At 33.6% G+C, this 121,205-nt stretch overlaps 5 protein-coding genes across 10 annotated transcripts; 2 read left to right on the top strand and 3 right to left on the bottom strand.

The window, feature by feature from the left end:
* Positions 1-1,825: 1,825 nt before the first annotated feature.
* LOC123704787 (EEF1A lysine methyltransferase 2) lies at positions 1,826-9,868 on the bottom strand. The gene is made up of 5 exons (XM_045653288.1): positions 9,654-9,868; positions 8,676-8,871; positions 8,149-8,285; positions 7,216-7,375; positions 1,826-1,997 (listed from the first exon to the last, which is right to left on the bottom strand). Exons 2-5 carry the CDS (start codon positions 8,869-8,871, stop codon positions 1,840-1,842), a joined length of 651 nt encoding a protein of 216 aa, XP_045509244.1. The 5' UTR covers positions 9,654-9,868; the 3' UTR covers positions 1,826-1,839.
* A 198-nt stretch (positions 9,869-10,066) lies between these two features.
* On the top strand, positions 10,067-58,702 carry LOC123704767 (alpha-1,6-mannosyl-glycoprotein 2-beta-N-acetylglucosaminyltransferase-like). Of its 4 annotated transcripts, XM_045653258.1 has the most exons (13): positions 10,067-10,462; positions 21,693-21,903; positions 26,228-26,284; positions 31,319-31,417; positions 32,217-32,356; positions 44,823-44,966; positions 46,739-46,836; positions 47,266-47,411; positions 48,524-48,684; positions 51,143-51,271; positions 56,240-56,457; positions 57,080-57,259; positions 58,333-58,702. In XM_045653258.1, exons 2-13 carry the CDS (start codon positions 21,789-21,791, stop codon positions 58,400-58,402), a joined length of 1,557 nt encoding a protein of 518 aa, XP_045509214.1. In that variant the 5' UTR covers positions 10,067-10,462; positions 21,693-21,788; the 3' UTR covers positions 58,403-58,702. The 4 variants fall into 4 exon arrangements, with proteins under 4 accessions (XP_045509214.1, XP_045509215.1, XP_045509216.1 ...); XM_045653259.1 differs by lacking the exon at positions 26,228-26,284 and having other exon boundaries at positions 10,068-10,462; XM_045653260.1 differs by lacking the exon at positions 51,143-51,271 and having other exon boundaries at positions 10,068-10,462.
* Positions 58,703-70,787: 12,085 nt separating this feature from the next.
* Positions 70,788-95,276, bottom strand: LOC123704763 (regulator of G-protein signaling 7-like). 2 transcript variants are annotated; one of them, XM_045653254.1, is made up of 17 exons: positions 94,688-95,276; positions 93,901-94,051; positions 87,647-87,733; positions 87,349-87,509; positions 87,095-87,153; positions 86,145-86,287; positions 85,248-85,328; positions 84,627-84,740; positions 84,276-84,357; positions 83,015-83,147; positions 79,830-79,943; positions 78,445-78,480; positions 77,862-77,954; positions 76,206-76,334; positions 75,080-75,143; positions 73,601-73,693; positions 70,788-73,263 (listed from the first exon to the last, which is right to left on the bottom strand). In XM_045653254.1, exons 1-17 carry the CDS (start codon positions 94,747-94,749, stop codon positions 73,198-73,200), a joined length of 1,668 nt encoding a protein of 555 aa, XP_045509210.1. In that variant the 5' UTR covers positions 94,750-95,276; the 3' UTR covers positions 70,788-73,197. The 2 variants fall into 2 exon arrangements, with proteins under 2 accessions (XP_045509210.1, XP_045509209.1); XM_045653253.1 differs by lacking the exon at positions 77,862-77,954 and having other exon boundaries at positions 78,352-78,480; positions 94,688-95,275.
* An 11,813-nt stretch (positions 95,277-107,089) lies between these two features.
* On the bottom strand, positions 107,090-109,433 carry LOC123704768 (UDP-N-acetylhexosamine pyrophosphorylase-like protein 1). Its single transcript, XM_045653262.1, has one exon. The coding sequence runs from the start codon at positions 109,177-109,179 to the stop codon at positions 107,722-107,724; it is 1,458 nt and encodes a 485-aa protein (XP_045509218.1). The 5' UTR covers positions 109,180-109,433; the 3' UTR covers positions 107,090-107,721.
* A 432-nt stretch (positions 109,434-109,865) lies between these two features.
* LOC123704782 (RNA exonuclease 4) lies at positions 109,866-113,006 on the top strand. 2 transcript variants are annotated; one of them, XR_006753172.1, is made up of 3 exons: positions 109,866-110,713; positions 110,992-111,591; positions 112,994-113,006. XR_006753172.1 is itself a non-coding variant. In XM_045653281.1 (2 exons), the coding sequence occupies exons 1-2, from the start codon at positions 109,904-109,906 to the stop codon at positions 111,181-111,183; spliced, it is 1,002 nt and encodes a 333-aa protein (XP_045509237.1). In that variant the 5' UTR covers positions 109,866-109,903; the 3' UTR covers positions 111,184-111,601. The 2 variants fall into 2 exon arrangements, 1 of the variants encoding a protein (XP_045509237.1); XM_045653281.1 differs by lacking the exon at positions 112,994-113,006 and having other exon boundaries at positions 110,992-111,601.
* Positions 113,007-121,205: the final 8,199 nt, after the last annotated feature.

Genomic DNA, 121,205 nt, shown 5'->3' with positions numbered 1-121,205 from the left:
TAGATAAACGTTGGCGTAATGCAGTAACTATAGTCGAGCCATTTTAATAGGCAACATTTGACGTCTATCAATTTTATCTTCGAAGAGATGTAACTTGCATAAAAACATCGATTAAAGTGAATTAATCGATACGGATTTGAAACATTTGTCAATCGAATTTATTAATTTATGATGATTTTTATTCACAAGTAATCAATGCATTCGATTCTAGATGTCAGATTTCGATTTTTAGAGTAACATCTCTGGTATATAAATAGAAAAAAGGTTTATTGACACAAAATTGTAGCGACGTCAGTTCTTCAATTCAGAAATTGTTTATTATGTTTAGAATGGTTAATCAGTAAAATGAAATCTTAAAATTACTTGTATTGGTCATTATTATTATAAATATGTAATCGTAATTTAAAAAAGTTAAGCAAATGTGCAGTTCTAACAAAACGAAATATCATGTTATTCTATGTCGTCGTTACTAGGTTACGTTGTTGAAATTTGTAGAACTGTCAAATGTTGCCTATTAAAATGGCTCTACTATAGACAATATTAATAATATTGTTATAGGTAAACCAGAATCTGATGGCAATTAGGGAAATCAAAATTTTGAGTGTGCAACCCTAGGGAAAATGGACTGAACGATCTTGATACTGCTTATTTTTTAGTTTATATCATTAGTCACATTACATAAGTGGACAATACTGTACTTAAAAATGAGATATCCACTTAATATTATGTAGGTACATACTTACATGTATAATATACATATTACTTTTACACAGGTAATACATAATATTATTATTTACACATACCTATATTTGTATGTTCATTATCATTATGCCATGTGAAAATATCGATGTTATATCGATAGAAAACTAGACTGCTTATAATTTTTTAAAAAATAAAATAAAAGTAAAATAAAACTATGTTTATTTTCGTAAGTATTAACAGATACACACATTATAAAATTGACTTGGACAGCTTGGACTTGACGAATAGCCGTATTGGAAACTCCTGTAATAAGTTTTCATATAATTATATTCCAATCAACAAACAATATTATAGTTACCTACATATAATATTTTTTTAATTAAAAGTATCAAAGCGGGTAAGTCCAATTTACCAATAAAATATTCTAAATTGAAAATTGTGATGTGTTTGACCCTTCTTCATCAAATATTTTTCTATACACATTATAAACAACACCTCTTGCTTGTGATCACAGCGGCTTTTTCGACATTTTCGAAGATTTTTTAGACAAAATCCTAAAAATTATATATCAACTGCAAAAAAGACAAATAATTTGACAACCAATTTGATAGTTGTCAAATAAGTTGCCACATGAAAATCTTTTATTTCTTAAATATAAATATGCCATCAGATTCTGGTAGACCTATATTAGCCAATGATATCCAGGTATATTATCTGATAATTTTAAAATACTAATCTATCTTTTATCGATTGATTTATGGTTACTTATTGAACCTGACTATTACGAAGATTGGCTTTGATCCCCATTGATGTCTGAAAAGCGTGTAATGATTGATTTTTTTTCGAAAATGTAGTGTCTTATTTTTATGTAACAATCATAGTGCAGGAGGTTATGCTGTGTAGTTTGTACGATTGATTAAAAATTGGAACATTTATAAAGAATAGAAAACAGTCGACTCGAACGAACATCTAGATTCTAGTAGGTACATATTTCACAGTATTTCATGAAAATATTTTATTAAATCACTTGGTTCCATGCAAGTTTCAATTTTGTAGTTAGACCGTTATATTTAATTATGCATTTTCAATTTATGTTACACATCAGGAAAATAAAACAACCAAATAAAAAATACAATTTTATTTTTTAACAAACACCACAGATGACACAACGCTGCCAACTTTCCCGCCAAATTTGAACTGCGGCGTCGGTATGACACATTTCAACTTCATTTTTTCTGCAAAATGTTTTATTAATTCCGCTTCTGTCCAGTTACAGGACGTTATTACGAATAAACCTGAAACAAAATAAAAAACCGGTTAAATGCGAGTCGGACTCCTCATAGAGTTTCGTACATATAAGCTACTTTTAGGGTTTCACTAAAGAATAAATAATAAAAAAATAAAAAAAATAAAAATAAAAATTTATTTTTCAAGAAACAGGTACAGCATTATGTTCAGACCCTGACCTTCGAACTAGTGGTTAACTGTGTTTCGAAGGCCAGTTTCTTCCCAGTCTTTATATCTATATTATATATGTTTCTGCAAACTCACAGTTTTATGTTTAAACAGTAAAAATAGATAAAAGGAAAAAAAAAATACCTTTATTTATACAAAAAAAAGGACAAACTGAAGTTAATATTTCAATTTTAAGAAGTCATTCCCGTTATAAATATTGTGTGCTTGTATCTGTTCGCATATGTGTGTGTGTGTGTGTGTGTGTGTGTGTGTGTGTGTGTGTGTTTGCGTGTGTGTATGTGTTTGTGCATGTGTGTGTTTGTGTAGAGCATGTGAGTAAGTTAGTACGTATGACATGTGGGCGGGTGGGTGAATACGTCCTAGTGATTTACCATCATTAATTTTTCTGTTTCTTCGTAATCCATATCTTTTAGCCAATCTGTCACAACTCGTTTAATTTTATTATGATTTATAACCCTAACGTTGTATTTACTATTTAACAAATTATACAATTTTGTTGCTAAGAATTCATATTGATGTTGAGCGAATTTGGATGAGGTTGAGGGGATAGGTAGCCGATTGAGTCTTTTTACCTCTGTATTAGAAAGATCTATCATGCGATGTTTTCTGCGGATGCACTGGTAAATATAAGATTTTAAGCCTCTACCTCAGTTTTATATATTATTATTTGAATACATAATAATAATATATAAAACTGAGGTAGAGGCGGCATACGCGTACTTAAACACGTTCCGTCTGAAGTCACCTAATAAGCCGGGTTGTGTTTAGTCGATTACGTTGCTAACTCTTTTAAATTTATATTCTATCTTTGCCCAACGCGGAACGGCTTTAACTGTTATTTTCTTCGCATAGACCGCTTCTTCGTCAGTTTATACAGGATGTCCCACTATTGGTATACTAAGCACGAAGGGACTTGTAGTTTTGTTATGCACTGATCACGTAAAAAATACTTATACAACAAAATGACGTCAAAAAATTTTTGCTAAATTTTTCCTGAAAATCCATGTTTTCATCTCTAGTTTCGCGCAACGGCATATACGGCTTCACAAATGTGAGCATTTTGTCTATGAAAACATAATCTTAAACGATAGCTCACGTGCTGGTGGTAAAGTTGGGTGGGTTGCTTGTTATGGGTGTACACATAAGAGTTTTAAGAGCCCTTTGTACTGAAACTTTAGGCATTTTAGGCGCTGAGACGGCTCGCGACCGCGTTGCGCAGGAGCCGGCGCGGCATGAACTCCGGTGACCTATGAAGGCGGGCGATTACGCCACAGTATAAATAAATCAGTAGTTCGATTTTATTTGCTATCGTAGGAATGTTGTTGATAAATAAATTTACTACTTATCCTATACCATTAAACGAGCAATATTTGCATATTTATATATATCTATTTTGTTTGTATATTAATGAGTTCTCGAAAACGGCTCTAACGATTTTATAAAAGTTTCAATTTAAGGGTTTACAGGGACGAAAATCGATCTAGCTAGGTCTCATGGAAATCGTTTTAGCCGTATTTCACGCACAAAGATTTACCCGCGCAATACGTTTCGTAATTTCACCGGTATTCTTATCACTACATAGTAAGTGTAAAACAAAGTCGCTTTCTCTGTCCCTTTGTACGCTTAAATCTTTGAAACTACGCAACGGATTTTGATGCGGTTTTTTTTAATAGATAGAGTGATTCAAGAGGAAGGTTTAAATGTATAATAACATCCATTAAATAGTGGAGAAGTACTGTTATTTTTGAGGTTTCTAATGTGATGTCGTAAAAAATTACATTTTTTCCGCTTACATTGCAAACGCAGGCTGAACCCTACGAGTTTTATCAAAATAATGTACTAAGTATTATACACATTGAAAAGGTCTACAGAAAAGTCCGCGATGGTATATGTCTATCTTTTATGGATAACCCACAATAACTTTTTTTGTCATTTACTTTTTACGACAAATAATGGCTAATTTTCGAAGCGATTTTAACCAATACAACATTAATCCTTAACCAATTAAATACCTTGAATACATTGTTCATTTAATAAAGATCTATATGGCCCTTTACACCGTATGATTTAAGTGAATATTTTCGAAGATATTACAGATTTAAAAATTGCGGGACGTAGCGTTTGCGGCGGTACCGGCCGCGGCCGGCCGCCCGGCTATATAATATTTTATACCAGTGCGAAGCCGGAGCGGGCCGCTATGTTTTTATATACAACGTTCACAGTTTTTCTGTAGTGTATTTAGTATCAGCATTGCACCCGTGTGAAACCGGGGCGGGTCGCTAGTAAAGAATATAGAAATAATTGTTACGTAGCCGAGCGGTTATAGTGTCGGTTCCGGTTTTTTCCATTCAACTACAAAATGATTAAAAAGATTGAAAATACTTCTTTATAATCATCAAAAAAATTAAAATAAAATTTGGGTGAAATTTTAATAATAAAGGAAAAAATAAACAATAACAAAAATTATTTTTATAGATTTATTTTATGAATAGTATTTATACATATATATTTAATAATTATTAATATAAGGCAGTTCAGTAAAGAAACGAATCTTCAATGGCGGCGCTTATCATTATACTTATTTAATACGAGGTAAAACTGTACTTTATCGGACGTCGAGTTGAAATGCGTAAATTTTTTTGTGGTTAGCTATTGTCCTATGGAACATAAATATGAAATTTCAGTTGACGGAACCTTTTACTTTTTGAGCTATCAATTTTTGAAAACCAGAAAATTACTATAGAAAGTTACTTCATGTTGTTTTTGTTACGCATATTTATTGTTTACAATTTGGGATATTTCGCTCCTGTTTTTACACGTTCACTGACATTAGCAAAATGGCGGTAGGATCGCGTCAAGTGTCAACTTGTTTTATATAACCGCTATGAACGGCGCTACGGCTATATAGTATGTGTTTTTAGGCCCGAAAAAGTGACATTCTTGTTTTATTTAAATATCTAAGGAGCTTCTCTTTTTGAATGCACGAGTAGAACACCCAGAGTTTTATTAAAAAATATTTAAAATATTGGAATTTTCGCGGCCGACTGATCTAAATAAATTCGTATAATAATAGATAATTTATTATGTTGCTAATATATGTCTAGTGTGATTACAGGCGCAAATTATCCCTTTTTGAAATTTTCGATATTATCCATAGAGGCGAAAGTATTGTTATTTTTACTGATTTTCGTTTTTATTTTTTTATATTATATGCAGGCGTTAGTAGAAGAAAATAGTAATGCAAATTCGGTGATTTACTAAATTTTATTAATTGATAATCATTGAATTCGTTTTGAAATAGCCTGTACTTTGTAATTTTTAGTGTATAAATAGATATTTATAAAATGTGGTGCTAATTTTTTTTTGTTTGTAATATATTATCCCGCTAACGCTATTGTATTTTCGTTGTTTTATTTCAAGTGAACACCCATACAATTTTGTCACGAACCGCCTCTGGTTGTTGCTCTAAGGTAAATTGTAAAATGAAAATAAAAATTATCATACTGATTTAGCTAGTCTGTTAAAATAGATAATATCTAATTATTCGAATATTTATTTTTTTATTGTAAATGGGAACTTATTAAATACTTACGCAATACACTTTCTGATCTTCTTCACTTTAGGTAGGCTTCTTTTCCTAATTTTGCATTTTTTATTCGCCATTTTAATTAAATCACAACTTACAAAAAGTATTTATTTACAAACACTGTTTAAAAAAAATAGGTTATTATTGTGTACTTCGATACGAGTATTTTTTTAAGTAATTTCTATATATTACACTTATTTTGAATAAACTTAAATATTATATACGCAAACGGCGACTACAACGTGGTTGCGAGCAAAAATAGCACAGGTCCTCCTTCGATGACGTCCGGCTGGACTCTGTCGGCACTGGGGTGGTGCTCGCGAGTTGCAATTTACGTATTAAATTTTATATAGAAAAAAATAAGGGCTAAATTATAAATCTATCCAAAAATTTCCCTGTAAAACCTGATTAGTAAATGAAATGTAAAATTTTCATAAACATAGCGTTCCCCTAATTCTCATAAAACTGATTATGCTTTCAAAATCGATGTTACTTCTGAATTTTTTTTTATCGAGTGAAATGTTTAATATTGTGTTTCTATCCAAAAATTCCACTAGATCAAACGTTTATCTGTACTATATATTTTTTTAGGATTTTAAATATGATGATTTCTCTGAAAATAACATGATTTAGAAACATGAATTTCAATCCATGGCCCCTTAAGAATTCATCTATTTGAAAAAAAATGCGTCTGGAATTTAATAAGTATTTTTTACGAACTTAGCGTAAGCAAAACTATAACCTTCTTTGAGCTTAGTATACCAACAGTGGGACATCCTGTATAATATGTATTTAATTCCTCATGCGAAACGAAACTCTCAGACTTCGCTGTCTTTTTAACCGACTTCAAAAATAGGAGGAGGTTATGAATTCGGCCGGTATGTTTTTTTTATGTATGTACACCGATTACTCAGAGGTTTCTAAACCGATTTACGTGATTCTTTTTTTGTTCGACGCGGGATAGTGCCGAATTGGTCCCATAAAAATTTTATTCGGATAGGCCCAGTAGTTTTTATTTTATGAGCATTTTTGTCTGTATTTGTAAATGTTGCAAGTGCAAGTTTGAAGTCGGTTGTTTTTAACGCAGTTATCACTTGTTATCTATATGTCTGACAGTCTGTGTGATATTTCTTTAGATTTAATCATTTAGAGCTACCGCGCAAGAGCAACTTTTGTCTCCGCAACTATGTAGTCTCTCCCATCAACTCTATGGGCTAGTAAGAAAGTATGCGCATGTAACGACGCAACTCTCCATAGAGTTGATGGGAGAGACTAAATAGTTGCCGAGACAAAAGTAGCTCTTACGCGTTAGCTCTTAACATGTACTTTAGTTTGTAATTTAATTATACCACTGCATCTTGGTATTTTTAATTCTATTGTTTATACTTTCGTTCTTTGTTTTGATTATTTCTTATTTTTTAGAAGTATACTAAACTTAAAAAATAACTTACCATTATCAACCAACATGGCCGCCACCTGATCGGCGTATTTAAACCTATTCTCCTTAGTGTTTTCTGGATTTAAACTGATTGCATCATACGTCCCTTTGTCATGTACTACACTAAATTGTGGTCCTAGGTTTGATACTTCGTCGTTTATAATGTCGAAAACCTGAAAAAAATGTGGGTACTTGTGAATTATGTTATAGACACGAAAGTTTGTGTTTGTGTGTATATTACACAATCACTACGTAGTATAAAACAAAGTCGCTTTCTCTGTCCCTATGTATGCTTAATTCTTTAAAACTACGCAACGGATTTTTTAATAGGTAAAGTGATTCTCGACGAATGTTTAAGTATGTAATTTATTAGGTTTAGGACAAAGTGGGCGAAGCCGCGGGCGGAAAGCTAGTAATAGATAAACTACATTTTATTGCATCGATTTTAATGAAATTTGGCAAAAATACATGTCAATAAATGAAGTAACATAAATTATGTTTGAACTGATAAACTGTTATAGATGAAACAAGGTATCTGGCGCAGCTTCATCCGCTTTGTAGTAAACTTAATAAATTGTATACTATTACTGAATGATGGACTGAATACTTGGGGATGCCTATGCAGCAACACTGACTTGTTTTGTACCATGTAGTCAGTAGCGATTTGTAAAGATGCTATTAATTATTGAATTATCATTTTATTATAAGGTAGTTTTCCAAAAAAAACATGTCAATACATGATTTTCATAGTAGTTGGTCTTAGCGTTATGATATATATTATAGCCTATAGCCTTCCTCGATAATTGGGCTATCTAACACGGAATTTTTTTTTTCAGTAGTTCCTGAGATTAACGCGCTCAGACAAACAAACTCTTCAGCTTTATAATATTAAGTATAGAAAAATATTCTTGTATTTCAAGCTTATGTCCCTATATTACATACTTACCTTAAAATTAATAAAAGGGAATTCGCTTTTCGACACTTTTTCTGCTAATTCAATTGCTTCTATACAATAATCCACTCCTAGAAGATTTGTGAAACCTTCCCTCGCTAATTCTGACAGTGTATACCCGTTGCCGCAGCCTGTAATAAAATAAATCATATTATTTTATCAGATTTCATGAAATTTGTTTGTGTAAGTGATTTATCTCTATATATAAAATTCTCATGTCGCAATGTTAGTAACCATGCAACAATGATGTCGGAAAGTTGTATATATGCTGTGTGGCGAAAACATTTCGCTTGCGCGATTCAGATCGAGGTGTCACTACAAATATTAGTTCAATATCCAAAAAAAAAGACGTGTGGCACTTGGTGACTGCCGCGGTAAAGCTATTGCATGCTATACCTTTAAGCCACACCTCCGTGCTCGTCGGAATGGGGAGCGTGAGGTTTTTTCGTTACGGAATTTCTGGATTCGATCCCCGCGCTCAAGGCCTGCAATAGAAGCTATGCAATAGCTTAATAAATTACCCAAATCAATAATCCTGTCGTCCAAACCAACGCCACATGTACATATCCATCGTATAACCCGTATAGCGCTGTCTTCACCGAACCAAACGTCACCAGGGTCACCGTGTTCTTTGAAATTTGTTAATTCTTTAGTGTAAGCTGCTTGCCAGTATGTTTGTGTGCCCAGTTCGGAGGGAGACAGCTCTTCGTCCATCATCTGAAATTATGGATTAGTAATAAGGGAATGTTCAAGTATTACATTTATGAAAATTTTTGACGGGGAGAGAGGCCCCGCCTTGTAACGCACTTTTCTGTTTTTTTCTTTTAAGGTTTTATGAGCCATTCGTTCATTCATTGCGTTACGTTTTAATAACTCAGGCCCCGAAATCACAGACACAATAGAAAATCTATTGTGTCGTGGACCGATCGGGCCGCTCGAGGCTCAATGGGTTAATTGCCACCTAAGTTTGGTTTTGAGGGTAGATAACAAACAAATATATATATAATAAGTACTAATGTTTTGAAAAAACAAACATTTGGTTGTTTAAAAATGTATTTAATGAGAATCAAATAAAAGGCTAAACGGCTAAACTGTACTTTATCGGACGTCGAGTTGCGAGGCGTAAATTTCTTTGTGGTTCCTGTTGTCCTTTGGAACGTAAATCTGAAATTTCAGTTGAGCGAAATTTTTAGTTTTGGATTTATGATTTTTTGAATGACTATAGAAAGTTACTCCATATTGATTTTGTTACGCATATTATTTTATTGAAAACAGTAACCATAACATAACCTACAAATTTCGATAGTATTACGATGATGTTTATTTTGGGAATATAAAACAAAAATTTTACAACATTGCTAAAGTTTAATTTCGTATTAATACATTACCTATAAAATATTACTATATAATATATATGTATCTTATAAATCAAACTTCTACGACAAACAAAAAGTTATATAGGTAGCTACTCTTATATAGCAAAAAACACTGATACTTACAGCAAATTTATTGTTAAATAATCGGTACAATATCCACTGCTCAATTATGTTGCTATATCAGAGAATTTTCAATTCATAAAATTCTGAAATCGGCCGACGGCAACAACACACTACACAGCGATATGTTTTGCATCAAAATTCAAATGTCAAAATCAAAACTCAATTGTGTTAATGACAGCTGAGTTTTTTTATAATTTATATATTTTAAAAATAATTTAGTAAAATTATATTAAAGTAATAGGAATAACTTATAAGAAGCCATCTAAGTTATCTAAAAATTATTTGATGTTAAAAAACCGTACAGAAACAGAGAGGTAAAAATGCCATATACCAAAAAGACTTGTAGCCGGATAAGATAAAATAAACTGGTTTAGAAAACTACATAGGGTCAAAAAGCAAACGTCAAAAACAATTCAATTTTCGAATCCGTCTCGGATTGGTCTCGGGATCACTCGGTAAAAATTGTGGTGATCACTCATCACTGATTCACTGATCTTTGCAAAACCGCAAGTAGTGACAAACTATGGACGTTGCGGAATTAAATAAACAATAATTAACTTGACAAACGAAATCATGTACGATCGATAAAACCGCGGCCTAAATAACAAAAATTTTTGTATAAAATTAACAATCTTATACACGCAAATGAATAAATTAAAAATCATAATTATTGATCAATGATAGATTAACGATTGTTAACGTTATTAGGAGTTATGTTATTAGTATTTGTTTGTGTATGGTGCTTTGAATGCTGTGATATAGACGAATTGAACATTATTTAGGAAAACAAGATTTGTTTTTTTTATGTGGTAAGTTAAAATTCTTTATACAAATAATCGCTTACATAATTTTATGCTTAGTGTTTACAAATTTACACCTGTCTAGAACACATCATTACATAGTATAAAATAAAATAAATTTTCTGTCCCTATGTATACTTAAGTCTATGAAACTAAGCAACGAATTTTTATGCGGTTTCTTATTATTATCGAGAACGGTTTTTAGTTCATAATTTGTTATGATTCCTACAAAGCGGGCAAAGTCGCGGGCGGAAAGCTAGTTTGTAAAGTAAAACAGAACAACATTGTAATAAATTAAAAAGATTTATGTTTTATAGAATGATGTCATGCGTTATTTACATCTTACTCTGATCGATTTGTTTCTTTGATTTCGAATCTATACTAATATTATAAAGCTGAAGAGTTTGTTTGTTTGAACGCGCTAATCTCGGGAACTACTGGACCGATTTGAAAAATTTTTTCGGTGTTAGATAGCTCATTTATCGAGGAAGGCTATTAGGCTATAACTATATCATCACGCTACGACTAACAGGAGTGGAGCCACGGGGGTGAAACCGCGCGGAGCAGCTAGTAAACTTATAATAGTCTTGTATTTACTTATAATTATTTTTATTATCTACTGTCTGATTAAAAAAGACGTTATCCATTGTTAATATTTGATGTTTTAAAAAATAAAAAACAAAATATAAAAATAACAAATAAATAAGTACCTAGTCATGTTCTTTCTGTGTTTAAATATCTGTCATATTTTCTTTAATTTGATAGAAGTTTTAACTTCTATAACTGTATGATGTTAACTGTATGATTTACAAATAATATTATTGTTTACTAGCTGTGTCCCACGGTTTTATCCGCATTGCTCCGCTCCTGTTGGTCTTAATTTAATGATATATAGCCTAGGCTTCCTCGATAAATGGGATATCTAACACCGAAAGAATTTTTCAAATCGGACCAGTAGTTCTTGAGATTAGTGCGTTCAAACAAACAAACTGGTCCAATTTGAAAAAATCTTGCTGTGTTTAGATAGCCCATTTATTGTAGGAAGGCTACCTACACTAATATTATAAAGAGGAAAACTTTGTTTGTTTGTTTGTTTGATTGTGATGAATAGGCTCATATACTACTGGACCGATTTTAAAAATTCTTTCACCATTCAAAAGCTACATTATCCACAAATAATATAGGCCATATATTATCACGCTACGACCAACAGGAGCGGAGCTACGCATTTAAAACCAAACGGCACAGCTAGTAGGCAATATAGGCGCTAAGACCAATAGTAGCGGAGCACTGTGGGTAAAACTGCGAGCATAGCTAATCTGTATAATCTTATCTTACTAATATACTACTAATATTAACAATAAATGTGAAGATAAATCGATGTTTGATTTCACACATTAATATAAAACAATCTGATAAGAACAAATATTGCTATATAGATAATCGTTTTTATAGCACACTAGCTGCGCCCCGCGGTTTCGCCCCTCTGCTCCTGTTGGTAATAGCGTGACGATTTATAGCCTATAGCCTTCGTCTTTTATAAAAGAGCGGGTAACGGAGCAGGTGAGTCATCTAATGAGGTGATCACCACGCCAACTGAGCACTCACAAAGTTACCTTAGTGAGGCTGTTACCGGCTGTTGAAGGTGGATATAAGCTCTTTTTTTTTTCTTCCTGGATAAATGGGCTATGTTATAACGAAATAATTTTTAAATTGTACCAGTTGTTCCTGAGATTAGCGTGTTCTTACGAAAACAAACAGAATCTTCAGCTTTATAATATTAGTATCAGGTGCTACATCTGCATTACTTACTCTATGATACAACAATTACAATAAAGATGGTAATAACTAGCATGATTATAAAATTGTAATTAAATGTGTGTTTTTGTGTTTATAGGCGTGTGTGTTATGGATCACTGATTTTTAATTAATTCATTTTTATAGATTAAAAAATCTAATAAAAATGAATGTTTTGGTCGAGTGGTTAGTTTAAGAGATTAAAAAGTGTAAGTTTGATTCCTGGAAGGCATTTTATAATTTCGTTTTTTAGTGGTTTAAGTCTGAAGAAGGAACAGACAGAGATATTTACACATTTAATTTTTTATTATAAGCGACAGTTGTGTTTTTGGAAATAGAGAAATATGTATTGAATTCTGCAAAAAAATATTTTCTCTAAATTGTATAACTTTAAGAAAAAGACTCGTCTTTTATAAGCCTCGGTCACTTGTTTTTAATAATTGACTAAAACTGGTTATTTCATTTTGCTAGGGTTGTCACAAGTATTATTTTATTTTTTATCTATAAAAGGAGCTTTAATTAAAGCTGTACTTTAAATAATTAATCTATTCACAATTATATATGTCAAGTATGGTTATCTATACATATAATAAATCTGTAGAAGGGTCAATTCTGTACATTGAAAATATTGAAAAAATAAATAGCAGGGGGTGTTACTGGATCGATACCAAGCCCAAATATGTGATTAAAAAAAATTTTGTCTGTCTGTATGTTAAGCATCACGTGAAAACTAACGGTTCGATTTCGATGAAACTTGGTATAATTATACCTTATTATCCTGGGCATAAAATAGGATACTTTTTATCCCGAAAAAATACGTAGAAAAAAATAAATCTTAATTTTTCCACGCGGACGGAGTCGCGGGCGGAAGCTAGTCTTTACTAATATTATAAAGCTTAAGAGTTTGTTTGTTTGAACGCGCTAATCTCAGGAACTACTGGTCGGATTTGTAAAAATTTTTCGGTGATAGATAGCCCATTTATCGCGAAAGGGTTATAGGCTATATTATATCATTACGCTAAGACCAACAGGAGCGGAGCAATGCGGGTAAAACGGCGGGGCACAGTTAGTGCTTTGATAAATGAATATTAAATAGCATATCATCATCATCATCAGCCCATATACGTTCCCACTGCTGGGACACGGGCATCCTATGAGGGTACAGGCCATAATCCACCACGCTGGCCAAGTGCGTGTTGGCGGATGACACAATATGTCGTCGAACTTTTTTTTAATTCTTCGACATGTCGGTTTCCTCACGATGTTTTCCTTCACCGTTCGAGCAGTGGTGATGTTACAACATGCGCAGATAAATTGAAAAATCAATTTATTTCCTGCGCGCTCGCCTGGTCTCGAACCACGGACTTATCGATTCGAAGTCCGAGGTCTCACCACTGAGCCACTCTAAATAGCATATACTAGGTGACAAAATTTTTGAAATCGGTCCCGTAGTTCCTCACAATTGTGCGTTCCAATCAAATTCTTCAAAATTCAAATTCAAATTCAAAATTCAAATTCAAATTGTCTTTATTCGCTGAATGTACTTACATAGCTGAGGTACAAATTTTATAGGTTCTCAGACATTCTGCTCGTAGTTGAGCGTGCAAATATCTTAAATTATAAATTACATTATACAAGTTCTTCAGTTTTATTTTTAGTTTAGATAAGTGTAGACACGATTATCATAAAGACACTGATGAATTCGTTCTTGTCGTGGGTGTAAGCATCAAAGTAACATTATGCAAGACAATTATGTCGAAATATTATTATGTAACTGTTTACTATGTATCGTGTATGTAACTTTCTATATTATAACACCATCAGTTGATAAGATTTTATATGACCAGTTGATTCGATAAATTTTGTTTTGCCCGGAAACCCTTATTACGTAGGGGTAAATAAATAGTACAACTATTCACAAAACTATCGAATACATAAAAAGACGTGACGAGTATACGAGTCAGAAGTGAAATTTCAAAGATCCCAAAATCTTCTTGCTCCATGATGTGACGATATTGCCATGACGCGACCTTGAAATTTTACTCTCAATACGCCTAAAGAAGTTTCTCTTCAAAAATCTTAAAAAAGTAGTTTCGAAGTATGTTCGCAAACTTTGAAACGTGTATTTTCTGGACGTTTTAGATTATATGTAATAGCTTTCCGTCTGCTGCTTCGCCCGCGTTTTCAAAGAAAACCCGCATAGTTCCCGTTCCCGTGGGATTTCCGGGATGAAACCTATCCTATGTGTTAATCCAAATTACCCTCTATATGTGGGCTAAATTTCATTGTAATCGGTTCAGTAGTATTTGCGTGAAAGAGTAACAAACATACACACCTTCACATACACATACCTACATCCATCCTCACAAATTTTGGCATTTATAATATTAGTAGGAAGTAGGATAGGATATAACTAGTATCTAGTATCTACTATATTTTTCCCGTGGCTTCGCTTATCTTTATTGCTGCCGACCGTTCTTCGTATGAATTTTGCATCCCCTAAGAGATTTCAGACGCTTTTATATGCTGTAGTATTTAACTTCTTCAAATAATGATAGATATCGAAATAAATAATACGTATCATCACTACATAGTATAAAATGCGGTTTTTTTTAAATAGATAGAGCGATTCAAGAGGAAGGTTTAAGTATATAATGGTTTTAGACAAAGCGGGTGAAGTCACGGGCGGTAAGCTAGTTAAATATGAAACGCCTAATTATACTTATAACACCCATGTTAATATATTTAAAAAAATACTATTTTTTATAACCTCGCGTTGACAACCCTAACGAACTTGCAAGTACCGTTGCAACTTATTATGCAAAAAATAGCGCATACGCACGCGTATTCTGTTTTTGTATGTACGAGCTTCACGCATGTATTGATTCATCAGCTTTTTGGGTTCATTATAATATTCTTAACCAACTTTACAGAAGGAGGTTACCTAATACCTATATTATGTTTTTGAAGTGAAACTTCTTTATCGGGGTTGGAAAAATTTTTTCGTTACGCGTGACATTTTTCCGTTACGCGCCATCTTTTTCTTATCCCTACCACGCGTGATTGGACGTATTTCTGTAAAGTTGCATATAGTTAGTAAATTATTTTTTGAAAAATAAGGTCATAAAGAAGTTTCACTTCTTACGTGTGTACACTAGTACACGCACACATTTTTTTGTCTGTTTGTAATAAATAATAATTTTGTGCGAGTTAAGTGTGTTTTGTAAATGAAATAATTTCTATATACTAGCGAATTAGGGCTGGCATGTAATAGAAAATATATAAATTACATTTGTTATTCAGTATATAAGAAACTGCATGTTTGTGTGTGTGTGTGACTTTTAATACTTAAGGTATTAAAGTCACAATCAATAGTTTTAACTTACAGATAAAATTGTATTATGGCTTATTATAGGCAGTAGGCACAAAACATTGGTATTTGTTGCAACATTTCTGCGGATGCGTTTTTCATAAAATCATTGGATTGTAACCGTTTTTTACCCGACTTTATCAGAAAGAGTGTTATGTTTTTAGCATTTTGTTCTTTCTCTAGTCGCTTTGAAGCGTAAACAATATTATAAGGCTCGCCTCACACCGACGGAATGCGTGACTAAATTCAGATTCTTAAGTCATAATCTGAATTCCGTTAGCATGTGTGCGGATACTTACAAATTCATCAACATATCAATTTTGCAGCACAACTGAGAAATAATCTTAATTCAGGTGTTCGTATACATATGTATATACCTACAATAAATGTATAGAAAGATGAGCGTGCGCTTTATTCCTTTCAAACTCAAACTCAAACATTTATTTATTCAATTAGACTTCTTCGAGAAGCACTTTTGAAACGTCAATACATATTTTTATCATTTACCACCGATTCGGAAAGCAGTATCTATGGAGAAGAATCGGCAAGAAACTCCATAGTTGCTCTTTTAAATCATTTCAGTATTACAATTTAATTTTACAAAATATGTAAGTAACCGTACGTATTTCCTTCGGTCCGGAATTCAGAACGCTCGTTAAAAATTAAGAATCTGAAAAATCGTAATGGAATGGTGAAATCGTATGCATATCTGTGCTTTCTGAATTCAGAGAGATTCTTTCATTGTGTGAGGATGGCCCTATAATCGGGTAATATGTATCAAGTATGTGTGATGGTTTAAACTTCCAGTACATCTATTCTAATCCATACTAATATTATAAATGCGAAAGTAACTCTGTCTGTCTGTCTGTCTGTTACTCAATCACGCCTAAACTACTGAACCAATTTTCATGAAATTTGGTATGGAGATATTTTGATACCCGAGAAAGGACATAGGTTACTTTTTATCCCGGGAAAATGACGCAATCCCGGAAATTCTTTGACTCCGCGGGCGAAGCCGCGGGCGGAAACCTAGTACATATTATATATATCTATAATATAAAAATGAATCGCAAAATGTGTTGGTAAGCGCATAACTCGAGAACGGCTGAACCGATTTAGATAATTCTTTTTTTATTATATTCCTTGAAGTACGAGGATGGTTCTTATGGAGAGAAAACGTAAACATGTACCACGGGCGAAGCCGGGGCGGACCGCTAGTATTATATATTTTTAAGTTGAACTGTTTGTTAGAACGCGCTAATCTCAGGAACTCCATCCGATCTGAAAAAAAAAATCACTGTTAGGCCATTTATCGAGGAAGGCTATAGGCTATATCATCACGCTAAGACCAACAGGAGCGAGGCATTGCGGGTAAAACCGCCGGGCACAACTAGTCAATCACAAGAGTCAATGTCATTCCATACATAACATTCATATAAACACGTAACACATTATGTCCATTTATAATGATACTACAAGATAATGACATCCTGGTTTTGGATGTCGGGTCATACAATAGCCCATATACTAGCTGTGCCCGGTGGCTTCACCCGAAAACACCGTGAGCAAAGTTTCGACCTTATTTCAACAGTAAAGCTTGAAACTTTTCTATTTTTTTTTACAGCACAATTGACTTTTATCAATGAAATTCAGCAAGCATATAGAGGATAACTTGGATTGACACATAGGATAGGTTTTATCCCGGAAATCCCACGGGACGGGAACTATGCGAGTTTTTCTTCGACTACGCGGACGAATCCGATGGCGGAAAGCTAGTGTATTCATAACTCAAATACAATCCGATCAATATCTACAGCTCAGTTTAATTAACAGTAACAAAATATTCGAAAAACTGTAAACCCCAGTGTAACGTTCGTTTTTAATCTAGTTTAAAAACGAATAACCTAATAGCCTAATATCTAGACACGCAAGGTTCTATAACGGCATAGTATAAAAAGAAAAAATAAAAATGTGTGCGTGTACTAGTGTACACACGTAAGAAGTGAAACTTCTTTATGACCTTATTTTTCAATAAATAATTTACTATATATGCAACTTTACAGAAATACGTCGAATCACGCGTGGTAGGGATAAGAAAAAGATGGCGCGTAACGGTAAAATGTCATGCGTAACGAAAAAATGTTACACATTTTCCAACCCCGGAGCGCTTGGCCACGCCCCCCATTCCTGTACGTACGCAAGCTTGACGCACGCACACATGCCGCTCGGTTCCTTTTCATGGACCGCTCTTTTTAGGGACGCGCCATTGCTGTGAGCGGTCGATGTTTGTTTATACAATTACTAGGTTACCGACCGCGGCTTCGCCCGCTTTGTCTAAAACCTAAAAAATTATATACTAAAACCATCCTCTTGAATCACTCTATCTATTAAAAAAAAACCGCAACAAAATCCGTTCAGTAGTTTTAAAGATTTAAGCATACAAAGGGACAAAAGAACAGAGAAAGCAACTTTGCTTTATACTATATTATAGTGACTTAAAATATCAACGTGACAAGTGACAACCCTACGCGTACGCCTCGCGAGTTTAGGTACCGAGTTTCTAAACGGGAGACGGACTACTTGTTCTCTTTATACTATGATAACGGTCAAGCATGTGTTGGCCGGTTCGCGGTTCCGTATATTATATTATTAACTAAATTTTTCCCGCAGCAAAAAATGTCTTTGCCGTTATGGATTGGATTTGTACTTGAATATATAGACTTAAGTTTGCAATCTCTTCCGATCTTCAATGATTAATATTTTTTAGAATTTCAATCCTTTAAACTTCAATTTCCAAATAAAAAATAGTAGGTACATTTTTATGAATATTGGATGATTAAAATAGTATCAAAATATATCTACTTTAACACGTAATACATCCTTTTCCTGACACAGGTTTTAAACACGTTTATAACGTTTAAATCGGGCTATAAATCCGTTAAAACTGAACAATTTCTCAATGCTATGATTTTGTTACGTTTGATCGACTCCTGCGCATTCCTTGATAATCACCATTGCAATAACAAGGCTGTTTTCATTATCAACGCTTCGTAGTTTTTTTCAGATTTATTATGTGAATGATAATGTAGAAAAACTGAAGTTTTTAATTCGTTTGTTTGTTTGGGTGAGCGCGTAAATCTAAGGACAGAGGTGGTCACATTAGCGGAAATTTGGTAAAAAAATTAGTATTGTTTGCTCTTAAATCTTTGAAATCGATAAATCCGCATTATAATAATATGATTGATTTTTTTTTGAAACTTATCAAATTGAATATGAGTCACATTTTTATGAAAGACTAGCTGGGTTTCGCGGTTTCACCCGCGTGACAAGCTCCTGTTGGTCTTAGGGTGATGATATAATAAATAATAATAGCCTTCATCGATAAATGCTATCTAACATCGAAAGAATTTTTCAAATCGGATCAGTAGTTCGTGAGATTAGCGCGTTCAAACAAATAAAACAAACTCTTCAGCCCTCTATATGTGTACTAAATTTCATTGTAATCGGTTCAGTAGTATTTGCGTGAAAGAGTAACAAAACACACACATATCCTCACAAACTTTCGCATTTATAATATTAGTAGGATTGTTCTCTATTATTATGTATAGAAGTTCAAGCTCGCAGAGTTGCATCATGCTTGAGACTAAAAAAATATATTTTACCTTACCATTTATTCAGAAATTACTAACTTTACTGCTTTTCCTCCCTTCCTCTCTTTTCAATTTAATTTTCAACCGACTTAAAAAAGGCGGAGGAGGTTCTCAATTCGACCAGTATATTTTTTTTTCTATAAATACATAAATTACAAAAAATCTAGTCAAAAGAATATTTATTTACGTTTTTGAAGTCGGTTAAAAATCGTCAAAATAAATACCTTGCTTGATTACACATTTTGTTTATGCAATGTGTTTATACAACGTGTTTGTAAGAAAAAATGGCATTTTGTCGATGAAATTTCGCAGCTATTTCGTAAACAAATGTTTGTTTGTGTGTTTTTAACTTTTTAGAGATCCGCTGTCAAATAATAACGTTTGTTATATACTATTGTATGCCCTGTCACTATATATAGCTAGCATATATAGGCTTACTAGGTTTCCGCCCGCGGTTTCGCCCGCGCAGTCAAAGAAAAACCCGCATAGTTCCCGTTCCCGTGGGATTTACGGGATTGCGTCATTTTCCCGGGATAAAAAGTAGCCTATGTCCTTTCTCGGGTATCAAAATATCTCCATACCAAATTTCATGAAAATTGGTTCGGTAGTTTAGGCGTGATTGAGTAACAGACAGACAGAGTTACTTTCGCATCCATACTAATATTATAAATGCGAAAGTAACTCTGTCTGTATGTCTGTCTGTTACTCAATCACGCCCTAACTACTGAACCAATTTGCATGAAATTTGGTATAGAGATATTTTGATACCCGAGAAAGGACATAGGATAGGTTTTATCCCGGAAATCCCACGGGAACGGGAACTATGCGGGTTTTTCTTTGACTGCGCGGGCGATGCCGCGGGTGGAAAGCTAGTTTATAATATTAAGTATGGATAATTGATTTGTCGCGAAATAATTCCAATCAACACCCGTGGCCCCGTCATTAAGGGTGCTTTTCCATCAAAGCTGTGCGACGAGAGTGTGCGGTGTGTGGATCCATACTAATATTATAAATGCGAAAGTAACTCTGTCTGTCTGTTACTCAATCACGCCTTAACTACTGAACCAATTTGCATGAAATTAGGTATGGAGATGTTTTGATACCCGAGAAAGGACATAGGCTACCTTTTATTGCGAAATATGTAGGTACCACGGGCGAAGCCGGGGCGGACCTCTAGTGTGTTATAATGTCTTCAATTTCTCAAAATTATAGAACCAATAAATATACTTCGCAAGCACCCCTCGCACACATCTCTCGCATGTTTTGTATGCGGAAAACCGCACATTTATAAGCTACTAGCGGTCCGCCCCGGCTTCGCTCGGGTACATATATATATATATATATATATACCTTTTGGTAGCCTATGTTTTTTCTCAGGGTCTAAAGATTGCCTGTGCCGAATTTCATCAAAATCGGTCCAGCAGTTTATGCGTGAAAACCATACATTCATACATAATTACAAAACTTTCCTCTTTATAATATAAGTATAGATAAGTACCTTTTGGTAGCCTATGTTCTTTCTTAGGGTCTAAAGATTGTCTGTGTCAAATTTCATCAAAATCGGTCCAGCAGTTTATGCGTGAAAACCATACATACATATATAATTACAAAACTTTCTTCTTTATAATATTAGTATAGAAAAGCTTTACGCTTTAAAGGATTATCAAGAACCACAGGAAATTCTTACAGTAATAAAGTACAAAATAGATAAGGATTACATCGTAGGTAGCCGATTAGCTTTTCTGTTACATTGTTGTTGATTATTTGTTTAAAAGTTAGATTATTAAACAGATATGACATTGCTTATTGTAGTTTTTTGCAAGGTTAATAGGGCCATATACTAAAAATTTAAAATTATAATTTTAGCTGAAATATTTCGATATTTCCTACGAATATCATTGTATCTTAACTAATTTATATTAAACCTTAACATATATAACACCTAAATCGAACTTAAGTCTTTATATTCTCAACTAGCTTACCGCCTGCGGCTTCGCCCGCTTTGTCTAATCCGTCGCGTAATTTTAAAGATTTAAGTATACAAAGGGATGTAGGGACATAGGGACAGAGAAAGCGACTTTTTTATACTATGTAGTGAAACAACTTGTTGACCATTCGACAATTTACACGGGCGAAGCCGCGGTCGGAAAGCTAGTCATATTACATATATGTATAGCTGAAGAGTTTACTTGAACGCGATAATCTTAGGAACTACTGGTCCGATTTGGAAAATTATTTCGGTGTTAGATATTCCATTTATCGGGGAAGGTCATATAGGCTATAATATATATCATCACGCTAAGACAAACGAGCACAGCTAGTTATTAATAATAATTCAAATTTCAAAGTATGCATTACCACTTATGACGTCACATGGCGCTGACCAATCCTATTCTTTCTCAAACTGACGTTTAATTCACAGGTCAAACAATGTACCGCCATCTATGAACCGAGACGTGAAACTTGAAAAAGCGCCATCTATCGACCGGGCGGTGTTGCGAAGCTACAATGATCTGAAATGCCTCGGCTAAAATATGCGTCGATCCTGCGCGTGTTTGTCATCGTGGGGCTGCTGTGTCTGTGGGTACAGATAATGCTGTCTGCGAGTGGTGTGGGCATGGATAAGGATGGAGGTAAGAACTCAATGAATAAATGAATGAAAATTTCTGTATTGCACACTAAATATAGAATTACAAAAAAAGCAATACAAGTATTTACGTCATGTATATATGTCATAGGCGGTCTTATCGCTGTAAGCGATTTCTGCCAGACAAGCAGAATAGCAGAACTATAACTGACTTACATATTTACATTTATTTGATGCTCCCAAGTCTCTTTTACCCGACGAGTACACGTACGTACGATGAGTACGTGTAATTTCAACACTGACACGTCCGTTCCCGACGAACGTCATCAATAGACTGACTGATTGACGTTGTTAATAAAGAGGGTAGTTGTCAAATTTAATTTCATTGCCCTCTAAAATATCATCCAGTTTGATAGTTTAATCTATGATTTTATTATCTAAGGATATATGTTTTATTTTTTATTTGGTCTTGAATATTACAATAATTAGGGCTGATTTTTCAATCCTTGGTTAAAACTTATTCGTTGAATAACGTATTAAACTACCATTTCAAAAATGTATTGTAATAGGGAATATGCATAAAATTTTAAATGGCCTAAAATATTTTTTTCTCGAATACTTATTATCGTAATATTATAATGAAAAGGATTTTTTTTTATTTACTTTTTATTTAAACCCCTAAAATAATATTCAAAAAGTGCAAAATAAGTGAGCGAAATTCAAACTGCCAGAACGCGCCACCACTGGTCGAACGAAATGTGACGTCATTTGACACGACATTGTATGAATCGTCACTCCATACTCCATAGTAAACACAAGGTAAACACCCACTGGACGTGTCATGTGACGTCACGAAAAGCGCGCGCACAATGGCGGCGTTTGAACTGCTTACATTTTTTAAAAGTTTTAAATTTCATTTTTAAAAATATCTAGAGTATTTTGAAGCCCATTAATATTTTTTTCTACGTTATAAAATAGTAAACTATTAATTTAAGACAAAAAAGAAAAACATGAATATTCCCCAATTTGACAGTATACCTGTGACATTTTAATATTATCGTGTAATACTTTATTGGACGGATAAGTTTTAACCAAGGATTGAAAAGCTAGCCCTTATTGTGAAATAATATTAATGTACTTATGTGAATTGTACTTATTTGAGTCAATAATGGTGTATCAAATAAAATAAATAAAGATTGGTAATTTTGCTTTAAAAACTCATAAGGATAAACTCATGAAATTATTATACTTCGATAAAATCGTGTTAAAAAGCGCCAGCCACACATCAGTCATCAATAATATAAAGTACTTAGTCAATAACTTATCATTTTCCTGTCAGATAATAAATTTGTTTTATTGAAAAAATAAAACGATAACGAGATGCCAACGGAAAGCTGATATGTTAAAAAAAAATGTCGTTTCACTTTTACTTACAGCATTACTACACAATTACTAATATTATAAAGCTGAAGAGTTTGTTTGTTTGAACGCGCTAATCTCAGGGTACTGGTCGGATTTGAAAAATTCATTCGGTGTTAGATAGCCCATTTATCGAGGAAGGCTATAGGCTATATATCATCACGCTAAGACCAACAGGAGCGGAGCCACGCGGGTAAAACCTCGCGGCACAGCTAGTTACAAAATATTAGGTGACCAAAACATTTTAAAATGTGCTTCGACTGAACACGCTATTCACTAATTAGGCGGTGTGTTTTAATTAATCTAACGAAGTGAATTAGTTATTTGCGGGATATAACAGTTATACAGTTGTTAAACATAAACAGTCTGAAAGGCAATACAATTTACGAGGCAGTTTTAACATGTTTTTGAATTGAAACTTCTTTAAGCGCTGAATTTGATATTTTTGGTTTTATGGCATTCAAATCTATACTATTATTATAAAGCTGAAGAGTTTGTTTATTTGAACTCGCTAATCGGGAACGACTGGTCCGATTTCAAAAATTATTTCGGTGTTAGATAGGCCATTTATCGAGGAAGGCTATAGGCTATATATCATCACGCTAAGACCAACAGAAGCGGAGCGCCGGAGCCACGCGGGTGAAACCGCGCGGCACAGCTAGTTTTTTATAAATATATATAAATAATAGAAAAAATCGATCACGAGGCGTAACCCGAACCCGCATCCTTTCACGCCAATCCGGGGCGGATGCCTGACCAATTCAGCCACTCGTGACCTGCCAGAGCGATCGAATTTATTCTATTCTTTCAGTTTTAGGTGTGTCCCCTAGACACATCTTATAATATATAAGTATATAAATCTCGTGTCACAATGTTTGTCCTCAATGGACTCCTAAACCACTTAACCGATTATAATAAAATTCGCACACCATGTTCAGTTCAATCCAACTTGAGAGATAAGATAGTTTAAATCTCAAATCGTTTTAGGGAAAGCGGGCGAAGCCGCGGGCGGTAAGCTAGTAATATTTATAAATTTATATTCTTTGGGCGCGTTGTGAGTAAAATTTCAAGGTCGCGTCATGGCAATACCATGGAGTAAGGCGATGATTTTGGTATCTTTGAATCTTGCCAAAGAAGTTTCACTACTGACACGTACTCGGCACACACGCTATTTTTTTAAGTTTTATTAGCTTAACCTGTATGTTTGTATGTAACTGACTTTAGAATCGATTTTGACCCGCTTTCAACGGACATATTTAATTCAAACTTTGTACATGACTTATCAAGGACATACAAAATTTCATGAGTCGATAAAGTAAAAAAGTAAAGTAAAGTAAAAAAAGGACCTGTAGTTCCTGAGATTCCAACAAACAAACTCTTCAGCTTCATAATATTACTAGCTTTCCGCCTGCGGCTCCGCACGCGTTTTCAAAGAAAAACCCGCATAGTTCCCGTTCCCGTGGGATTTCCGGGATAAAACCTAGCCTATATTACTCGTGGATAATGTAGCTTTCGAATGGTGAAAGAATTTTTAAAATCGGTCCAGTAGTTTATGAGCCTATTCATTACAATCAAACAAACAAACAAAGTTTTCCGCTTTATAATATTAGTGTAGATTATATTAGTACATATAGATTTCAATCAGTAATATTTAGTGTAATAAAGATTAGATTGGGTTTTTGCATATAGAAACAAATCTTATCTTTATTATAATCGATCAATATTATATTGTTTACATACTTGAAATATTATATCTTTATTGGATTAGCCATTTATGATATTATTTTGTATTAAAAAATCTAATCGCGCAAGAAATAAGACATAATAATTAATTATATTGTTTATCTTTCCACGAAATTTATGAACATTTTCGGGTAATATGATTAGTGATTATGGAGAAAAGATCTGACTTTAATAATATATATTTATTACTAGCGGTCCGCCCCGGCTTCGCCCGTGGTACATGTTTACGTTTTCTCTACAAAAGAACCATCCTCGTACTTCAAGGAATATAATAAAAAAAGAATTAACGAAATCGGTTCAGCCGTTCTCAAGTTATGCGATTACCAACACATTTTGGGATTCATTTTTATATATTACTAGTGGTCCGCCCCGGCTTCGCCCGTGGTACCTACATGTTTAAACTATCCTATCTCTCAAGTTGGATCGAACTGCACATGGTGTGCGAATTTTATTATAATCGGTTAAGTGGTTTGGGAGTCCATTGAGGACAAACATTGTGACACGAGATTTATATATATTAAGATGTATAAGAAGATATAGAAGACTAGCTGCGCCCTGCGGTTTCAGCTTTATAATATTAGTACCTACAGATTACGGGCAATTTAATAAGTCCGGGAACTATCAGTTACTATTAGGCGGAGCCGGGCGAAACTTATTTCATTAAAATCGGTCAAGCTGTTTCGTGTTTTGAAAAACGAACACTGACTTTATAGATCCATACTAATATATATTATAAATGAGAAAGTAACTCTGTCTGTCTGTCTGTTACTCAATCACGCCTAAACTACTGAACCAATTTGCATGAAATTTGGTATGGAGATATTTTGATACCCGAGAAAGGACATAGGCTACCTTTTATTGCGAAATATGTACCACGGGCGAAGCCGGGGCGGACCTCTAGTATACCTATATATTTTAGCCATAATATAAAAAGGAAGCCAAAGATAAACGAATACCTAGGTTTATTTCGTAAAGATGCGTCATTTTGAATGTATTGGGATACCTATGGCTCTCGTCTATAAAAAGAGCGTGTGTGGCGAGCACACGTGTCAGAAGTGAAACTTCTTAGACGGTGTTGGCATGACGCTACCTTGAAATTTTACTCTCAACGCGCCTGATGAAGTTTCACTTCAAAATATCATCAAAACGGGGCCAACAGTTGCAGAGGTTTTATCTACCAAACTAACATATTTTTTCTATATTTACAGATGAATTTACGGTACAAGATATTATTAACACTACTAACTCTGAGCAGTATTTACAAGGTTTTGGTTTTGTTTTTTATTTTATTTGTATGTTTGTTTTATTTAATATTTGTTTGTGTCGTGTCATTTGTGACGTTGGTGATTTACATTTTTAACCGACTTCAAAAAAAAGGAGGAGGTTATCAATTCGGCCGGTATATTTTTTTTTTTTTTATGTATGTACACCGATTACTCCGAGGTTTCTGAACCGATTTACGTGATTCTTTTTTTGTTCGATGCGGGATGGTGTCGAATTGGTCCCATAAAAATTTTATTCGGATAGGCCCAGTAGTTTTTATTTTATGAGCATTTTTGTCTGTAGGTATTTGTAAATTTTGCAAGTGCAAGTTTGAAGTCGGTTGTTTTTAACGCAGTTATCACTTGTGTTTTGTATTTTCTACAAATTCATTGGTAATTGTTTTTATGTAAATATAATTAATGTTTTAATTATTTTTTCGTTTCTTTTTTGTATATATTTCATTAATTTATAATCCATACTCATATTATAAATGCGAAAGTAACTCTGTCTGTCTGTCTGTTACTCAATCACGCCTTAACTACCAATTTGCATGAAATTTGGTATAGAGATATTTTGATACCCGAGAAAGGACATAGGCTACTTTTTACCCCGGGACATAGGATAGGTTTTATCACGGATATCCCACGGGAACGGGAACTATGCGGGTTTTTCTTTGACTGCGCGGGCGAAGCCGCGGTCGGAAAGCTAGTTTTCTTATCTTTAGTGTAAAAAAGTCTTGTTTCGTATGTTTCGATTTAACGAGAAACAATTCGAATAATGTTTTACCATTAACTAGGTACGTCTTTTTTGAGCTAAATTATGATAAAAATATTTTTTGAAGTGAAACTTCTTTAGGCGCGTTGAGAGTAAAATTTCAAGGTCGCGTCATGGCAATACCGTCACGTCATGGAGTAAGGCGACTTTCTTGGTATCTTTGAATCTTGTCAAAGTAGTTTCACTTCTGACACGTGTGCTCGGCACACAGTCTTTTTTTCATAAATAATAGTATACATATATAGTTAAATGCCTGTATGTGCCTATGTATATACTCTCATTGTTTACTTGTCACAGTTTTTAGGCCAACCTCTATAAAGTATTGATAACGATCTTATATAAACTGCATTAAGATAAGAAAACAATCTTATCAAAATGTCAAATACAGTTTACTGGAGCATAGTTAATAGATAAATTTGTTTATATACTACGAGCTTACCGCCCGCGGCTTCGCCCGCTTGTCTAAAACCTAATAAATTATATACTAAAACCTTTCTCCTATATATCTATTAAAAAAAACCGCATCAAAATCCGTTGCGTAGTTTTAAAGATTTAAGCATACAAAGGGACATAGGGATAGAGAAAGCGACTTTGTTATATACTATGTAGTTTCTAGCTGCGCCTCGCGGTTTTACCCGCAGTGCTCCGCTCCTGTTGGTCTTAGCGTGATGATACATATATAATAGCCTATAGCCTTCCTCGTTCACATTTAGTTTTTAGCTCAGTTTTAATATTCAATTTTACAGCATAAGTTTACAGCAGTCAAACGCTTAATAAAATCTTCACCTGGAAAAGACGCAGGTTTGAATCCCGCTTCGTGATCGAATTTCTTATTTTAAGCTATTGCATAGCTTCTATCGCGGGCCTTGAGCGCGGGGACCGAATCCAGAAATTCCGTAACGAAAAAACATAGCATGCAATAGCTTTACCGCGGCAGTCCCCGAGTGCCACACGTCTTTTATTTTTATAAAAAAATTATAGCCATACTTTCTACTTATAATATCACTAGCTGTGTCTCGCGGTTTTACCCGCATTGCTCCGCTCCTGTTGATCTTTGCGTGATGATATAATATAGCCTATGGCCTTCCCCGATAAATGGGCTATCTAACACCGAAAAAATTTTTCAAGTCGAAAATGTAGTTTCTGAGATTAGCGCATTCCAAAACCTATCCTTTGTTTTAATACAAGTTACCCTCTATATGTGTGCTAAATTTTATTGTAATCGGTAAAGTAGAATTTGCGTGAAAGCGAGTAACAAACACACACACATCCTCACAAACTTTCGCATTTATAATAATATACAGGGTGTCCCACTGTTGGTATACTAAGCTCAAAGGTTATAGTTTTGCTTACGCTGAGTACGTAAAAAATATTTATATAAATATAATAATTCTAGACGCATTTTTTTTTCAAATAGATGAATTCTTAAAACTCTATGTTGTAGGTACACCCATACCAAGCAACCCGCCCAACTTTGCCACTAGCACGTGAGATATCGTTTAAGATTATGTTTTCATAGACAAAATGCTCACATTAGAGAATCGGTATATGCCGGCTGCGCGAATCTAGAGAAGAAAACATGAATTTTCAGGAAAAAATTAGCAATAATTTTTGACGTAATTTTGTTGTTTGAGTATTTTTTACGTGATCAGTGTATGCGAAACTACAAGGCCCTTCGCGCTTAGTATACCAATAGTGGGACACCCTGTATAGTATATGAATACTAATATTATAAATGCGAAATTAACTCTGTCTGTCTGTCTGTTACTCAATCACGCCTTAACTCTGAACCAATTTGCATGAAATTTGGTATAGAGATATTTTGATAACGCAGAAAGGACATAGGCTACTTTTACCCCGGGAAATAGGATAGGTTTTATCCCGGAAATACCACGGGAACGGGAACTATGAGGGGTTTTCTTTGACTGCGCGGGCGAAGCTGCGGGTGGAAAGCTACTATGAATATAATTAATATAATATGTGATAATACATTTCGATATATTTGATAAGGTTTTTATAGTTTTGATTTATTCTCTTATCTTTTTGTTGATTTATATGTACTTGTGTAATCTTAAGTGCTTTCTTTGTATAAAAAATCGGTCAAGTGCGAGTCGGAATAGGCATGACGACAGTATCCATAAATGATCATATTAGTGTTTTCAAGGGAAAATGTATACTAAATAAATTAAATATAGTGACTTAAAAATCTAAAAAACATTAAGATTAATGAGATTATCAATAAAATAAGACATTGAAATTCTGCAGTTGGCCATTTTGACTAAAACACGCGTGACGTCACGTTTAAATAAACAACTCACGTCAGATGTATTTTGTTGTTATGAATATGTTGAGAATACGCATTTTTATTTATTTTCTTTTGTTTCACGTATGCTTTATCGACTCAGAACAGAAATATAATTGCGAATTCACAATACGTGGTTTCGGGGTTCTCCGCGCCCACTTTATACAATCATTTCTTATTATTTTCTCGCTTGAAATAATTATTAACACATTTTTGAGCATTATTTTTATGTGGATTCACACTGCAATACTGCACACCACTTATAAACTTTGAAATTCGTTTCTATAACACATATTAAATAAATATTTATTTAATTTTCTTCGCAATGCGTACAAATAATTACGTATTTACTAAAGAGTGACGTCAAACCTACGCCATGACACCTGCGAGCTGTTTTGCCACAGTTTATAAATATTTTTTGAAAAATGGCTTTTATCTTCGATAAATTTAAGTATATTACCGAAATATAGGGTTTTTCTTGTATAGTAAACGTATACACACATTATGGAAGAGGATTTCAAAATCTTTCGTCATGCCTATTGCGATACGGGTGATACGGGTGATAGGGATCTTATAAAAAATATTGGTCACCCATACAATTAAAATTTACATTATTTTCAAGTGCTATAAATGATCAGTTAAAAGATGTTGTGTTGTTATATAGTTAAGAAGGAAATTGGAAAATCCTACTAATATAAAAAATGCGAAAAATTGTATGTTTGTTCGTATGTTACTCCATCATGCAAAAACTGCTGAACCGAATGTTATGAAATTTAGCACACAGATAGAGGGTAACTTGGATTAACACATAGGATAGTTTTCATCCCAAAAATCCCACGGGAACGGGAACTATGCGCTATTACTTATATAAGAATTGAAGAGTATGAGTACCTATACGATATTCTACAATATGTTTAACATAAGTGAACTACATATAGAGTATAGACCTGTACTTAGCTTCACATATTTTTTAAATTTATCCTTAAACTCGCTGTGCCCTGCGGTTTTACCCGCAGTGCTTTTGGGCGCAGTCGCAGTATTGGACGATTGATGTTATATAGCCTATAAGTCTTTCTTAATAAATGGGCTATCTAAAACTGAAAGAATTTTTCCAATCGGACTAGTAGTTCCTGAGATTAGCGCGTTCAAACTAACAAACATAAAAACAAACTCGTCAGCTTTATAATATTAGTATAGTTAAATACGGTGTATTCTATATTGAGAAGAATTCTATAAACTTAACATCTTGTGTCTTCCTAGCGTCTAATGTTATTTGTGTATGCATGTCGTAGTGACTAGAACCCTTACTATGTACCATCTGCAAAGACACCCGCCTAGAATATAAATAAAATATTTCAGGACATTTTTCACACACGGCACGATCTGATCCCATACTAAGCTTTCCCTTGTGTTGTGGAAAACAAATTACTGATAAACATACATATATGTATAATTTTAAATAAATACTTATTATATAAATAATTAAATCCCAGACAGAGCAAACAACTATGTAAATCACTCAAATATTTGCCCTGGGTGGGAATCGAACCCACGACCTCTGGCTTGGAAGGCAGGGTCACAACCAACTAAAGCCGGCTACTAACGCACCTGGGGGGGGCAATATTGGAACAATCTCGGTTGGTCGACGGTTGGAGCAATTTCAGTTCTCTAAATTGCCGCTGCTTGCCAATACACATCACAATTAAGGAGCTTATTAAAGGTGCAATTCCAATATTGCCCCTGCTGCACGTACATGAGTAGCCGGTTTAAACCGGCAAGGTGTATAAGCAAGCAGGGGCAATTTAGAGAACAACTGAAATTGCTCCGACCGCCGACGAACCGAGATTGTTTCAATATTGCCCCTGCGGCAGGTACGTGATTAGCTCGGCCTTACTATGTACAATCTACAAAGACACCCTTCTAGAATATGAAACAATACACAATACATATTTCGTTCCAGAAGAGCTGATGAACTCCAATGACACGTCTGAGCAAGTGCTGGCGCTTGTGCCGCCAGAATTACACAAATATTTGACTGTACACCCGAGAAATAACAGCGGTGAGTCCTATATTATCCTTATTTTATGTTTTTACTAGCTGTGCCCTGCAGTTTTACCCACAGTGCTCCACTCCTATTGGTCTTAGTGTGATGATATATAGCCTATAGCCTTCCTCGATAAATGGGCTATCTAACCACCGAAAGAACATTTTAAATCAAACCAGTAGTTCCCGAGATTAGCGCGTTCATATAAATAAACAAACTCTTCAGCTTCATAAGTATATAATATTAAGCACTAGGTTTCCGCCCGCGGCTTCGCCCGCGCAATCAAAGAAAAACCCGCATAGTTCCCGTTCCCGTGGGATTTTCGGGATTGCGTCATTTTCCCGGGATAAAAAGTAGCCTATGTCTTTTCTCGGGTATCAAAATATCTCCATACCAAATTTCATGAAAATTGGTTCAGTAGTTTAGGCGTGATTGAGTAACAGACAGACAGACAGGTACCATAGTAATATACACACTTACACAGTCTATATAAACTAACACTAGGTTTCCTTACTAACAAATGGATCTGCGATATCCGAATACTATCCATACTAATATTATAAATGCGAAAGTTTATGAGGATGGATGTGTATGTGTGTGTTTATTACTCTTTCACACAAATACTACTGAACCGATTACAATGAAATTAAGCACACATATAAAAGGAAACTTAGATTAACACATAGGATAGATTTTATCCCGGAAATCCCACGGGAACGGGAACTATGCGGGTTTTTGAAAATGCGGGTGAAGTCGCGAGCGGAAAGCTAGTCTTTAATAAAATAACTAAACTATATTACCTTACGATTTCCAGCAAATGCCACAGACCGGACCAGTCCAAAGAACATCACAGATATACGAAAAGCAATACAAATGTACAATGAAGCCCAGACCATTTACAACGAAGATATATTTGGACCAGTCCAAAATGACACCATAATTATTGCTATACAGGTATTTACAATTATATTATTTACTAGCCATGCTCCGCGGTTTTACCCGCAGTGCTCTGCTCCTGTTGGTCTCAGCGAAATGATATATAGCCTATAGCCTTCCTCGTTAAATGGGCTATCTAACACCGAAAGAATTTTTCAAATCGGACCATTAGTTGCCGAGATTAGCGCGTTCAAACAAACTCTTCAGCTTTATAATATTAGTATTGATTTATCGAAGTGAATCTTCTTTAGGCGCGTTGAGAGTAAAATTTCAAGGTCGCGTCATGGCAATGCCGTCACGTCATGGATTAAGGCGACGATTTTGATATCTCTGAATCTTGCCAAAGAAGTTTCACTTCTGACACACGCTCTTTTTTACTTCAGATTATACATCCATATAAACGTTTTTTTTAATGTAATGTACAGAAGAGAGACTCTTTCCTCTCTCTCTCTCTCTCATAAAAGAGTACTTTTATGTTTTATGTAACACCTGTAATCACCTGTATGTTTGTATGTAACCGACTTTGACTCGATTTGTATTTAAACGGACAGATTTAATTCAGTCTTTGTACACTTATCAAGGAACTGTGCACTATCATTTCTGAGTTTATGTAATTTCAGTGTGTATTTGAGATTATTTTTGACTGTGTTTATTATTTTAAACGGTACGGTCGGTATTCATTAAGGTCATCAGATGAGATCGTGATCAAAAAAACAGTTTTTAAGTAGTGTAATTTAATACAAACCTTGTCCTGACATTCTGTAACACAATCGCAAATGCAATCGTTCAGGAGTTCTAAATGTACATACATTTGTTATTCATACCTATATCACCATACTCTTAATCTATATCCTGTTTATTTTTATAGCAAACCATTCATTCATTCCTCTTGAAAGAAATCACTTATACCATATTCGCACCACCATACTAAAAATAAAACACAACTTCACAAAACAGATTTATACAAAAAACTTCGGTTTTGCCATTTTCCGTCTCGCCAATATCAAATCCTTTCCGTTCTTGCCTATCAGACTCACTCTCTCTGGGTACAATTTCGTCTCTATCGGCAATGTTATCTTCTGCTTTCTCTTCTGTTTTCTATTCTTCTTCTTCTCTTTCTTTGGTATTAGTCTCTCTTCGACCCAAATATATTGTTGGTCGTCTGGTATGGCGGTATCAAATCGAAACTTTCTTGGTATCTAAAATTGTATTGAAAGGGTTAATAAGACTTTATTGTTTCGTTTATTGAGTTTATTTTTGTATAGCGTGATGATATATTTTGTATAGCCTATAGCTTTCCTCGATAAATGGGCTATCCAACGCCGAAATAATTTTTCAAATCGGTCCAGTAGTTCCCGAGATTAGTGCGTTCAAACAAGCAAACTCTTCAGCTTTATAATATTAGTATAAATAACAACTTCAGCTTTATGTATGTTTATCAGTATAAGTGTCATAATATGTGTGACCGTTGGATTTATAACTACTGTGTCTACAGATTTTGATAAAATCTGTCAACTTCATCACGATAAATTTACATCTTATTTATCTGATAGGTTATTTGGGCTACCATTTACGATTTAAATAATATTTTTCCTTGTTTTATTAAGCTATTGCATAGCTTCTATCGCGGGCCTTGAGCGCGGGGACCGAATCGAGAAATTCCGTAACGAAACCTCACGCTCCACACTCCGACGGGCGGAGGTGTGGCTTGGAGGCATAGCATGCTATAGCTTTACCGCGGCAATCCCCGAGTGCCACACATCTTTTTTTTATTTATTTTAAACAATTAGATGACAGAGATCCATTAATGTTGTACGTGACATATAAACTAATGTTAGTAAATATTAAAAAACGTGTGGCACTCGGGGACTGCCGCGGTAAAGCATAGCATGCCTTCAACCCACACCTCCGCCCGTCGGAGTGGGGAGCGTGAGGTATTTTCGTTACGGAATTTCTACATTCGATCTCCGCGCTCAAGGCCTGCGATAGAAGCTATGCAATAGCTTAAAAATATGCTAATTATTATCAGTTGATGAGGCACCTTAAAACGCTCTATTCTTTCCTTGTTTAGTATGTTTTTCTTTTACTATTACTTTTCCTATTGACGTTTTTAACATTATGACGTCAAGTGGCAACATAAGAAGTATTTATTCTGCTGTTCTTTATAAAATTTCAATGCACAAAGACGCAAAGAGTCGTCGTGAATTTCACAAAGTAATTTATAGCTTCAACACAATACAATAAAGTTATTTTGTTACAAATTCACAATTAGCAACTGCATTACTGCGACTGATCGATTACTATTATCGTAAATAAAATTACAATAACATACATATTATATGAAACTTATCATGAAATGTTTATTTGTGTATAGTTCGAGGGTGTCCTTCAAGGTTCATTACTGGTGTCACTTTTATTGCTCATTTATAAAAATGATTGATAATGCATTTCCACATTTTTAACACATGATGAATTAACGACAAGTTTCGAGTTAAACGTAATAAGAATATAATAAACTTCACAGATTTAAGTTAGATTTGTTGTTTCAATAGTAAAAATATATGCTATGATATTCTTCGTTCCAAATATAAGATTGTTTATATTTTTTTGTAAGTGTTTAAAGGAATCTATCGAATTATTATTAGACCGTATTAATAGTGTATTTTTCTATCTCATGTGTAAAATATACAAAAGAGTTAACTATATTAGTTTTAAAGAATGAAAATAAATAAATTACTTACCAAATATTCTCTACAGTATTCAACTTGAGGCTTGTAATGTGGAATATAAACTTTGGGGTACTCAAATTTTACTCTGGCCATTAGTACTTTCGGAAAATCCGGTTTTTGATACCTAGAAAGTAGTAGGATTATTTAACAGTTGATGGTAAACTTTAAAAATGAATTAAAGGTGCTTTTCCACTAATAATGTGCGAAGATGTGTAGCGAGGAATGTGTTTGTGAATAACCAATCATATCGCTTCATTTAGTTCGAAGATTTAAGCGATACTTAAGTTTCTATAGGTTTTCTTAGTTCCTTACTAGATGGTGTTTAATTTACTTGTTATTTATTTACTAATTTTCCGCCGGCGGCTTCGCTCGCATTTTCGCAAGCGTTTTCAAAGAAAAACCTATATAGTTCCCATTCCCGTAGGACGCGGGATAAAACCTATCCTTTGTTAATCCAAGTTACACTCTATATGTGTGCTAAATTTCATTGTTATCGGTTCTGTAGTATTTGCTTGAAAGATTAACAAACATACATACAGAAACATCCATCCTCACAAACTTTTGCATTTATAATATTAGGAGGATTGATTAAAAAAAACATATAATTGTGGGTAGTATAATAAAATTTACCATACTGCTTCCCAATGGTCCATATACATTGGTTCTGGCATGATGATCTTCATCCAACGTAAAATGTCACATCTGTATTGGACATAAGGTTGTGAATAGCTTGTTTCGATGGTTTTTTAATTGTTTTCAATACAAGAAAAATGAAATCCCCAAATGTGTTGGTAAGCGCAAAACTTGAGAACGGCTGAACCGATAACGTTAATAATTATTTTGTAATATTCTTTGAAGTATTAGAATTTAGAATGGTTCTTATGGAGAGAAAACGTAAACATGTACTATGGGCGAAGCCGGGGAGGACCGCTAGTTGTATACCTAATATAAATGTAATACTGCTGTTATTCTTAATCTACTTCAAAAAAATAAGGAGATTTTCAATAAGTCTTTTATAATAAAGTATTTAAGACATTTTTTTATTTAAAAGCTAGTGCCACCCAATCCTTCCCATTTATTAACCGACTTCAAAAAAAGCAGGAGGTTATCAATTCGACCGGTATGTTTTTTTTTTAAGTATGTACACCGATTACTCCGAGGTTTCTAAACCGATTTACGTGATTCTTTTTTTGTTCGATGCGGGATGGTGTCGAATTGGTCCCATAAAAATTTTATTCGTATAGGTCTAGTAGTTTTTGTTTTATGAGCATTTTTGTCTGTATTTGTAAATGTTGCAAGTGCAAGTTTGAAGTCGTTTGTTTTTAACGCAGTTATCACTTGTATGTAATACTAGCTTTCCGCCCGCGGCTTCGCCCGCTTTTTCAAAGTAAAACCTAGCATAAAGCAAAGTAAAACCTCAAAGTAAAAGCATGGTTCCCGTCCCTTTGGGATTTCCCTGATAAACCTCTGGGAAACCTCTGTGTAATTCTAAGTTTTTTTACAAATTAAATTTTGTATCTGAATCAGATAAGCCTAATTGTACTTAATTAGGCTTATCTTTTTATAAGCCGAAACGTATAAACATATCTCGTGAAGTTGTATCTGATGGTTATCTATACTAATTTTAAGCGGGCTACTCACCTACCTGCCGCAGGGGCAATATTGGAACAATCTCGGTTGGTCCGGCGTTCAGAGCAATTTCAGTTGTTCTCTAAATTGCTTGCCTATACACATCACAATTTAGGAGCCAATTAAGGGTGCAATTTCAATAATGTCCCTGCTGCAGGTAGGTGAGTAGCCGGTTTAATGTGTATAGGCAAGCAGGGGCAATTTAGAGAACAGCTGAAATTGTTCCGACCGCCGTGCAACCGAGATTGTTCCAATATTGCCCCTGTGGCAGGTCCGTGAGTAGCCGGCTCTATAAAACTGAAGTTTGGAACGCGCTAAATCAGGGACTACGGGTCCGATTGAAAAACAATTTCATTCTTAGATTATCCATTCATCTGGATATGGGCTATAATATATCATCACGCCGAGACTATAATTAACTACAACTAAAATTAGAGATTTAATAAACTACCCACCTTGTCCAATTAACCCTTATACCCCAACTTGGTCCAGTCCTGGATTTGAACCAAGTACAGTGCGTGAGTGGCTTCCGTGGCGGTAGGTTGATGCTCCTTACGAATCGTATGAAATCTGTGCTGTAGAGATTGCGTATTGATGATGTTATTATCTGAAAAAAAAAATGAGAGTAGATTGGTATTTGTTTTATGAATTATTATATTTATTGAAGTGAAACTTCTTTATCGGGGTTGGAAAACATTTTTCCGTTACGCGCCATCTATTTCTTATCCCTACCACGCGTGAATCGACGTATTTCTGGAAAGTTGCATATAGTAAATTATTTTTTGAAAAATAAGGTCAAAAAGAAGTTTCACTTCTTACGTGTGTACACTAGTACACGCACACATTTTTTTTAAGAATTATCGTATTGTCTTCTATTCGATGCGAAATGAACGAAGTCCTTGCTGTTGTTATTTACCAATATTTCATAGCCAAAGATCTTTACTTTAGAAGACCTTTAGAAGATCTATTTACTTTTTATTTAATAAGACCAACATTATACGAAAAGAATCTGCCAATCTTAAGAACTACATTGAGAACTAACAAACTGAACTTATATCAGATATTCATACTTTTAGCTTATTGCTATCAGCTAAAAGTATGTCGTACATGTCTATAAAAATATGTCGCAAACCCTTAACCTTTTCACTACGAAAAGTCGCCTCTTCAAAAGCAAAAATCCATATATCCAACCAAAATTCGGTAGCAACTAAAACAATTGTATCTTCCACCACAAGCTCTGTGGCAAACCAATTACTATCACCATTTATTTAATTACCTTAATATGCTCGAACTGCTGCACACCAATTTCTGGTAACTTCGATGGATCCTCCATCATCAGTAAACGCATGCCATTTATATTATTGTCCAAGAAACAGTTCTGAAACAAATATTTAATATTTATTTAATTGTAGCACTATAGTTTGTCTCCTTCTCTTTTTCTTGGTAGTGGCCCTGACTTCCAAGCCAGATGTGGGTTCGATTCCCACCCGGGACAAATATTTGTGTGATGAACATAGATGTTTGCTCTGTGTCTGGGTGTTAATTATCTATATAAGTATTTATTTAAAATTATATATGTATGTATATCAGCCATCTGGTTTCCATAACACAAGCGAAAGCTAAATATGGGATCAGATCGTGCCGTGTGTGAAAATCGTCTTGAAATATTTATTTATTACTAGGTTTCCGCCCGCGGCTTCGCCCGCGTTTTCAAAGAAAAACCCGTTCCCGTAGGATTTCCGGGATAAAACCTATCCTATGTCCTTTCTCGTGTATCAAAATATCTCTATACCAAATTTCATGGAAATTGGTTAAGTAGTTATGGCGTGATTGAGTAACAGACAGACAGACAGAGTTACTTTCGCATTTATAATATTAGTATGGATTATTCGTGCACCTTATATTCTGGAAAGCCAATTTCCTCAATCCATACAGCTACATCTCTTGATGACCAACCAAAAGCTTGTGGTAATGGTAACTTATCCACAATATTAGCGGTCAGCTCGTATAGAGATGGTGGCGATTTGAGACATGGTAGTAGCTTCCTGAAATTGACATTATAATTGATACAAAATAATGAATAAAGGGAAGAGATACGAGCACTTTAGACTAATAGATGGACGATCTGGGATAATGAATTAGGAAAAAAGTGTGTGTGTGTACTAGTGTACGTCGTACACGTAAGAAGTTAAACTTCTTTATGGCCTTATTTTTCAAAAAATAATTGACTACATGCAACTTTACAAAAATACGTCGAATCACGCGTGGTAGGGATAAAAAAAGATGGCGCGTTACGGAAAAATGTCACGCGTAACGAAAAAATGTTACACTAAATTTTTTTCCAACCCCGATAAAGAAGTTTCACTTCAATAATTTACTATATGCAACTTTACAGAAATACGTCGAAACACACGTGGTAGGGATAAGAAAAAGATGGCGCGTAACGGAAAAATGTTACACTAAATTTTTTTCCAACCCCGATAAAGCAGTTTGTTTCACTTCAACAACCTTCCGACATCATTCATCAGGGTCTTAACGGCCAGCCGAGTCGAGTAGACTGGTCGAGCATAATATGTTGATGATAATACTATCTAATATTAACAAAAATATCAAAGCACTTTTTTTTAACATAAGGCTCCTGTTTCGGGAAGCAGCCACACTCCACACACGTGGTTTTATCCGGAGTGATATAGATCGGTTCAGGGGGTTTTATTACTATGGAAGGGGTACGTTTGGGCATCTTGATTTTGTGGGGTCTGTGGTGTTTCTGGAATAGAGAAAATATGTTTATTGACATCACTACATGGTATAAAACAAAGTCGCTTTTTCTGTCCCTATGTATGTTGAAAACTACGCAACGGATTTTGATGTGGATTTTTTTAGTAACAGTGATTGAAGAGGAAGGTAGTATATACAGGGTGTCACGGATGTCCTATCGTAGGCCTAATGGAGCTTATAGTGTTTAACCTTCTGATGCTTTAAAAAATATTTAAAAAATCCGGTCGTGCAGGAAAAATTATCTTACAACTTTTCAATAAACTTTGTGTTCGTAACCCTAACTACGCGGATCATACTCGCGAGCGTTATACATAAGCGGTCATTGACCTCGAACGCAATGCTTAATTTCGAACCTCGAAAATAAATACCTACTGTTTGGATAATATTTTTTAGAGTATACGAGACAAATACACAAGTACACTATCGTTATTCGTTACCAAAAAAAACGAAAATTTACCTACTTACCTAGTACCATCGCCTTCTGACCGCACCCTTTTTATACTTAATCATATTTTAATCTTTACTTAGTTTTTTTATTATGATACATGCGTATCAATTATTTAATGTATTTTTGTACAATGATATTGAAATAAGGTACATACCAACTTGTAGAAATTTCAGCATACAACATGCAGTAGGTACCTATCACACACACTAAACACACCTTCACAACATACCTACTAAAGCACCCGTACTCAAACTCAAACATTTTAATACTCCACGTTCGTATAATACCTAGGACATTACCGACTCAGAAACTCACAGATGAAACACAGAAAACGACAAAAAGCAAACGATAGCAACTTGACACCGAAAGATAAAACAAGCGACTAACAAAAATTCATTTAAAATTACTTAAAAACTTCAATAATAATACGAATAAACGTACAATGCGAGTTTAGGGATTCGTAGGGAAATGTTTGTAAAAATATCTTTTAATAAGAATGATTTAGAATACATAATAATATCTGTTCCTTTCAACTTTTGCTAGATGAAACTCAATAATTAAAATATGGCGCCTAATCTAGATAAGAGTATAAATAGCAACTTAAGGTACCTAAATACCTATTAAATTATAATATTAGTCCCAGCATAAAACTTAATACCTAATATCATTTCATGATAATTTCACATTAAATTACTTATATTATGATTGTGTTTTTTCATTTGTAGTTACAAAAGAAAATTGAAAGTAAATAATAAAAAGATACCTAAGTAAAATAAAATATTAAATAAACAACGGAACCGTATTTTTAAAAGGCGGCATTTCACAAACGAAAGGAGGCGTTACCTTTGCTAGTTGCACAAAGACACCGCCGTGCCGCGGCCGCCGGCACGTGTAAGCGTCCGCGCATTTTTAATAGTTGCACAAATTTAGTTCTCCACCAAACGTCTTAGCGTAATGGCTGTGATAGATCTGCGCGGGAGATTCGGGATCGTTACTCGTTAGTCGAAATTCTTATTTTGTGTTTATAATAATTAGTTAAAGTTATTAAAGCAGTGGTTGTATAAATCCATGATAATGCATTTAAGTAGTTACGAGATTTTCTTATGTTACTTAGTTATTTTAAGAAGTGATTGATATTTGGAGTACCTAGTAGGTATAATATTTAATACATTATGTAATATTTGTTTACCTTCGTCACTCATCATTCGTCATCATTGTGCAATATGTACCTATTACGAATTACGATCCTGTGATTCCTGTGCATGATAATCGGGTGAGTGTTTGCATTTTGAAACCGTTGATTTCACAGAGGTTGATTTCTTCTGGTAAATATGACACCGTGTGCATGTAATTGGTGTTTACGACACATCTACCTAATTACGAAAAATCATAAGTAAAACATACTTTCTATTTCTTAATTCAAAGTATTATTATTCATTTTCACTAATAATTATTAATTTAATAGCTTTAACCCAAATGGAAAATAGGATAAGGTCGTATAATTATCAATAATTATTAATACTTTAAACTTATTTTATTAAATAAATAAATTTATTATTTAGCTTTCACAACTCAGTAGGTTTTATTACAATAATTATTTTGTCAGTAATCTTAATTATGTAGGTACAGGTAGTTGTTATGACTTACGAGTTTGAGGGAGTCGTACTTTATTTTTATCGTTATGAAAACTTTGATAAATATTTTTTTTGTTGTTTACGGAACGTGTAGTTAACTGTATTAGCTTAATGAAGTTTTTCGATTCATGAAAAATCTGAAGACTTCCTCGTAAAATTAAAAGTATAAGTAAATACCTAGTAAAGCAAAAGTAAAAAACACATTGCATAATGCAGACAAAAATAAAAATTAAAAAAACTTAAGTTAGGATTAAAATATGTTAAAAGTAAAAAGTATTAAAAGGGCTCGACCACGGTCAGTTTCAGTTTCAGTTTTTTTTTTTTTTTGTAAAATAAACGATTATTTTTGTATGTGTTTTGTATACTCTAAAAAATATTATCCAAACAGTAGGTATTTATTTCCGAGGTTCGAGGTTAAGCATAGCGTTCGAGTCCGCGTTCGGTCAATGACCGCTTATGTATAACGCTCGCGAGTATGATCCGCGTAGTTAGGGTTACGAACACAAAGTTTATTGAAAAGTTGTAAGATAATTTTTCCTGCACGACCGGATTTTTTAAATATTTTTTACAGCATCAGAAGGTTAAACACTATATGCTCCATTAGGCCTACGATAGGACATCCGTGACACCCTGTATAATTTACTAGCTGTGCCCCGCGGCTTTAACCGTATTGCTCCGCTCCTGTTGGTCTTAGCGTGATGATATATAGCCTATAGCCTTCCTCGATAAATGAGCTATCTAACACCGAAAGAATTTCTTTATTCGTTCCTGAGATTAGGTTTTAAACAAAGCGGGCGAAGCCGCGGTCGGAAATATAGTAAAATTGTAAAGCCCAACAATAGGTTAAGTATTTATTTACTAGTTGAACTGATAAACAATGGCCTGCTTTAGCGTTAAGTGTAAATGATCGTCAAATTTTGATCTTAATATAAATCTCGTGTCACAATGTTTGTCCTCAATGGACTCCTAAACCACTTAACCGATTATAATAAAATTCGCACACCATGTAACACCAACAAATATACCAAATAACAGAGTGAAATCGGTCCAGCAGTACAGTGATAACAAACAATACCTTCCTAACCAAAGCTACTAAGTTGAAAATTATTATATAGAGCGATTATTACTTCACTACATAGTATAAAACAAAGTTGCTTTCTCTGTCCCTATGTCCCTTTGTACTCTTAAATCTTTCAAATTACGCAACGGATTTTGATGCGGTTTTTTTAAATAGATAAAGTGATTCAAGAGGAAGGTTTTAGTATATAATTTATTAGGGTTTATACAAAGCGGGCGAAGCCGCGGGCGGAAAGCTAGTATTTTATAAAGCGTATTCTACCAGACTAGATACTGAAAAAATATTTACCCTCGTTTCTTCGGACATTTTTGGACATTAAAATATATAAAGATTACAAGAGTAAACTTTATACCGACTTGTATAGTAAAAGTGTCAAAATAACATCAGGTGACATATCCTAAAATGTTTTTTTTATTGACGTAGTTTTGGTTTCTCTAATAAGTATATAATATAGACAAAGATGCCCTTTGTAATCAAAAATTAATATTTATTTGTTATTTGATTGATTTTATACCATTCGGTTTTAAAATTTAAAACAAAATTGCCTCATATTTTAGAACCTATTATTATTTTATTTTTAACTAGCTTCCGCCCGCGACTCCGTCCGCGCGGAAAAATTAAGAAAAATTAAGATTTTTTTTTACGTATTCTTCCGGGATAAAAAGTATCCTATTTTATGCCCAGGATACTTACTTACTTACTAGAGTGGCGCAGGGACCCAAAGTGAGTCTTGGCCTCCGACAATAAGAGCCTCCATTTGACTCTATCCTGCGCCATCTCTTGCCAGTTTTCAATCTGGAGGGTGCGCAGGTCCTTGGCGATTTCATCTTTCCAGCGGTACCTGGGACGTCCAACAGGACGGCGTCCAGATGGCTGTCCCAGGTACGCTCGTTTCGCTGCTCGATCTTCCCCCATTCTTTCCACATGGCCGAGCCATCGGAGTCTTTGGGCTTTAATCTCACCAATGATGTTTGGCTCGGCCATTAGATCTTGAAGTTCTAAGTTTTTCCTCCTCCTCCAAACCCCTTCTTCTGTCAACACTGGCCCAAATATCTTTCTTAGGATCTTTCTTTCAGTAACTAGGAGCTTGTCTTCTTCTTTTTGTGTCAGTGTCCAGGTCTCGCAGCCGTACATTAAGATAGGTCTTAGTATAGTTATATAGATAAGGATTTTAGTACGCCTGCTGAGGATTTTCGACACCAGTACTTTGTGTAAGGCTGCACTGCAACGGAGGGTATTTTGTATCCTTATTTCGATTTCTTCTTCCCTAGTGTACGTATCGGTCACAGTGCATCCCAAGTATTTAAATTATGCCCAGGATAATAAGGTATAATTATACCAAGTTTCATCGAAATCAAACCGTTAGTTTTCACGTGATGCCTGAACATACAGACAGACAGACAGACAAAAATTTTTTTTATCACATATTTGGGCTTTGTATCGATCCAGTAACACCCCCTTGCTATTTATTTTTTCAATATTTTCAATGGATGGATCATCTTCGCGTGGATGGTTATTTCTCCATTTTGAGTACCTCTGTCAATAACATCTTATAAATATCTATTGGACCCAATTCCCAAATACGGCTAGGCCTATATAATAATACGCAACGTGTGTTCGCGGTTCTACGGAACAACGTCTATGGATAAAACTGAAAAATTAAGATTAATTTTTTTCTACGTATTTTTCCAGGATAAAAAGTATCCTATTTTACGCCCAGGATAATAAGGTATAATTATACCAAGTTTCATTGAAATCGAACCGCTAGTTTTCACGTGATGCCTTCACATACAGACAGACAGACAGACAGACAGACAGACAAAAAAGTTTTTAATCACATATTTGGGTTTGGTATCGATCCAGTAACACCCCCTGCTATTTATTTTTTCAATATTTTCAATGTACAGAATTGACCCTTCTACAGATTTATTATATGTATAGATAGCATTGAATCACGCAGCATTGGTCCGATCCAAACACTCAAAATTGTCTGAAACAAAAGTCTGCCTACGCGTGCATTAGGCAGAGTTTTTTGTTAAGTGGGTATACACAAATAATTATAACAAATCTTATGGAGTCGGTTACATACAAACATACAGGCAAAGCTAATCAAAGAATTTAAATAACTTATTAATTACTTACTTAGGTACATAAAAAATGTGTTTAAATCCGTTTTATTATTTTGCAGGTACACACAAGGTTAACATATTTAAGACATTTGATAGTATCTCTAGCGCAGGCTAAAGACATAGACAGAACTCTGCTGGTGTTCTCGCACGATTACTACGATGAAGAAATAAATAATTTAGTTAGGAGTATAGATTTTACTAAGGTTAGTCTTTATTGTATAAGGTACAAGATTTGGTGTTTTTTTTTGTGGAAGCTGTAAAAAATCTTATAAATAGATTGTATATATTATAAATGCGAAAGTTTGTGAGGATGTGTGTGTGTGTGTGTGTTTGTTACTCTTTCACGCAAATACTACTGAACCGATTACTATGAAATTAAGCACACATATAGAGGGTAACTTGGATTAACATGTTTTAGGATAGGTTTTATCCCGGAAATCCCACGGGAACGGGAACTATGCGTTTTTTCTTTGAAAACGCGGGCGAAGCCGCAGGCGGAAAGCTAGTAAACCTATAAATTTATATCTAATCTACCAATTCTAATTGGATACAAAAAATGTTTGTTTTTTTTAATGGAGTTTCTTGCCGGTTCTTCTCCATATAGATAGGGAGGCGAAGAGGGGAATTTTCTGCAATACTCGAGCGTGGCAGTTTAAGATATGAGAGATACCTTAGACCTAATAGAACAACCTTGTTAACTATTTAGCTCTTTAAGTAGTGACGCGCGCCCAGGATAGACGATCAGATTAGTAAAAAAAAATCGATAGTCTGAAATACTCGAGCGCGTCAGATTAAGATATTGGGGGTTGATTTTAGTGTTTTAAGACTAAATTTAACTAATCTGACGATAAGTCCTTGACGCCGCCAAGTTATAGGGTCGCGAACTTGTAAAAAAAAAAACGTTAATCCGGCATTCTCGAGCGCGATTGTTTTTATTTTTATTTTGAAGAATATAATCTAAAACTTACTAAAAATACAAAATCTGCCGGTTTCCGCGTGACCGGAAGTCTGGAGGAGCCATTTCGTCTTCCGAAAAACGCGTTGCAGTATATAAGTCGCGAACGATACATTTTACAAAAATAAAAGTTTGAATAAACAAAAAAGGTAATTTTATTTTACACAAAAAAGGTCTCTTTACATTTTTGTCCAAAGTTAAAACTTTTTGACTTAAAGCATCATAAAAACTCAAACTCCCGGTTTTTTGAGTATATCTCGAAAACTGAGGGTGTTAAGAAAAATTGATATGAAATAACGATGATTAAAAAAAAGAAACTCTCAAACCTTTTTCGGTCAGATTAAGAGAACCCACCAACATTTTTGTCAGATTAAGAAAATATGCTTTCAGGAGACCGAGATAAACCTCCCCTATGAAAATCTGACGCGCTCGAGTATTTCAAAAGGACTTTTTTTTTCTGCATTTTCAAAAATTCATTGTAACTTATCGTCACGCCGAAATCGTCAGTTTTTTTAAGGGGAGCTTCCTTGGGGCCTACTTAACACCCCTTCCGAAAATCTGACGCGCTCGAGTAAATTTTTTTTTTGTGCATTTTTGACGAATTAATATGCCTAGCCCCACCACGCAAACCGGCAGATTAGTATACCGTTGTTATCAGAGGCACTTGGGGCATACGTAGTATGAATATCTGACGCGCTCGAGAATGCCCAAGTAACTATTTTTTTTACATTTTTGAAAATCCGTACACGCCAAACCCACCGCTAAAATGGTTTTTACCATAGAAGCTTTTCTTTTCGAAATTATTTTATCTATCGATTTTGATAAGTCTCGATGGCGCCGTTTAATTACGCCATTTAGCTACCTCGCCTCCCTATCTAATAGATACTGCTTTCCGAATTGGTGGTAAATGTTAAAAATATGTTATGCCGATTCAAAAGTGCTTCTAAAAGAAGTCTAATTGAATAAATAAATGTTTGAGTTTAAAATTAAAATAAAATATAATATTTTTACAATTTTCAGGTGATGCAAATTTTCTACCCCTATTCGATACAGACACATCCGAATGAGTTTCCCGGGATAGACCCGTTCGATTGTCCAAGAGACGCTAAATTGGAACAGTAAGTGTTAGTTAGCGGTTTTAAATCAGGTTTTTTTGTATTTTAGGAGAGTTTTAATTAAAAAAAATTGCACATCAACAGTTTTAAATCGCGATTGTTTCTAATAAGCTGTTGCCTAACTTATAATAACTTTTAAAAAAATATTTGGACTGACAAAATAATAATTTTGTTTCCTACAGAGTTTTAATTTGCGATTTTTTTAATTAGTTTTCCTAGAGAGAATTGTAAATGACGATTTTTTTTACTGGTTGTCGCAAGAAGTGCCAATAAAGAGATTATAACTAGTATAGTTTAAATCGTGATATTTCTATTGGCTGTTCAGGAGTGTTTTTTGGCCAATGGCCGTCGCAATAAATGGCTAGGATCTTCTTTATAATATTAGTTACCCTATCAGATTTTTTAAAATAAACCACTTATACCATTTTCCAGAGCTATCAAACTAAAGTGCAACAATGCGTTGCATCCAGATTTGCACGGCCATTACAGAGAGGCGAAGTACACACAGACAAAACACCATTGGTGGTGGAAGGCGAATAGAATATTTAATCAGTTGCAATGTACTCATGGACATACTGGTAAATTTATCTTTACTAATATTATAAAGAGGATAGGTTTGTAATTATGTATGTATGTATGGTTTTCACACATAAACTACCTGACCGATTACAATGAAATTTAGCACACATATAGAGGGTAACCACCCACGGGAACGGGAATTATGCGGGTTTCTCTTTGAAAATGCGGGCGAAGCCGCGGGCCGAAAGCTAGTATTTGAAACTAATTGCGCCCCGCGGTTTCACCTGAGCACATCGACTTTTCCTTTCAATCATAATGTTCCTGTGACAATATCGGTATAAAAATAGCCTAAGTTACTCCTTATAACAAAAGCTTTCTGTCAAAATTGGTCCAGCCGTTCCTGAGATTAGCCAGATAAGAACAAACAGACAGACGAAAAACTAAATTGCCTTCAAATTGTCAGGACTAGATAAATTTTAAATAGCACCGGCTTTCAAATAAAAAAGAGCGTGTGTGCAAAGCACACGTGTAAGAAGTGAGACATCTTTAGCAAGATTCAAACATACAATAATCGTCAAGAGTAAAATTTCAAGGTCGCGTCATGGCATTGCCGTCACGTCATGGAGTAAGGCGACGATTTTGATCTTCGAATTTTGCACAAAGAAGTTTCACTTCTGACACGTGTGCTCGGCACACACGCTCTTTTTTTACATCCTATTATATATAAAAAAACCTAAAATAGATACGTATTTTTTTAAATCTATACTAATGTCTAATATTATAAAGCTGAAGAGTTTGTTTGAACGCGCTAATCTCGGGAACTACTGGTCCGATTTGAAAAATTCGGCTCAATTATCGAGGAAGGCTATAGGCTATATTATATCATCACGCTAAGACCAACAGGAGCGGAGCCACGGGGGTTAAACCACGGGGCACAGCTAGTAATCTTAATATATATAAATCTCGTGTCACAATGTTTGTCCTCAATGGACTCCTAAACCACTTAACCGATTATAATAAAATTCGCACACCATGTGCAGTTCGATCCAACTTGAGAGATAAGATAGTTTTTATGAAAAGAAAAACGTAAACAATTAAACATGTAGGTACCACGGGCGAAGCCGGGGCGGACCGCTAGTATAATATAATTATTATTATTATTTATTTCCAGGTATGGTAGTATTCCTCGAAGAAGATCACTATGTAGCGGAGGATTTTATCCACATGTTAAATTTATTAAGAACAACCGCCGATCGGACTTGTCCACAATGCGAGATACTGTGTTTGGGAACTTATCTGAAAACGTATCAGTATCATAGTAATACTGATAAGGTAATATTTTTAATTTTTTATAAAAAAAATGAATGTTTTTTGTGATTTTTCATTGATTTTTCAAATCATTGAAATAATAGTACTACGTATGGAGGCGACCCCACGAACAAAATCTGTGCGCCATTTTTTGCTCTAACTAAGTTTTAAAAATTATTATCTAGTTAGGTACTTACCGATGAAAGTTATTCCTTTGCACTTTTCCGTATTATTTGTATTATTTGTGCAATATCGTAACACACACGAAGGCATATTTGATGCGTTTCACTTTAAAACAAATAAAAAAATGAGCGTGCAGTTACGCCATATGGCGTATGTTGAGCGGAACATAAGTGATGTAGGCGGTGCCGTCTCCATATGTATATCTCAATGACTCAAATCCAAAGATTGTTACGATTGATGTTTACAAAATTGCATAATTATTTTTAGAATTCACAATATGAGTGATATAATATATCTTGCCTTTTTGGAAGTTTTAAATTTTAATAGTGAATCTATGAATTCACTGAAAATAATAAATAAATTGACACGAATATAATTATAATACAATAATAATATGTTGAAATAATAATTTTGCATCTAAAAAGACACATATCTAAGACACTAATCTAGGATATTTACTGTCAGAATAAATTAAAATGAACCTTCAATTATCCATACTAATATTATAAATGCGAAAGTAACTCTGTCTGTCTGTTACTCAATCACGCCTAAACTACTGAACCAATTTTCATGAAATTTGGTATGGAGATATTTTGATACCCGAGAAAGGACTTAGGCTACTTTTATACCGGGAAAATGACGCAATTCCGAAAATCTGAACGGAACAGGAACTATGCTGGTTTTTCTTTGACTGCGCGGGCGAAGCCGCGGGCGGAAACCTAGTTCTGTATAATTGAAGGTTAATTTCAACTTATTTTGACTATAAAAGAAGTTAAAAACCAAAACCTTCCTTTAAAGTTAAAGCGCTAAGTTAATAGACTGAAATATATTATCGTAATTTTAGGTTCAAAAACTAAAATTCGCAACATGAACCATACTATACATTATTTTGCTAGCCCTTTTGAATCGTTGAAACGTTCGAATTTTTCAAATTTTAATTTCACATAAAATTCATATAATAATAAATAAGGTTAAACACACTGCTTTTAAATGTAGCACCTACACTAAACACTAGCACTTGTGTTACATGCACTTAAATATAAAAAATAAAAAAAAAAACATATAAAATATATATTATATTATACACTGTTTGTCCGTCGATGTTGTATAGTCAGCTTTAGCTTTTCCAATATATTATTTGCTTACTTGTGATATTTTAAAGCAACAGACACAATTTAAAACTAAAACTGAATCAAAATAGGTTTAGTTTTTATGCTATATAACTTACATACACACAGATTCATAACACTGTAAGTGGTTATAACACAGGGTTATAAGTTATAAACTAAATTACCAAAATGGCTATAGAAAACAATAGTTACATGAACTTTTATTTTCACTGATTTTCTCAGCGTATTCAACGTTACCTACCTAAAAAAAGTGTTACCGTTTTCGTGATATTTCTGATTTTTTAATGTACACTCCCAATATAGGTTTTTGAGTATCAATAACGTTTAACTTAAAAAAATAAGTAACACATTAAATTTAACTACTTGACGGGATTATAACCGCCTTCTTCTTTCTAAATTCGACTAACAACAAGCATGATGTTTTACTTTCTAAATTATGTTTAGATTTTTTATCATTTAAAATATATATGTATACGCAAAAACCTTATAGGATATCAAGGACTATATAATCAACCTTGAAACCGGTTCTAAATTGAAACTACTTACACTTTATTTATTTTTTATTTATAACTCTTTAAGACATGTGGTACAGACTAATAAGGTACAACAATTTTGCACAATAGGCGGCCTTATTGCTACACAGCAATCTCTTCTAGGCAACCTGGTAGGAAAGGAAATGTAAGAAGAATAAGGATAGCGCAAAAAAGAAATAAAAGATAGAATATAAAAAAAATAAATAAAAATGCCTACATACTTATAACCATACCTTAAATATTATCATATGAAAGTATACGCAAAAATGATTATATTATCAGGAACAATGTCAATCGTTAAACCGGTTCTTAACCACTTAAATTTATAACTATACGTCCAATTATCATAAGAAAGTGTATGCAAAAATTACTTAAACTATCAGGCCCTATATCACTCTTTCAACCGTGAAATCAGTTCCAAAGCGAAGCCACTTAAACTTATAACCGTAGATACATACAATTATCATAATATGAAAATATACGCAAAAACTAAAAAGTGATTAGGTTATCAGGGCCACACTTTCAATGTTATGTAACCAGTTCTTAATCGACTTATAACCAAAACCATAACCAGACTTATAACCATAACATTTATCACCCATAACCACACAGTATAACCAAACATTCTCGAAACAGCGCAAGAAGCAGTTAAATTTAAACTACATACAACAAGTGAGGGCAGCGAATGAAGAGAGAAGGAAACGCCTGCAAGAGACACAGTGGAACTATCAAGTGTACCCTAATATATATTCAGCAGTTCAAAAGGTTATAAAAGATAAATAAATCTTTTGAAAAGATCGACGTTCCTGAGCAAGGAGGTCTAAAGGAATTCATCCCATGATATTATAGAAAGGATACACACGTGTCGGAAGTGAAACTTCTTAGTAAGATTCGAAGATAACAAAATCGTCGCCTTAGTACATGACGTGACGATATTGCCATTATCTTGAAATTTTACTCTCAACGCGATTTAAGAAGTTTCACTTGAAAGGTGTAAATAGGTTATTAGAGCTCGGGAAATGTGGCTAATTGGCCACATTTTACTTCAGTTTTTCGTGATAGTTGAATCATGCCATCCCACTTTGACGTCTAATCGTGTGTGCGTTAGTGTCTTGAAGATTGAGGCCAGTTGCAGAGCTTCACCGACCATCAGTGCGTACGTCAGTCGCGCTTGTCATATGTATGGAAATTCATAAAACCGTTCATAGCTAGACCGACCATACGCACGCGTATTTCCATACATATGACAAGCGCGACTGACGTACGCACTGATGGTCGGTGAAGCTCTGCAACCGACCTGAATGTTGTGTTGGTAACCTATCTACACCTTTTTACTTCTAATATCATTCTAAATAATTATGAAACTCGAAAAGAATATTTATTATTAATAGTTTTAAACCTACGGAGTTATCGAGTAATCAAAAATACAGTTGAATTTAGAACCTTCTTGGTTTTGGGAACGTCGGTTGAAAATTAAGCTAGATTAGTTTAGCCTTCGAAACATTTGTTGAGCAACAGTTGAATTATGTTGCTGGAAACTTGAGCAACAGTTTTGGCTGGAAGCTTAAGCAACAGTTGAGCAACAACTTTTTATAAATTGACGTGAAGTAAGATAAAAGAAACAAATATTTTAGCGATTTGGCTTTTAGCTTAGCAGTTATCTCTACCAGGCAAGTCGATAAAGGGAATAATTTTGTAAAACTTTGTGAATAAGATTGTTGCTAGAAATTTTAGAGTTCTAGATCTTGTCAACATGTTATTAAATGTATTTATTGTTCTTTGAAATTTTCAACATGTCTTATAAACACAACAACAAGTTGCCAGCAACATATTGACAAAAACATGTTGATTCAAGTTTGTTAAACAAATGTTTATGAGGCTTTAGCATGCATTTTGGTGTCGTTTTGTGATGAAGAAGACTTTTTTAATTATATTAGCTTCACCTGTATGTTTGTATGTAACCGACTCTTTTAGACTCGATTTTGATTCACTTTAAACGGACAGATTTAATACAAGCTTTGTACACTTATCTTCTACTAGCTGTTCCCCGCGGTTTCACCCGCATTGCTCCGCTCCTGTTGGTCTTAGCGTTATGATATATAGCCTATAGCCTTGCTAGGTAAATAGGCTATCTAACACCGAAATAATTTTTCAAATCGGACCTAGTTCCCGAGATTAGCGCGTTCAAACAAACAAACAAACTCTTCAGCTTTATAATATTAGTATAGATATAGACTTTGTTTTATACTGACTTACACAAATAAATGTGTGAGTGAGATTCAGAGTTAGATGTGTGAGTTCTAGAGCTAGGTGTGTGAGTGAATTATAGTATTAGACGTAGGATTTATAGAAATAGGTGTGTGAATGAGTTATTGTGTTAGATTTGTGAGTGATTTATAGTGCTAGATTTATGAGTGGGTTTTAGAGTTAGGTCTATGAGTGACTTATAGACTTAGGTGTGAGAGTGTGTTATAGAATTAGATATAGCAGTTACTAGGTCAGAATGAGTTATAGTGTCAGATGTGTTAGTGATTTATATTGCTAGGTTTATGAGTGATTTACTTAGTTAGGTGTGAGAGTGAGTTATAGAATTAGGTGTGTGAGTTTTATATTTAGGTGTGCGAATTTAAAAGCTAGGTGTAGAAGTAAGTTTAAGATACACGTCTGTCTTTGCAATTTCATACCATCGATCGTTACATGAATATGTATTCATATATTTTTTTCAATTTTGATATTATAGTAATTTTCTTTTAAAAAACTTCAATTTCACCTCACGACATGACACCAAAATTAAACCTACCATATTCTACTAAAAACTACTAACAGCTTCCATCGTAGGTAGATATAACATGCATGGAACTTTATAGAATAATAAACATTTATTTTAACCAAGTAATAAAATTCTATTAAACTATTATTGAAATCGGTTTAGCCATTCTTTATATTATATACATTTGTATATGTAAAGAATCATAAATATGAATATATTAATATTATTTCTATTATCGCAAAATGTGTTGGTAAGCGCATAACTCGAGAACGGCTGAACCGATTTCGATAATTCTGTTTTTATTATATTCCTTGAAGTACGAGGATGGTTCTTATGTAGAGAAAACGTAAACATGTACCACGGGCGAAGCCGGGGCGGACCGCTAGTATATTATATATCCATACTTATTAATATTATAAATGCGAAAGTAACTCTGTCTGTCTGTTACTCAATCACGCCTAAACTACTGAACCAATTTTCATGAAATTTGGTATGGAGATATTTTGATACCCGAGATAGATATATAGGCTACTTTTTATCCCGGGAAAATGACGCAATCCCGGAAATCACACGGGAACGGGGACTATGCGGGTTTTTCTTTGACTGCGCGGGCGAAGCCGCGGGCGGAAAGCTAGTATTTGAATATAGTTTAATATATATAAATCTCGTGTCACAATGTTTGTCCTCAATGGACTCCTAAACCACATAACCGATTATAATAAAATTCGCACACCATGTGCAGTTCGATCCAACTTGAGAGATAGGATAGTTTAAATCTCAAATCGTTTTAGAGAAAGCGGGCGAAGCCGCGGGAGGTAAGCTAGTAGTTTAATATGTACATATTAGATAGGTATATTTTAGATAGGTAATATTTGAAACATGATAGAAACTCCTTATTTTTGAAGTCGGTTAAAACACGAATGTTTTTATCTTCTTTTGTGATTTGAGGCATGGCAAGATGTTTCTGCTAATTAATAACAAAGATTGCGCTTAATGTGATGCATTTTTAAATAGCATGTATTTTTGTTTGTTGAAGACTTTTTATATATTTTTCTTTTAACAGAGTTCACTTGTATATAATCTTTATTAATAATCAACTTTCTTATACTAAAGGGATTTTTCTATTATTCATCTTTTATCTTCTGAATGATTTAATTATCACTTACTTATTCGTTAAAACACATCAATAAATGTCCAGCCGGTGAAATGTATCGAAAAGGTTTTATTAAGCTAAGAAAAGATATGAATTAGACTATTGTCAATATCTGATAAGAGGTCAGTTCGTATTTTGGTGACCCATCATTAAGGTGGCCGCGACTAGCGTTGCTTAACTTGCTTGGCCAATAAAATCGAACGTTAGTGGAATAGTAAATAGTAAAATGTCCAAGATTCCTGTTGTTTAATATGTGATTAGATTTTGTGCGTTTTTCTATTGTTTTTGTTAAATTCATCTTTTTATTACATTAATTTGCCTTTGTATTCAAGTTTTTCAATATAGATTGTAAAGTCGTTTGTGAATTATGCGAAATATTAATATTTTTAAGGATTTACTAGGCTTGTATAAATAATTTATCATCTTGTTTAAATATAATGTTTCGTTTAAATGTACCTCCCAGAAGATAAATGTGTTGATATAAAAAAAAATCAAAATTTACTTAAAATCAGCAATTTTCGAATGAAATTGTAAACAAAGTTTATTTTGAAACAATTATTATACATACATACATTTATGTACCATACAAATTTGTGTAAGTACATAGTATTAATATGCCATCATGTATAAATCGCCTTTCTAACCATAAACAATAAGAAAACTAACCAAAGATTGTAAAAATGGCGCCAAATACTGCAAAAATAGGTCTTACATAAACAATAAGAGAACTAACCAAAGATTGTAAAAATGGCGCCAAATACTGCAAAAAAAGATCTTACATGAACAATAAAAAACTAACAACCCAAGAGTTTATTGTAAAAATGGCGCCAAATACTGCAAAAAAGATCTTACATGAACAATAAAAAACTAACAACCCAAGAGTTTATTGTAAAAATGGCGCCAAATACTGCAAAAAAGATCTTACATGAACAATAAAAAACTAACAACCCAAGAGTTTATTGTAAAAATGGCGCCAAATACTGCAAAAAAAGATCTTACATGAACAATAAAAAACTAACAACCCAAGAGTTTATTGTAAAAATGGCGCCAAATACTGCAAAAAAATGGCTAATTAAAGGTTTTTTAATAGTTTTTAACTTATGCTATTTTATAATAAATGCTATTTTGCTATGTAGCTTATAGCTTTGTAGATAGAAGGCACTTTTAAAAATAATATTGTATATTTTTTTTACTAAAATCGAAAATCTATCATAACTAGATGCTAATTTTTTGAACTAATTTTAAATTTTTTTTTCAAGTTTTTTGTTTTGTTTTCAATGCTGTTAAACATACATTTTTTGCATGGATCATTTTTGTAAAATCTTATCATAAATTGATTTATTTTCCATTGCATTTGAAACTCTTAGAAAAATGTAAATAATTTTCGTAAAATTGACTTTGATATATGCGTCATTTTTTTATTATAGGAATAAAAAATGTTTTAATTTCCATTTTTATAAAATTGTCATAGTGTGGATTGAGTTTAATATGAAACAATAGATATAAATATATCAATTAATATATAATTATTATAGAAAATTACTTGTCTATTTTTTTTCATTATTTTTTTTTCATCGATCAAAGGGTAAAATTAAATTTCACAAAAAAGGAACAAATCCAAAAATTCGGATACATACATATTCTAATAGCAATTTGCTTTTATTCATTCGTATTTAAACACAGTATTTTAAACATTAAAATAATAAACTGCTCAAAAAAAAACATATCGAACTCCATCCACTCTATGACTTTGACAGATGTCACGCGAAAGCGCGGCAAAAAAAATTTGACAGTTGTTTTTTTTTTTCAGGTCGAAATAACGCCATGGCACTCGAGCATGCACAACATGGGCATGGTTTTCAACAAAACCGTGTGGAATGACATTATGGCGTTACAAGAGCAGTTCTGTGCATATGACGATTATAATTGGGATTATTCGTTGTTGCATTTGTCCCAAAATCGACCGGGGAGGGAGAAATTTAAAGTTATTCTGTGTAAAGGTCCGAGGGTGTTTCATATTGGGGAGTGGTGAGTTGATAATAAATATATAGAAGACCAAGAAAAAAGAGGGTCAATTAAAGTCTAAGTTCTAGGTTAAACATTTTAATTCTAAAATGACTGACCGGTTGGCTAAGTTGGTACCTTCGAAGCCAGAGGTCGTGGGTTCGATTCCCACCCAGAGCAAATATTTGTGTGATGAACATCGATGATGGCTCTGCGTGTATTAATTATCTATTGTTTATAAATTTATATTTATAAAGCATTTGAATGCTCTAAAACAATGTATGTTTATCACATGAATTTTTCGCAAATTCTGTATCTTATCATATTTTACAACTACATATTTAAAAAAGCCCTAGCCCTTAATTTCCTAAAAAAAATGTGTGCGTGTACACACGTAAGAAGTGAAACTTCTTTATGACCTTAGTTTTCAAAAAATAATTTACTATATACAAATGTACAGAAATACGTCGAATCACGCGTAGTAGGGATAAGAAAAAGATGTCGCGTAACGGAATAATGTCACGCGTAACGAAAAAATGTTACACTTAATTTGTTTCCAACCCCGTTATAGAAGTTTCACTTCAAAAACCTTTGAAAAATATACTAGCCCTTAATTTCCTAAACAAAAAAAAATTATTTTTTTCAGCGGAATCCACCACAAGAAATCCAATTGCAATGCGTCCACCGTGATAAGCAAAGTGCAGAAATTGTTGCAAAATGCGAAACAATACATGTTTCCAACACGAATCACGGCGACCATAAGTGCGGGGGGCGCGAAACATAATAAAAAGTTGACTAAGGGAAACGGGGGGTGGGGGGATATACGGTGAGTCAAAATTCAAAAATTTATTTATCTATACTAATATTATAAAGTGGAAAGGTTTGTATGTATGTGCTACTGAACCGATTATAATGAAATTTAGCACACATATAGAGGGTAACTTGGATTAACACATAAAAGTGAAGTCCCGTGTCCCGGTAGTGCGGTAAGGGGCAGATGCATTATGCATACATCTGTTTCACTGATCGATTTCCTTTAGGGACAAATAGGTGATCAGCCTTCTGTGTCCTGCCAGACCGAGATATTTTTTTTTTCTTCGTCTCCACCGGGAATCGAATCCAGGACCCCTCGGTTCTACGCTCACGCGTCAACCACTGTACCAAGGAGGCGGTTTAACACATAGGATAGGTTTTATCCCGGAAATCCCACGGGAGCGGGAACTATGCGGATTTTTCCTTGAAAACGCGGGCGGAAAGCTAGTTTTTCACAATTTTTGTACAAACTTTCATATAAATTGTAAATCCCTGGTTAACCCATTAAAAGCTGTGCGGGGTCAACCAGTTTACGTAATATATCTTAAACAAAAAAAAAAACAAAATTTTTATTGAAGTGCTTCTTTCGCGTTGAGAGTAAAATTTCAAAGTCGCGTTATAGCAATACCTAGTATATTATTATTAGTCTGTGGCAATACCGTCACGTCATGGAGTACGCGATTCTTTGAATCTCAAATCTCAATTCAAAGATGTCAAAATCGTCGACAAAGAAGTTTCACTTCTGACACGTGTGTTCAGCACACACACTCTTTTTATGTTTTAAGGAATTGACTCAGAACTACTGTAACGATTTTAAAAATTCTTTCACCATAGTAAAACATTATTTTTGAGTTACACGTATGCCATATTCCATGCCTTCCTCGATAAATGGGCTATCTAACACCGTAAGAATTTTTCACAACGGACCTGTAGTTCTCGAGATTAGCGCGTTCAAACAAACAGACTCAGCTTTATAATATTAGTATAGATTTTCCCAAAAGAAATAACACATAGGAGTGCCACAAGGATCAATAAATGGTCCATTGCTATTTATTATTTATACTAATGATAATTTTGATTTTACAGTGACCAAGAACTCTGCGCTAACATGACAAAAGTTGGACGGCAAATGAAGAAATATTTTTATTATTCGTAACACGCACACATTTTAAATTAATCGAAATAATAAATAATCATGATTTGTATTAAAAATCATGAAAACACATGATATTATTAGAATATAAATATAGTAGACTACTGTCGGAGAAAACAGCATCGAATACGGTCCAATCGTTGTGTATATTGACAAAAATAAACTAGTTGTTGTTTTTGCCATTAATTTTATCGACTAAGCTTTAATTTTGTTAAAAACACGCTGTTTATTGTATTTTATTGTTTTTTTATTTATATTTACCTTTTATTGGTTTTATTTAATTGTCCAAAAGTTTTTATTTAAAAAAATGTATTATTAAATGGTATTGGTTTTTTTTTATTTATTTATTTGTGTATGTTTTATAAAATTAAGTAACTCCGATTATTATATTTGTATTTTTAAGACTCGATTTGAAATTTACTCAACTATGTACGAATCTGAGTATGTTACAATAAAAACGGTTTTAAAACTTGATTTTTACAATTTAAATCTGATCTAAACAAAAACGAGATTTAAAGTTTAAACCCGGTTTTATTGAACAAACGGTACTTAATGTATTTCATTTTGATATTTGTAAAAATATTTCTTTATTATTAAGTTTTAATTTAAAAATCTTCATTTTCATTATTATGTTATTTTACATTTACAAGAATACTCAGAAAAAGTAATAAATTGAAAATTATCAACGAAAGATTAATGCTGTAATAATAATATTTTAAAATTACATTCTAAGGGTGCTTTTCCACCAATAATATGCGATGATGTGTAGCGAGGAATGTGTTTGTAAATAGCCAATAGCACACCCCGGACACTCCATACAAAATTATAGTTTTGACAGTCACACTGTAGAGTCTGCAAATGTGTGTGTTAACGCTTTATGGTTGGCACATTTGTGACTAGCGTAAAAAAAAATTCGCGTTTTTCTGATGAAATACATCCGTAAACAGCACAATATCTAACCATTTTCTACGAAAAACGATAATCACAAATCCAAAATAATAAAATTGCTTTAAGTCAATTTGATTAATGTTGTCAATCTTCGTTGCGTTTCGTCTAAAGACGTCGTTGGTATCGTCCTTGCGGGGAAATGGGTACCATAACATGTCTGATCGTGCGGGGTGAGGTAAGTGTTTAATTTTGGCGGGAGGCGGAGAGTGTCCGTTCTGTAGCGTTTAGCTACTATTATGTATTCTGTGCCAATAGTATCGCTTCGAACGCTAAACTAAATGAAGCGATATGATTGGTTATTTACAAACACATTCCTCGCTACACATCCTCGCACATTGGTGAAAAAGCACCTTTATGATAAGTATTTTAAAAGATAAAGAATTGTTATGAATAAATAAATAAATAAATTATTAATGAATAAAAAGCGACGTGTGTCACTCGGGGACTGGGGCGGTTGCGCTATTGCATGCTATGCCTTCAAGCCACACCTCCGCCCGTCCCCGTGGGGAGCGTGAGGTTTTTTCGTTACGGAATTTCTCGCTTCGGTCCCCGCGCTCAAGGCCCGCGATACAAGCTATGCAATAGATTAGAAATAAGAGCCTTGCACTAAAACAGGTTTAGAAAAAAGTATTTGAAAAATAACATAGTAATGAATAATGATTATGGAATAGTATTTTAGTAGTGTTGTGATGTGATGTGATGCGTCACAACGCGGATATCAAATTTATAAAATCATTTTGTTCTTACACCAAAAAGGCGCCTTTTCAATATTTGGTTAAGTCTTACCTATTCATTCGTTAAAAAATACAATCATAAAAAATATCAAAATAAATAATCACATTTAGAAATGGTTGTTTAATAATCTTAAATATAGATTTAAGAATAAGTTTTAACAATGTATTGAAAAATCAGCACTAAAAACTATTAAAAGTATATTATGATGCGTTCTGACGCAACACATCGCGTCATAACACGACACTTGTAAAAAATTAAGTTCTTGTACATATTTTTTTAAGTTGATTGTTTATAATCTGTTTCAATTATTTTAAGCAAAATCATAGACAAAACATAGGAAATCATGAATTTTTTTTTCTCCAATAATTTTTTTTTTTTATATATAAAATGTCTAAAAATGCACTTTTAAGAAAAAAAAACACCACAACTGTTTGATTCTTTGATGTATTTAAACAGTATTTTGTTATACATGTCTCTTTCATTAATTAAAAAATATGTGAAATAGCAATAGTCAAAGAAAAATCGACACTATATCTATGGAAATAAGGTTTAAATCGTTTTATTTTTAAGAACACCGTTATATATGAACCAAAGATAACTCCATTATATTTTATATAAAGTAATATATTTAATTAATATTATATTGAGTTCACTTGCTGATAAAGTTACTGATAGCCTATTCAACACTTTATAGTATAATTGTCATTTTAACTGACAGATAAGTTAATCATAACTTATCAAGAAGTTGTGAATGACTTCCATAGACCATATTTAACTAGATTGAGTAACATAAAAATAATTATTAAATTATTTCGCACAAAATTACTCATTAACAATGTCGGTAAAAATAAGTGTTTTTCACTTAATTTGAGACACGATTCGTAAATCGTCTAGTGTTCTATGGTCTATGGCCATTTTATATATTCCTTGCATTTTGGTTATTATTTTTTTTTCGTAAGCAAAGATTATCATCAAATCAGATTTTCTGAAAAAAAAATCGAATTCTTAATTTTAAAATAGGCACAAACAAAGTCGCGGGCAAATGGTAGTATATTTCTTGTTTTATATTCATCGCAGTGAAAATGTTTAAGATTTTTTTTAAGTTACCTTTATCCACATTATGGAAAAATTATGTATTTTTCAAATCAAGTAGGTAATTAATTATTTTTCTAGCCTTTCCTTATTTTCAAAACTGTTTTAAAAATTAAAACCATTGATTTCAATTCAAGTTACATAATATGTTAAAACTGTGTGCGTATAAATAAATATTCGAAATTAAAATCTCAGATATTATATTATATACTTAGAATAAAAAACATTGTTGATTATTTTGTCTAGATAGCTTTTCAAATAAAAATATTTTTCCTTGTGTGCGTGAAAAAGCAATTATCAGCCAACTATGGACTAACGAGCACACTAATTGTCAGAAGTGAAACTTCTTTGGCAAGATTAAATTTACAAAATCGTCGCCTTATTCCATGACGTGACGATATTGCCATGACGCGACCTTGTAATTTTACTCTCGACGCGCCTAAAGAAGTTTCAGTTCATAAATATAAATGCCTAAATGTATCTATAAAAAATTAAATTTCGATATTAAGGACGCTATAACGTATTTTTACAAAAACACGCTGTTTTCGGTACCATTTTAACTTAAAGCAATTACACGTGAGAACATAGTAATATCTTAATTTAAAGATAATATATTCAGCTCTACGTTCATCTTATAAAAATTGTACGACGTCATACAAAATTGTCGCTGAAATACGTTTTTTCCATCACAATAAACGCATAAAATGCAAAAAAATGGGGTCTAAACCGGTACCATTTTAGGAAAATTAAGAGCCTAATCTATCTTCTTAACTATATCTTATTGAGGGATATATAGTCCTTTATAAATGGTGTAATTTTTATGAATCTAAATCAAAATTTTATTTCAATAATGAGCTAAATTAAAAATACTTGTCGATTTCTTCATACATTTTGTTCTCGCGGTTCGTCAGACCGCGCTCAGAAGCGCTCTTGGAAGGACGGGTGTATCGCTCCTCGTGCCAAAAATAAAAACGAAATAAAAAAGATTATTGTGCGTGCACTGTCTTTTTCGTGATTTGAAATATTTGATACTTTTTATGAGTAAACTGTATATAAGTTTCATATTCCAATTATTTGTAATTTAAAATTATGTTTTTAAAATTACCTTGCCTGAGATCCTCTTTTTTATGGGTTGTTGAATAGATTGGTGGGGTAAAACAATTCAAGATGGCGTCGATGAAAATTTGGCTTTTTTTCGTGATGGGTGTCATTTTCATAGTTTTTGGGGTAGCTATTACCGAATATGAGGTCAAAACTGAAATCCAAGATGGCGCCGACGAAAATTTTACATCTTTTCGTCATGGGTGTCATTTTCATGGTTTTTGGGGTAGCTATTAACGAATATGAGGTCAAAACTATAATCCAAGATGGCGCCGACAAAAATTTTACAACTTTTCGTCATGGGTGTCATTTTCATGGTTTTTGGGGTAGCTATTAACCAATATGAGGTCAAAACTGAAATCCAAGATGGCGCCGACGAAAATTTTACATCTTTTCGTCATGGGTGTCATTTTCATGGTTTTTGGGGTAGCTATTAACGAATATGAGGTCAAAACTATAATCCAAGATGGCGCCGACAAAAATTTTACATCTTTTCGTCATGGGTGTCATTTTCATGATTTTTGGGGTAGCTATTAACCAATATGAGGTCAAAACTGAAATCCAAGATGGCGCCGACGAAAATTTTACATCTTTTCGTCATGGGTGTCATTTTCATGGTTTTTGGGGTAGCTATTATCGAATATGAGGTCAAAACTATAATCCAAGATGGCGCCAACGAAAAATTTGACATCTTTTCATCATGGGTGTCATTTTCATGGTTTTTGGGATAGCTATTAACGAATATGAGGTCAAAACTATAATCCAAGATGGCGCTGACGAAAATTTGACATTTTTCGTGATGGGTGTCATTTTCATGGTTTTTGGGGTAGCTATTAACGAATATGAGGTCAAAACTAAAATCCAAGATGGTCGTCGAATTTCAAGATCGCGTCATGGTAATACTGTCGCGTTATGGAGCAAGGCGGCGATTTTGGTATCTATGAATCTCGCCAAAGAAGTTTCACTCCTGACACGTTTTCTCGGCACACACGTTCTTTTTTATTTTATTCTCTTCGTTTAAATGTTTTAGATAAACTTTATTTTAAATAAAGTTTAGCGAATATATTTAAAGAATATATTTAATATTCTAGGAGGTAGCAACGTTGACAAGTGAGCATTTTAGTATAGTTGGTTCTTTGATATGCTGTTCCTCTTGCTATTTCGGTTACAGTCCGGGCTGTCTGGCTGGCCGCAGTGGTTGCGTTTATTAGTGCGCATCTTATCTGCACAGGAAAATATCCTTAATTTAAAGTCATTTTTTAACGCGTAATTTTTAATCGTTTGCTTTTAGATAGATCCATTAGACATACATTTTTTATTGCAAGACGTTTTTTTCGTTGTTAAATAGGTGCCAGACGCAATTTTTATTTCAAAATAATTAAAATATCATCGAAATAAGTGAAATTCCATCAACATGAGTCCCAGTGAAGGATAAGTAATCACTGTGTTACTTATACTATACATAATATTCATTTTACTATTTACAGTTTTATTGCAACAATCTACCATATCGCCTCCTTTTTCCCAACGAACCTCAAATAGGACGTTAATGTAAACTTGATAAAAACCAAATATCATCAAGAAATTAAAGACTTTTTAACGGATTTTAAACGCGATTTATTCATTGTATTATTTTCCCAAGTCTTTAATTTCAAAATGTATAATACTTGCGTAAAATTAAGCACTAGAAAATACAAATATCATCAAATTCATATTTATACCCAAAAGTGTAATAATTATGAAACCATCTATTAAAAATATTAGTTTACTAATTATTCAATATAAGTATTAAAAAAGGATAATATAATATAAATAATAAAGTTATTACTTACCTTTTAAGCGGACTCATGTTGATGTAATTTCACTTATTTCGATGACATTTTAGTTATTTTGAAATAAAAATTGCGTCTGGCACCTATTTTACAACGAAAAAAACGTCTTGCAATAAAAAAATTATGTCTAATGGATCTATCTAAAGGCAAAAGATTAAAAATTACGCGTTAAAAAATGACTTTAAATTAAGGATATTTTCCTGTGCAGATAAGATGCGCACTAATAAACGCAACCACTGCGGCCAGCCAGACAGCCCGGACTCTAACCGAAATAGCAAGAGAAACAGTATATCAAAAACCCAACTTTACTAAAATGACTTTTTTTTTAACGTTGCTAGCTCCCGTACTATAAAGTTACTAATATCTGTCAGAATATTAACATGATTGCCACAGAGTTGCGTTTTATATTAAATTTCTAAATATGCATTTTAATGTTCTTTAAAATTGTTTTTTTTAAGACTTTCTACAAAACTGTGGTTGTTAACGTTTTTGTTATTTTATTTAAGTTTACTTTAAAGGAGTAAGAAAAATATACCTAATTATCGACGGTTACATTGGGGATTTGGTAATAGCTGTCTCAAAAACCTTGAAAATGACACCCATGCCGAAAAGATGTAAAGTTTCGTCGACACCATCTTGGATTTTAGTTTTGACCTCATATTGGTTAATAGATACCCCAAAAACCATGAAAATGACACCCATGACGAAAATATGTAAAATTTTCGTCGGCGCCATCTTGGATTTTAGTTTTGACCTCATATTCGTTAATAGCTACCCCAATAACCATGAAAATGACACCCGTGACGAAATGATGTAAAATTTTCGTCGGCGCCATCTTCGATTTTAGTTTTGACCTCATATTGGTTAATAGCTACCCCAAAAACCATGAAAATGACACCCATGTCGAAAAGATGTAAAATATTCGTCGGCGCCATCTTGGATTTTAGTTTTGACCTCATATTCGTTAATAGCTACCCCAATAACCATGAAAATGACACCCATGAAGAAAATATATAAAATTTTTGTCGGCGCCATCTTGGATTTTAGTTTTGACCTCATATTGGTTAATAGCTACCCCAAAAACCATGAAAATGACACCCGTGACGAAATGATGTCAAATTGTCGTCGGCGCCATTTTGGATTTTAGATTTGACCTCATATTGATTAATACTTATTTAATAGCTACTCCAACTCCTTGAAAATGACACCCATGACGAAAAGATTTCAAATTTTCGTCGGTGCCATCTTGGATTTTAGTTTTGACCTCATATTGGTTAATAGCTACCCCAAAAACCACCCACATTTGCAAATGTGTTTGCTACTTAGGAAAAGTTCATATTTAAAGATATAGGTAATGTGAATGTGTGGTAACGAATTTAATTTATTTCATTCCGACTGTTTCTCGGAATAACATACATTTACTAAGAATTGCTTACAATGCCGGGTTTAATATATTGCCGGTAACATATAATATTATGTATGATAATAATTCTTAAAAAAGTATTTTATACATTTCTTAAAAAGCTTCGATATTGTATACAATAATACAATAGGCATGACGAAAGATTTTGAAATCCTCTTCCATAATGTGTGTATACGTTTACTATACAAGAAAAACCCTATATTTCGGTAATATACTTAAATTTAACGAAGATAAAAGCCATTTTTCAAAAAATATTTATAAACTGTGCCAAAACAGCTCGCAGGTGTCATGGCGTAGGTGTGACGTCACTCTTTGGTAAATACGTAATTATTTGTACGCATTGCGAAGAAAATTAAATAAATATTTCTTTAATATGTGTTATAGAAACGAATTTCAAAGTTTATAAGTGGTGTGCAGTATTGCAGTGTGAATCCACATAAAAATAATGCTCAAATATGTGTTAGTAATTATTTCAAGCGAGAAAATAATAAGAAATGATTGTATAAAGTGGGCGCGGAGAACCCCGAAACCACGTATTGTGAATTCGCAATTATATTTCTGTTCTGAGTCGATAAAGCATACGTGAAACAAAAGAAAATAAATAAAAATGCGTATTCTCAACATATTCATAACAACAAAATACATCTGACGTGAGTTGTTTATTTAAACGTGACGTCACGCGTGTTTTAGTCAAAATGGCCAACTGCAGAATTTTAATGTTTTATTTTATTGATAATCTCATTAATCTTAATGTTTTTTAGATTTTTAAGTCACTATATTTAATTTATTAAGTATACATTTTCCCTTGAAAACACTAATATGATCATTTATGGATACTGTCGTCATGCCTATTCATATTCAAATTGTTGTAAAATAGTCACACTTTTTTAAGTTGGTTGAATACACTAAAATACTTATAAGGATCGTACCTACTAATAATAGTAACAAAATGAATTTTTAAAGTTCCCAGTAATCTTCTGGAATCAATTTCAATAAAAATATAAAAAAAAATAATATCAAGTATGAAGATGGTCTATAAAATGGAATGCGCTATGTTTACGTGAGCGCGATGTTCCCGCGAACCACGTGGCGACGTTAGATACCTAAATTTGAGTAACGCAGATTTGTGACAGCGTCCTTAATTTCAATTTAATTAAATTAAAATTTTCAAGCTATCTAGACAAAAATAATCAAAATATAACTTAAAATGTTACACGTGTGAAACTCATTATTCATAAGTCACAGATTATATGAAAATTCGATTCAACTAAGAATACGATCGAGTCTGCGCCATCTTGTGACGTCATAGCGTTAGTACACACGAATTAATGATCTAGGAAAATAACATTTATTTTTAAATTTGATGTATTTGGCAAAATAATAATTATTGTAATATTTACTAAAAAGATTTTCATTTGGAAGTATAAGTATCGACATTCTTGTTCTCAGTTGAATCGAATATTATTTTTGTTTTGTATCCACATTGATGTAATTTTCACATAAAATTGACTTCCATGAGATACGTTCCTAATTTATTATTTTTCAGAAACTGCAAATAATCTATATTTTCTTCAAAAAATTATTTTATGAATCTATCAAAATTTGACTAAAAACCAATAAATGGTTTTAAGATTTGTCCAATAGTTGTAAGCGAATTTTTAATATTATGAACTCAATGTGGATGCACCAATATTGTTATGCAAAATATTATCATATTTGCATCAGAATAAATAATTGATTTTCCAATATTATCTTTTATTTCTTATCCTGTAAACCCACTTCAAAACGGAAAATTCTTAAGCCGAATATTTTTTTAACCTCATCATTTTTTATTTTAAATTGCTTCTTATTTTTTAATTTCATGTACGACAAGTATTTTTATTATAACTACATAGTATAAAACAAAGTCGCTTTCTCTGTCCCTATGTCCCTATGTATGCTTAAATCTTTAAAACTACGCAACGGATTTTGATGCAATTTTTTTTATAGATAGCGGTTCTCGAGGAAGGATTTAGTATATAACTGATTTTGGACAAAGCGGGCAAAGCCGCGGACTAAAATCTAGTAATTATATAAACAATAATATATTATCCACCTCAGAAATATCTTAGAAATAAACAGCGCCGATATAACAAAACCTGCTTAAATAGAATGAAAAAGAATAAAGATAATACAAAATTATAGTTTCATCATCACTTGTTGATACTTTATGTTTAGCCACTACGCCTGTAGTTTACGATTTTGCGATTATTCGATGCATTACAAAGTGTATGGAATGTGCGCTACTCGATACTCGCGAATTGATAATATGCATTATATTTTCATATAGATTCTATACTATAGACGATTTGCGTAATCTTGTTTTCGAAGTTTGGGTCAATTCATATTAGCGCAGAGGCGAAGCGCATCGAAGCTTCAAATTCCTCACAATCAAAGTGAATTCGCTCACCTTTTTTCCCTTTGAAGAAATATGTGCATTACATTGTGAAGAAAAGAATGAATTTGGTATGAAATGACCATGAGGTTAGAAGGTATATATCGCTAATCCGCTAAATGAATGTTCAATGTGAAACATAGGTAATTTGGTTGCAGTTGAAGCTATGTATGAAAAACATTGCCTTATGAAAAGCTTTGTGCACTTTTCAACGATTTTAGTGACAATAATTTAATGAGTTTATGTAAATTTTAATCAAAGTTGATACTAGAATTAAGGCGTACCTAATACGAATCTTTCTCCTAAAAAAAACAAGATGAACATTGGTCTCGAGTGGAAGAAAATTTTGAAAAAGTTCGTAACTAAATAATGATGATTCAGTCAGTTTATTTTGAAGGAATTTATAAAAAGGTACCTACTTAGTTAGTAGTTTTTATGCACTATCCCTTGTATTTTATAGGTGATTTGAGAATCTAATGAGTTAAAGTGTAATACTTATATTTGTCGATAAAATTTGCATTATCAGCCCCCCTAGCCAAGTGGCTTTCTGTTAGCGTAGCGTTCAATAGAATAGACTACGAATGTATGAGATTGACGTAAGCTGTAGATACGTTTATCTAGGCTAGGGGGGCAGATTTTCTACGGTTTTTTAAACTGACTATTCTTTGTGTTTGCATATTTTTTCTTACAATTCTGATTAAATTGAAACAATATAAGGCTGGGTTGTGTTATGTTACTTCAGTAAACATACATGTTAAAAGTAACGGTTAGGGAAAAATGAGTTGCACCATTTGACAATTATTTTATAGGTAGGTATTTTAACACTAACTTTTGACCGCTCGTGTTTCACCGGTTAAAACTATTGTTATCGACTTATCGTTAAATATATCAGAGGCGTGAAATACAAATTGAGATGACATGAACTATGCAAAGAAATACGCTGGTGCAACCCATTTCGCCGTCAAAGTAACCGTTACTGTTAAATTTGACATTTAGTAAAATTTGATGCAACCAAGGATAAGATTTATTTGGTTTGCTTAAGGATTATTAGGGAACTTATTCCTAAAAAAGTTACCTCAAACCCTGTGATAGCATATCAATTCCTATATTTTAATAAACTTGATACTTAGGTATATCTTACTTTTATGAAAGAAAATGCAAAGAAATGAAATGAAAGACAATGATTTCTCAAATAATTAGAATTGTATATTTGATTTTGTTCGTTTTATTCTTAGTTTTCTTATATTATGTACATCTTTATAATATAAAAATGAATCGCAAAATAAAAACCGATTTCGTTAATTCTTTCTTTATAATATTCCTTGAAGTACGAGCATGGTTCTTATGGAGAGACGTAAACATGTACCACGGGCGAAACCGGGGAGGATCGCTAGTATCTATATAAGTATGTATAGCTAATGTAATGTAAAAGGCATCTTCAAACTTTTATTTGGCATCAAAAGGTAGGTAAAATAAAAACACACGAATAATTTTAAAATAATTTATTTACTTTGGTACATTGAACATTCAACTAATTTGACACTTAGAACATATATTACAAAAAAATACAATTTAAAAATGAGTAAACGCACCATCTACAACTTTTCATTACTTATTTTCTACAATACATAAGAAATTTTAAAAAAATTCACTAAATCTAGAAAAAACGCGCCAAAATTTCATTTTTTTTATGAAAAGAGTTGTCTTTTTCTTATTAACAGGTAGGTATTTTTGTGTGCAATTTTACTAATGATTTTTAGTTTTTTTCAAAATGAGTGCTTTAAAATTGAATAATTTAAAATTTAATGATTGACTGAGTTTTAATAATAAATCCTACTAAATTATAAATGCGAAAGTTTGTGATAATGTATGTGTGTGTTTGTTACTCTTTCACGCAAATACTACTGAACCGATTACAATTAAATTTAGCACACACATAAAGGGTAACTTGGATTAACACATAGGATAGGTTTTATCCCGGAAATCCCACGGGAACGGGAACTATGCGGGTTTTCTTTGAAAACGCGGGTGAAGCCGCGGGCGGAAAGCTAGTGTTTTTAATAAAACAGTGATAAGATGTATAAAATCATTTCACTAAAGTAAAATAATAAAATTGTAGTTTTGGCACGAAAACAGACTCAAATGTTTAAAAATATAAATAAAAACAGAAAAACATAAGTCAAGGGTTTTTCTATACATTTAAAATTTAGATATAAAATATTGTTAAAAATTAATTTATATATTGATTTGACTGAATTTTAAACTATACAAGCATATTTTTTTTATAAAAAAATCAGAAATCAATTTTTATTGATTTATTAAATTGTCATAATTTTAAAATTCTACTTACATTATACATATTATATGAAACATTTTTGTGCGCAACGCTAATTATTTTTCTAACAACTCAACTTACTTTTTATAACAAGATCTACCTCACAAATGGAAATCACATTAAAAACGATACAGCCGTTTTCAAGCTATTAGAAAATACAGAAAATTTTAAAAATTGATTTTCTTAATATAAGCAATGAGAGTAATTTTAATGTAAAAAAACGTTCATTTATTAAAAAAAATATCATTAAAATCTACGTTTTGACAATGAAAATTATTTTTTTATAGAAACAGAAAAACTGTTTTTTTTTAATTATAAAAAAAGATTTTTTTGCCGACAGTACTTATAATTAAATAATCTTAATATTATAATATAATAAAGGCGAAAGTTTGTAAGTATGGATGTATGGATGTTTGTTACTCTTTCACGTAAAAACTACTGAACCGATTACAATGAAATTTAGCACACATATAGAGGGTAACTTGGATTAACACATAGGATAGTTTTTATCCCGGAAATCCCACGGGAACGGGAACTATGCGGGTTTTCCTTTGCAAACGCGGGCGAAGCCGCGGGCGGAAATCTAGTTATACATACATATTTATAACTAATGGAAAATAAGACTAGATTAGTACTAACACCAATCATAATAGATTATTAATAATAATGCTAAAATGAATCAGTTTTATTAGTTAAACTTCTTTAGAGTAAAATTTCAAGGTCGCGTCATGGAAATACCGTCACGTCATGGAGTAAAGCGACGATTTTGTGAATCTTGCTAAAGAAGTTTCATTTCTGACACGTGTGCTCGGCATATACGCTCTTTTTTGCTAACCGTACTTTATGTTATTTATTAAAATGCGTATTATGTTTGTTTTATATGTCTTGATGAACACACAAAAAAAATGTGCAGTAAAATGACGAAACATATTAAAAATTATAAGAGCAATAGAGATTCTTCTCCCGATATTTGTCATAGCACAAGAGAAAAAAACAATATCAAAATTGGTCCAGCAGTTTTCTGGTACTCAATAGAATAAAATTAAAAGACTACTTAAGATAAGAAAGAGATTATTTTAATCAACTTTTCAGAGACGCAAAATTGCTGGACCGATTTTTTAATTGTTTTTTCTTTATTTTGATATATTCACAATAAAATCCGACTACATCGTAGTCATTATTAAAGTCAATACTTTCATATATTGAAAAGAAAAAAATGCAATTCCTTCGCAAAAGAAATAAATTAAAAATTACAGCTCTATGCATTTTTTTATTCTTTTTCAGGCAGTACATTAGCAGTCTTTTAAACTTTGGTAAAGAAATATTTTAACGGTCTTACTTATTAAATGTTAACCATTCGCTTTGCAATGGATTAGTTATTGCAATAACCTGTCTTGTTTTTATGATTGACGTTTCATGTGAGCAAGAGCAGGACACAGCTATGGTAGAAAATGGTAGAAATTTATCCATTGTTTAACTGTTTATTAGTAAGTATATTAAAAAGGTAATTATTAAAAAAAATGTTCTTTTCTGTACATTTTTACTACTGCGTATACTAAAGATGGTAGGATGTTGTTTATTTGAGGTTTTATGATTTTTATGACATTTTTGAATAAATCTATAGTTTTTAGTATTTGTTGTTTTAGCGACAACTAATACATAATTTGTGAAAATTTCAGCTTTCTAGCTATCACGGTTTATGAGATACAGCATGGAGACAAACAGAAAACAAAGACTCAGTAATAGGGTCCCGTTTTACCCTTTGTGTACGGAACCCTAAAATTTTTTATCCAATTTAATTTATTTATTTAAACGAAGAAAATAAATATTCTAGATAATACATTTCTTATTTTATTAATTATTTATTACTACATTAAGTCTTTTAAATTACTAGACTCGCATTTTTGTCTTGTTTTTTTATATAAATTATTTTTATTTATTTTTAAAACCAGAGGTCGTGGGTTCGATTCCCACCCAGAGCAAATATTTGTTGAACATAGATTACATAGATGTTTGCTCTGTGTCTGGGTGTTAATTATCTATATAAGTATTTATTTAAAATTATATATGTATGTATATCAGCCATCTGGTTTCCATAACACAAGCGAAAGCTTAGTATGGGATCAGATCGTGCCGTGTGTGAAAATTGTCCTGAAATATTCATATATATTTTTATTTGAATTAGTTTATTTTGGTTTTAATAGCCTCTTGTATGAAATTTGAAGATAAAATTATTTATAATAAATTATTTTTTTTTTAATTGAAGATCTTATTAATAATTTCTTAAACTACGTTATGTATGTCTGTGCATTACGCAGGAACTACAACTATAAAGACTTATATTGTAAAATTGCTTCTATAACATATATATAATATAGACATAGAATCTAAGAATTTTTTTTCTAAGAAATAATTGTTTTTTTAACAAAAAATTAAACCGTCTTCAAAATGTCATTTAGTTTTCAAATAAAAAATCCATCAAAAAAGATTCACCCATAAGAAAGTTCTGAAGTAACTAACACAAAAAAGATAAGATTTTTTGAAGTCGGTTTTAAAACTTAAAATAAACATGAATTAAACAAATGTCTTTGGTCAAAATAAACCGTTCTTAATTCTAAAATACATCAATTCACATTCGAAACAAACATTCGACATTCAAAATCGCGTTCGAAAATTCGAATTTTTAATCAATTCCATCCTCCCAAATTCGAAATTCGAATTCCTTCTAGAACGTTTTACCGTCCACGCAAATAACAAACATTCGAAAATTCGAATTTTAAATCAATTCCATTATCCAAATTCGAACATCAAATTCCTTCTTCGTTCCAAATTCGAAATTCGAATTCCTTCTAGAACATTCTTCACAAATTTAACACCAAATTTATTTAAATTCCTTTTTTAGTTTGTAGAAGTCTCCTTACGACCGGTGAACGACACGATAGATCGTATCCCCTTTACAGATGTCTGAAACGATAAATATTTTATTTATTTGTTTATCTATACTTAAGTTGAAGAGTTTGTTTGAATGCGCTAATCTCAGGAACTATTCATCCGATTTGAAAAATTCTTTTAGTGTTAGATAGTTATCGAGGAAGGCTATAGGCTATGTCATCACGCTAAGACCAACAGGAGCGAAGCCACGCGGGTGAAACCGCGGAGCGCAGCTAGTTATTAAATAATGTTAAAATAATTTACTTCAAAAGCGTAAATACTAAAATTTTAATCACTCTACAATAATTTACAATAATTTTTATCACATTTCGAAATTTTTCCGAAGTATTATTATGTATTGAAAAATTACCTTTTTCTTGGATCCATTGAGATAGTCTTTATACATTTCCGAACGAAGATATCTTGAATAACTGTCAGACTTCATAAGATGGTATACATGGGCCTGAAAATGAAGATGTATTTATTAATATTAAAGTACTTAAAATTTAATAGTCCTTCCTCTTGAATCACTCTATCTATTAAAAAACCGTATCAAAATTAGTTGCGCAGTTTTAAAGATTTAAGCATACATATTACATAGGGATATAGGGATGGAGAAAGCGACTTTGTTTTTTACTATGTAGTGATATAAAAAAATTAAACTCAACGGATTTTGATACGATTTTTTAAATAGAGAAGGTTTGAAAGTGTTAGACTTAAATATTTTAGACTAGCTTTTTGCTCGCGGCTTCGCCCGCGTTTTCAAATAAAAACCCGCGTACTTCCCGTTCCCGTGGGATTTCCGTGATAAAACCTATCCTATGTGTTAATCTAAGTTACCCTCTATATTTTATTTATTTCTATTATACTTATATATTTACTAGTGGTCCGCCCCGGCTTCGCCCGTGGTACATATTTCGCAATAAAAAGTAGCCTATGTCCTTTCTCGGGTATCAAAATATCTCCATACCAAATTTCATGCAAATTGGTTCAGTAGTTTAGGCGTGATTGAGTAACAGACAGACAGACAGAGTTACTTTCGCATTTATAATATTAGTATGGATTTCTATTATTATTGTGATAAATTTCATTGTAATCGGTTCAGTAGTATTTGCGTGAAAGAGTAACAAACACACACACACACATCCTCACAAACTTTCGCATTTATAATATTAGTAAGAAGACCCCCTGGGGCCTTAGACAAACGTACGTAACGCCATGGAATAGAAACTGCTAACGCTAATTATTGACATAAGCTCATGACATTTTGGTAATGGTTCGATCACACTACCAACGACGCAGACGACCACGACCAAAGTTCCAATCTTGCCGAAATTTGTTCAAAATCAATATTAAAATCTCTCGTCATTCTGGTACTCAGGAATAAAAAAATTCGAGGTCAATTAATAAAAAGAAATAGGGTTTTTTGCGATTTTCGCCGAGACGGTAAGTTTATCATACAATCACCTGAACCAAAATTGTATATAATCTAATTATCTATAAAAAAGGTTAAATACATTTTTTTCTAGGAGCCACCGTTTCTATGAAAAACCTGTTTGTTTATCCATTGATCTCAAAATTTTTTTTTCCAAACACCAATACGACAGGAAATTCTTAAATTTCATTTTTAATTGTGTTTTGCACAATTTTATTTAATTGCGACTGGATGAAAATTTTGTTCGTGGTCGTCGTTGTCGTTGGTAGGGTGACCGAATCCTTATGCAAAACATCATACGCTTATGTCAATTTCTATCGATAGCGTATTCTATTCCTTGGCGTTTTGCCGTTTGGCTAAGGCCCAAGGAAGTGAACATTTTATTTGTGTAAAATAATAAAATAAAATACAAACCTGCGCTTGATCGAAGCAATACCGGTCTGCTATACCAGACTCCACTTTGACTCTTGTCAATTCCCTGCAAATTGATAATATTTATATTTTAAATTATAATATACTAGCGGTTCGCCCCGGCTTCGCCCGTGGTACCTACATGTTTACATGTCATAAAAACTATCCTATCTCTCAAGTTGGATTGAACTGCACATGGTGTGCGAATTTTATTATAATCGGTTAAGTGGTTTAGGAGTCCATTGAGGACAAACATCGTGACACGAGATTTATATAATATACTAGCTTACCGGCCGCGGCTTCGCCCGCTTTCTCTAAAACGATTTGAGATTTAAACTATCCTATCTCTCAAGTTGGATTGAACTGAACATGGTGTGCGAATTTTATTATAATCGGTTAAGTGGTTTAGGAGTCCATTGAGGACAAACATTGTGACACGAGATTTATATATATTAAGATTAAGATAAGATTAAGACTAGCTTCCGCCCGCGTGGTGTTTTGATAAAAGGTAGCCTATGTTCTTTCTCAGGGTCTAAAGATTGTGCCAAATTTCATCAAAATCGGTCGAGAAGTTTAAGCGGGAAAGCGTAACAGACAGACAGAGTTACTTTCGCATTTATAATATTAGTAGGGATTTGTCGGATATATATAATATTTATCGGATTTACCGAATGCAAACGCTTGACTCACGGAGTGCACTTTGACATTGCCATGGTAGTGAAGGGCATTCAAGTATTGGACGTGTCTGTTCGAGTCTATATCAAATTTGAAATTTATTTATTGAAGTGAAACTTCTTTATCGGGGTTGGAAAAAAATTTACTGTAACATTTTTTCGTTACGCGTGACATTTTTCCGTTACGTCTTTTTCTTATCCCTACCACGCGTGATTCGACGTATTTCTGTAAAGTTGCATATAGTAAATTATTTTTTGAAAAATAAGGTCATAAAGAAGTTTCACTTCTTACGTGTGTACACTGTACACTAGTACACGCACACATTTTTTTAACATTTGATTTGGTATTTGATTTGATATACGCGACGTATGGGCAGACATTGTAACATTTGATTTGATATTTGATTTGATTGTAACATTTGATTTGATATTTGATTTGATTTGATTATATTCACCTGCTGGCCGCGTCTATATTGACGGGGTTTGGCGCGTTGCAGTCTAGGAACTCCTTCCATATCTCTTTGGCTCTAGAGGCCACGCGACGTATGGGCAGACATTTTAATTCTTGGACTGCTAGGTAAAATCTGTAAATAAGAAAACATATTGTTTAAAAATATTGCAGTTGTATTGCAGGAGGATTCAAACTTAACGCCTTTAGTACACCGACGCATTCGCGAGCGGCAGCGAAACAACGAAAAATCTGTCAGTAGTATGGCAGGTTTTCGCATATGATATGTCTCACTCTAGCACATAGATAGATGATATAGATGCGTCCTTGTCAGTATTGTTTCGCAACTGCGAAATGACCATTATCAGAAATCATTTCAGAAATCAGAAATCATTTATTTCAAACACACACAACTCACAAGTACATAATAAACATTACAAAGTACGAAGTTTAAAAAATAAGAAAAAAAAATAAAGTAAAGTAAAACAAAATAATTATAAAACCATCAAAATATGTGAGGTTGCGTGCGCCAAAAAAGGATGCCACTCAGGATACCTGAGCCATAACGCCTCAGCACTGATTTTCAGTGACACCCTTATGACATCCAGATTGTCAGCCGCTTTGCATGTTAAATACAATTAAAAACAATATATTAAATATAATTTGTGGATATATGATACGGATAAATAAATAAGGTCACCATAACTTACATAAAATACGCTTATATTATTATAGATAACATACATGGAAAAACTTTAAATAAAACATAAGTATAATATAAGTATAAAGTAATAAAATAACACAGACGCATACGTTTACGCTAGTGATGTTTCGCATCGCAAAGCGTCAGATCGCATTCTGTCGGTGAGGACAGATTTTCGCGCCATGGATGCCGAAAATACTGAATTATTTTTGCATTCTATTCGAGATTATTTATTTATTTATTTATATTTATGATTTTCCAACAAAGGATACAGTCTATATTATTTTACATAGCTTACAATTGAATACAATATGGTCTACTGCACCTTCAATAACAGGAAAATACAACATTACATTAAATTAAATTCAATAATAATATGTCAATTTGAAAATGTCACTGAAAATGATTATCCCATATTATACACAATTGGACACGCACATTATGAAAATACGTACAAAAAAGAGGTAGCATGGAGAAAACTTCAAACATGGAGAAAATTACAATGGCATATCATTGCGAAAAAGTTGCGAAAACATTGCTGTGTACTAACGTTCCGCAGATATTTCGCTACGCAGTAGTTCCGCAGAGATTCGTTGCCGCATACGAATGCGTCGGTGTACTAACGGCGTAAGGGGAGTCCTTTCAGCGAAGCGGAGTAAAATTGGTTTGCAAGATCAAATTTTTCATGTATTTGCAATTATATGACGCTTTTAGAAAAAATTATCAATACACTTCAAGATTTTGCCTAAAAACTGTGCTAATTTGTTACACACGTGTATTTTGCTCGATCATATAAAAGTTATGTATAGTGTCACACACGTGTCACACGTGGGTAGGGTCATGTTAGGGGTGTGTCAGACGTGTCATGTTTAAGTGTTACGTGTAATGTTTTACATGTGTCCGACTCGCTCTTAACCAAATTTCTCTCCCTCCAACTCACTCTCTCTCTCTGTAACTCACTTGAGGTTCTCCCCACTGAACTCCTTGCTGAGGAATCTCTCGAAGTGCTCTCTTCCCGGAGGATCTCGTAGGAGTTCTCTAAGAGAGAACGACCAATTGCCTATTCACCATGCTTTAAGTGTAATATTATGTTGTTATGTATTGAGTGTTATATGTATTACGAGATTAATACGATTACGTTATTATTGTATAAAATTATGGTCTAAGTTTGTTTGTCCTGGTATGTATGTACAATAAAGCATAAATAAATAAATACGAGTGTAGTGTGTCAAACAAGTAGTTTTTCAGACGTGTAGTGTCATGTGTGAAGAGTCATGTATAGTGTCACACGTGTGTAGGGTCATGTGTAATGTTAGGGGTGTGTCACACGTGTGAGGGCATGTGTGATGTTAGGGGTGTGTCACACGTGTCATGTTTAAATGTTACGTGTGGCGTTACGTGTCCGACTCGCTCTTAACCAAATTTCTCTCTCTCTCTCTCTTTAACTTACTTAAGATTCTCCCCACTGAACTCCTTGCTAAGGAATCTCTCGAAGTGCTCTCTTCCCGGAGGATCTCGTAGGAGTTCTCTAAGAGAGAACGACCAACGTCGCACACGGCGTAGTGGGAGGGGCTCTTTGCTGTGAAATTTGTAGAATTAATTAAAATTAATTTGAAATCTTAATTAATATATCTATACTAATATTATAAAGCTGAAGAGTTTGTTTGTTTGAACGCGCCAATCTCGGGAACTACTGGTCCGATTAGAAAAATTTTTTCGGTGTTAGATAGCCCATTTATCGAGGAAGACTATCCTACTAATATTATAAATGCGAAAGTTTGTATGGATGTTTGTTACTCTTTCACGTAAAAACTACTGAACCGATTACAATGAAATTTAGCATACATATAGAGGGTAACTTGGATTAACACATAGGATAGTTTGTATCCCGGAAATCCCACGGGAACGGGAACTATGCGGGTTTTCCTTTGCAAACGCGGGTGAAGCCGCGGGCGGAAATCTAGTAGGCTATATATCATCACGCTAAGACCAACAGGAGTGGAGCCACGGGGGTGAAACCGCGCGGAACAGCTAGTCTTTGCTAATATTATACAGTGTGGAAATTTTCGATGGGCTCTGAATGGAAAGTACTTTAAATATAGTCCAGGATCCTTCGCCCATTTTTGCACGTGATTACTTATCAAGCTAATTTTCCGTGAGTAGCTTTATTTTGAGGAGACGCCCAATAATTTTCTATACGAAACTCTCGAATGTGGTAGCTAACAGAGGTAACAAGGATAAAATCTGTTGATTTGATGGTTCTCTAATCCATACTAATATTATAAATGCGAAAGTAACTCTGTCTGTCTGTCTGTTACTCAATCACGCCTTAACTACTGAACCAATTTGCATGAAATTTGGTATAGAGATATTTTGATACTCGAGAAAGGACATAGGATAGGTTTTATCCCGAAAATCCTACGGGAACGGTTTTTATTTGAAAAAGCGGGCGAAGCCGCGGGCGGAAAGCTAGTATTTATTATAATAGAATAAATTCGATCGCTCTGGCGGGTCACGAGTGGCTGAGTTGGTGAGGCATCCGCCCCGGAATGGCGCGAAGGATGCGGGTTCGAGTCCCACTGAGTGATCGAATTTTTTCTATCCATACTAATATTATAAATGCGAAAGTAACTCTGTCTGTCTGTCTGTCTGTTACTCAATCACGCCTAAACTACTGAACCAATTTGCATGAAATTTGGTATTGAGATATTTTGATACCCGAGAAAGGACATAGGCTACCTTTTATTGCGAAATATGTACCACGGGCGAAGCCGGGGCGAACCACTAGTTCTTTATAAATTTATATATAAAAAGCATTTGAATGCCATAAAACCAAAATATCAATTTCATATTAAAATATGTTTCTTTATTTTATTTTTTTGTGTATGTGTGTGTTAAATGATTTTGTATTGTATGATCATCACATACCACTGTTTTTCCTGATCCCACAGTTCTGTGGTATCACTGATCCAGGGGTTCGGCCATTCTGGTGGAGTTAGGAACGAATCGTATTCTGAATATTGTTCGCAGTACGATATGAACCTGTAAAATAAAATAAATGTATTTTTAATTATAAGTAAGTTTACATAAAAATTAATAAATTATGGATTGACTGACATTATTTCTATCTTAGATTTCTATATAGTGGATTGACTGACATGTCTTATGTTTCATTCAAGTATAAATACAAAAGGATACTCTTGAACAAACAGACAGCAGAATCATCACGCAGGTAGAAAAATTGTTGATTACAAATATTCCCATCCATATACATATTACAATACATATATTATATATTCTCATTCATAAATAATATAAATACCCACTTATCTATCCGAATTATTTAAATATTTATGTAGTTAAGTATAATAATATTGTTTATTTTATAGTATTTAGGTATATGCATATATTATATGTACACAATATGCGGACGTATTTATAAATTTTTACTTTTAGTGATAGGAACAGTTATAGATGTAATTTTATTATTAGTATTTATATAAATGTAGGACCTCGGAAAATACGCGGGCAGACTGAAAATCAGCGCTGTTCGGGTGGTAGCCCACAGCATGGCTGAGTCTGTTCCGATTGCCTAATATTATATATTATAATTTTTAAGTTAAGTTAATCTAAGTTTTTGTGGCAATAAAGCTTTTTTTCTTTCTTTCTTTCTTTACATTATTTCTATCTTAGATTTCTATATAGTGGATTGACTGACATTATTTCTATCTTAGATTTCTATATAGTGGATTGACTGACATTAATTCTATCTTAGATTTCTATATAGTGGATTGACTGACATTATTTCAAGTATGTTTTATTTTATATTTATATTATATTATGTAAGTAAACCAGTATGCTAATATTTCTAAAAATTGTGTAGAGGGGTTGTGAACTCAAAGATGATTCGGATCGTAATGATTTTATTTTATTTTTTTTATTTTTTTTGTATGGTGTTTCTCAATGTTAGCCAGAAGGGCTTCTACATTTTAACGCGGACGCGGGGGTGAACTGAAGGTTCACCCTGGTAGCGACATGCACAAGGGCGTCCCCCCGCCACGGGGACCACGAACCTCGGCTTGAGCTGTCGCTTGAGTGGAGGAGGCCAGAAGGGCCCTAATCGGACGGGATGATTTTATTTGCACACAATACCCGTATTTATACAAAAATCGACCAAAAACAAAACCAATCAGAATTCTAATTTTGAAATTGAAATTTAGAATGCGCTCTGATTATGAAAAAGAATGCGCCGGCTTGTACACAATATGATATATATATACTCTATGCATGTCTCCCATAATTGAAAAAAAAAAGCAAGAAAAGTCTCTGGACCATGCAGAGGTGGCGCGAACACCCTGTGATGACGGGTGCCTTTACAAAAAAAAAAGTATGTTTTATTAAATAAATGATAAAAAACCTAATTAATATGCCATTAAAAAAGAAGTTAAAGTTCTTTTGATATGAAAGAAAGTTGAAAATAGTAACCGGTACGTGTGAAAAGGCACTGACTATCTTCGAAACATGTTAAATAATATCCATACTAATATTATAAATGCGAAAGTAACTCTGTCTGTCTGTTACTCAATCACGCCTAAACTACTGAACCAATTTTCATGAAATTTGGTATGGAGATATTTTGATACCCGAGAAAGGACATAGGCTACTTTTTATCCCGGGAAAATGACATAATCCCGGAAAACCCACGAGAACGGGAACTATGCGGGTTATTCTTTGACTGCGCGGGCGAAGCCGCGGGCGGAAACCTAGTAACGAATAAAACGTTTTATAATCCGGTAAAAAGGCTTTAATTTCTACTCAAGTCAAATATATAATATTTTATTTTTCTCTTTTATATAACCACTAGTGGTCCGCCCCGGCTTCGCCCGTGGTACATATTTCGCAATAAAAGGTAGCCTATGTCCTTTCTCGGGTATCAAAATATCTCTATACCAAATTTCATGCAACTTGGTTCAGTAGTTTAGGCGTGATTGAGTAACAGACAGACAGACAGACAGAGTTACTTTCGCATTTATAATATTAGCAGGCCTCCGTCACTCGCTCAAGGTCGCGCTATAAGTGCCTACCGCACAGTAGGTCGGTACCGACCCAAGCGGCAGTTGGTTGGCACACGCGAGACTGCGCACCCGCGTCACGTTTCCCGCGCTCGCTACCAAGATGCCCGGTTATTGCGATGTGGACGGGTGTCGGAGTTCAAGAGTGAATAACAACCTACCAGGCTACTTTTTATCCAGGAGACACATATAGCGGGTCCACGCGGGTGAAACCGAAGGAAACAACTACTATCAATAAGATTTCATTTTTTTTATTGTATAATGTAACAAATATAATTAACAATAAAAAATTAAGTGTTTCAGCAACTCTGTGTTTAATTTACGCGCTCGGTACAACCCTAAAGTTTTCGTTTGATGACACAATCACGCGGCGTGCGCGGGAAACTCGCTTCTCGTTGCGTGTTCGTAGAGTACATTTCTTACTGCAGCCGAGTTGCGGCGCATTTTGTAGGTAAATATAGCGTAGGTATTTTAGCTTTTGTATGAGAGTGATGTATCTGTTACGAAGTAACTATTCTCTAATCTGTGATATTAGTATGGATTTTAATGCACTACATAGTATAGAGTAAAGTCGCTTCCCGCGTCTGTCTGTATGTATGATTTTGATACTGATTTTTATAGATTCAAGAGGAAGGTTTTAGTATATAGTTTTAGACACAGCGGACGAAGCCGCGGGGAAGCTTTTATAAGCTTTCTTTTCCTTACTTATACATAAAATAACTATGAATATAATAAAATTACTCACATCTCAGCAACCTTACTGACTCTAACGTTCCTTCTTTCGAGCCTCGCTTTTAAAACAGCCACTTGCCGTTTGGCTGCCTCTTTGTTTGTTTGTTTGTTTGATTGTAATGAATAGGCTCATAAACTACTGGACCGATTTTAAAAATTCTTTCACCATTCGAAAAGCTGCATTATCCAAGAGTAATATAGGCTAGGTTTTATCCCGGAAATCCCACGGGAACGGGAACTATGCGGGTTTTTCTTTGAAAACGCGGGCGAAGCCGCGGGCAACAGCTAGTAAATAATAAAATTACTCACATCTCAGCAACCTTACTGACTCTAACGTTCCTTCTTTCGAGTCTCGCTTTTAAAACAGCCACTTGCCGTTTGGCTGCCTCTATCTGTGAGTCGATAGATTCTTCTATTGGTTGCTCTGATTTTGATGTTTCACCTGAAAAATTAATTTATTGTTATTTTAATTATTGAAGTTTAGGGTTGGAAAAAAATTGAGTGAAACATTTTTCCGTTACGCGACATCTTGTTCTTATCCCTACCACGCGTGATTCGACGTATTTCGGTAAAGTTGCATATAATAAATTATTTTTTGAAAAATAAGGTCATAAAGAAGTTTCACTTCTTACGTGTGTACACTAGTACACGCACACATTTTTTTCCATGCTTATATCTACTAATCCTATCCAAAGGTTGCCTGGCAGAGATCGCTTGAAAGCGATAAGGCCGCCTATTTAACACGTTGTATCTTATATGTTTATCTCTTTTCTCTTTCTTTTCTTCTGTATGTATGTGTTAAATAAAGAATTTTGTATTGTATTGTATTGCATATCTTAGTAATAGTTTACAATAACTTACTACTAGCTGTGCTCCGCGGTTTTACCCGCATTGCTCCGCTCCTGTTGGTCTTAGCGTGATGATATTATTGCCTATAGCCTTCCTCGATAAATGGGCTATCTAACACCGAAAGAATTTTTCAAATCAGACCAGTAGTTCCTGAGATAAGCGCGTTCAAACAAACTCTTCAATTATATAGATATATTCATTTGGACATTATATAAACCCTCATTACAATTCAATTTTCTATTATTATAAATGGAAAAGTAACTCTGTTTGTTTGTCTCTTCTTCACGCCTCAACCACTGAACCAATCTGGAGGAAATTTGGTACAGAGATAGCTTATAAAGATATTTTTTTTAAATCACTGTTAATTATACCTTCACACTTGTAACTTATAAATAATATGAAATTGAAAATTTTATAAACTACTAGCTTACCGCCCGCGGCTTCGCCCGCGCAGTCAAAGAAAAACCCACATAGTTCCCGTTCCCGTGGGATTTCCGGGATTGCGTCATTTTCCCGGCATAAAAAGTGTAGCCTATGTCCTTTCTCGGGTATCAAAATATCTCGATACTAAATTTCATGAAAATTGGTTCAGTAGTTTAGGCATGATTGAAGAACAGACAGACACACAGAGTTACTTTCGCATTTATAATATTAAGTATGGATTTTAGTAGATTTTTCTTTTTGCCTCGTTTTAATATTAATACATATAAATATATCTCACCATTCTCTTTAACAGCATCTGCGCTTTTTTGTATTGCCTCTTCACTCTCTTGGGCGTTCGTTATTGTTACTATTGGATTGTTCTGAAATAAATAATATTAGGTATATTTATTAATTAATTTATTCTTTAATAATCATCACTACATAGTATAAAACAAAGTCACTTTTTCTGTCCCTATGTCCCTTTGTATGCTTAAATATTTAAAACTACGCAACGGATTTTGATGCGGTTTTTTTTATAGATAGAGTGATTCAACAGGAAGGTTTTAGTATATAATTTATTAGGTTTAGACAAAGCGGGCGAAGCCGCGGGCGGTAAGCTAGTATTAGTATATTTTTATTTTTTATTTACCTTCAAGTTATGCTGTAATATAATTTCTTGACACTGCTGTAACCTTTTCTGCTTTAAAGCATTCACCCGTGATAGTTTTTTCGGATCCAATTCTGTTGTGTTGACGCAGCCCGGCTGTGAAAGATAAGTTTAATTAATTGCCTAGGCTCTTGATTAAATGGCGTTTAATCAGCCTGAATGATATTCAATTGTATCGTTTGTAATGGTGTATCTTTTGGGAAAAGTTCATTTAACGCCGTTTAATAAAATGTCTAGTCTATTAATGAAACGAATGATTTATCCAGATGGATGCTTCACGTGAGAGCACTAAAAAAATAGCATAATAATCGGTAAATATTATAAAAACTCTGACACAAATACTTTATATATTCAGAAGTTACAAAATCTATACTAATATTGTACAGCTGAAGAGTTTGTTTGTTTGAACGCGCTATACTCAGGAACTACTGGACCGATTTGAAATATTCTCTAGTTTTAGATAGCCCATTTATCGAGGAAGGCTATAGGCTATATATCATCACGCTACGACCAACAGGAGCGGAGCACTGCGGGTAAAACCGCAAAGCACAGCTAGTTTTAAATACAATTCCTTCCTTTTTTCTTTGTTATTTTATTTTTTACCATAGGTCGATGCACATCCCAGAACGCTCTCTCTTGACTGTCGAGAACTTTGCGCTCGAGTTTATCACGTTTTTTGTCCACCTGGAAATCATTAATAGGGAAATTTATTTATTTTTAAGTTTAAAAATACTTTAAATATACTAGTTTACTAGTGTTTTATTAGTTCTTAACAGAAATTTGTGAAAATCGGTTAAGGAAATTAGAAAAAAAAACTAACAAATGAATCCAATCCTATGTTAATTTTGTAAAAAAATTTTACAGCCAAAACATGTTTAGCATTTTTAAAATATATTAGTACTAGGTTTCCGCCCGCGGCTTCGCCCGCGCAGTCAAAGAAAAACTCGCATAGTTCCCGTTCCCGTGGGATTTCCGGGATAAAACCTATCCTATGTCCCGGGGTAAAAAGTAACCTATGTCCTTTCTCGGGTAGCAAAATATTTCTATACCAAATTTCATGCAAATTGGTTCAGTATTTAAGGCGTTATTGGGTAACAGACAGACAGACAGAGTTACTTTTGCATTTATAATATTATAAGTATGGATTATACAAAGAAAATTACGATAAAATTATACGGAAAGAATTCACAACCTACCTACATCTTCTTAGAGAAAAATAGAACCACCTTACTTTTTATTCGCATTTTAGGTAAGTAAAAAATGGCAAGAGCAACAAATATACGTATATTTTTTTAAACTCTGTAAAAAACACTACCACATACCAACTCCCTGTATTTTTCTTGAAACATTTAATTTCTTTGAGCAAAAAACATATCGTAAAAAACAAATAACCTCCTTTTTTAGAAGTCGGTTAATAACGTCTGGTAATTTAGATAAGACCGATTGTTAACTTTGGTTAATTTTTATTATAAAATTTAAGAATTTAATAAAAACCCTCACCTTACTCTGCGCTTCAGCTTGCATGAAAATAAACTCCCATTTTCTGCTGAACATCTTCTGCAAGCGAGCTAAGGACTCCGCCTCATAGTCCGCTAGTTCCAAGCGAGCTTTGTTCTGCATCGTTCGCTTGCACAGATACACCGCTATGGGAGAAAACTTGATTTTTATACAAAAAATAACTATTTTTATACCAAAAAATAACAATTTTTTGTAATATATGGAGAAGCTTTCGTTTTACAACAAAAAATCCGGATTTTCTACGTAAATAGGAAGCTTTTTGAACGTATTAGAATGCTATAAATATAAGAACTTTGAGCGGAGATAAAAGTGTATAAATACACTATTATACAAAAAAAAAGAGTGTGTGTACTTATGTACACTCGTTAGAAGTTATACTTCTTTGGCGTATGGAAAAAATACTAGAATAAACAACTTGAACATAGTTATCAATTTTCATACCACCTAGAACTAACTTAGTGGAGTATTCATACTCCACTAAAATAAATAAACAAAGAAGAGATATTAATATAAAGTAAAAAATACACTTTTTACAACAAAATATTCCGATTTCAAACGACAGACATTTTACAATCGCAATTTTAGACGTAAAAGGACACTTTTTGGTAGAGTTTGAACACATGACGCAAGTAATTTTATAGAAAAGTGCTTTGAGAAATGTGAAAAAAATAAACACTTTTTTATATTTTAGAAACGAGTTTTAAAATTAACATGAAATAGTTATGAAGTTGGTTAATTGAAATAAATGAATAATATTCCTTTTTTTTTTTTTTAAATCTTCATCATCGCAATCTATCAATTTTCAGATATTCAGCGATATTTTAAGAATTTAAGGTTGTTTTGTACGGAAGTCGTCCAGTGACTACTCCGTTTAATGGTGATTATAATATCTTGTTTAATTTTTCCTTTTTTTGTGTTTTTTTTATACATACCATAATCAGTATTTTCTGGCTCCCACTGGTTTGAAGGCCAGAAATATGGCGTTTGGAATCTATAAAAGGGGAAAAAATTTAATAAATACTCATATTGGAATCTAAAAAAGGAAAATGAATACAATTTATAGTCATATTATGTATAAATCACACAATGGGGTGCTCCAGGGATCAATACAAGGTCAGTTTTTCTTTATTATTTATACTAATGGTACTTTTCTAACAAGAATTAGGATATAAATAAAAATACATACCTATAATAAGTATTATCGTTTTTCACAGTCAAACAATGATCGTCTATAGGAAAGAGATAGCCATGGGCCGCTAACAAATGTGCTAAATGTAGCGCTTCCCATGTCTCTTCTATATTTAAATGTCTTGCGAGCCATGCAACGAGATCTGACCCGGTGAATACCTGAAAAATTATGTTTTATATATATTAGTTTAATTAGTAAATTTTGCATGTACTATTCGTACAAAAAAATTATGTTTATTTAACTTTAATGAAAGTCAATAGCACTGTTCAGATATTTTTTTTATAAGAATACTCACAGAGGGTATCTTGCTCATAAAGCTCTTAACAGTTCTTACAGGAACACCTGTATTTTCATCTTGCATCTTTTCCACTATGGCCTCCATCTGAAAAAATATAGTTAATAATTCTTTAAATATTATTAAAATTTTAATCCATAATCCTCTGCAAAAGTTGTTTGGCAGAAATAGCTGTAAGCAAAAAGACCGACTTTAAAATAAATAATAATAATAAATAAATATTATAGGACATTATTACACAAATCGACCTAGTCCCACAGTAAGCTCAATTAAGGCTTGTGTTGTGAGTACTAGGCTACGATAAATATAATATTTAATAAATACATATATAGATAATAACACCCAGACCCAAGAACAAATAATTGAGTTCATCACACAAATATTTGCACTGACCGCGAATCGAACCCGGGACCGTCGGCTCAGTAGGCAGTTACTTTACCACTGTGCCAACCGCGTCGTCATCGCCAATATTGTAAAGTTATAATTAACATTTATGTATTTACAAGCTGTCCCGGCAAACGTTGTTCTCCTTACTCTATCACTTATGGTTATGAAAAATACATGTTTCTCAGAGCTACCCAATATGCACAGAAAATTTAATGAGAATCGGTCCAGCCGTTTTGGACGAGTACGGTAACTAACATTGTGTCGCGGGAATTTTATATACTAGATGAATGCTTTGAGTGTTACCATTTTAATGTCATTGCAAGAGTTGCAATTTCGATGAACAATTTTTTTCTTTATTCTTCAAATGTTTGTGTGAATTATGTTAAACTAGCTGTGCCGCGCGGTTTCACCGGCATTGCTACGCTCCTGTTGGTCTTAGCGTGATGATATGTAGCCTTTAGCCTTCCTCGATAAATGGGCTATCTAACATAGAAAGAATTTTTCAAATCGGACCAGTCGTTCCTGAGATTAGCATGTTCAAACGAACACACAAACTCTTCAGCTTTATAATATTAGTATGGATTAGTTGATATTCTTAAATTATATTTATATATTCCATTTCTTATATATATATATTGTGTAAATATATTTTATACTCTATTTCTGGTGTTATTGTGTATAATACTGAAATAAACATTATCTTTTTTTTTTTTTTTTAATCTCCTCTAAACCTGCAATCTGCCTTATTAAGCATTAAGCTGGTGGTTAAAAGTTTTAATGTTGGCATGCATGGCAAACGCCCAGTGGCATCTCCATATAATATTTTCTATGATCAAGGTGAGTCTGATTCTACGGTGGAAGGAGGTCTTGAGGAGCTCTCCGTTTTATGCGCTTAAAAGTGCGAGTGGGCTCCATCATGTTCCAGACAAGTACGTTGGGATGATTTTTTATACGGCTTTTATATGTCTTAAGTTTCTTGAGAATTTCCTCTCTAACAGTTGGAATAAACAAGTCACGGTGAAGATGGCAATTGCTAATGAACCACGGGGCCCCAGATATGATACGAAGTATTTTTGACTGGAAACGTTGTATAATTTCCAGATTAGAGTGAGCTGCGGTGCCCCAAAGTTCAACTCCATATGACCAAATTGGTTTGAGGATAGACTTGTATAAAAGAAGTTTGTTCTTCAGTGAAAGGCCAGAGTTACGTGCCAAGAGCCAGTACAATTTGCGAAACTGTACACTAAGAGCTTTCCTTTTTGTGAATATATGTTTCTTCCATGTAAGACGTCTGTCCAAGTATATACCCAAGTAACGCACATCTTCTGACTGAGGAATTGTTATTCCGTTAAGTTGAACGGGTGGACAAGTATCGCGTCTAAGGGTAAATGTCACTTGCACCGACTTCGTTTCGTTGGCTTTTATTCTCCAGTCTTTAAGCCAAACTGAGACATCATTTAAGCTTTGCTGTAACATTTCCGAGGCAGATACAGGATCCTCATGCATTGCGATGAGAGCAGTATCGTCAGCAAATGTTCCAACGAGGACATTTTCTTTAGTCGGTAAGTCATAAGTATATATTAGATATAATACAGGACCCATTACGCTGCCCTGTGGAACACCAGCCTTAATTTCGTAGAGATTTGTTCTGTCGTCTCCATGCTTAACATAGAAGTGTCGTTGTTGAAGATATGACTTTATGATTAGGTAGTAGTTTATAGGTAAAGCTTGGAATATTTTATAAAGAAGACCCTCATGCCATACACGATCGAATGCCTGCGAAATGTCCAAAAATGCTGCTGAACAATATTTTTTGTGTTCGAATGCGTTATTAATCATCTCGACCAAACGATGGACTTGTTCAATCGTGCCGTGACCTTTGCGGAAGCCAAATTGATGGGTCGGTATTAAATCAGATTTGGCTAGCAGTGGAGTCAGGCGTTTCAGAATGAGAATTTCCAAGATCTTTGAGGCAACGGGTAGTAGACTTATGGGGCGGTAGGAGGACACGTTTTCTGGAGCCTTTCCTGGTTTGGGAATTTTTTTTTTTTTTTTTTTTTTTTTTATGCTATAGGATAGCAACCGAGCAGACGCGTCGCCTGGTGTTAAGCGATACACGCCGCCCATAAGCATCCACTCCACTGGGAAGTGGATGTGTTGCTATCCTCAAAGGGATTTGGAAGGATTTAGGGAGAAGGGGCGAGGATGGGAGGGAATGAGGATAGGGAAGGAGAGGATGGGTAGGGGATGGGAAGGGATGTGGGCCTCCGGACCCCTCACTCACCGTACGGAACGCGACAGTAAACTGTCACTATGGCGCCGATATTCTGTGAGGGTGTGGTACCTTCCCCGGTGCGAGCGTGGCCCAGTTCGTGCCGAAGCATGCTCGACTCCCACTTCAAGCATGCTCGACTCCCACTTCATATCAATAAGTATGATTTCAGCCACTTTCCACTGAGGAGGTATGTATTCTCTTCGCAGTATAGCGTTATATATAGCAGTTAGTAAGGCAATGGCTACGGAAGGAAGTTCCTTCATGGCTTTAGTTGTTATTAAGTCATAACCAGGAGCTTTGTTTAAGCTAAGATTCTTGATTGTGGAGCGAACTTCACTTGCCGTGAACTTTTTTATGGGAGGTGAAAGCTGATGCGGTGTCGATAGAGCTTCTGTTACTTCAGGTATCTTACTAGAGCCGTCAGCAGAGTTCGGCGTGAACACTCGCGAAAGGTGCTGAGCAAACAAGATTGATTTTTCAGCGTCACTTTTGGCCCACGTGCCATCATCCCGTCGAAGTGGTGATTGGAAAGATATTGGGCTTTTTAAAGATTTAGTTGTCTTCCACAAAGAGTAATCTGTTGCAGAGGTGGCATCTAAGCTGTGCAAGCGATTCTCTATTTCTATGTTCCTAATGTCTTCTAGAGTGTTCTTAACTTTCTTCGCTAGTTTGTTAAATTTTTTCTTATCTTCTGGATGTCTAGAGGTATGCCACTGTTTTCTTGCCTGTCTCTTTTTAAGTATTAATTCGGTTGCTATTTGTGGATACATGGGTATGATCTTAATATCTCTGTGTTTGGGCGTAGCTTTCCAGGCAGCAGTCTGAATGCAATTGTTAAAACTCTCGACAGCTGTGGTTATATCGTCATCTGATTTCAAGTTTGTGTTTATCTATTGTGCTGACTATAATTTCTCGAAAGTATTCCCAGTTAGTTCTACGAGAATGAATCCTGCAAGGTTTTGTTACTTCCACAGGCTCATTATACAGTACGGCTATGACAGGTGTGTGATCAGACGATAGGTCGTATGTAGGTTTGCAATGTAGGGAAGAGATAGGAAGACCTTTCGTTACGAAAAAATCGACCAGGTCAGGATTCTTCTTTGGATCGGAAGGCCAATATGTCGGTTTTCCAGTAGATGTAACGCATAGGTTAAGTTGCTCGACAGCTTTCTTTAGTTCACGACCCTTCGTAGTAGTTGTTCTTGCGCCCCAGTCAGTATGTTTGGCGTTATAGTCCCCCGCTGCAATGAATCTATTGCCGAGTTGATTAAAGAATGACATATATTGTTCAGCTTTTAGGTTGTGCTTTGGGGGTATGTAAAGCGCTGAGACCAGTATTGGGCCACTTGCACTCTCAATAGAGATGGTAGTGGCTTGAATTTTGTTAGTGCTTATTGGATTGTGGACATAGTGTTTGACATTATCCCTGACCAGTATTGCAGAACCTGCATGAGCTCCGCCATCAGGGTGGTTCGTGTGATACAATTTGTACCTTGGCACTTGGAAGTGGGATTTGACGGTAAAATGCGTTTCAGAAATAAGCATAAAATCAATTTGATGAGTTTGCAAAAAATATACTAGTTCTTGAGTATGATTTGACAGCCCATTTGCATTCCACAAGCCGAGGATTATGGGTTTAAATATACTTAGTTGCGGGGGGGCACGGTGGGCCGCCTGCCTCCCGCCTGAATAAAATCCTCGCAACTGCCTTGATTTGTCGTTTGCGATCGCCAGTCGGATATTACACTTAGCAAAAGGCTTGTCATGTTGTTCAATTGTTGCATCATTTGTTTAAGCATATCCAAGAGTTCTTTAATGTCATTATTGGTTACGTTGGACTTTTCAGTTTGTTGGGTTTGAGTATTAGCCAGATTAGGATCCTGTATCGGAGGAGCGTGAGTTGCAACTGTTACATGCTGGGGTTGGTAAGGCCTTTGGTTATGTGGTTTCTTATTTAGACCGTTGCGAACGACGTCAGCATATGGCTGAATTGGATGTTGGACTTGATTAGAAGTAGGAATGTTCAGATCTTGTTGAGGAACTCTGACTCGAAGAGCAGGGTATTTCTTTTTCTGAAGCTCCTTGAAGACAGAGCAGCCTTTATAGTTCGCAGGGTGATTTCCATCGCATAAAGCGCATTTGACGTCATCCGATCGATCTTTACGCGCACATGTGGACGATGCATGATTTCCGGCGCATTTAATGCATCTTGGACAACGACGACAATAGGCTTTTGTGTGTCCGTAATCAAGACAATTGGCACACTGAGGTATAGTCCGTTTTGGTTTTGGTGGTTCAAACTTTACGCGGCAATATAGCAGGTTTTTAATTTTATAAATATCTTTATTATTTGAGCTTGGTTGGAGTTCGACCACAAACATATGCAACGGGGTTTTGGTCAGTGCTTGTTTGATATTCCAGATATTAGTGGTGATGTGCCCCAGCTTTGCCAATGCTTCTTTAATATCATCAGTATCAGTCGATGGATGTATGTTCTTAAGTATGACTTTAAAGTTCCGTTCTTGTTTGGGTTTGTAAGTAAAATATTCTGTGCCCTTAGCATCTAGTTCATTGACAATGATCCTGTACGCGTCTGTTGTTGCTGGTTGAATTTTTACCTGATCCTTGGGTAATACTTTAATTTCAAAAAGATCTTTCACGGTTTCGTCCAGCAATTTTATTAGGGGACGGATATTATTCACTTTGTCGATGAATATAGGTGGAGGTTTTGGTATCCTTTCTGTTGGCTGGGGTTGATGGTCCTCTTTATCTTCATCGTTATCAAGCATAGAGAAGGAATTGTGTGTGGGTGTCGGCTGGCTTAGCCAGTATGTGCTGATTTTAGACTGTTTTTGGCTTCTATCTGCTTCGGGACTATTTCTTTGTCTCTTGCGATTTTGAATTTCAGTCCACTTAGAATTAACTATCCGGGTTTTCATTGTCGTTTGTTATATCAGTAATGTTTTGGCTGCAATCAGTGAGGGATTGCGATCTTGGTCTATTGAAGAGACTAGGGTGAAAAATTTGTTGTGTAAGCCTTTTTTGATTGGTTTGGGTTAGGTTAGATGATTCCATTTTTGTTCCCACGAGTAGGGCAAATATACAGGTCACACAACCGGGTTACTCCCATTCCGGTCATGAAGGCTATATACTTCAACGTGCGCCAGGTGCGTTGAAGATTTTTGAATGTTTATTTTATTTTTTTTTATTTTTTTTTATATTTATTATTCTTATAAATATTTTTAAAAGTTAATGATATTTATCTTCTATTATTATTAATTATTTAAGTAGTGGCAACACAGATAATATTATTGTCTATGGATTGTCATAACATGTCAATGTCATGTCATTTTCACTTGACAATAGAAATGTAAGGTGTAATTGAGGGTAGTCTGTAGATTGCAAACAGTTATAAGTGTCACTATAAAGTTTTAGCACTAGTTTTTTTTTTTACGAAAAACACAACACTTTCACTGGATAACAATCACACATGTACTTCAGGTTGTCTTTTCCACTTTTTTCACTTTTTAACGACATAAACTAGAATATTTCCCGTAGTAACGATTTAATCTTCACGACATTATCTAAATACCTTTTTATAAGCCAAATAATTGGGAGATTCCTCCGGCGATGGTATAGTGGACATCAGAGCTTGAACACTCGGTGGCAGGTTGGCTATCATGTCCTTATCTTTCTTGTCTTTTTTGTCATTGTCGGCTTCTTTCCCGCATTTTGTCACGTCTCTGGAATTTTGTTAAAAATAAATTCCTTTATGTTTACAAACTTTTTATTTAAATTAGTTGGAACATGAGCGTAGAACCGAGGGGTCCTGGGTTTGATTCCCGATTGGTGGAGATGAAGAAAAAAAAATGTCTAGGTCTGGCAGGACACAGAAGGCTGATCTCCTACTTGTCCCTAAAGAAAATCGATCAGTGAAACAGATGTATGCATAATGCATCTTCCCCTTACCCCACTAGGGGCCTCGGGACCTCACTTATTGAAGTACACAATATGTCAATAAATTAAATGAATAAAACAGAATTTAGGTTGCTAATAATCCACAAATTGTAATAATCAATAATTAAACATAAATTTTTAAATAAATTGATGTGTATAATATACATATAACAGGGTTTATTACATTCATATTTTTATATGCCTCGTTTCAAATGATTTACATAATTTAGATTTTCAACTGTTTTCAAATTATAATTAACAAATAACAATACATTTAATTTATTCTGAGCTTAACTATCTAGTCAAACACTAAATATAATTATTAAAGAATTTAATAAAAAAATACCTTGATAGTTGAACCACAGTGTAATAAATTATAACAAAATTTACGTGTTTTTTTATAAACAAAGATGTAAACAAACCTTGAAGGCCCCTGTTGACAGGCCTTCTGTGCCGTCTTCTCGTTTGTGTTCATCGTAACCATTTTAAATTTCAACACATACACTTGAACCGCACAAAATTTCGATACAAAATATCAATTAAAAAGTTTAATTTTCTTCCATATTTTCTAATTTAATCGAAATTCAAATTCGAGTTTGGAACGTTTAAAAAATAAACATTATTTTTTTCACCGCGCCCTAGCGCGAATGCTATGAAAAATTAACACTGGCCACTGCCCACTGCACAATATTGAAAAATAAAACATATCGGCTCTCCCATAGCTATTCAATTAGAAAAACAAACGAAGCACGAAATAAATAATTTCAACGTTTCGCCTGACTAGATAATAAGGGTGGGTTTTCTTTGGTATAGGAACACAGTATAGCACACAGTCACACTTATTTGTTTCTAAATTATTTACGTTATATTAATTAGTTGTCATGTTTTATTCATAAAATCGCAAGAGGATCACCGTAAAACGCGAATTTTATTCATTTCTACGAGTGTAGAGAAATGTCAAAGTAAATTCAGCCATTAATCAAATGCACTTTTTTTGAACGAAAGTATGTCTCGTAAAAGCGAGACGGAAGATGAATTAGTACCAGAGTGAATGAAAGAGTAGAGGAAGGAGTATAATGCGGAAAAGTTGAGATGTATCGTTTATGAATCGATTTCGAAATGGTTGAATGTAATTAAAATCTACCGTATTATACAAGGACCGATAAGCGCATGTTACAAAGTTTATTGAGCGCGATTCTATTAGTTCTATTTTTGGCCTGGGGTTTGCTTTTCCTTGAAACTATAAATATAAACAATTAATTTATTAGCAAAACTTACTGTGGTTAAGAAATAAAATTAATTAATTATTTGATTAATATTAATATATGTTTTATATCATTACTATTTACTTTTTGATAAAAATAAGTAATCCAAATTGTCCATAGATGGCATTAGTTGAATATTAAAATTTCTTAGTGGAAATTAACTGAGAAATTTAAATTGCTAATGCTAAAAAATCTAATCTTTTTTAATAAAAATAGCCTTGACATTTTAACATAAACTATAATATTTTGATCAAAGTATTGGATCAAATCAAAGCTTAATATGAATTCATGTGAAGCTTAGAATATTAATTAATGAATAATAAATAATAATGCCTTACAAACTTTTGTTCAGATGAACTTTTAATAACAATTTATTAATTAGGTCGGTACCTCGTTGACTTATGTGAATATTGGCAGAAACAATTCATACTACACATCTATATTCTATGCTATCTATATAGTTAATAATTTTAAAGAGGAAAGGTTTGTAATTATGTATGTATGTATGGTTTTCACGCATAAACTACTGGACCGATTTTAATGAAATTTGGCTGTGAGTTGTGACAATCTTTAGACCCTGAGGAAGAACATAGGCTACCTTTTATTGCGAAATATGTACCACGAGCGAAGCCCGAGGGGACCGCTAGTTATTATTATATTTTACGTTTGTTACATCCAAATTACTACTATCAAGTTTTTATAAGCTTCACCTGTATGTTTGTATGTAACTGACTCCTTTATACTCGATTTTGACACACAACGTAGTTACAGATTTAATTGAAACTATAAACACTTATCATTTACTAGCTTTCCGCCCGTGGCTTCGCCCGCTTTGTCTATAACATAATAAATTATTTACCTTCCTCTTGAATCACTCTATCTACTAAAAAACACCGCATCAAAATCCGTTGCGTAGTTTTAAAGATTTAAGCATACGATAAGATTGGGACAGAGAAAGCGACTTTGTTTTATACTAGGTATGCAGTGATGAACAAGGATCGGTGAAGATACAATAATATATTCATGTTATTACTTATTTATTTTGTCTCGATGACTCCCACGAAAGCAGTCGCGGGCTCAGCTTGTATCCTACTTCCTACTAATATTATAAATGCGAAAGTTTGTATGGATGTATGGATGTTTGTTACTCTTTCACGTAAAAACTACTGAACCGATTACAATGAAATTTAGCACACATATAGAGGGTAACTTGGATTAACACATAGGATAGTTTTTATCCCGGAAATCCCACGGCAACGGGAACTATGCGGGTTTTCCTTTGCAAACGCGGGCGAAGCCGCGGGCGGAAATCTAGTATAAAATATTTGTATGCACGTATTTGTTAAGGATACTAATTATTTGTGACGTGACTATTTTACGAACCGTTTTTAACGGGATTCTCGTGTGAATGTATGTATGTGTATGGCTAATCCATAAAAGTAATACTTAATTGTTATAATTTATGGACGGGGAATTAATAATAAATACTTGTTTATGGTCAAAAATCTAAAACTATGTTTGACACCTTGAATTTTTCCCGAGAAACAATCAGATAACGTTTTTTTATTTAAATCTTAACCGAAATAGTTACGATTCCGTCTAATAAAGTATTAATTATTTGTCTAGATCTAGAACATATGCTTTATTTTATTTCTTTACTCCTATAAACATTCAAAAAAATTTTAAACTAAAAACTGTATCGAAAAAACAGCTGAACGGATTTGGATGAAACTTTAGAGGTAAGTATTACTTTTGAAGTGAAACTTCGGCGCGTTGAGAGTAAAATCAGGGTCACGTCATGGCAAAACCGTCACGTCATGACTCTTGCCGTAAGGTAACGATTTTAGTATCTTTTAATCTTACCAAAGAAGTTTCACTTCTGACACGTGTGCTCGGTACACACGCTGTTTTTTTATTTATTAAACAAAGACATGCCAATTCCTAACTGAGAATTCAAATCTCAGTAATTTATTATTTTATAACGATTCTAGTTATATTTATGTACATTACATTCCTGCATAATTACCGTCAAAGAATAATTTAACAGAACTGACAAAGAATAAGGCAGAATGAATAAGCGTTAAGCATTTTTACTTGCGGGATTTAATAAACTATGGACTATGGAGGAAACCTTCTATTCGCTCTTTTAACTTCTTATATTTTAAGGATTCATTTTTGATGCTGAGTTTTTAACTGTATTCATTCCCATCAAAATCCGTGCAGTGGCAGTCTCAAAAGCTTTATAGACAAAGGGCATTCGCATTTATTCAAAGTTCAGTTTGATGTTTATACATAAGTATTATAAATAGTTGTATTTGTATATTTATATTTGCTCTCTTAATATTCATACTGACGAACATATAACTTCCTCTTTTTGGTATTGAAAATCGTTTAAAAACGACTCAAAAAAACTCAATTTTTTATTTTATTTTATCCAGTCAAACAAAAAAAAAAAGAGACGTGTGGCACTCGGGGACTGCCGGCCGCGGTAAAGCCCCGTATATATTATATTACCACAGTATTAATAAATATTGTAATACTGTGATATTACTCTATGGGTAAAGCTATTGCCACAGATCTAGTTGTACTAGATCTGTGGCTATTGCATAGCTGCCTTCAAGTCACACCTCCGTGCCCGTCGGAGTGGGGAGCGTGAAGTTTTTCGTTACGGAATTTCTGGATTCGGTCCCCGCGCTCAAGGCCCGCGATAGAAGCTATGCAATAGCTTAAAAAAATACCGTCCGATTAGGGCCCTTCTGGCCTCCTCCACTCAAGCGACAGCTCAAGCCGAGGTTCGTGGTCCCCGTCAAGGGGGGACGCCCTTGTGCATGTCGCTACTAGGGTGAACCTTCAGTTCACCCCTGCGTCCGCGTTAAAACGAAGCCCTTCTGGCTAACATTGAGAGACACCACACAAAAAAAAAAAACTTAAAAAAATAACTATTTTAATTTTTAATCTGTAAAATAAACCATACTTAATCTGTGGCAAGTGCATTGACAAGGAAAGGAGTTATACAGTTGGCGGCCTCGCAGTTTGAAAGTGACTGACCTTTCGTACCTACACGGAACTTTTGTTTTTACATTCTATATTGCTTTGTTATATTTGGTTATTTATAAAGGTTATGTATTATTAAATGTTTATTATTAAATCAAGAAATTAAGTCACTTTAATTTTGGTTACTAGATGCGTTGCGTACAACATCAAGGATTTTTTTAACTTTTTAATCGTCTCAAACTTTTTGGTCTGTGTACTTAGCGCATTTCGCGTGACGCACAGTACGTACGATAATTATCGTACAAGTACGATAATTTTTAGTTAAATGTCTATAGTGTGAAAAAAAGTTTCACTTTTACCGTGGTTTCATAAAACCACATAACATTTTTTTTAACTTTAATATAATTTGTTCTCGTCAAATATTCTTTGACATTATTCGAATGTTGATTCAAACCCAACCTAATAAAAAAAAAATTAACTAATCGATGAACAAACATACAAAATGCATCATATATAGTTTAATAAAATAATTCAATGTAACTTTCAAGTAGGTACCTTATAAATAATATCTCGAGAACAAAGTACCTATATTAACCTAATAATAAACAATGTTATCAAATATTATCAGCAATCGATTATTTATCATACCACTGATTTTGAGTGCCTTTATCAATACCTTCTATTATTACCGACCGCGACGATAGATAAAAACTCGAATGTCAACTATATAATAATCAATTATCAAAACCATCGGCTATCAGATTAAAAAAATACCTACAAAAAAAATACGTGTGGCACTCGAGGACTGCCGCGGTAAAGCTATTGAAAAGCATCGCATCGCTGTGCCGGTTGGAGTGGCGGGTGTTAGGTTTTTTCGTTACTGAATTTTTACATTCGGTCGCCGCGCTTAAAGTCTGAGATAAAAGCTATGCAATAGCATACATTTTGACCGAAATACAAAGAGGTTTTACTAAATATCTAGGTAATAAAATATCATGGCTGCATCGCAGACAGGAGACATGCCCTTAAAGATTTTATTTATGTACGGCATTTTCCGGTGAGAATTAATTTCAAGCTAAAACTTATTCAAAATCCATACTATAATATTATAAATGCGAAAGTAACTCTGTCTGTCTGTCTGTTACTCAATCACGCCTTAACTACTGAAGCAATTTGCATGAAATTTGGTATAGAGATATTATGAAAGGAAAATATAACCTTTGTTCACTTTACCTTTAATCTACTAATATTATAAAGCTGAAAAGTTTGTTTGTTTGAACGCGCTAATCTCAGGAACTAATCCGGTCCGATTTGAAAAATTCTTTCAGTGTTAGATAGCCCATTTATCGAGGAAGGCGGCTCGATAAATGGGCTATAATCCAACAGGAGCGGAGCAATGCGGGTGAAACCGCGGAGCACAGCTAGTAACTTTATATATTTGCCGGGGGTGGAAGGCTGCTAATAATAAATTAATAAATCGAAAATATCTATCAAGACATGACTAATTCTAGAATATTTAAACCTGAAATTTTAAATTAAATCAGTCTAATGACAAAAATCACGGTTCTCAATTAGTGAATGACCTTGACTCAGCGACATTGTGGCACATTTCCGAATTGCGTATTATCAAATCCTGTTATCGTTTATTAAATAACAAGATTGACACTAAAAATGTAATAAAAACTCGATCTAATGTGAATGAGAATAAAAACCATTTTGGAAAGTATCAGAAAAATCTATCTTAATCCCCTATTTCACTCTTTTTAAATTTAGTTTTCCCGCTAAAAAGCATCAACTATTTTCAGACGTTTCTTCCTGTCTACATTTCGAAATACGAAGTAAAAGCTTAAAAATTATTTCATTTATGTAATAAAAACGTTTATTGTATTAAAATCATTAAAAGAGTTAAATAATTCCTATCAATGAATTAAATAAGATGTAAACAATAAATTACTAAAAAAATGCATAAAACGAAGACGATTAAAAAAAACAGATTCCCGCCGTTTAAAAATGTCAGAAATATGCCGCGTCCACACGTCGTAGAAATGTCAAGGACGATTTGCAATCGTGTATTGTAAAAGTTCACGGAGGTAGGTAACAGGTTATAGTGTTATTCAGACGCAGTTATGCGACATCTTTTTTATTATTTTAACGGAATGATAGAACATATGCTTTTTCTGAATAATCTGTTTCGTGTTAATCAACGTGTAAACGCTTAAAAGAAAAAGATTGTGGACTATTTGTGCAATTGGTATGATTAAAAATTTGGTGCTTATCAACAAATGACATAAAAGCACATTATTATATATTTACTAGATCTCCGCACGCGGCTTGGCCCGCGTTTTCAAAGAAAATCCCGCATAGTTCCCGTTCCTGAGGGATTTACGGGATAAAAATTTAGCCGATGTCTTATTCTGGGTCTTCAGCTACCTCCATACGAAATTTCATTGGAATCGGTTCAGTAGTATTTGCCTGAAAGTGTAATAAACATCCATCCATCCATCCTCACAAACTTTCGCATTATATTAGTAGGATTGTAAATAATTCAATCTTTATTTGCAGTTTGCAGGCACTTTGCACACAAATATAATTATATTTGTGTGCAAAGTGCCTGCAAACATCATTTTGACACATTTATTTTTAATGCATCATTTAGGGCTGATTTTTCAATCGTTGGTTAAAACTTATTCATCGAATAACGTATTTAAACTACCATTTCAAAAATGTATTCTAATTGTCCGTATTTGACAGATTACATGTGACAATTTAAAATGTTCGTGTAATACCTACTTTATTGGACGGATAAATTTTAACCAAGGATTGAAAAATCGGCCCTTAACGGTAATTGTTATGATGTTATAATTAAGATAGTCAGTCGCAAATAAACGATAGTCGTGAGAGAACGCATTTTTATTTCAAGCCTCAGGCCTTATTCAAAACAGATCTGTATTGCAAGAACATAATATGTGGTCCTTCGAGCCGGATGAATCAGCGACCTATGGATAATAACTCATAACAGTAATGCCTTATCCAATCAAGAGCCTTTGTACTCTTTGTAAATCACCTTTCTGTTTCCCGCAAGCGTAAAAATATAACATTATAATTATGATAATTTTTACAACATTCAAATATATTTCATGACCATTGACCACTCTAAATTACCTACAACTTTATATAAAACTAGTGGTCCGCCCCGGCTTCGTCCGTGGTACATATTTCGCAATAAAAGGTAGCCTATGTTCTTTCTCAGGGTCTAAAGATTGTCTGTGCCAAATTTCATCAAAATCGGTCCAGTAGTTTATGCGTCAAAACCATACATACATACAAACCTTTCCTCTTTTATTATTAGTATAGAAGTATAGACAAATTCGATTCCTTCCGTCTGTCCCTATGTTTATGTTTAGATCCATCTTAGATCTATTATACAACTAGCGGTCCGCCCCGGCTTCGCGCGTGGTACATATTCACGTTTTCTTACATAAGAACCATCCTCGAACTTCAAGGAATATTATAAAAAAAGAATTAACGAAATCGGTTAAGCCGTTCTCAAGTTATGCGCTTACCAACACATTTTGGGATTCATTTTTATATTATAGACTACGCAACGAATTTTGATGCGGGTTTTAGTTTTATCAGATTCGTTCTCGAGAAAAGTTTTAGAACAAAATATTTTGAGTTGGACAAATCAGGCATAAAGCTAGTAGATGATAAATAATACTATATACTAACAGATAATTATTTGTACATACGGCATACCTACGTAGATTATGCAAATAAATATTCAGCATGCGTTCAAGTGAGTAATATCAGAATTCCATGAATAGTTTTTTGACCACAGATATACCGAGATTATTGTGAAATTTTTGTATCTTTTTCTTCTGAGTTACAAGATGATATTACAATTATTTTGAGGTCAATATTTTTTGGTAATGGAATGCATTTGTATGCGTTTACGTAATTCGCGGGTAAGCCTTAAAAAATACGACAAAAAAGTTTAAATGTATATTAGGAGATGTTATGATAAAATACTTAACTTTTAGTAATGATAATATAGCCCAAGTCCCCTTGTAGCTATCTGTCAGCGAAAGCTTTATCAAAATCGATCCAGTTTTTAAAGTGAAGAGGCGCTTAAAGAGTAAAATTTCGAGGTAGCGTCATGAAATTTACCGTAACGTCATGGAGTAAGGCGATGATTTTGATATATTATTTATTTGAATATTGCCAAAGAAGTTTCTCTTCTGACACGTGTGCTCTTTTTTAAGAATAAAAAGATGCCCTAACTGAATATAATATGATATGATCTTTTTATCTGTATAGATGCGATTTATATGACTTATAGCATGACCTTATATGTATGACCTTTTATTATAACGCTATATAGAAGACTCATGTTGTGAGAATGTTGAAATTTCAAATGTCTAGCTTTGTAACTATAGATTCCAATATGTTCTAGAAGATTTTTTAAACATTGTGGTTCCGTCGAATAAAATTTTCGTAAATTTGTCTAAGTTTATAAACAACCATTACACCACAAAGCAAGTAATATAATATAATATCATTAGACCAAAGTCTTCGCTTTAAATTTAATAATTTAAAAGAACAAATAGGTAGTTATATGTAGACTTTCTTGCCGGCTCGTTTCTGTAGAGACTGCTTGCTGAAGAGGTGGAAAATAATTTTAAATTAGGTATGTATTTTGACGATTCAAAAGCATGTCTGAACGAAGTCTAGTTATGTTACGTTTTGAGTTTGAGTTTCAAACTATTATAAAGGCAATCTCTTAAAACCTTACTTAAACCTGAAAAAACTGGAGTGAGCAATTTTTCTATCGAATAATGATATAGGTAAAATTTAATTGTTTTTCGTTATTACCTTTCATAGTGTAATTGCATATTAAACTACGCAACAAAAATTGACCTACATAACAATTGCAATCTAATATTTTGACCTTTACACACCTTTCAAGCCTTTCAATTTCGTTTGACGTAAAAATTGGTGCGCAATTTTAGATTGGCTGACTTATTGAAATATCTAGTGAAAAATACTCGATAGAATAATATTAACCAATGTTAATATTAATTAGTGTTTCTTTCTGCTTTAAAATAAGGCAATTATTGAACTTTCAATACTTTTTAACGCGGAAAATTATATTTTATCAAAACAAAATACAGAATTTAAACATTAAAAAAATTCAGTGACATTTCCGCTCTAAATTGCTAATACATCTATAAAAAAATTAGAGATTAACATATATCGTTCGACTAGCTTCCGCCCACGACTTTGTACGTGCATCCCCGTTTTTCCCCGTTCCCGCAAGAATTTCGGGAAATCCTTTCTTAGCGGATGCTTATGTCCTAACATCTACCTGCATGCCAAATTTCAGCCCGATACGTCTAGTGGTTTGGGCTGTGCGTTGATAGATAGATATCAGTCACCTTTGAGTTTTATATACATAATATATAGATTGCTCGCTCTCGCGTAATAAAGCTTGCAAATTTTAATTACAAAGTAATCTAAAACAATGCAAATTGCTTTCATTTGTTTCATAAAATGTAATTAAAATATGCAGTGTGACGAAAATAGTTTCGGGCTTATTCTAATAGTTAAGCGGAAGCGATAATATTATATAAAAAGTACTTGAATTTTTAACCGACTTCAAGAAAAGGAGGATACTTCACTTCTGACACGTGTGCTCGGCACATACGCTCTTCTTTTTTCATTTTGTTTGATTGCTTTACGTCACGAAAATATATCCTTAAATTCTCAAATCACTGAGTGGATATATCCATTTTGTATTGTTAATTTAATTTTAATTATTTTTTAGTTACAATAACTAACTTACCTAGTTATTGTAACGGTACGAATTAATGTATTTTCTTTCTTACTGCAATCTTCTCCCTCTATTTTAACTTTATTTCCGCTTACTCTATGTAAAAATAATCGCTTCGCTCATGACCGTGAAATCATACCAAATTTTGTAATAAATTACTCAGAGTCGGCCATATTAGGTAACTGGTTTTGCTGCGTTCTTACATATAAACAGCTTTTGTAATTCTATTATAATATTATACTTGACGAAAAAGATGATCCTTTTATATTAAGTAACTGATTTCAGGGTTCGACTTTGCTTGCAGTATCTGCAAATACAAGGCAAATACACAGCATATAAGTAGGTATATGTTATTCCCTATAGGTTATTGCACATCTACAATATTTGTACTTATACGAAATTCTTTGTTTGTTGTGATGAAGATTTTATGGTTCTTGTTATTAGAAATAGTAATTAGAAGGCTAGAAACTAGGAAGAGATTAATTAAGCTAGGTACTTTTACCGCGTTGAAAGTTGGAAACATCTCATTGGTATTGTCTTTGTCCATACAGCCAGCTAAGTAAGATAAATAACTACATTATTATAACTACATTTTCGCCGATTTCAAATATTAAATTTAATTTTTAAACGAAAAAATTATTCGAATTAAATGTCAAAACAAGGTTATTACGACTGGCAACTACCTATAAATGCGGAGGCGGAAATAGATAAAATTAAAAAAGAAACAAAATCGTTTAACCTTCATTAGTTTGAATTCAATCGTGCAAATTGAAATTTTGTTTTATTGTTGCAACAATAAGATTGCAACCTTAATCGCAACATACAACACTGGTAAGTACTTACATATTATTATTTAAACTAGCTGATAATTGCATTTGTTTGCGTGAATCAAGTCAATAAAACACGAAAACGCGAACTCTTTTGAAGGCATTTCACTTTGCGCGAAATTTTCAATCAATGTCAATAATTTTATAATTTGGATTTTGGTTAAATTCGATTTAACGACATATACCAACATATACGCACACTCGGTGAAAATAAATACCTACTGAAGAATCGAAACAAAATACATTTACTATGCGATGGTAGGTAGGTATGCTATGGCTTGAATTCCTTTCCGTTATTTTATTTATTTTGGAAAGCTACCTATAATATTACATTGAAAATATCGTAGTTAATTCGTACGGTTATAACTTACTAGCTGCTCCGCGCGGTTTCACCCCCGTGGCTCTCCTCCTGTTACCCGTAGCGTGATGAAATATAGCCTATAACCTTCCTCGATAAATGGGCTATCTAACACCGAAAGAATTTTTCAAATCGGACCAGTAGTTCCCGAGATTAGTGCGTTCAAACAAACAAACAAACAAACTCTTCAGCTTTATAATATTAGTATAGATATTGTGAGCAAAATAAAGTTATTTGATTTATATTGATTGATGGATGGAATATGCATTTACCTACCTAGAAGATAGAAAGGCTGTTTAACTTCATGGGTTTTACCACAGTTATAATATTATACAGTTATAAATGATAATTGTGTTTCTAATTTTTAACTGAAAGATATTGTAAAAAAAATAGGTAAAACTTTTTAAAGGACAAAAATCTGGGTATGTTGTTATAAATTCAAACTAATTTTAAAATTTCAACAATTTATTGAATAGGTACATCACAATATGATTTTTTTAACGTATTAAACCTTGAGAACTAAATAAAAAAAATTGTTCTGTTATACATAGGCCACAATTTTGTAATAGTTCATATTAAATGGTTACATTTTAAACAAACTTTACTGAGTGCATGTGGTTTTTTTTCAATATGGTGGCAATAATTTTAGAAACATTAACTTAAAATAGATAAACTATGAAAAAAACTAAGTAATATTCTACAAACAGCATTTAATTAAAAAAAAATACCTATATATTATGTTTATAACATAAAAACATACTAAGTGTTCCCAGTAATTATTACATGAAATAATCCATTTCATCAATGGGAACATACAATAAAAATACTAATTTAAGTACATGGAATTAAAAAAATAATTACTTTCAGTACATAAAAGGTAAAAATATATGCAATTGATTTCAATTTAGAACAATTCCTTGTGATTTTTATTTAATCATTTTTCATGCATCAGTATACATTTTACGGTTTCACCCGCATTGCTCTGCTCCTATTGGTCTTAGCATGATGATATATAGCCCATAGCCTTCCTCGATAAATGGGCAATCTAACACCGAAATAATTTTTCAAATCGTACCAGTAGTTCATGAGATTAGCGCGTTCAAACAAACAAACTCTTCAGCTTTATAATATTAGTATAGATTACCTTTTATGTACTATAGTTAAATTACAATCTAGCGTACCTATATATTATTATAAAGAACTAAACTATTTATATATATTTACAATGTGATGCGTTCCATAAAGTTTAGGCCATAAAGTTAAAAAAAATGAAATATAATTTAAATTTAATAACAACAAATATATGTAACTATGGAAAACAAGATTAAAACTCAAAAATATTTTGAGATCTCTGATATTATTTTTTGTTTATTTTTTATGTATTGACTAGATAATTTCGAAATAATGAAATTAATATATATGTATTATGTATAGTATATTAGTTTTCAATTATGTAAATAATAGCAATACTTTTTAGTATCCGATTTTGTAAACCAATAAAAATGTTTTATGTATATTATTATCCATTGATATATATTAATATGTACATATAATTCATTAAACTAATTTGGATTGTAAAAATGATTAAAATTTAATGAAATTTGTAAAGGCTGTTTCATAGGTACAATTAATTATTGATGTTATAATATAATATTCACTAATACTAAGTTACATACTAATTTCTATTATGTAATATCACCAAGTAATTAGTTGTAATAATAATAATTATTAATTAATGATAAAAAATGTGTATCATTAATTACAAAAAATTTATGACTATCATTAATAAGTCATTTTTAATGGCAGTCCATTAGTATTTAGCTAATTTTGTAATATCTAGGTACATCATTAGGCAAATTATTTTGAAATCAAAATTATTAATAAGATATGTGCTAAAAAGTTACATCAGCAAAATACATTTTGAATTAAAATGGAATGAATATAAAAATATTATAATTTTATACATTCTTGCAATTAAAATATAGAAAAATATTTGACTATAAATTAAGTTTTATCCTTGTGCTGTTATGTTAAAAAAAAGAAAAAAATGAATGAAATTTTAGACTAATCTAATAAGTTTCTTATTGGTTTTAAATGCGAATTTAAATCTTTAATATGATTGCTTTTCAATAGTTTTCAGGCATTTTTATTAATTTTAAGGCTTGAGTTGTTGCTTTTTATATCAATGGTTACCATTTTGGTAACCGTTAGATTCTTGCATGCTTTTCAAATGGAAAGGGGATATGGTGAAAACTTCGTTATTTACCAATTCCTTAAGGTTTTCGCCTCCATACGATAGAAGAGGAGATATTTCCACATCAATATCATCAGCGATAACACCACCAGCTTCTCTAATGTACTTTCTGTGTAAGTTCAAAATATCCTGCTTAGCTGTAGAGGGACAGTCTTTCTTCGCAGCATCTGCGTTCTTCAACGCTGAGAATTCCACATCTCTAGCCACTTCCAAACAAATAAAGTTCTCAGCGAACTCGAAGACGTCGAAAATGAACTTTTCGATCTTTATACCGTTCGGTTCGGACGGCTTGTGGCGTACACCGCTCTCGACGTACGGTATCTTCTTTTTGGCAATGTGCAGTTTTAGTTTACGCTCGAAATCGGCGATTTTGTGAAGGAATTCAGACGAGAAATAGTGGTTGCATATATTTCCTGCGGAGAAGGTAAGTCGGCCGTCCGGATTGCGGCGTTCAGCGGCTTCATCAGTCAGTTCGGAATATTCTACAACCTTGTAATGTCCGTTCACTCTGCATACGACGCCTACAGGTTCACTTGGTGACGATTTCTGTACAACTTTAGCTGCACAGTCTGCATTCTTACTTTTACAATAACCGATAAACACTGGATCTGCTACTTTAATCAGGATATTGTCAACAGAGTGTCCATGCAAGTGTTGGATACCGCGCTTCTTGATGTCATCTAAAACGCCTTGTGTTTTTAAAGCTCTGTATAGGCCTCCGTTTCCATCTGGTGCGGACGCAATATGGTGTTTCTCGTCTAATAATATTTTACCGCCAAAATCAAAGCAAGGCAGTGTTCCCTGTTCGAAGTAGACAATGTTCTCTTCACTTAAACCGAAATAAGAGTGGTCTTTGAAGAATTTAGCTGTAGGACCTCTAGTATGTTGAGACGTCATGATATACCAAGTAATGTTACCATACTTTCCGGTCCTTTCTTCTGCCATTTGTTGAACTCGCAAGATTCTCTCTGCTTGTATTTGGAATAATGTCTTATGAGATGGTAAACCAACATCATACATGCCTTTCGGGTGTCCAAATCCGAGCCTAGTAGCTTGTCCACCAGCCAATAACAAAACACCAACTTTCCCATCAGAAATTTCTTTAAAACCGATGTTTTCATACTCCGTAATTTTTTCTTCGTTCAAACCAGGCACGGATTCGTAATGAGTCTGCGGTATAGGCTTCAAATCATCGTCGAACTTTTCCAATATAACTTTAGTAGCTTCGTTCGCGCGTCTAAATATTTCATTAGTTTCGGCGAGATCCAACTTCCGGATTTCTCCCGCCAATTGTTCCCGCTCATTGTCACTCAGTTCCGGCCAATATTCCAAGAGATGTTCTTGACCGTGAGCACTGACGTATTCCTTGAGATTTTCATACGACATTTTAGCGCGGTTTTCAACGTTCTATATCTTATCGGGACCGATCGCCGCGATTAGAAAGTGTATACTGATCGAGTTCCACATCACCTTCGTACATTTTCACGATACACCCCACCACAACGAAACACGTCGGCCTAACTTCTGACATTTCGAGACATTTTTGTTTATTTACATTCTTGTGTAATAGGTACTTTATACAGCCACTTTTCCATTTAATGTACACTGCTAATTTATTGAAGTAAATAATTGTACGTCATTTTACAAATACAGCAATGTACTATGTATATTGATTGGATTGGACAGTCAAAGTCAAATCAATTATGTAAGTGTCATAACAGCTGTCGCACGTCATAGCGATAACATTAATCAAAATTTTAATTATATGAGATAAATTGATTTAGTTTATATAAATGAATTAATATGTTATTAATTAAATTTAGTCATAATTGTACATACATTAATCAAATTAGCTTATCTTTATTAATTTTGTTGTGACAAGTTTATTTTTCTGAACGAACTTTCTGTTGTCTATGAATGAGATGGATGGTCCATCTAAATTTTACATATTTTCAGGCAAATTAAGTTTACCAGGATTCTGGTAGACCTATAGTAATTTTATTCAATGGAAATTAGGGAGTATATCATACTGGTAACATTGATGTTTTTATCTATGGTTAGAGTGAAGAAGCTTCTTCGAAGAAGCCATGCGGAATTGTTGTCAAAATAAATGTCATTTTCGTTCAACGACTTTATTATTTTTTTGCTGTTATTAATCGATTTCGTGTTGAATATCATTTATTGTGTGTTTTCTAATACATATTATTTTCTTAAATCACAATATGAACAAATCGCCAATGTAAATATGGTCGAAAATTCTAAAAAACGTAAAAGACACGCAGTTGATCAACCTAACCAAACTATAGTAAAAAGAGGTGTTATAGATGCAAACTGGCAGAAATTACTGCAATCCACGTCGTTAATGGAGAAACCGAACGAAAAACCAGCGGCTACAGATAAAAAAGAGCACTTTACTGGCACATTTAGGCGGGGACGAAAGAAAAAAAACAAAGACCAAGACACGGTTGAGAACAACTTGAAATCTCTGAATATAGATAATAAATCTGCACAAGTAGTTAGTCCACTTCCTAATGACGATAAGAAAGATGTTAGGGAGGATAAAAAGAATAAATTAACAAAGTTTATAGCAATGGATTGCGAGATGGTTGGTATAGGATATAATGGCGAAGACCACATGATTGCTCGGGTATCCCTGGTCAACAAATTCGGTGACTGCATTTATGACAAGTTTGTGAAAGCGCGGGAACAGGTCGTAGATTATAGAACGCAAATAAGTGGTGTAAGGAAGGAGGATATGTTAAACGGTGAAGACTTTAATGTAGTTCAGAAGGAGGTATCGGAAATATTGAAAGGACGAATTCTAGTGGGACATTCGTTGAAGACTGACCTTAGTGTGCTTTTCTTGTCACATCCGAAGAAGAATATTAGAGATACATCTAAATATAAGCCGTTTAAGAAGGTTGGTATTATTAATTATAGCCAAAACAATATTTGATTTCATCAAACCAGGCCATAGCTGTAAAGATGTCGTTCAGTTAAAATTTAGTTTATTATACTCAATCAAAAATACTATTCAATTTCCTGAGCACATCTTCATAATAATTCTTCGTGTCAATAAGTCAAACCTCTCAAATTTTCATCCATATTTTGACATGTAACTCATTTCAATCTAATTCTAAAAATATATTACAATATACAATGTATACATTATTAATTCATATTTTCATTACATTCCAGATCACGAAAGGCAGTACGCCCTCCCTAAAACGTTTAGCAAAAGAAATCCTAGGTATAGACATACAGCACGGAGAACACAGTTCTGTCGAAGACGCGAAGGCAACAATGCAGTTGTATAACACAGTAGCGAAGAGTTGGGAACAGCTGTTGAGTGAGAAACGAGGTTATAGCCGGAAGTTTGTGGAAAGCTAGTCTTTATGATAAATGGCTATATTCAAAATGATTTTATTAGTAAAAAGGTGTAGATAAAAATAAAACCGAAAGAGTAGAATAGCTCTGGCAGGATCTCAGGTGGCCTAGAGATCAAAGGCGAAAGAATGGCAAAAGACGCGGGTTTGAATCAGGAATCGTGATTGAATTTGTTCTATTTAAAAATTTCTCATTTACAAAATATTCGAATGCTATAAAAAATTATTAAATACAAAATTCAATCTTCAATGAACACTCGCACACACAATATGACATCAAAATGAGATGGCATGATTCAACTATCGTGAGCAAGAGACAACTAAAGTAAAATGTGGCTAATTAGCAGCATTAGAGCTATCTACACCATTCTACTTATAATATCATGTATAGCAAGATTTCTCATTCAATGACGTTTAAATTTATAAATTTATATTCATTAAGCATTAAACATTGAATGCCATTAAACCAAAAATACCAAATTCAGCTAGTTGATTTCAATAGTATATGGATAATATTATATAACAAGATTTCTGAAAAATTATGCTAAAACTATAGAAAAGTGTTTAAAACAGTTGTTGAAAGAAAAATTTTACTATAATTGTAGTAAATGAGAGATGATAAATTTAGCTGCATTTATGAAATTATTATAATAATTTTCTACAGTGAAGAATTGAGATAAATAATTTGTTAAATTTGAGAGCTTGTTATAAAATTCATCTTCAACTCAACTTTTTGAAGTGAAACTTCTTTATTGAGGTTGGAAAAAATTTTTGTGTAACATTTCTTCGTTACGCGTGACATTTTTCCGTTACGCGCCATCTTTTTCTTATCCCTACCACGCGTGATTCGACGTATTTCTGTAAAGTTGCATATAGTAAATTATTTTTTGAAAAATAAGTTCGTAAAGAGGTTTCACTTCTTATTTTAAATTAAATAACTTTGCTATAATCAACTGTTTGAAATAATTGTTGAGTCAAAATTTCATCTAAAATAATATTCACTTTATCCATACAGAGTCTGTATAGTTAGAGGACTTTCCTCATAATTTAATGAGTAAAGTACTCTAACTGTTGTAAAAAATATTCCAATATATGCTAATAATGTAAAAAAGTGCCTTTTATTGTTATTTATTCGTTTTAGATCTTCATCTTATATGTTTTAGATCTCAAATTCCAAAAAATAAAACATCTAATTTATTTTATGTTTTGGTTTCTTCAAAGTCATGGCCTTAGTTTTAAAAAGATAGAAAATGTGTATTCTCTATGGTCGCCTATTGCTGTCTCTTTCGCTGTCAACTATAATATTGTAAATAATAAAAGAAAGAGTGTTACATACTAAACATTGATTTTATCAATGATGTTATAAGTAAAAAAAGTGTAGATAGTTTAAAATCGTGGAAGTGGCAAAACGGAATGTGGCTAATTAGGCGTATTTTCCCTCAGTTATCTCTCGCTCTCGATAGAATCATGCTATCTCACTTTGACGTCTAATCGTGTGTGCGGTGTGCTGTTTACACCTTTTTACTTATAATATTATTACAAACTGTACCTAAATTATAATAGTGACAAAAAAAAATACTTTAAGAGCTTGCCAAGCAAAGTACCATTTTTTCATTATAAAGTGTATCTTGATTTACGGCGAATATGCTGGCATTATTAAATAAATTTATATTATTTTTAAATGTCTCTTTTTTTAATCCTTACTAGCCTATAAAATGCCTATAAGTGAAGTTAAAAGTGGGTCAAAATCGAATCTAAAACAGTTGGTTACATACAAACATACAGTTATAGCTAATCAAAAGGTTTTTTGAAAGTTCATGTTCATAAAAACCGCATCAAAATCCGTTGCGTAGTTTTAAACATCAGCACGAAAAGACAGAAAGCGGGAAGCGCCTATTTTATACCATGTAGTGATCACTGGTAGTGATAATAAGTAGAAAGAAGTAGAATTAAAATGATATAAAACCAAAGACAATAGAAACAACGTCACTCTCACTACATTAAAAAGCAATAATTCAAATTTTATATTGTCTATGGAACACTATAGTATTTGCCTGTATTTTTTAAAGCTCTGAATTTCATTGAAATGTCTAAACGTATTGTTAAATTTTAAGTAAATATTATTTTAATATCGTTTACACACCACGTTCCTGTATATTATAATATGTTATGTATTGTCTATACATATAATAAAATCGTAGGAAAGTCAGAATTGTACATTGAATATTTTTTTTAAAGATTACTTGGGAGCGTAATCTCCCGATGTCTTCGAAGTCAATAATAAAGTTTTTCATTTGTGTCTGTGTATTTCCGGGCTAAAGTTAAAAAGTACAGCCTGGATTTACTTAAAATTTGGTAAAGAAATAGCTTGAGACCCGAGAAAGGACATAGGGTAGGTTTTATCCCGGAAATCCCACGGGAACGGGAACTATGCGGGTTTTTCTTTGACTCGGCGGGTGAAGCCGCTGGCGGAATACTAGTATACGTATAATAAAATACGTTAAGTATTTATAAATATCTATTATCTTTTATTAACCTACTGTTTAAACAGTTTTGAATCGAATTAATGTTTTGAAGGCTACTTACCAGGGGCGTATCTATCTACCGCTGCGCTGTAAAGAGCGTATTCATTATATGGGGCCCCAAACGTGTTGTGTGTGTCTCTATTATCTATACTATTAAATATATTGAAGATGAAGGGTTGTTTGTTTGGTTGAACAATCAAATCTTAGGAACTACGGGTCCGTATTGAAAACATCTTTCAGTGGGAGATAGCTCATTTATCAGGTTTATACTTAAATACCTTTCACGAAAGATAGGCTATATATTATCATCACACTAATACATATAGGAGCGGAGCAATGCGAGTAAACCTGCGGGGCACAACTAGTTATGAATTAAATCTGATGTCTATAAGAAGGTAAAAAAATATTACGGTCTATATAAATCTTATGGGGCCCAACAAATTTTATATGGGCCCTCTGCAAGTCACGTTACGCCACTGCTACTTACGACGTAAATTTCGACGAATTCGTTTCAGGAAAAACATTATTTTATTTTAAATACAATAATTATAATATAATAACGAAAGTTTGTAGGTATGGATGGGTAGGTACCCATCCATGGGTGTATGGATGTTTGTTACTCTTTCACGTAAAAACTATTGGACGGATTTGAATGAAACTTTTCAGGAATATATGTTTTACATTATTATAACTAGAAGAACACATGAGATATAGAAATAGGTGATTTTGCACGCGGGTTCGTTTATTGGCCTATCTGTCTAGGAAACGCTACACACGCGGGTTCAAACTTCAAATTATACCGCCTAACGATATTTTTTTCATATTCTTAAAACATCAGTCATCTATACATATAATAAATCTGTAGAAGGGTCAATTCTGTACATTGAAAATATTGAAAAAATAAATAGCAGGGGGTGTTACTGGATCGATACCAAACCCAAATATGTGATTAAAAAAATTTTTGTCTGTCTGTCTGTCTGTCTGTCTGTCTGTATGTGAAGGCATCACGTGAAAACTAGCGGTTCGATTTCGATGAAACTTGGTATAATTATACCTTATTATCCTGGGCGTAAAATAGGATACTTTTTATCCTGGAAAAATACGTAGAAAAAAAATAATCTTAATTTTTCAGTTTTATCCATAGACGTTGTTCCGTAGAACCGCGAACACACGTTGCGTATTATTATAGGCCTAGCCGTATTTGGGAATTGGGTCCAATAGATATTTATAAGATGTTATTGCCAGAGGTACTCAAAATGGATAAATAAACTATCCACGCGAAGACCGACATCCGCGCGGACGGAGTCGCGGGCGGAAGCTAGTACTTAATATTATTTTAAATCTGTATATATAAAACTCAAAGGTGACTGATATAAGTGATCTATCAACGGACAGCCCAAACCACTGGACAGCCCACTGGACGTATCGGGCTGAAATTTGGCATGCAGGTAGATGTTAGGACGTATGCATCCGCTAAGAAAGGATTTCCCGAAATTCTAGCGGGAACGGGGAAAAACGGGGATGCACGTACAAAGTCGTGGGTGGAAGCTAGTATATTATAAAAACACCCTATACAATTAAGTATATTAAGGAAGTTACCTATAGTTAATATACGAAATAATAATTTAGATTTTATTTTTCTTTATTTGGGATTACAAAATACAAACAGTAGAACAGCATTTCTTGAAATTTATACTAATATTATAAAGCGTTTGTTTGAACGCGCTAATCTCGGGAACTACTGGTCCGATTTGAAACATTCTTTCAGTGTTAGATAGCCCATTTATCGAGGAAGGCTATAGGCTACATATCATCACGCTTAAGACCAACAGAAGTGGAGCTACGTGGGTGAAACCGCGGAGCGCAGCTAGTAGTACGATACAATTACTTAATCTAGATACAGGTGTACCTGCGCAACCAACAAAATTATCCACGGATGATACATTACATAATTATTTTTAAGCGTGCAACAAATGCAATGAAACTTTACAAGAACATAAAATAATATATCTTATCTGTATGTTTCTTACCGGTTCTTCTTCTTAAAACTGTTATGACGATTTGAAAGTGCTTCTAAAAGAATTAGTACCTATCCATACCTACCTAATATTATAAATGCGAAAGTAACATAACTCTGTCTGTTACTCAATCACGCCTTAACTACTGAACCAATTTGCATGAATTTTGGTATACCTAGAGATATTTTTCTACCCGAGAAAGTACATAGGCTATTTTTTACCCCGGGACATAGGATAGGTTTTATCCCGGAAATCCCACGGGAACGGGAACTATATGCGGGTTTTTCTTAGACTGCGCGGACGAAGCCGCGGGTGGAAAGCTAGTAATTGAATAAATAAATGTGTTTGAGTTTGAGTTAATGTAACTGATTTCGTATATACCTATCTACAATAAAATAAAGGTGGAAGGAATATCAGGGTCCCGTCTTTCCCTTTGGGTAGGTACGGAACCCTTAAAAAATGAAGTGAAATAATATCTGTATACGTAACTAGTCTACTATTATTAGTCTGTAATAATATTATTACTTTTCTTATATACTAGACTAGCGGTCCGCCCCGGCTTCGCCCGTGGTACATATTAACGTTTTCTCTACATAAGAACCATCCTCGTACTTCAAGGAATATAATAAAAAAAGAATTATCGAAATCGGTTCAGCCGTTCTCGAGTTATGGAATTACAACGAAAAGTGGCATTGATTTTTATATATTAGAAGATAATATTATCATATAAGCGAAAGTTTAATCTTTCTAAATCAATATGTAGTTACAAGTTTAGAAATTTTAAAAACTTTTTTTACTGATTTATTCGCGATTTAAAATACCATGGTATATGGATGTACTTACCTAAGTCTTCAACTCGGTAGGTACCTACAATATCACACGAAAAGTACCTACTGAACGATTTATGATAAAACTTACCAGTTTTGTAGCTAACTTCCCAAAATAGATTTAAATAGTTTATCTTCTCATAATATATATAAATCTCGTGTCACAATGTTTTTCCTCAATGGACTCCTAAACCACTTAACCGATTATAATAAAATTCGCACACCATGTGCAGTTCGATCCAACTTGAGAGATAGGATAGGTTTTATCCCAGAAATCCCACGGGAAAGGGAACTATTCGGGGTTTTCTCTGAAAACGCGGGCGAAGCCGCGGGCGGAAAACTAGTAGTAATATATAACTTATAGTAAATAATACTTCCCAAAATAATTTATAGTAATATATATCTAAGTATAAATTTTTCCGGTAGTTTTTTTTCTGCAGGACATATTTTGTATTATATTTTTTATGATGAACAAAGAAACAAAAATGAGAAGGAGTAAAATGGATATTATAAACATGAATGGGATAGTTGTTGAAAAAAAATTTGTTACTCTCTTACGCCCAAACGCTTCCCAAACGACAGGTCCGATTTGAATAAGTTTGTAACGGATAGATTAGGTATTTAGTTTGAAAAATATTGGGTAGGTTTATGTAGCACTTATATTCTATAGCTGGGGTATATTACATGCTAATGACTACGTGAGAAAAACTGCGAGATAAAGCTAGTATGTAGGTAAAGCTAGTCTATAGTGTGTACTCGTTGTTCGTTGTTCACGCACTAACAATAACGGATGAATCGATTTGATTAAAATTTCGAGTACCTAGTAATCTTGACAAAAAAAAATGTTTAGGGTCTTTCTAAATTTGAGTATGGATCGGTTGTAAAAGTTCTTAATATTTCGGGATATTAAGGCTAGAAAAGAATGTAAATAAAAAAAAAATAGATTGATAGGTTTTCAACAACGTAAAGCTTAAGTACGAACTTTTCATTTTTTTCTAAATTGTAAGAAAAAAAAATTAAAATATAGGTAAGTACCTAATCTATAAAACTATTGGTCCATTTCATTTTTTGACAATTCAGAAAAAAATTTAAAGCGCACAGTTTCTATAAACGTTTTATTTTGAGTTACACAGACGAAGCCAGGACAATTAACTAGCTCCAAATAACAACCCAAGGGGCCCAAACAAATATACGTAATTAGCCGTATTTTGTTACAATTACGCAGATAATAAATTTGAACAGCTGTTTCATAAAGACTATAAATACAGACTAAAAATTCGTCAAAATTGTAGTGGATAAAGACATTTGTCTGACCACACACAAGATGCGTTTTACCGTGTGTGTGTTTGTGTTAGCCGTAAGTATTTTTTACCTTGGTCCATATAGTAAAAAAAAGAAGTGAAATTATTTTTTTTTCTATTTTTCGACACCGTTGCTTGTCCAGTGTCCATATAAAAAAAAAAACATTTTTTTTCATCCGCTGTAAAATTTTAAACGCGGTAAAAAAAATAGTACATTTTTTTAATCTGTGTTTATATTTTTATAAATATTGTTAGCAATCATTTATTGTTCAGAATTGCGATACCTAAGTACTGTGCTTTATTTCATAGATGTTTTTAATAAGTTTTCTTTTTGTATTTTCGATGTTCTAAATCAATTTATTTATAATTTTATACAGGCTTTGGCGGCGGCTGCGCACGCTCTACCCCAACGTAAGTATCACAAAATAAATTTAAAATGTCTATTTCTTGAACTGTTTAAAAACATAATATTATTGCTATAGAGCTTCTGTAATAACGTAAGTTTAGTTTAATGAAATATATGAGTTTGATAGCAATTAGCAACTGCTATAGATGGAAAAAAAGGATTATTAATTGTTATTAAAATTACACGGGCCGTATTATAACGTCTTATTTCAAGACAGTTTACGCCGTGAATTGAACTAACTGACAAATTCATATTATGACCGCAATAACCAGCCATGTTTAATTATGGTATACCTTATGAATTTTCCAATCAATTCAATTAAACTGTCTGGAAATTAGAGATAATAATACGGCCCCTGCTGTTTATTAGTAATCATATTATGATTCAGTTTTTAAAGTGAAACTTTTATTACATCGTCTCAAACTTTTTGGTCTGTGTAGCGCATGTCGCGTGACGCACGATACGTACGATAATTATCGTACAAATACGATAATTTTTAGTTAAATGTCTATAGTGTGAAAAAAAGTTTCACTTTTACCGCGGTTTCATAAAACCACACGACATTTTTTTATTTCTTTCGTCAAGATGTACGTATTCTTCTCATCTCCTCAATACAGTAAATATCATTAAAAATACTCAAAAAGATTTGAATTAAGTAAAGTTTAGTAGATAGTAGTAGAAATTTGTACCACTTAGTAGAAATTACTATACACACGCACAGTAGCACCGTATTGATACAATAAAACGTTCAACAGAAGTAGAAACGGAAACAGTCACACAAATAGTGGAGACCCGACAGGAGCAGACGGAACAACAGGAATACCGCGAAGAACGCACAGAAACGGTCCAGGAAACACAGACACAAGAGATCGAGCAGACGCAACAGGTTCAGCAGACGCAGGTCCAGGACCAGACCATTCAGAATGGTCCGGTAGAGCAGACGCAAATCCAGCAGACGCAGGTCCAGGACCAGACCATTCAGAATGGTCCGGTACAGCAGACGCAAATCCAGCAGACGCAGATTCAGGACCAGACCGTTCAGAATGGTCCGGTACAGCAGACCCAAGAAACCAGGTTTGAGACGCGTTCTGAGGGAAATAACCAGAACTATGGGAACCAAGGCTCAGGCGTTCGAAGGGAATATCCTGGTTACGGAGGTGAGATTTTTTTCTTTATTTTTAGGGATATTTATACAAAAAAAAACGATGTCATTTCTATCATAGGGTAAGAATATATTATTATAACATTTGCTTGGTTCTTTGTCGTACTCGTTTCTTCACGATGTTTTCTTAGAACGTTAGTAGGTACTTATAAAATGTTAAAAAAATTTACTAATCGACATTTTTAATTTAAGAACTTTTCAATAACGCCATAGATGTAAGTATATTATGTTATCGTAAGATTGTGATTCCTTAGATTTATTATCTAGAGATTGATTGTCTTACGAAATCATAACATTTGCTGGCATAAAAAAATTATGGCATTACTAGCGAGTAGCGGTCCGCCCCGGCTTCGCCCGTGGTACATGCATATGAAAAATAGATGTTGGCCGATTCTCAGACTTACCCGATATGCACAGAAATTTTCATGAGAATCGGTCCAGCCGTTTCGGAGGAGTATGGCAACGAAAACTGTGACACGAGAATTTTATATATTAGAAGATGTCGTAACACGATACGAAAATTACATTACTAATTACATTAGTACATACATCGTAACATACTACGAAAACACTGTAGATTACAATTTTAAGCATATTATTAACAGTGATCACGCTCGCTAAATCGTGTTTTAAATCCGTTAAAAAGTCTTTTGGTTTATTTATACAATAAAAATGAATCGCAAAATGTGTTGCTAAGCGCAAAACTCGAGCTGAACCGATTTCGTCAATTCTTTTTTAACCGACTTCAAAAAAAGGAAGAGGTTATCAATTCGGCCGGTATCTTTTTTTTTATGTATGTACACCGATTACTCCGAGGTTTCTGAACCGATTTACGTGATTATTTTTTTTTTCGATGCGGGATGGTGTCGAATTGGTCCCATAAAATTTTTATTCGGATAGGCGCAGTAGTTTTTATTTTATGAGCATTTTTGTCTGTATTTGTAAATGTTGCAAGTGCAAGTTTGAAGTCGGTTGTTTTTAACGCAGTTATCACTTGTTTATAATATTTCTTGAAGTACGAGGATGGTTCTTATGTAGAGAAAACGTAAACGTGTACCACGCGAAGCTGGTATGGACCGCTAGTAAAGTGAAGTCCCATGTCCCCTAGTCGGGTAAGCGGCAGATGCATTATGCATAAATCTGTTTCACTGATCGATTTTCTTTAGGGACAAGTAGGTGATCAGACTTCTGTGTCCTACCATACCGAGATTTTTTTTCTTCGTCACCACCGGGAATCGGTTCTACGCTCACGCGACAACTACAGTACTGTACCCTATCCTACTTCCTACTATTCTACTAATAATATAAATGCGAAAGTTTGTGAGGATGGATGTGCGTGTGCATGTATGTTGATCTTTCACGAAAACACTACTAAACCGATTAAAATGAAATTTAGCACACATATAGAGGGTAACTTGGATTAACACATAGGATAGGTTTTATCCCGGAAATCCCACGGGAACGGGAACTATGCGGGTTTTTCTTTGAAAACGCTTGTAATGTAATAATGACGTTTCACACGTTTAACCCATTGAGCCCCAAACGGCCCGATCGGTCCACGACACAATAGATTTTCTATTGTGTCTGTGATTTCGGGCCTTCGGGGCCTGAGTTATTAAAAGACTTAAGATATTCCTTTCTTTCACAGTGTACCAAAGACACCAACCGCAACAAAATGGCGGTCTCCTTGGCAACGCATTAGGTACTGTTGGCAATGCTGTCAGAACGGTACAGCAAGTACATGACCATGTGAACCAAGGGTTGCTTGGTGGACATGGCTCGGGTGG

Source organism: Colias croceus, chromosome 30 (assembly GCF_905220415.1).
Source record: "Colias croceus chromosome 30, ilColCroc2.1".
Lineage (NCBI taxonomy): Eukaryota > Metazoa > Arthropoda > Insecta > Lepidoptera > Pieridae > Colias > Colias croceus.
Note: the sequence above shows the minus strand (reverse complement) of the source record. Positions and strands in the feature narration are given on the sequence as shown.

Bases quoted from the DNA above. Each gene is read 5' to 3' on its own strand.
- LOC123704787 (XM_045653288.1), bottom strand. From the start codon at position 8,871: ATGATGGACGAAGAGCTGTCTCCCTCCGAACTGGGCACACAAACATAC. The intron at 8,286-8,675 runs GTAATTTATTAA...ATTTTATTACAG, and splicing joins CGACAGGATTATTGATTTGG to GCTGCGGCAACGGGTATACA. The intron at 7,376-8,148 runs GTAAGTATGTAA...CATTTTTTTCAG, and splicing joins TCCCTTTTATTAATTTTAAG to GTTTTCGACATTATAAACGA.
- LOC123704768 (XM_045653262.1), bottom strand. From the start codon at position 109,179: ATGTCGTATGAAAATCTCAAGGAATACGTCAGTGCTCACGGTCAAGAA.
- LOC123704763 (XM_045653254.1), bottom strand. From the start codon at position 94,749: ATGGTTACGATGAACACAAACGAGAAGACGGCACAGAAGGCCTGTCAA. The intron at 87,734-93,900 runs GTATTTAGATAA...ATATTTTTTCAG, and splicing joins ATTATTTGGCTTATAAAAAG to ATGGAGGCCATAGTGGAAAA. The intron at 77,955-78,444 runs GTCGTTCTCTCT...AATAGGCAATTG, and splicing joins CTACGCCGTGTGCGACGTTG to GTCGTTCTCTCTTAGAGAAC.
- LOC123704782 (XM_045653281.1), top strand. From the start codon at position 109,904: ATGTCATTTTCGTTCAACGACTTTATTATTTTTTTGCTGTTATTAATC. The intron at 110,714-110,991 runs GTTGGTATTATT...ATTACATTCCAG, and splicing joins AATATAAGCCGTTTAAGAAG to ATCACGAAAGGCAGTACGCC.
- LOC123704767 (XM_045653258.1), top strand. From the start codon at position 21,789: ATGCCTCGGCTAAAATATGCGTCGATCCTGCGCGTGTTTGTCATCGTG. The intron at 21,904-26,227 runs GTAAGAACTCAA...CTATATTTACAG, and splicing joins GGGCATGGATAAGGATGGAG to ATGAATTTACGGTACAAGAT. The intron at 51,272-56,239 runs GTTATAAAAGAT...TTTTTTTTTCAG, and splicing joins TATATTCAGCAGTTCAAAAG to GTCGAAATAACGCCATGGCA.